The sequence below is a fragment of the Dermacentor andersoni genome, chromosome 3 (genome assembly GCF_023375885.2).
Source record: "Dermacentor andersoni chromosome 3, qqDerAnde1_hic_scaffold, whole genome shotgun sequence".
NCBI lineage: Eukaryota > Metazoa > Arthropoda > Arachnida > Ixodida > Ixodidae > Dermacentor > Dermacentor andersoni.
Genome location: NC_092816.1, coordinates 106,221,658 through 106,334,962, shown reverse-complemented (window position 1 = coordinate 106,334,962; position 113,305 = coordinate 106,221,658). Strand labels below are relative to the sequence as shown.

The 113,305-nt window shown below is 47.1% G+C and overlaps 2 protein-coding genes across 5 annotated transcripts; both read right to left on the bottom strand.

Moving 5' to 3' along the window:
- Positions 1–446: 446 nt before the first annotated feature.
- Positions 447–30,483, bottom strand: LOC126539995 (uncharacterized). Of its 2 annotated transcripts, XM_050186824.3 has the most exons (8): positions 29,875–30,483; positions 24,539–24,601; positions 10,715–10,883; positions 4,609–4,782; positions 3,717–3,766; positions 2,461–2,575; positions 1,027–1,176; positions 447–562 (listed from the first exon to the last, which is right to left on the bottom strand). In XM_050186824.3, exons 1-8 carry the CDS (start codon positions 29,951–29,953, stop codon positions 523–525), a joined length of 840 nt encoding a protein of 279 aa, XP_050042781.1. In that variant the 5' UTR covers positions 29,954–30,483; the 3' UTR covers positions 447–522. The 2 variants fall into 2 exon arrangements, with proteins under 2 accessions (XP_050042781.1, XP_050042785.1); XM_050186828.2 differs by lacking the exon at positions 24,539–24,601 and having other exon boundaries at positions 29,875–30,482.
- Positions 30,484–42,134: 11,651 nt separating this feature from the next.
- Positions 42,135–95,753, bottom strand: LOC126540448 (uncharacterized). Of its 3 annotated transcripts, XM_055075225.1 has the most exons (11): positions 95,251–95,753; positions 74,248–87,740; positions 72,654–72,761; positions 71,172–71,367; positions 68,104–68,233; positions 66,150–66,324; positions 61,741–61,808; positions 50,056–50,134; positions 44,798–44,906; positions 43,203–43,306; positions 42,135–42,778 (listed from the first exon to the last, which is right to left on the bottom strand). In XM_055075225.1, the coding sequence occupies exons 1-11, from the start codon at positions 95,384–95,386 to the stop codon at positions 42,377–42,379; spliced, it is 15,000 nt and encodes a 4,999-aa protein (XP_054931200.1). In that variant the 5' UTR covers positions 95,387–95,753; the 3' UTR covers positions 42,135–42,376. The 3 variants fall into 3 exon arrangements, 2 of the variants coding, with proteins under 2 accessions (XP_054931200.1, XP_054931203.1); XR_008614183.1 differs by lacking the exon at positions 61,741–61,808 and having other exon boundaries at positions 42,687–42,778; XM_055075228.2 differs by lacking the exons at positions 42,135–42,778; positions 43,203–43,306; positions 61,741–61,808 and having other exon boundaries at positions 44,225–44,906.
- Between the last annotated feature and the right edge of the window lie 17,552 nt (positions 95,754–113,305).

The window sequence follows — 113,305 nt, the reverse complement described above, 5'->3', positions numbered from 1 at the left end:
GAGAGAGGGTGGAGGAAGCGAAAGAAAAGTGGAGAAGGCAAAAGAAGAGAGATGGTTGACGCGCAATGGAGACTCTGGGTGTCTGCAAGCCTCTCTTCAGAGCAGCTGATACTATTAGAAAGGTAATTAAAAGACGCGTACTTTCCTGGGTTGATGATAGATGAGACAAATCACCCTGGAAGTGTGCCTCTGTAACACCTTCGCACACACTGATCCCGCAATAGTCTGGGAACATCGGGGCTATTTGGGAGATCTTATATGTACACGTATAATTAGTGGGCGAGTATGTCCTGCAACATATTTGGTTGCTTTTTTTTCTTTTCTTAAATATGAGGATATTACTGTGATTTTGTTTGTTTTTATGGGCATAAATTGAGAAAATGCAGACGAACTCGCTTATTTACGTGCACATTTCAGTGTTAGGGCATAGAAAAAAAAAGCTAATCTTTTGGGAAAAAAAGTTTATTGAATCTCGTAAAATGGTAACCAAACAAAAAGAAAACAAGACAAACACGGAGATGGTCACGAGCAGAAGCTTTTTGGCATGACGACGACATTCCGGCTGAAAAGAGAGAGAGAGAAAAAAAAGAAAAACGGTTGAGAAATCCTTAAACAAGAATGACAGGTGTGCCGCTCTGACATCGTCTATCTTAATGAAAAAAGATGCAAATTGCGGTCTCGTCTAGCCACATGCATACATAGCGATAGAAACAAGAGGACGGCACGTATAAGATATTTTCCTAACTCACCGACTCACTGCAAAACGTTAGCGGCTTCGAGGCCCAAAATGGAAAAAAAAAATCATGCGGCTTCATTTTTATCGCGAAATTTCTTGTGCGAATACATCCATGTAACAGAATATTCTCTTATATACTGCAAGGACACTTATTCACCATCTCGTAAGACGCACGAAGTTCACAAGCATGCACGAAAATACTTGCTAGCTTAATTTGACTGCAAAGTCTGTGTGCCAGCAGGGGCGGTCACGACGAACAATGCAAAACCTGAAACTTCCTGCTCACACACCCGCAGTTTCTCTGCTGCATGCGGCAATGGTTGAGGTAGCGCTGTCCGTCCGACCCGCACACGGGGTCCAGTATGGGCAGGCATCGCTTGGGGCACTTGGGGGGCTCCAGGCACCTGTTCAGGGGCACCAGCTGCACGGGCTCCTTGCTTCTGCGGGCACAGCCGTCGTGTCCATTTTTATCAAAGGAACACGCGTTTTCGAGGTTTAAATTAGTAGTAATTGGTCGCCTATATCAATAATTAGATAGAGAAATAAAGGAAAAGGAAGAGAAGCAAAGCTGCTGCTGACCGAAGTTACTGTCTAGCGCAGCCTGAACCGCGGTCAGCAGTGGAGGAGGTAGGGGGTGGGAACAAGAGTAAAAGGAGAGGGAAAAAGGATAGAGTAAATGACAACTATTCACGCATGTGTAACGCAGTGACTGAGTCCCTATATAGTTCGCGTGTGGAGTGACTTCCTCGAGAGAGTTTGTCACTCGGCCCCGCACATCGGCACTGTTGGGTCACGTGCAGCAGCAGGGTGGCGAAACCCGGCTGCTCTAGGAAGTAACGCAGTAACACATGCACACCGGCGCTATAGGAATTTAGAAGGACAGTTACAATGCTGTATGCGTTGCCGGTGATGAACTATTTGTGTGCGTACCAATAGAAGGCAACAAGAAGTTACTAAAAAAAAAGGCTAGCTTATTATTATTATTTTTTCATTCCTAGCTTTCTCGCTCTTCCTCATTCTTCATTTCTCTCTTTAATGACCAAACTTCTACCCTTCCCCTCACTGGAGAAGCAGCTTAAGGAAAAGCAAATAAAGTTGCAAATATCGCGCTTGTGCAGTGTGGTCTTCGTCCTTTCTTTGTGTTCCAACGTCGTATTTCACAGCAGCGCGCTGCAATCATTCAACTTGCTAATAAAGTTTCAAATTTTCTGTATTATTTGTGGTTGAGGATTGAGGGGGAACATATCAGCACAGGACAGGGGACAGCGGTAAGAAAAGAGGAGGAGAAGGATCTGCTGCGATAGTGTGGGAAGGTGGAGAGAGAGTGATGGGAACAACAGTAACAAGGCAGCGTATCCGACACTGTGCCCAAGCTCGTGGGTAGGCGTAGGATGTGCACCGTACGAAGTCGGCGATCCGAATGAAGAGCCAGATAAAAGCACTTGCGCATGGACGCCTGTTATGCATCCAAAAGCCAGTTCTTGCGCATCGCATTGATAGACGCTCTGTCAGCGAAGATACATAGACGGGCGTCTCGCCCTCCGGTGACGCTCACTCCATATAAGCAGCGCACAACTGTAACCCGTAAGGGCAACTGTAGCACGAAGACGGCGCACTAAAAGCACTCCATCAATGTAGACGACTGAAGCAATCAGCCATCCGCGCACGCCCCTATACTGGACGCCGTGTGCGAGTGTATACAAGGTCGCTTGCCACAGACTCACCCGCAGGTCTCCTTCTTGAAGAAGCACTCGTTGAGGTAGACCTCGCCGTTAGAGCCGCACACGGGTTCGTACAGCTCCGAGCAGTCCTGGGGACACGAATGCAGCTTGCGGGCCTCTGCGCACGGCGAGGTTTGCGGGGAGAGTTGAGCGTGAGAGTGGTAGAAGCACAACGACCCTATCGCAATGGATCTATACGTGTGCGGTTGTGCAAGTAATACGCCCCCAAGGCAATTTTAGCTATGGAGAACGCCATATACATAGCTGCAGCGACGAGACGTCCTGCGGACGTGAGTCCTGTTTCGCGGAGGGTTCGGGCGGATTAGTCATCGTGTTCGCCCTAGGTCACCAATTGTAGGCGTATGCCTCAGGAGCGAAGGAGAAAGAGAGCTGACCCGAATTGACGCCGGAGAAGAACCGCGAGCCGCGGCTTCACGGGCCACGACCAGGCGCCGTCTTTTATTTTCCTGTCATGCGGGCGCGCACTATGCGAGTTCTAGGCGCCGCCCAATGGAGGGCGCTACAGTATATCCAGATTAACATCGATCATCTGCGGTTGTTTAAGGTACACGAAAATTTCTGCACATGAGCGTGTTCTTTTCTTTTTCTTTTTTTTTCTTTTTCGCAGGAGTCAATGCTACGCGGACTGGGAACTAGACCCGGCAAATAGACGAAAGCCGCCAAGTTGGCTCTCAGAATAGGCCCTCAACAGATCGAGGGCCCTGGTTGCGGTCACACGAATTCACAGTTCTGTACTAGATGGATGGTGCACGATGCATTTTAACGGAATTCTCCTCGCATTATACGGGACGCAGGTAAATTTACAAGCTACAGAAAGACAGCGCTGTGACGCTATTTCGATGAAACGTAATGTGCAGCGAAACTAACCCGTTCTAAGTACTTGCGGCGAAGGCATCGTAGCGCAGGTTAGACAGCGCGACGTACAGAAGCTAGAAGGATACAGGGAACGAATGGGATCGATTTTTTATTAGTTTAGTCCCACGAAGCTAACTGGCAATAAAGGAAAGGGCTGGGAAAATTGACAGTTTCTTTCTTAAATTGAGATGTAGAAATAAGAAGAAGACACGGGAAAGCATGGGTGCAGTAGCAACCGCGCTGTCTGCTTTGTCTTCTGTATTCGGCGTTCGTCAAATTGCCTTTACGATGCCATCCCCAAGTATAATGCAAAAACGCTTTCTTTTTCTGAAAGCCTTGTTGGTTTGTGAAAGGGAAAGAAACAGCGAGTGACAATGGCTCACCTCTGGCGCTCGCTATGCAAACGGCCAACGTCTGGGTACCAACGACCTTCCTGCAAAATAATGACAAGAAAAGAACAGAGGTGTGAATGTAATTCAAGGATGACTCGAGCACCTTGAGTGCATTTAATTGTGGGAGCAGCACAACCCCAATGACAAGCGAATCATTCTCCTATAGCTCTCCTCGTCACCTCTCATTTCTAAGTGGCCTATGCGAAGCAGGAAAATAACTTTAAATCATTATGCGCTTAAATCATTATGAGGGTCCCGGTTACAGTCTTCGACTTTGGGACCCTCGTCTGTAAAACAAAAATGTAACCGTTTCTTTGTTTGTAATGAATAAACTTGATTTGGTTTGATTTGGAAAAAAACTCGAGCTATAGTTCATTCGCTTCCCGCTCTATTCCTTGGTCACTATTGTCACCGATGTAAAATGAGAATGCTAAAGGCAACCATTCCCTACTTCCAGTGGCATTGCGAAAGTGTTCCCTTGTGGACATAACATAAAAAATGAAAGCCTCACTAAATACGAGAAAAACACTGTGGTAAAACAGGCAGCTGACGCTGTACACGTAAGCGATCCGTTATAGTATACTTGAACTTATAGTTTCCATCACGTTCCTCCAGATATGCTGCCTGTTGATAGCGTGAGAATTCACCCGAATCTTCTGTGCGTTCGTTCCTTTACCGAGGGCTGCGAAATGTCAGGGAAGAATAATAAATTTAATTTACAGTTTTTTTACCACAATTGCAGCGTCCCCGACAACTCAAAGCGCTATCCGGCCCCTTCTTTGAGGCGCCAAACCGCGCCGATCTATCGGTCCCCGCGTATATACGTTTGCGCAGAAGGCGGAGCATATATATCCCACACGCGTAATGCGCAGCAGTCACGTACCCGCAGTTCCGGCGCTGCATGATGCAGAGGTTCGGGTAGAAGCGCCCGTCCTTGCCGCACACCGGGTCGTAGATGTCGAGGCACTTGTCCGGGCAGAGCGGGTGCCGGCCGCGGCAGCGCTCCCACTCCACCGCGCGCACCGGTTCGTAGGGGCCGCGCTTACGCCTCTGTTTCCTGCGGGAATAAGTGCGATCACGTGCCTGTTTACACCAGTCTCATCGTGCTCATGCACTGAGGATCGCCAGCATCGTGGTGCCCGCTATAGCCATCGACGTGTTTTCACGTATTACAGCGTGAAACTACACAGCTCAATAAAGGGGCAGCGGCTTCTGTCTGGCTTTGGGCTCCAACACGGAACCAATGGATCAGTACCAACTATACCCCAATAATTTTAGTGCGGAATCTCTTTATCCTTGTTTCCGTGCCCCTTTACCAGAATGTTGAAGCCGTTTTTTTTTGTTTTACACAGAGAGAGAGAGAGAGAGAGAGAGCATACTATAGAAATTTAAATACCGTAGTAGCTTTTGGACAGCTGAGGACATATAGTTTCTCAGTATATTACTTAGAGGGAAATCTGGCGCTGCAGCGCTGTGGTATACATGGGAATGCCGGTATATTGTGACTTCGGATTGGCGCCTTTCACAGAGAGCCAGGACACCTTAAAGGCAAGCCGCGTTCCGTTTATCATAATGATTCATTTTCTACTAAAACAGCATCTGAAAAGCTGTTTTATCTTTATTACTGCGCAAAAACATATTTTGTTTAATTATGACAATTTGTTATTGCATGCACAATTATATGAAACGTAAAAATCATCAGCCGGCCACTAATGTTGGAGGACAGACAAGATCCGAGCTTGTATGGAACAGTTTGTCGTCTGTTCTTGCTTTTCTTCGCTTGGGTATGCATTATAGGTGAGTAAACTTCATTGGAAAATGTAATATATGAGTAAACGAAAACCTTTTATGAAGATTTAACTTTAAGAACGCGTTATTTATGTAGCCATATCCACGTTTTAGGCGAAGTCTCTTACAACACCAGCCAACACAAGCCTCGCAGACACGTATACCGTCAATCCCATGGCACCCCCTTAGGAAACTCCCAGAGACGGAGGCGCCAGATTTCCCTCTAGGTGTTATAGAGAAAAACTCTATGGCTGAGTACTGCCATTACTGTAATCCAATTCTGTTGCGGTGATGTAAGGAAATGACCATTTGATAGCGTAACGATTCTATTCGAAGTATATTCCTTTTCATACTTTGTCAGTCGTTCAGACGGTGCGTCACCTACGTTATCATCGGGTTCATACAGCCCTGAGTGGCGGGTGACAAAAATAAAAAACAAGGAAAAACACACACAGCATTGACCGAAGGAAAACCGTAATTATATCGGCGTGGAAGGATCGGTCACTTGCATATTTGGCTGTTGGCACTAGGTGCCTCAGAAGCTGTGTTTAACGCTCGCATATGACACTGTGTTGCGGATCGTCAAAGTTATGCGCCTTCTCCCGCCGATCTTCTTAGATGACTTAGCAAAACATTTTCTTCGTAGAGAAAGTTCTGAGGCCTAAAAACACACGAAGAGAACGAATGCCGTGAGGCTTCGCAAGAGATCTGACTCGTTGCCCACTTTCTTCCTTGGTACTCTTGGTCTTTCCGTCAAAGCATCTACCGCGAAATACCACGGTCTCGCCAAGTGACTCGCTTTACCTCGCACTGCTATTGAGCCATGCCTTACTGAGTGCGTGCATCACTGCTGAGAGAGGAGTTATATGGTCGTTTCTGGTCTTTGAATAAACTAATATGTCATCCACGTACACAATGCAGAACTTTCTAATGAAGTCTTCCAGTACACTATTTGTTCCTTTCTGAAAACATGCGTCTGAGTTTTTCCATCGGAAAGGGAGTCGGGTGTGCTCGTACACGTCAAAAGGTGTGACGAATTCAGTGAATTTCTTGCCGTATTCTCTCTAAGATACATGTAAATATCCTTTACAGAAGTATATTCTTGAAAACTATTCACACCCGCCGATATCATCAGTTATCTCAACAATTATTGACACTGGAAAGGGAAGGAAGATATTTGTTTGCCGGTTGATGAGCTTATAATCTGTGCAGAAGCGCAAGAATCCATCTTCTTTAGGCTTTATCGTAATCGGTGAGGCAAACGACAACGGGTATGGTATAATGATGCCAGCGTGCAGCATTCCTTGAAGCTCCTGCCTCAACCAGTTCTTTTTTTCGTGGCTCAAGGCGTACGACTTCTTCGTCGCCATCTCCCGCTGATCCTGTTGGATCACAACATCATTATTGCGTGTTGATTTATGTACCTCCAGTTTACATTATACAAAAATTGCTGGTTCCATGCTAAGCAGAATAAGAATTTCAGAGCTAGAGAAATATAAGAATCGCTGTAAGAGTAGAGAAAATTTTGTGCAGTGCACATACGTAACAAGGTGAACCCCACCTAAAAGCAAATAGAAGCACGTTTGCTTCACCGCAATATGACTCTTAATGCAGCGAAGCAGATGTTGCGATGGAAGGAGAAAGTTCACAGTTATTCATTAAGGTTAAACGCCCGCCGCCTCCAGAAATATCCCTACGCCAAGTTCCTTCCAACTCTTAATATCTGGGAGGCCCGGCTACGAGACGAATCGAAACACACCAGTTCAGCAGGTGCTGGTCCGGTGGGGCCGCGACATCGCCATCACCATTGAAGCCCTTAACTAGAGACCTTACCCTCCAAACCTATGACAATAATATAGCTGTTTTCCACTCGATATCATTGACGTTAATGTTTCTTGCACCACAAAACACAACTGACGCAAAATAGAGAATGCAGGATAAGTGCCACCATCAGCTGAAGCTTATTCTAAACACACGTGCATTTATACCACGTTGATATAAGCCTATGCGCAAAGGGCCTAGCATGACAAGGCCACATGAATAAAAATAGGCGCAAGGAAGCCCAGGTTGTCAAAGTTAATCTTTCACTTAGCTTATCTGTTACCTTGGGACGTTGAGATCGATATATCGCCAGCTTCGTCATCCAACCTAATTTGATTCTCAAATCAGGTAGCTCAAGTGGCCATACACATATGATTTTTTTTTTGCTTGTTTTCTCATACTTGAAGGAAAAGTTACATTGCAAAGGTACGACTGGAACAACAAGACAAATAAGGGCTTCATTTTCGTTTTGTGGCCATGCTTTCAAGCAGCAGGTTTATTTTCTAAAGCTACACATGTTCAGGACAATATACATATAGTAATGATAGTACGGGCATGTCGAGAGAGAGTTGCGGCAGCGATTGCTGGCTCCACGAAAAAAAAAGGAAGGTTAACCGGCATGACCACTCTACACCAAGGAGCGATTCAGACATACTTCTCCTGTAGCACTAATAATCATGATGACATCATTAAATTCTCAAGTACGACAGACATTCCCGCTGTTACGAGAAATTACTGTGTTGTATTTTAGGACTGGGGCAAAATCAATTACCCGGGCACTGTACCAAAAAAATTTTACTTTTCCTATAAACCAGAACTGCTTTCATTCGGGTCAGTCAGGAGTCTAGACAAGAACATGAAATGAGATTCTGCTGATGACGAAGGTTCTGAAAGGAAATGTCTGCGCACTGCACCACGTTGAGTTTCCACAGAAGCAGCTGCAGAACATGAGAAATTGACGTGAACAAAACTAGCGCAGACTACGGGACGCGAAAGACAGACAAACGCAACATTGTGTTTTCGTCTCTTTTTTTCCCCCGTCTTTTGTGCTGCTTGTGTTCAAGAACATCATTTACCGACTAGCACAACAGCAAACTTCAGTAGCAAGCTGCATGATGGCAAAATGCATTGCACTCGTTCGGATATCTAAATCTGGCCCGTTAATTTAAGCTCACGGCGAATGCCCGCGTGTTATTCTTGGAAAAAATCTAGTGCGAACAGCAGTGGTATGATAGGAAGTGGTTTCGATGCTGTTTGTTAGTTTTTGGCGGTTAGGTTCCGCATGAGGCAACGTGATATAAGAAAGGACATCTTTGAGTATCTTACGTATTCGGGCCTACCACTTCAACCATTACTCCACGGCTGCTTTATACAAGAAAACAGATAACACTTGTGCGTCCTATATGGCCTGGTTGGTAACGACACTGCGGACAGTATAATATATATATATTGTTAGAAAGCTAGTATTGTGTGATGTGCTCAACCGGTGAATAAGAGCGCTTGCTGAGATTCGGAAAACTAAGAGACCTCTGGGCAAGTTGATGTTGCTCCATCTGGATAGCACAGCCCGTGTCTCTTCTCTGTGTAATGATTGCAGGAGCAGTCGATTTTATATAGGGCCTTGGCGTCTACAGTAACCTGCGCTACAGTAAATATAAGAGCACTCCTAGACTTCTTAAATGGCGTGCAAGGTAGCTATAGGAGTCATATTTACGTCTGTGTTGTCAATCCGGTCGAGCCGAACGATTAGACGGGTAGTTCCGCATGGACGCAAAAATGCCGGGCGTTCGCATACCCTGCCGCGGAAACGCAGCACACGCTTTGGCTGCATCCTGCAGGACCGTCTTTGCTCCAGGTGCCGCAGCCTATGTGCCGAAGTATGTACCGAAGGATGGATTATATGTGCAATTTTTAGAGATAAGGCGAAACGGGCCGGTAACGCCCGTTGACGCACACGATAACTTTCAGGGCCAACAACGGCGTCGCGGAATTCCGTCCATCTGCTGGACGGCTCACGGCTGGGAAGATGAGGCGCCCCCAGTATTCAGCCGAGGATGCCTGCTTTGACCGCGATCTGATTATGAGGCATACCCGTATTGGGATACGCCAAGTTAATTCTGATCACCTGTGGTTAATTAACGCGCACGTAAACCTAAGTACACGAGCGTTTTTCGCATTTCGCCCCCTCTGAAATGCGGCCGCCGCGTCGGGAATCGAACCCGCGACCTCAAGCTCGGCAGCGCAACGTCATAGCCACTGAGGTACCGCATCGGGTAGTGCCTACTGAAGCAAACGGGCTCGAGGGACAGAGCTTGTACTAAAGCTGCCGACATACAGAACATTTAGGTTAGGCGTCTTGTTTCTTTCTTTTTCTTTTTAGTAAGGTACTGCACTATACATACAATGCTTCAGAAGATACGAAAACACGTACACGTCTTTTTTTTTTTCGTATTGGTCATTTTGGTGCGCTCGAAGAGGTTGTGATTTTCTCTGAATGCAGAAAAATTACCGGACATATTCAAGGTTCCTTGGTTGTCCTCTGGCTAAGGGTGTCTCTATTGGTGAAACAGACGATTCAAGCCGGAGTGATCGGAGGTGCAAGGGCAGGACGCGGGTGCTATTCTAGATATTGGGAAATTCCGCCAATCAATTGTCGTATATTCCGCGATGTCGGGGCTTTGCGCCAATAAGAGAGGCTGTAGCGGTGCGTTGAGCCAATGAAAGCCGACAAGGTGACAAATTCGACGATATGGCGGAATGTTAAAGCTTCCACAATACCCCGGGTCAATACAAACGACATCGTTCCTCTCCACAAGTTGAGCTAGCGTCCCAGGTGCGCGTAAGCCAAAAAAAAAAAAGAAAGTTTCGCAAATGGAAACTCTTCGTCTATGCAAGCTGCTGCTTACGTCTTACTGTACATATCGCTTAACTTCCCACAGACACTAGACATGTCCCCTCCTTTCCCGTGCTCCATGTTTAAAAAACTGGCCATGCTGAATGACTAAAAACGTGAAGCATCAGTTGAAGTCCCAACGCTGAATTGACACGGACAAGAAAGACGACAGGACGTGCGCTATTCTTGTCCATGTCAATCCAGCGCTATGACTTCAATTGTTGCAGCTAACCAACTAGTCCAAAAATCTGCACTCATAACCTGAATATGTGCGACTTGTCGCGCCACCTTTGAATAGGAAAGTTCGCTGAACGCTGGAGAAAAGCACAGCCACCAGATTACAAATAGTGGTCGCCCATAATGACGGTCAGATTTTTTGAAGTACAATATCGCAATGGGAACGAGCAGTGAAGTGGCGCTGCCGCTCCCCACCGTGTCGCTAACCCTCCGTTGATGGCGTCACCGTAATCAGAGCCACGACACTTACCGACAATTGGCGTTCATCATGGAGCACTCGCTGTTGTACACTCGGCCATTGGATCCGCACACGGGAACCGGGAAGGATTCATTGCAAGGCGCACCACACACAAAGACTCCGGGACTGTCTGCGACTCGCGGTGCATTTGTAGATGTCAGCGGTTGCTCTGTCGTTGTGCCTGAAGAGGAAGCAAGCAGAAACGAGCGCGTTCATTATTTCACTGGGAACTAGCAAGGGCGGAACAACCCGGTGACGAAGGATACGTCCTACAGGTATGCCGTCGACATTATTATATAGTTAGAAGAAATAATCTCTGACTACTGGAAATGTTCCATTACATAGCGCACATCACGTGTATACGCGTCCAGTATACGCTGACAGATATGGCCGAGGCTAAGGTCGACCTGCTCATTAACCGCCGAGCGACGATAAAGTTTTATTGCTCTCTTTCTCTCTGTCTACCTTGATCCCGCATAAAGAAATTCCGCACGAACTTCCGTACTACGTTGGTACGTGCCGGGTCGACCACGCATTCCGAGACTAGAGAAAAGTGCCGTGGGCATGGCTTACTGTCGCCCACGCACCTTTTCACGCATGGTCTGCGAACGCGTGGCTGTTTCTTAATCTTCTTCTTGGTGTCCTAAAGGGTGACCGCCCACTCATCGTACCCCAGCAGCCTAGCGAGAGTTGTGCGCCCCTATAAACGTGCTCGTGGACCGACAGACCTCTCAAGAGCAGAGAGGGCAGGGGCTCTCATTTGAAAGTCAAGTCTGCGAACGCGCGCACGCGCGCGTAGTCGCGGCTCTCAAAAAGCGTCCGCGTCGTCGAGTATGTGCGCGTGTGAACGAGCTACCAGGCAGCGGGTGAAGCGTTTTTATCGTCGCTACGCCTCGGCTGTTTCGCCGCCGCATCTGCGGCCGCCGTGTGTGTACGTGGATGGCATGCCCGAGCGGCATGCATGGTTACTTCCTCACACGCCCTATTCTCGGACGACGACGCGAGGCCCCATAGGAGTCTCTCAAACAACAAAGCGGACCTTGGTACGGAGTCAAATTTTCTTACGGCTTTAGTCCTTCGAGGGGCCCCCTGTCGCCCGGCAAGCCGGAACGTGTGCGCGTGTAGGCTGGCCGTTAATTACGTCATTCAGGAAAATGTATGATTCCGTCGTGTTCAAACAATGCCACCATCTTGGATACTGATGCGGGCCAGTTGGGGGTGCCATCTTGGAAAACTAGCGTAGCGCAAGCGACACGGGCACAGGAACAGAACAAACGAATATACTCTCGTCCCCTTCATTTCCTTGGGTCCGCGTATAGCTGGTGCTGCGTTAGTGCTGCGCTAGCGCTAAATATGCTTTCTTTTTTTTTTCGAGTAGGTCTGAGGCATCGCGTTCTCGTTACATCCGTGGCAGGTCAGAGAATGTGGAGTATCGCGATGGAACAGAACATGGCTTCTTCATGTTCCCGTCTCGCGGCTGCTCTTCGCTCACGTCTCTAAAAAAATGCTCTAAACGAATCTTTACGTATTTTAGACTTTTGGGAAAAGAGTAACAAGAGGGTACGGAGGAATCGAGCATTTACGCCCGAGTGCAGCGTGCTCAACTTGCTTGAAATATTTGTTTGGGAGGGGTATAATGCAAGATTCAAGAACACTCGCAGTACGTCTGTAGCTTTAAATAGCGATTCGCCAAGAACTAGAACGCAATTTAAATTGGCGCACCACGTCGGCGGACCACGTTTTCCTATTCGGAGCCAGCTCTGCAAAAGTTTGGATGACCTACGCAGAATTAGGAGCGAACTAGCGAGTCGTCGTGAATGTCACATAGCGTTGTTGCATCGGGAAGCACATATGAGGGGGCCACGCCAGGGTGCTGCACTGGACACCGAGCCATTACGGAACTTGAAATGAATCAGCGGTTACAGAAAAAGCAGAACTTGACATCCCGCTGCCAATTGAATATCAAATGCGTTCTAAAGATGGCGCTGCTAGCCTCTAAAATTCGGAGCGCATCCATACTGCGCTTGACTGATCTGAATAATAGTTATAACATCCACTCCTCACTATGTATCTAACCTTGCGAGTTAGAAGTCCTCTTGGAACCAAGCGAAGTTACGAAACTTCACACTGTATAGTCGAGAGTTTGACAGAAGCCCGTCGGGCGAGGGAGAAACGTGGTGCAATAAAACGAACAGTCGCCAAAATATATAAATAATGAAATGACTAAAACTTGACGTCCCGAGTCCCTTGCCCGTCATGGGCAGCAAAGAAAATGACCCTCCGTTAACGGCCTCCATTATCGTCATGGAGATACTGCCGACACGGTTACTGCTATAATAATTGCCTATTCAGACAATGCTCCAAGCGAAAAAAATTCACGCACAATCTCTTCTGGGAGTTGCCTAAGTATGCGTAAGCAGTGTGCCACTTGCTCATCTCCAAACAGGCCGGTGTGATTAATCAATGTTATGAAACTTGATCCGACCAGTATAAACGACAGGGATGCGGCGGCAGGAACTGCTGCGGACGGCGGCGTAAATTATTGACGCAAGCAAACTACTGCAGGTGGCGGCGCCAGGTGCGCTGATGATGTTCCGATCATTATAAATCGCTCTTTGGCTCCTTATCCGTTCGCGTCAAACCATTAGGAACCGTTATCAACCGTACTCCGGCGGCGGCTGCGTATATGGGGCGGCCACGTGGGCCCTATCTTGAAAGCGATCTGCGATCGTGACAGGGTGCGCCGAGTGCTGATAGCTTCGTGTGCGCTGTGTTCTCGACGCTTTCGTCTTACGGGACGGAAGGGTCTTCTCGTTGGACAGGTATATGCATACGCATGTAATAAAAAGGACACATGGTAATCATCCCGACATCTACGCGCTCGCACCGCGCAATCTTACCCATACATAACCGAGGGTCATTGCCTTTGCTGCCCATTGTGAACAGGGAACCCGTACGGGCCCGGAGACGTCAAGTTTTAGTCAGTCATTTCATTATTTTTTAATTTTTGCGAGCGCTCGTTTTATTTCGCAGACTTTACACATTGAGTTTGCTCGACGGTATCTGTACAGAATACAGCTTTGTGAACACGAGGCCGTACGACCGAGTAGTCGGTGAGAAGGAGTACACCGATCAATCTGGACAGCGATTAGCGAAGAAGACTGGTCAACGACAGACAGTTCTTAAGAACGGAAATCCTTGCGCATTCAACCTTTAGTCTTGAAGTACGGCGCAGAGTGTTATCAACGGGAAAATGGATGGACGCCCAACGCACGAGACAGGCTGCATACAGTCTCTGTCCGGTACACGGCAGGTGCTTACCACGATATGAGCGCAGCGAATCGGTTTAAGGGGTTAGGTAAGCGAAAATAGACGACAAGCTTGCGCGTTGGTGCACTCAAGTTTCCTCCTCAGTATAGCGCAACTCCTTCTACCGAGAAGAGCGCGCCAAATAAGAACGAGAAAATAAACAAGAATTAATGTAAGCTCTTTCCGCATACACGTCACGTACGTGTAACAGCCGCTGTTCAGGCTACATGTTGGGGAGCGAAAGTGGGCGCTTGGCGAATTGACGTCGCAGTCAAAATAGGCCTCATTTTTCAGTGCGTTTACTCCTTGCGTTTGTATTGCCTCAAGGCTGCCCGCGTCGTCGACGTCACTGGCCCGTTGGCAAACACCCCTCTGCCTGCGTCTTCGTGAAGAAAGAAAGAAAAGGGAAAGGACAGACGAATAAAAACAGGATGAGAACGGATGACTCGCTCCGACTCTCTCTCTTTCTCTACATAGAACCGCGGTGACTAAAGGAGGTGGTGAAACGACCACTGCTCGCGGTTCAGCCATAAACCATTCGGAGCACGAACCATAGCAAAGGGGGCCCCCCACGTAGTTACGTATACACAAGAGAATCGCGCTTGACACCTAACGTGTGCAACAGTTAATAGCGACCGCGCCCACACGCTCAACAAAAGGCTCCGTCGCGCAGAAAACAGCCAAGAATGCTAACACGGCATGGGAAGGAGTCCAGAGAGATGGGGCGTGCCCTTGGAAGGAGAAAAAAAAAGACACTTTCGAAATGCGTGACTTCATCCCCTTATACCATCGCACGACGACCGGCGTCGTCGTGCTGTCTGCTGCGAGATAACCCGAGAGATATGCCCTTGGTTGAAGCGGCGTGGCGCGGTGGGCACAACGCTCGCAGCAGACATTCGTGGATGAAAGAAACAAATGATGCGTACGCCGCACACGGGCTTACAATGCCGAGCTCGCAATTTCTTCGACGCGCACAACTATACGCGCGGGCCCCTATAATGGACGCCGCTGTATTCATATACGCCCGTATAAGCCTGGCCGCCGTCTCGCCTGCGATGGCTGTGGCCGCAGATTGCGACCGGCAGGGTACACACACCGGGGTGTGTATAACATAACGTAGACGTGCCGCGTTTCCAGGCGCACACCCATCATCCGCGGTGCTGTAATCGCTGGAGCAAGGGAACCGAGATTGCCACTGGAGGGGGGGGGGGGGGGGGGGGGGTTCCTGAACGCATACGAAGACGCCCCTGCGCCCTTGTTCTGCGTATGAAATTACTGCAAGATTGCCAGGGTGCACTGCCGGTGCAGTGCACATCGCAATCTGTTTGTGCTTTAACGTGGTCCCTCCCTCTTGGTGCAGCCCCTGCGAAGTGGACTACAACGCGCGGGATCACGACTGCTTTCTTTGGGCCTGCCGAGACTCCAGGGAGGCCGCCGAGGGATGCGGTGCTGGTGGTGTGAAATGCTACAAGGCACATGGCTCACGCGAGCTGCGCCCGGTGTATAGCATGCAAATTGCAGGAGTCCCGACCGCTTAATTGTGGGAGCGAGCTGCAGGCACAAAGGGGATGCCGGCGGCTTTGAGCTGTGACTCGCAGTGTCGTAGCAACGCGTGACTTCATCGGGGCTCGTATTCTACAACGTTCCGCTTCATTTTCCATTCATTTCCCAGACCGTATACGTCGGGGCGGTACTGTAATGCAATGGTGATGCATTGCCCCCAACGTTTGGTAAACATTTCTGATGTTTGCAAGTTTCACCACTCGCCGAAACTAAAGTGGCCGTTGCCGGAGAGAATGCGGAATTGATTATACTATCGGTGTATCCTTTCCCTCCAAGAGCTAAGCAGCGGGAGGAAAGCCGCTTTCCGTATATAGTAGTTTCGCATTACAGACACCTGCAAATAAATGCCACTTCTTTCAAGTATTTGCGTGTCCGTTAAAATCGTATGGGCGCATAACGAAACTGGTCGTTTCAGAGGAGTTGTCTGAATCCTTGACCGAGCGCTCGGACAACGCTCAGATTTCGCAAAAAGACCCGACCTGGCAGAGAAAAAGAAAAAAGAAAAAGCAGCGCATGCATCGCGCTGAATCGCGGTTCAAGTTGTTACGCCGAACCGGACGAAGTGATGCTATAGGTTAATTCTACGCACTGCAGAATAAGCGGCCCCGTGTCTTGACTGCGGAACAAGAGGGAACAATTCGTCACTGTGTTACAGCTAGTTCATATAGTTTCCATACAATAATTAATGGAGGGAACTCTGGCGCTGCGATCGTTGAGCCACCATGGAAATGATGGGAAGTACATGAACTTGTCTGATCTTCGTGCTTGTGGATTCAGACGTTCTTGTGGCTTTGTTTATTACGCTTTATATGCCTTCACAGCCCTGAATTTTACAGCAATCTTTACCTTTCTAAGTGCAGAAGACTCTGCGAACACGCGCGATCGCTACTAATTGCACTGGTCCAGCCTGTCGAGATGGCCGAATCGAAATGCCAAGCGTCTCAATGCGTTGACTTGCCCGCGAGAAATTCCTTGCCGCTTGTCGATGTTCCTTGGGGTATAAAAAGCTTATTACGTGAAAAGCTGGGGATGACTGAGCACGGTTTTCTTGACTGTTGGGACGCGATTTTCCTCTAGGATGCACCTTAAAGAAAGGCCTGTCATCAGATGCGCATGGAATAAGGTGCTTAGCAGTAAAAAAAGATGATGGTGTACCTTTAGATGTATCAATGTTACTGGGCCTACACAGTATAGAGATATATTGTTTGGCTTTTCGCCACAATGATGCGGATGCAAAACCTCTCCGCGAGCACTTTCGCGAGGCTGCAATAATCTTTCTCGAAGTGCATAAAACACAGAGTTGTGTTCCGGAGTGGGTGCGGCGTGTAGAAACTGTACTGCGCATGAAACCTTTCTGATGTCAACAAGTTAAGCTCATGTTGAGCTGGCATCCAAAGTATTTTGTAATACCTATGGCATTTCCGCTTGAGTGCATCGAGTTTTGCCGTCAATAAAGAAATAAAATGGTCCGCGGCGTAATGCTTTCAATATCGGGCTTCTCTGCTAAAGTTCCTGTGCTCGAATGCCGTCGTCTGATAATTTTAATGATATCTATGTAATTATTTATTACGTAGTACTTTGTTGAAGATAACAAGTTTAGAAATTGGCGAAGCCTTTTATTTGTTCTGAAGCCTGAAGCACGAAGTTTAGGCAAATACATGAATGCATACTAGCCGTCATTCCCACGCTTGCTGAACCGCCCTTCTTGAAACCCCCAAAGACACTATCGCCAGCGTTCTCGCTAGTAATTATTGTACAAAACTGCATGAGCTATAGATGATCCGAAACCAGGGAAGAACTTGGACTGAGAAACTCTCATTCGCGGAAGAAGTGCAATAGAAAACCCGTTAACCCAATTTTGAACCGAGCTATTTTCTTCTTCAATACCTTTGGCGAGGTCGGACGCTGCCAGAGTACTTCGCCTACTTGCACGCAAGAAGTCACACGATCTCTGGATTTCAACTGCCTTCAATTGCAGATTACGTAAACTGGACCCCACGCTAGGCTACAACTGCCATCTAGCCTTTCCCGCGGCGAAACAACCTTGTTGTGTCGCTTGTGGCTGGGAGTGGCGTTCACGAACGCATACTCCTACCGTATGGGAATGGCCGAGAGCCCGATGTGCGACTCCTGTGGGTGCGAGGAGACCATCGAGCACCTATTGTGTACCTGCCCTCGCTACGATGTCCAACGCCTCTCTCTGCGGGCAACTTTACGCCGACTGGACTCGAGACCGTTCACCGAGTCAAGGATACTCGGACCGTGGCCACACCCATCACTGGCTCGAAAAGCGATTCGTGCACTAGTGCAGTACTTGAAGTGCACCGGCTTAAGAGACCGTTTATAGTGTCCTTGTGTATGGTGTCCCTACCACACGTACTCAGTGCTTACTCTCTCCCTTTCTTCCTCTTTCTATTCCCCTTTCCCCCACCCCTAGTGTAGTGTAGCAAACCGGATGCTGTTCTGGTTGACCTCCCTGCCTTTCCTATCCTTGTTTTCTCTCTCTTTCCTTTTTCGTTCGCTTTCCTTTAAGTCATTATTTCTAAGCTTCAATTAAAACTGAAATTGTATTACGCTTTCCTTGGCTTCACTGTGGGTTGACTTCATATGAATTCAACTGCCAAAAAGTTGAGACCCTGGGTCCCCATTCTGATCCCCATTCTGATCGTTCATTAAAGGAATAGAATGTATATGAAAAAGGAACATTTAAAAATACACCTGGTTTAGGGCGAAAATTGAAAGAGTGCATTTTCAGTGGAACGTAGAGGAAATAAAAAAAGAAATTGGGAACTGTTACTTTGTCACGACCCATTTCATTGTCCATTCGTCTTTCTGTATCATATGTCGCGCCGTGTTGCTGATACCGGCGATATACGAGCGGTCGGCGATGTGTGGACCAACGAGAAAGGGACTGAAACGGATCCTTACACAATACCGCCGTTGGGTATATCTACCTGAGACCCCTTGTATACATTATATTGCACATTTCTGGCAATCATTTTTGAAATTGAAAGCCATTACACTCAAAAGGTTAATTTCAAATGTAAAATCGGATGCGTGCGGCACTGATATGAAAGTCGTCTAGGCGTGTACCTTATTAACAGATTTTGTGAATATCGGCTCTAATTTGATGTATACAGTTGTGTCGTAAAAGACGACACAGCGGTCTACACTTGTGTCGTGGTGTGCGTTTTCGAATATCGCGAGTTCACGTGAAAATTCAGGATGTAGAAACAACGTGCCAACCTATAAACACACCGATCTTGCACCTCACCTCTGTGCTTAGGCTAACAAAAGCGGTTCTTACGACAACATACATACATACATACATACATACATACATACATACATACATACATACATACATACATACATACATACATACATACATACATACATATATAGATACATGCATACATACATACATACATACATACATACATACATACATACATACATACATACATACATACATACATACATACATACATACATACATACATACATACATACAAACAGACAGACAGACATAGAGTGACAGACAGACAGACAGACAGACAGACAGACAGACAGACAGACAAAAACCATGAGCAAACGGTTACTTCCTTCGTGTACACGCGTGGATGCTACCTTCCGCATCTGACCGTGGTATTTAAGCTAAAGGTGGTTTTCGCGTCGGTGACGTATATCGGTCGGTGATAGATTTGAAACAGAGTTCATGCCTCAGATTTGCAGGTCTGAGAAGGATATACCGAAATGATAGAGCTTCGCGGTTCGCTGCTTGCTACAGTCGGTGTGTGCACATACAGAGCGGCATGCTCAGCTTCGCGTGGGCCACACCGGGCACCGGAAGAGCAAGGAGGTTACTCGCATGACCGCCGCACGCCGTGAGCGGCCACTCGTGAAAGTAAATGGGAGGAGAAGGAGGACGGTGCGTATAGCAGCCGCTTAAAAGGCCTAATTGCGCCGACAATTTGTTCGCCGGCGTCGTAGGCCACGTAGCGTTGCGTCGAATCCGAGAAGTGCATGTGAGTCTAGGTGGCTGCCGCGCTGAAAAATACACAGCCGTGTCGGACAGTGCAACGACAGCTTAATGTGTTGATTTACGCTTTCTTTCTCAAGTACGTGCAAATGAGTGTGCGTTTAGCGGCACTCCATGGCCTCAGGGAAAGTGAACGAAGGCAAGGCACGAGTGTCATTTTTTGCGTGTTAAAAAAAAAGAACCATCTTCAGCAACATCAGCAGCAAGGTTTGCGGTAGTACTTCTTACGCATAGGGTTCCGTACTTGGCTACTATAGCGGGAAATATCGATTTACAATCGTTTAACTGTACACCGTGGGAACAGTGAGGGAATTGATTCATTTTTCTAGGCGATTTGGCACGGCTCTTTGTGGAAGAGGCACATTGCGGCTTCGTTCCTTTACCCGTTTTCCCAGCGCAGGGCAGTCAGCCGATAATTACAACGGATAACCTCCCTGTCTTTCCTCCCCTTTTTGTCGCTCTCTGGTAACCACACGACCTCGGAGCACGCAGGTGTTATTGCATTAATAGGGCTTAACGATTCCAAAGCAACGTCTAAGCTTTATTCTAAAGGACGCGCGGGGTGAGGGATAGAGGATAGCTGGTGGGGCGGGGGAGCAGTAAGTTTGATTTCGACATGCGCGCGAGCGTTGTCGCACAACTCCGCCTCCACGACTGAGAAGGCGAATTCGTGAAAAACCTCATGTACAAGGTACGCTGCGGGATTGGCGTTACAGCCGGTAACACACGGTATAAGTGCGCAGGCCCGCGAGCCTCGCATTGTGGACGGGTTCTGTAAGTGCATGAGACCGGCACCGGAAGAAGCAAAGGGTTCGCCCCCCCCCCCCCCCCCCCCCTCCCCCCGCCGCGTGAAAGCGACGGGAGGAGGATCTGGGACCGCCGTTTAATTGCGCCGACAATTTGGCGCGGCGCGGCTTTCCGGGAAGGGAGAGTCAGCTGGCCGCCCTGCGCTGAAGGCAAGGCCCGAGGGGAGGATAGACAAAAGAACAGCACGCAGGCTGCCGACGCTTTCTTCAGCAATGAACCTGACCTTGCGGTCCGCCAGCGAGCCTCGCCTCCTCTCTGTACCTCTCTCTCTCTCTCTTTTATTCGACCAGACCACGCGCGGTATCGCAGTACTCCGCGGTGGTCGCGCACTCCACGCCTGCAGCACATAACGAGGAACGCTCGCGAGCTAATAGCGGCCGGCTTGTTTTTTGTCTTTCGGATTGTCTTAAAATGGGTAGCGGTCATTTATCAAAGGAGCTCGTGGCACGGGTAGACAAAGAAGGGGGAAACGTATAGAAGGAGGGGCCTCGCGAGGGTGAACTCGGTGTATTTGTATATCTACATGCGCCAGGCACTTCGAGTTGCGGAACTTGGCCGATACGAGAGAGCGCGGACTCCGCCGACAGGTGTATAATGCGCCGACCCCGAGTCTTTTCGCGTGGAAGCTGTTGTTGTTGCTCCTTCCCCCTTCCCCTCCTCCCCTCCTCCGTGCGTGCATACTTCTCTGTGTAGCAGAATTCTGTGCTGGGCCAGTTGGCTAACAGACATGACGGAAGCAGCGTGAAACTTCGGCAGAAAAAAAAAAAAAATAGTATAATAGAGGCGACAGGACAGAGCGCCACTTCAATTGGCGCAGTCCTGCGAACATTACATCCACTCCGCCAAGAAGACATCGTTCTTGACCCTCTGCACATGACTTAGTGGCGCTCACTATACTAGTCAGGACAGAGCATAGTAGAGAGCACAGTACTGCAATCAGCGCTCTGTCCTGTCGCCTCAGAGTAGGCGAGAGCATATGAGACAAAGCTCCAACTTCTTTTTCTTCCGAATTTTCGCTCTACTTTCGTCATATTCCAATGTGTTCAGGTTTTTTGCAGCTGTAGAGAGAGAGAAAGAGAGAGAGAGAGAGAATATAATTTATTGTGAAAACTCAGACTGGTCCGCCTGAGGTAAATCCTCTAGCATGCTGCAGACGTGGACTATAGGAAATGTGTCAGTGAAGACCAAAACAACTTGCTGCGGGCTTTCTTGCGGGAGGGCAGATAACAATCACGGACAAATAAATGCCCGTGCTCGGGCACTTGCTCATTCGGGAGGACGAGAAACAGCGCCGCATATGGTTGCTGGTTATCGTGCGTGCGACGGACAGGGAGAACCCGCTCTCCGCTTGATGTCAGGCGGCATTATCTCACATACTATAGTAACACGACTTTTGAACGCGCTTCAGCTGGTAAAAGAAAAGCCTTAGACACACAGAGTTAAGGAGACATGCGCAGCAGGCTTCTATAGAAATGTCTGTGTTGTGTTGTTTGGCTAGTTGATTTCTCACGTCGCTTCGAGACTTACAGTTCCGCTCAGATGGATCGAAAAAGTAACACAACCGAGTCGTGACATCGATTTTATAAGTGCAGAGCTTGCTGCATATATGGAATCATGGCTAAAAGACAACCGTTGACAGAAACGCGCGCGAGTTTGCTAAGGGCTGCAGGCCGTTGGCGCCACAGCAGTGGTTCTTGATTCAGTGAAATCGAGAAAAAAATTTTGAACGTGTCAGGTACTGTGAACTTTCCCATGCTCGCAAGTGAACGTGCACTCTTAGAAAAGTTTACTCCTTTTGAGTGGTATCTTGCCACACAACAATAAACGTCCTATGTCTTGTCCGCATTTCCTTTCTTTAACGCTGCGAGCCCGGTACTTCCCAGTAACGAAAGGCATACGCGTTATCAGCATGACATAGCATTGCCGACAGGAAAGTAGCGGGGGCGGCGTTTTCAAGAAAGGAAACGCAAGCACGGCAGATGACGATTATCGTTGTGTGGCAGATATACACCCAAAGGGTGTAGACGTTTTTTACAGTGTAGTCACGTGCAATAAGCGACTAAATAAAAATAAACAAAAGACACGAAAGAAAGAGCATCAATTAAAAATACAGCTGCGCACATGCGGAAGGACTCTATTTGGACACACACACACACGCGCGCTCACACAAACGCGTACGCACGCACAAGGTAACGCACACACACACGTCCACACACACACGCACGCACACACACAAGCTAACGCCCACAAACACACGCACATATACAACCACACGCAAACACACACACACAAACACACACGCTAACGCACACACCCACTCACACACGCACACATACACACATGCCCCCCCCACATACAAACATACGCACGCACACAAACACACGCAAACACACGCACGCGCACCCTCAGAAACACACACACGCACGTACAAACATGGACGCACGCACGCAAAAGCTGACGCGCGCACACACGCACACACACACAAAAGAAAAAAAATAGGAACATTGTTTTCCGTAAAGGTAAAATTATTGGCGCTTGTTTTTCTTTCATTGCAGGCGGTCAAAGTTAATGGCGCGATTATCCTTATTTCCAAGGAGAGCGGCAAAAAGCACGACGTCTGCAAAGTGCCGTTAATAGAGGCTAATAGCTTTCCGTATAATAAGAACCGGCGAGTCCTTCGTAATACCGCGAGGAATCTTTATCTCACCAGGTGTTCCCCAGGCTTGCAAGCGAAAGGGTCAAACCTGCGTAATGTCTCGCTCGTTTCGATCGACGCAGCGGAAGCCGTGACCCCACTCCCTCTATAATCGAGCTAGCCGCAGACCGCGAGGCAAGTTTGTTCAGTGCTCGGCCGGCTGCGGCGGCATTTCTCTGCTCTAAGTGCACAGTTGTTATTCCTCGCGACAGATTAAGCGAGAATCGTGTGAAACTGCTTGCAGGAACATTGAAAACCCGGAAGTCACGGGAAAAAAAAAATATTTGCATTTCTTCGTGTTTTCGGTGTGTTTTCGGTGGGAATCCCGAAAGTGAGGGGCGGATTCAGAATGCGAACTTCGGTTCCCATGGCTTACAGAAGTTCAACTGTTACCTGATTTTCTTTCTTCGAAAGCTTCCGCTTGTAGATGCGAAGATTATCCTCTTCCCTTCTTTAACCATCTCGCGTAGTTGACTAACGTATCAAAAATACGGCCATGTATAGAGAAATAGAGAAAATTAAAAGCACAACAACAACAACAACAGCAACAAAAAGTTTTTTTCACGACCCACCCTCCCAGGGAACCTTGGATGTAAAAAAAAAAAAAAAAAGGTTACACATCGCAGCAAACGGATTATTGTTAAGCTAAGGAAAAAAAAAAACGTAAGAAATGAGATTAGCTGAACACGCAACCATGAATCGTTGGATGACAGCTGGGGAGGCGAAGGAATAGAAAAGCGGTTATTGAATCGTCACTAAACCGCTGCTCAGTCGCGCATCTGCGCTGGCATCCATCACAAGGTCTGCGCACACCCTTACACATTTTCTCAACTGTTTTGTACAGCCTACCTACGACAAATTCTCGTAAGTCTGCGTATCACAATATGGACCACAATATGGACCCCAATTCGCGGTAAGGTAGCACGTGGCATTGCGATAATGAAAATGTTGAAATGGCAGACCAAAGAAAATATACACTTTTCAACGAGCTTGTTTATATATCCCCGCCTGTAGACTTTGTACAGTCTGAAAGAGAAGTCTCTAAGAGGCCACAAAGCCGTCTACCTAATTGAAGTCTCTATACAGTGTATGTGTGGTACAGCTCCTGCGAACGATACTCTTTGTGAACTCACACCCCTAACCTTTACGAGAGAACAACACCCGTTGATTATAGTTACACGAAGGTTGGCGCCTTTTCTTTTTTTTTCTTTAACGGCTTCCTAACTAGGGGAAGCCGGGAAGGCCGACCTTTATTCGTCGCGACGAGTCTAACGACGGACCTTTCTTTGCGACAGCGCCGGCATGGGTGGCGGGGTCACTCCCTTTGACACGCGCGCCAAGCGCAACCTCGCCATCTCCGCGTGACGGCGGGCGCAGGCTGTGTGCGAGAACAGTGCGCGCAACGCTTTCGGAAGCTTACCTAGGCTGCCCGGCTCCGGCTGGAGCTCCCTTTGCACCGGCGGCTCGATCGTTGTCGGCACGGCTGTGTGAATGAAGGGTTCGGGCCGTGACAACGAGAACAACGAACGCGAGACGCGCACAACGCAGCACAGTTACAACGATAAGCACAGCACAGTTACACAAGACAACAATAACGAAAGGTAATGTTGTATCTATAGAGTCATCTCCTTAAAGGAACATTAGAGATAAATAAGTTAAGCTAATGACACGTTTAAATGAAAAACAATAAAGAACAAGCAATCTTAACGCGAAAGGAGGCTTCATATGCCAGAGAATTAAAACGCGCATAAAAAGGGGGCGCGGGCAGGTGAAGTTCCCGTTTTGAAGTTCCGTAACCGGCTCTAAGTGACGTCACAAAATTTGGCGACTTCCAGTAAGGTCCATGTTAACTGGTTAGCGGTAAACACAGAATATACGTTGTGTTCTAAAGGAGCGAAAGACAGAACTAGTTTCGGTAACGTTTTACTCAACCATAACGGCCCAAATACGAAACAACACTGAATTTCACGACGTCACACTGACACACCGGCACTGGGGTTTCGACGCGAAAAATAACTTAAGTTTCACCTCCACATTCTGTTTTCTTTTTTTATTACCGAGATACCTCTTACTGAGAAACTAAGGAAAATAAGGTTTTGAAAGAATACTTTATGGGTCTAGGCTGATTTAATGTTTCCATTTAGTGTACCTTTGGTGTCTCGGCACTCCGCAAACGGAATCATTGAGGCATTTTCTGCGATTCCAAAGCATCCCTACAAAGTCTACACTTTGCCCTGCGTCATGGTTTACACGAGCAGCTAGTGTACGAAATAAGGCACGTTCACCACCACGCGCTAGAGAAAGGACACGACATTGCATTTTAATGGTTGCCGAGCGACTGCGGAAATGTCGGCAATGACAGCGCATATGAAGCTACTCGCTCGGCTCATCAAAAACATCAGCGGGTACCCATAACCCTCTCAAGAACGGATGATGCGCGGCAACTTAACTCACTTGCTCGTCACATCACACTTCTACTGTGAAATTCACCGCGTTTCACTAACTCGTGCTCGCACTCACTCGACCCTAATTTGCGACTTCGCCTGCTACCTGGACTCTCCCGCCGCGACACAACCTTACTGTGTCGCGTGTGGGTGGGCGTCGCATTTACAAATTCCTATTCATTCTTCTAATAGGAATGGCCAACGATGCGGCGTGCAATTTGTGCGGGTGCGATGAGACTCTAGAGCACCTTGTGTCACTGCCCATCCTTTGACGCTCAACGATGTACTGCACTGTACAAGATGCTGTACAACGATGTACTGTACAAGCTAAACTCAGCCTATTAAATAATAGAACGCTCTCGGAGGAAACGATCCTGGGACCATGGCATGTGCCTTTTTGCATGCGAAAGGCCACAAAAGATCTGCATTTATTGAAGGCTACTGGACTGTACGAGTGCTTATGACAGTGGACATCCCTCTGCGACTGACTCTGCGAATGACTGACTCTTTATTTTTCTTCTCTCTCCTTTTTATCCATTCTTCCTATTTCTCCCTCCCCAAGTGTAGGGCAGCCAACCGGGAACGTCCTTGGTTAACCTCCCTACCTTTTCCTTTTCGTTTCACTCTTTCTCTCTCTTTCTGTATACAGAAAGTGCCACTATAAAGCAGTAAACCTAAGTGTCAGCCCTGGCTCAGTACATAGACGTTTCAACGATGAAACAGCTCGGTGTAGCAGAGAGCCAAGCCTGACACACCTTTGAAATTACAGCATAAGTGTAATGCCTTTAATGTACTTATGGGGCATTTTTCTGTGAGCTGTCTTTAGTGCGAGGTGATTGAGTTTGACTGGGCTTTACGTGAGTTTTCCATAGCTTGCGGTAACCTATCTTTTCTGCGGTGCCGTCTTGTCCTTTCATTTTGACAACGCATTTCCATGTTAAAATCAGCGGCCGCGCCACATAAAAGTGCCAACTTAACCTATAAATCAAATATTAAAAAAAACGACACGGATCCCCCCCCCCCAAAATATGATACGCCAGGGATCGTAATAACAAAATAAGCTCTTACGTTTGAATTTTTCTTAAGAGGAAATTCCAACCAATACCAACTCCGGAAGTATTATTACCGAAGGTGGTGTGTCAATGGCAAAGAGGATATACGAACGGAAAGCTTTGTGAATTCGGCCCCTGATCCTTGAAAGGCAAATGAAATTCAATTAATTTCAAACCAGCTGCTGCATCTAGAAGCGACTACTAAACGTGTCCCAAACTCATCTCCTCCCCCCTGCACGTCCAATCTCCAACATCACCTTCCTCGTGACTGCTGTGCTCCAGACAGCAGAGCCAAATGAAAAGGACATAATTCAAAACAAGTTTATTTGATTTGTTAGAATCCAAAGCTTGGAGTCAACGCAAACAAGTTCTTGTCGTGCCACGCAGTTGATTTCCGGCAACGTGCTAAGTGTCCTGTTACAATGGTCTTGAAACATTAGCTTAAAATAGAGGAATTAGAAAACAGCCATGTTAAGTCAAGTGTATAAGCCTATGTGGAATAAGGAGCAACCGGAAAATGTGAAAAACGCTACAGAGGCTGACTTTAAACTGACGGCGTACTGGAAATATAGGGTAACTGGTCATAAAGATGATGAAGTGTAAGGACTGGCTGACATCATTTCAAAGACGGCACAATATGACGATCGAGCGCAACAAAAAAAAAGTTGAAAGAGAGACAGTGAGCGAAAGAGAGAGAGAGAGAACTGTGTGAACGATGAGGTCTTTTTGTCCGAGTGTTTTGAGCTTATTGGCATGATACGATCCTGAGGTCATTCACGGTGCATGTGGTGTTTGAATAAGTGGACGGTTAGCTCCCGAAGCACGCCGGATTTCATCTTTGAACGATTCATCAACGTTTCTTTTGAGTCTCCCATGCGTCGCAACAACAAAGAAACGTCCACTGGATTGTCGAAATCAGATTTCAGACCCGATGTATGTACTCTCGCGTGCGAAAGGAAGTTGAGATTATTATTATTTTTTGAGGCGTAATAAGTAAGTTAAACGGGAGTAGCGACTGCGGCTGATTGTAAAAGCGTACTGTACAGGAAGTAACTTAAACAGGGTTCGATCCAGCCTATAAGATTGAATCCCAGTTGCAGGTTGAATCCTTGAGATGAATCAGCAGGTTGAATCAAGCTTCAAACGAGATTGAACCTTGGACGTGACTCAATACAGTTTGGATCAATCTTACAGACTCAAGCGCAGCGGCTGACTTTCCTTGGTTTCCCGAGTGATCTGCGCTGCTTCGCTGAAGGACTTCCCAGGGTCTGTGCGAGAGTGCGCCAAAACAAAAATCTCTTAGCCGGAGTTTCTCGCGGTGGCCCGACTGTGTCTCCCACAGACATAAAACGGGTACCTGTCCCACGACTCTTGGGACTGTGTTCCACGCCGAACCGTCTAATCCCGCTGTACAAAACGCGTTCATTCCAAAATTAATTGTCGGCTCACTCTACAAAAAGGAAGACGGAATGCATGAAAATAATTCGCATGTCAGAACGCACTCGCATGTTAGGATGTAAACTTCAACGTTAATTTTAGAATTCGAAAACCAGTTGCAAAGTGCGCGTGAAGTAGACAGTATTGTAGTTGCAGTCACCAGTGTTGGAGGGCGTGTCATAAATGTGCATTTCGAAGCGACGGAAGGCCGCAAAAATTAGTTTTTGGAAAGCATAATCTTGAAGAAGTAGAGTGCAGTTGTAAAATTATTGAAAGACGAAGCTTTCAAATGGGTCGTCGCTGTGCGGCTCCGATGATCGGAGACTCGAATCTCTCTTATATAATATGAAAGCGCGTCCACTGTTTTGACCCATGCGCGTGCTACGAGCTTTCCCTCGTGACCTCGTGTCAGGGATTACCTCCGCAATTGAAACACACCGTGATCTATACGTCACTCTTTCTGTAATAGCGGGAATTTCATTGTTTGAAGGCCGCTGTGCGCCGAGTACTAGCGGAACGGCAGAAACTTCATCAGGCTTTCCAAAATTCTTCGCTATGAGTGTGCTCAGCTTTCACAAAGAAAGTACTACATCATGCATCCACAAGGTAGAAACAGTCATACATACGTGTTTAAGATCGGGTGTCCTGACTCTCTATGTCGTGATTTACTGTCACGAATACTCCGTTACCTTTCATTTCGATCGCCATTCATATTGCCAAGCAGTGTTGCGCTTTCTAATCTCTGATTATCATCTAATTAAACTCATCGTGACTCCGGTTTGTCTATATCTTTCCTGTTTTCTGTTATATATTCTACACGACTGCGAATAAGCCATCGATGTGCTTGAGCCTTCCTGTACCTTTGATCGCACAGTTCCACACCATCCCGACCAGAGTGCAACAATGCGAACTTCTTATTCTTACTCAAGCCCGCAACACTTACCAAACTTCGATTGTCCTTACCTTCTTATTGCAACAAAGTAGTCCAAGCTTACCATAAAAACGCCATCAACGACATTGTATGAAGACACATTGACCCGCTTATTTGTTTTGAGCGAATAAATCTAAAAAAAAAAAGGATGTATTGTCGTTGCTGTAAGTAGTCTGTGTCAACTAAATTTTGTTCAAAACTTGTAGCTAGAACACTAAACTTTGTCCCTTCATTCATAGCGACCATTGATATGGTTTAGGACGCTTCAGTACCTGTATTGAAGTTTGAGCGTTAGTCTTGACAAGCAAGTACGCATAAACTAAACAAACAGACTATCGACTATGTTGTTTGACGAAGGGAGAGCTCCTTGAACCTTGGCTCGCTGTAGCTACACTGTACCGCTGTTCGTTCGTTACCACAGCTTCCGAAAACAACCCAACTTGCGTATTCCACACAGCTTCACGTACTCGCGCGCTCCTGAGTTTACGGAATATCACGAAGTACGATCGAGAAGTTTTAGGATTTGCGAACGTCTGCATGGGCTTGCATGCTACGGCACTATTTCAAATGGCCTGCATAACGTTTTTTTTTCGTACGCGTAGACGGCAGACGAACGGACTGTGCCCAGTGAAAAGAGCCGATTCCGTAACTAATGATACGTCCCGAGGACCTTCCCGTTAGTTTCTGGCGTTGAAAATCAAAGCTACAGTAGAGTAAAGGACCAGAATTGCTGCAAGTAAGCCCTCACATGTATGTAATATATATTTTTCTTTCTTCCCCCGTCTTCGCGCACCGCGTACCTCACTCGATCAACGGTGAAACAGTGCATTTTCAACAGGAACCTACGATTTTTCAGTTGCGCACGCTTTTACATAACGCAAACAGGGCTTACCTTGTGCCGCATGATGACTTTGGAACAGGATCGCAACGCAGGAGCAGACGAGGATGTTGAGACCGAATCCGGTAGACATGCTGGTTGCTTCCGATACAGACGCGGCGCACTCACTCTCGGCTGCAGGCCGGCAAACGGCTCTGCTATGGTCTAGCGGCAGTCGGGTTGCCCGCGCGGGATAAAACGAAAAAGAAAGTATGGCGAGGGAGAGCGTTGCAGAGACTGAGAGAGGGAGCGAGGACCCGCTGAGAACTTTCTTTTACCTGTTGTCTTTGGCAGAGCCAATGGGGGAAAGAAGCCTCGACGTCGGGTAAGAGGGGGGCAAGAGGGACCGCGCGCGCCGACGCAACCGCTTCTCTCAAGATCCTGCACGGCCTTGGAGAAAGGGCGCACACCTGGATGCGCCGAGGTGCCACCGCCACCCGCCGTCGTCGTAGGTTTCGCCCCCCTCCTTAGGAGGGGAACAAGGGAGTTGAACCCCTCTGTAGGGTCATGCCCCTCCGCGGGTGATCATCACCCCCCGCCGCCACCACCGCCCAACATCGCGCCAGCTGCGCTCGCGGTGGCTCAACGCGCTGTGCGATGTCGGCAAATATGCGCGCCGATCTTCGGAGTGCGAACGTAGCGCGTCGTCTGCTGCAACGGCAGCGGCGCTATTTGCCGTCTGCCACGGACCCTCGTTCGTCGTCTGCTACTTCTCTCTCTTTCCCTCGCCCACTTTCCCACGGATTTGAGACTTTCTCCGAAAGCCAGTGGCGGCTCTTTCCGGAATCGCAAGCGGATGATATCGCTGCATGCATTTTTCTTTTCTTATGAGCGGTCACGGGGCACCCGAATAGGGGGTTCGGCACCACTTCTTCTACCGTGTCAGTGAAGCAAGCCACCCTGCTGCTTCGGTTGCTAGCAGGCGCGTTGTCCAAGATAGCAGACGATTCCTGCTCTTCGTCGGACCATGAAACGTCTGGTTACTCTCGAGCGAAATATACCCGTGAACGCTACAGAATACGTAGAAAACCCGTGAGCCCATCTGGTGTGGTCGCCTGTATCCGGGCGCCTCATAAAATATGCGAAATAAAACTTTCAAAAGACGCTTTGCTTCAGTCAACGCTAGAAAGAACTGCGCGCGTGACTGGGAATAATCCTCGCCGAGCCGCTGAGTAGGCATTAGGCACATCGAATGCTGGCGCGGTTTTCACTCTCAATAAATTTCGCGGAACAGGGAGCTCATTGTGTAAGGCTCTGGCGAAAGAGGGACGCCGGGAAGGCACGTAGTAGAAGAAAGAAAAGAAAATGAAGCAATGGAGTCATCCGTGTGATGTGCCCCATACTTCTCGGCCAACTTGAGGGCGTGACCGAGGTCAATGGCACATCCGTGAAGAAGGCGTGCATCCGCCCCAAGAGAAGGCTGCTTTGTCTACGGGTAGTTTATAATACAGGTTGCGCTATAGCTGCACGTTCGCCTCCCCAGCGTTTAAAATATGTCGTGACCTTTTCGCGTTTTTGTATATCGCACCACAGTTCCCACTCTTTCCTTCTTTTTTTTTTATTTGATTGCAGTGCTGCCTCGATCTCTTCGGCATAGCGGGTGTGTCCTGTGGCCCTGCCCACACGGTTTTGATAACACTTATTGCCCACTTCCCGAGTTATCATTGTAGTCTTTACTTGGCCGTGTTGACGCTGAAAACGTGAAAAGAAAAAGGCAGCCAAAGGGGGCGCTTTCCGAAGGGTGACTTGGGTGCAATACCGGGGCAATGGCTTCAACGGAAGAGCGACTTCTGCAAAGGCGCAGCAAGACTTATACACGATGGGGAACCGGCAATACGAGACGACCATGCCAGATTTTTTCTTAATGCTGTCGAGCAAGTGAATTTCTGCGATAAGCGTTGCGAAGGTAGCGACACATATCGAGTTTGTGGATCTTTGTTTCACCTTTAAAGAGTCCCGCTCACGGAAGAGAGACCCGCGCCATATTATGCTTGCACATTATTGGCACACGCAAACGTGGGTTCGGTCAACGTTCCATGTAAAATCAGTGCTCAACATTGTGGGGCTAATTCCTTTAATTTTACGTTTCGTTTAGTGGCATCAGTGCGGAGAAGGGGAGTGTAGTAGAATACTTCTGCACTTAAGCATGCCGTCAACACTGCTTGAAATGACACAGCGGCTATGATGCTATTACATTAGTGCCACTATTAGAGGTTTACGCGTGCTAGTTACCACATAACTGTTTTCTCATCAACGGAGACGACGCTGCGGCGTTGACGGAGGCAAAAAATAGACACAAAAATTCGCACCCATTTCTCGTCGGTTAAAGCTACATGAAGCCTACAGACAATGAAGCATAGAAAAATTGTATTTGCCATTTAACTTTCTATCTTTTGTTTTCGTCTGATGTGGAAGTACTAAGAGAAGGGGAAATGAAGGTGGGCGGATTGACATTTGCCGGCAGTGGAAGCCGAAGTAGCATCTTTCCCATTATGTGCGCGATGGCAGCCATTGAGCTACACGGTGACCGTCCTGCCGCGTAATCTTTCCTGGGTATTTGTGTGCGTGTGTACTATAGAGTACTATAGAGCTAGCCCTGGAAGTGTTAGCCAGCGTTACCAGCGGTCATGGCGGTGGATGTGGACTATATCCTTTCAACCAGATCTCGGAAGCCGTGAACCAGCTAACACCCCACGGGTATATGGTCTACTACACGCACAAATACACACAAAAGTGTATGCGTTTACTAAGGCCACCGTGGGTACTCCAGAAGGTCCAACATGCGGAGGCTGTAGGCTCTGTTCCTGCCTACGGCCCCCACGCTGTCAATTCAGCCACTTTAATCCCCTTTCAATTTATTAATATGGGTGCCACACGGCGCACTTTTGATCGCGATCAAGCCCGATCTGGATCGAATTTCTCGGTCGCGATTAGCTTATTTGCACAAGCTGCAGGAGGCAGCCAATCGCGGTCGAGAATTTCGATCCCGATCTGGCTTGATCGCGAAGGAAAGTGGTCGTGCCACGCCGGTACGTTTCTACATTTATATTAAACATAACGGTTAACTTCCCCAGTTCTTTATCTTATTTCATTGTCGGTTTCTTCGTATGATTAAAACCAACAAAAAGAAGAAAAAAAAGCCCCTTAGTTTCCGTTACTGAGTGGGCCACCTCGACAGCCCAACTGTCACATGGCGTTCTGCTACAGGGAACCAGGTAGCGAGTTCGATTCATTAGTCGCACTAACTACAGTCGCAGGACATTCTTCCTTTATTGAGACACAATAAGGCAGCTGGCTGCACCCACGTTTCCCGTTTTAACGTCCGTTGGTTTATTTCCACTGTGCCATCACGGCAGAGTGAAAAGTACCAATGAGTGGCAGAGCCACTCATTGGTACTTTAATTTATGAAGTTATTTCATTTTCATTTATTTGTTTTTGCTCCCATAGATTACCGACAAAATGTCGCACTTGAATCTTCACCGGGATCTTAAGCTGAGCTGCAGAATAAGTCTAGATTCTTGGGAGGCTCCTTACGGCTCAACCAGCTGTGTGCGCGTATCCGTCGGGTGCTCCGCGCCGAAATGGACGCATTCATCGTTTCGGTCCAGTGCGGTATATAAGTGTCGAAAATCTCAACCGCGGACTCGCAGATATGTATATATTATACCTGTGCGCATTTGCGGAGCAGCTGGCTCATCGTGAAGAGGAGACCTGTCGCTTGCCTTTCGCGAGGAATTAAGAACGCCTGCATCCCGCGGCACTCTGAAAGGCGATGAAGAGAGCGCGCTGTCACGTGGGCCGATCCGTTCGTCTTCTGAATTCGCGCCGATGTCCGGTAGCGGTCTTACAGTCGCCGCGTGCTAAGAAATGCGCTCGCTCTGAATGCGCCGAATGTCGGGGATCGGCCGTATACTTACCGGTGAAATCTCCACGTCGATCTCGTCAGGCTCTGCGGTGGGCGCTTGGTCATTGTTGTTTTTGTAGTAGTAGTAGTAGTAGTAGTAGTAGTAGTAGTAGTAGTAGTAGTAGTAGTAGTAGTAGTAGTAGTAGTAGTAGTAGTAGTAGTAGTAGTAGTAGTAGTAGTATAGTAGTAGTAGTTGTTGTTGTTGTTGTTGTAGTTGTCGTCGTCGTCGTTGTCGTCAAGCTGCTAACTAACCGTACACACGTGTAAAAGCAGGCTGGACCTTACGCATAGAGATTACCACAAAAGTAAGAGAGAACTCTGAAGCCTTTGTGTGCGTTAGTGCCTTCGGGAGCTGTAAGCATGGTTGTGCAACCAGTATGTAGAATGATGGACACTGCGTGGATTTGGCTAACATTTGTCCTCCTGGCGTCAAGTGAAATTAATGCTCTGCAAGTTGATCATTTTCAGTCCCTTAAATGCGTCATAAATGGAAGAATTTGAAATGATTACGCGTGTTCTCAGAGACTAATTGTCTCGTTGCGCTTAGAAAAAGAAAGGAAAGATAAGTCTGCATGGTAACTTAGAATGGTAAATCGTGATAAGTAATGCCGCAAGAACGCTTGAATCGACAGGCACGGATAGTAAGCAAATCGACGTATACTAATTACCATCTTTCCCATGGTATATAGCGGTCAGGGTTCCCTCTAATAATTTTTGTACGACTTTAGGAGAAGTCAAAGTCAAGATGCAGCCAAATCAAAGCATGCACCGTACCCTTACTCTCGACAGGCAACATCTCTCGAGTTTTGATTGAAACAGCTCATTTTTCTCAACCGGAAAGGTGCCTTCGTAGCAATCAGTCCTGTTTTTTTCATGAATTCCGCAAAGCTGTCCTAGAATTCTTCTGACCTATTCAGTACATTCGGAATTGAAGGGATAGTACGGATTTACGTACTGTCCGTTGAGGGATGCCATTGCCATCCTGTCTTTCTTTCTATCGAGTTGCGTGGCCCGTTTGCAGTGAGCAGGAAATATAAAAGAATAAAAAAAATAAAAAAATGAATTCGATGCGAGCGTAGTTCTTACAAACTTATTAACTGTAAATATGTCACTTGGAATGGCAAAATAAATATTTTGCCCAATTAAACAGCCAGGGCAATTCCGGTGCCTGTGAACATAGGCAAAGGCCAACAATGCCAAGCTAAAGCTCGGCTCCTGTAGTCACCTTGGTAACGTCATTAGAGGTGTGGAGTTCCGCGGGGTGTCTTGTGCACCGCACTCTTCAACCTGGTTGTTCACTGGCCTCGTAGAACGCCTGTCAAATACGGTGAAGTTGTCAATCTGTGCCGATGACATCTGCGTTTGGGCATCTGGCGTGACACAACCTGAGGTATATATGCAAGGCTCCAACAAATCTGCGACATAACTTAGTGAACAAGGCCATAACTTCCCGCCCCCCTAAAAAAATATGTGCATTCTACATATGTGCATCCTACATTCTTGATTCATAGCGAATAGATATTATTGATACGCATAAAATACTTGTGGCTTACTTTTCGTCGAACTTAAGTCGGTATGCTCATGTTAGCTACCGCTGTAGGAAAATCTCGTTTGTAACAGGAGTCACGTCTCTCTGCCGTACTCTGCTCCCACAAAGGGTCAAATTTCAAATATGTCACGCATTGTTTAACTCGCATTTAAATTATTGGACACTGATATGGGGCACACACAAAAAACATAAATAAAATACTTGTTCTACAAAAAAAGGATAATTGGCTACGTCGGAAACATTGAACGTCTGCGAACTACCTGCAAAGTGTTTGAGGGTTTCAGTATAATACGGATTGACAACAATTACTCATGTCTTTTGTTGAACACACTCTAAGTTTCAAACAGAGTACTCTTGAACTTCATTACAGCCTTATAGTGTCTAGAGCGTCGTATTATTAGAGTACCTACAAGAAACACCCATATATGGCCTCTACCTCGATTTCGTACAACTTACCAGTATTAAACTTTGGCATACAACGTCCCAACAACACTAAACACACATGAAAACACAACCATATGGAGTAAAAAAAAAGAACAGTTGCGTTCTTTCTTTTGCTCTATTGTCTGCTAGCAAAAGATTCAGTATATATAAATGATATCTACTGTACTGCCTGCAAAAGGAGTCATTAAAATCATCAACATATTTGTAGCATTTTCAGTGTATTTGTGTGAGTGATAAATATGTTGTACTATGTGTTGTAATTTGTATATGCATTTCAATGTGCATCGCATCTCAAGTGTATTCGTGTGATTTATCAATATGTTGTACTATGTATTTTAATCTGCATGTTTTCATTTTTGCCTTTGTCCCGGCGTATTCTACTAACCTGTGTACCTTGTATAGCTGCTGCCATGTAACGGTCACCTGGGCCTCGTCAAGCCGCGGCTTTTAGCCCAGAGGACCATCATATCGTCTGGTAAATAAACTTGAATTTGAATTTTATTCTAATTAACACACCAATATACTTCCCTTTTGTAGCCGGGCATTTATTTGTTTCCATAATTGATAATGTCACAATGGCTGCTCAGTGCAAAGAGATGGCCTAACCGCAAAAAAAAAAAAAAAAAAAAAAGTGAATGGTGAGTTTGACTCCCTTTGTTAGCTTATATCTCACTCGAAATCCGTCACTTAAACAATGACGTCCCCAAACACTGAAGTATAACTTCGCGCATGTGGCTTCTTCTTGTGGAGTTCGCGCCAGAACTTCTCATTTGGATATGTTGTTCTCGGTCGCATATTTTTTTTTTTTTTTTTGTAATAGATATTTTGTCTCCAACAGTTACTGCCGCAATCTGTGTCGTCACAAGCAGTGACGCCTCATCCGGAAGTCCGAATGAGGCGTCACTAGATAGTTCCCGCTAGTCGCATTCCAGCGTTCGGTCGCTTTAAAAAGATATTTCGGCTTCTGGTAAATGCGTGCTACTATTTGCCATTCAATAAGCACAATCTACCAGAATAGTTTAGCTTACTGTTTCGTTTGTTAATGGCGTACCTTGACGCATGTGTGCGTCGAAAAGGAGCGCAGCAGACTGCTGCCGCTGGAACCTTAAGGACACTGTCCACTCGGGTGGCTAGTTAGTGAACATTGCTCATAAGCAACGTTCTTGCCAGCGCCTCTGTCACACGTAATCAACAAGTGAAAAAAAAATGTTTGAACGCACGATGCCAAAGCGAGTCATAACAATCGTTGTAGCTTCGGCGTTCGTCAACATGTTGCCTATAGTATTAACATTGCCCTACGGAAACTAAGCTCCATAAGAAGAAAGCTTCAAAACAACGCAGAGAGCACACTCACACGTGACCGCGCTTATCGCAAGCATTTATTAACATTCATGATATACAACGACGGGGTAATTAAACTCCTTTCCATCTCTCTCGACCTTGAGATAACAAACTGGGTGCCTCAAAACAACCCTTCTAAGAAAGCTGCTTCTCTGCGATGACGTCTACGTCATTCCTCTTTCTTTGGTGTTGAAGGCAAGACTTCCCAACCCCTCCTTTTTTTTACTTTCTTTTTAATGACCACGCATGTACAATACACAAAGCATTGAAAGAGCAGGTGAGCCGAAATGACTAAAGAGCATAAATTAACGGAACAGAGACTCAACCACGCGGCAATAATCTTGGTTTCTTCACATTTCTTAGAATCCGAAACGCGCAGCTGCATCCACATCCCGTCTAAAGCACAACCGTCTTCCATCGCTTACGCGACGCGTACACCATCTGGTTCATCACGGGCTGAGACTGCGCAGTTAAATGGTTGCTATTGTGGCCACTTTCGTTAATACTTTAATAACGAAGCCTTAGGTAGCAGCCACGAGATTGTCCGCAGATTCTGAGCCAGCCGCTTCGTAGAATACCTAACGTATACGTAACCCTTAAGAAACAGCTCAGCGGAGAAAGGTTACTTCTTCGGCGACGACGTAATATTGTCTCTGCCGCGGGCACGAGAAATCGGCGGGCACGGAGAAACCATCGAGTGACTCTTTCATTAGCAAGCGTTGACCACTTATAATATTTAACCTACTTTCGGGCACGCGCTGCGCTATCGCAAAGTCAGAGCCGGTCGCTGATCAAGACATGTTTACTAGGTGCACCACTCCAATTTTGCGACGAGAAGACGTAGGCAATCGGCTTATTATTTATTATTTTCCAATGAAACCTTGCTTTGACATGTATGAACAAAACCACGCGTCTACATCTCTTTTTCAGTGAATAAACGATGATAACAATAAGCGTTTGCGCTGATTGCCTGCAATGAAAGACTGCTTGACGCACCAATGCAGTTCAGAAAAAAAAATTATGGGAGGTCTATTATCTCTAAATTGGTGGTGTAACCTCCGAGCTTCTACATAGTCGACGTGCCTTGCACACTAGGCGGCGTCAGTTCTACGAATACGACGTATCTCTCAAATCTAATCGATTAGAAAGTTATACAATAAATGTCCGCTATGTGACTGCTTTGTCAGTGATTGTCGCACATTTACTAATGTCCACCGGCCCTATATAGATAGCTTGCATCGACGTCATCGTGGCCGCCATCTTTGGGCATACCAGCACGCCGAGAAGCTGCGCAAGCATGAAACGTGATAGCACAACAAGCGGTCTTGCGCGAACTGAGAAATCGACAACATTGATAACCGAATGAATAACGGTCATCGTCAAAAAGCACAACGGTGTACGCGTGATGATATGTTGCGCCAACGTCATCGGGGTTGCCATGCATGTCCCAGCACAGACACGCGAGAGGCTTCGTTCATGACGTCACGTGAAAACTATCTATAGTAATGCGTCGCCGATGGAAAGATTTTACTATGTCCCCCTCACTGTGTTCGAGATAACTAGATCTCATATATTACAATACCTGGGGGGGGGGGGTATTCTGTAAGAGTCCACCTATAGTGGACTGTCCATTTCGGCCGCTGCTGATTGGATGCAGCTGTACGAGAGAGTAGGAGACGAGTGGCCCTAGCCAATCAGCAGCGGCCGAAATGGACAGTCCACAAGGTGAACTCTTACATAATACCCCCCCCTCCTCTGGTATACCTGAGCATGTCACGAGGGCTCAACGGAAATAACATGATGCTTTCGTGCAAGGTAGTCATGCACTTAACCCGCCGTTAGAACATTCTTTACCTCAAATAAAAGAGGCTGCCATAGCAGGACGACGATGGACGGACGAAATTTTCTTGGAAAAGGTAAAGAAACAAAATCAGTTGTAACAAACAGGCATATTCTATTAGTTGAAGAAGCGATTAAATTGCGGTTGGAACACAACAAGTACCTGATTGAGGCATTCTAAGGAGACTGGGACCATATATAGAGAGCACTTCGTATACGTTTAAATGGCTCGTTAGAACAATATGCGATTGGTAGCAACAGCAGATATTCTATTAGCGAAAGCGGATAACAAATCAGAAACACTTCTTACGATATAAAAAAAAAACGTAAGTTAGACTCCTATGCTCTTATGGCGTCCCAAATGGTAATGCCAACACTAAATCGCTAATTGAATACATTCTGAAGAAAAAAAATTACTCCATGTTTTCAGAAACCATAGTACGCTAGAGAAGTTCTATGAACGTAAGTGATTTCGTAACGTTTTATGCTACCTTTCATAGGCACAGCAAATGACTTTTGCCATTTTATCTCGGAGAGGTTCTTCTAGGTAACATCCGATAGCTGCTAAGGTGGGATAAATATTATTTCAAGATACTGCACCGATCTGCTTAAAATGTCGATAAAGGTCCCTAAAAAATCAGTACTCGTGTTCACAAAAACTTCTTACGCCAGAACTGTTCGTAAGCTCAAATGCTACAGCCACTCACGTTGTTGTGCGCGAAGGCGGCAGCAGGCCAATGGCAAACAGCTCTTACGAAAGACAAACCTTGTGATTTTCGCCCCAGATGTACGGCGAAATATTTTTCCACTAAACAAGTCTCGAATACGCTAGATGTGTCGGGAGATCGGTTAAAATATGTCAACACTGCGCGTGCCGTTCGAGATAGAGGCAAGAAAAAAGGAGCCATAATTAAAAAAAGAACTATTGCGTTAACATTGTTCGTACGAAAAAATTCTTGCCAATCCTGACACTGGACTCATCATTAGCGAAGAACACTTGCGAACACAATGCCTGGTTAATTCGGCCCGAGGCTCCTGGGACTTGCCTTATTTGCTACGCACTCACTTTAACAGTCTGATACGCTTTTCTCGTTCGTGTCCAATTTATATATACATACATAGGAACCGTGCGAAGAACATATATAGTGCTGTTGGAGTGCATAATTTCACTATTGGAGTGCAAAGCATTTCATTGGAAGGGAGCAAAATTTCCTGCAGTGCCAAGTGGAAGATAACGCGAGGTGTCGGCCGCTCGACTGCGCATCCCTAATCGGTGCTGAACAAGGCGCGTCGGACAGTGGCTTTCCCATTTGGGCGAATCCATAAAACGGACACAAGGAAGACAAGACCGGACACCACACGGGCTGGACCCAAACTAGGCGCGGATTGCGTCAGTGATATCTTTTTTTTTTTTATATGGCAGCAAGTTGGCGATTTTGTTTATTCTTTTCTCTCCCCCCCGTGATGAACCTGTGCTCATGCGCATTCTATTGCACTTGTTCTTCTGGTCTTTTTGGGAGCTGTATTGAATAACTTGGAAGTGTTGTGCCCATGGTGCAGGGTCCTGTCTTTTTGTGTCTCTTTCGTTTGCGCTACGATGACCTCAGCGAGCACCAACCAACTAGCCCGAGAACAAGTTATCTTGCTTTCACAGTTGGCGACGCACCTCAGCGTTATCTGTATACTCGCCGTGATAGGCGTTGCCCTTGCGCGAATGCTTCAGGCACAAGACAGAAACAGTGCGCATAGGAACCACAGTCAGCGGCTTTAGAAGACCTGTGAACGCAGTCAGCATGGCTTCGTATAGACGGTCAAGAATCAACACTGTCAAGACGGAAGTGGTTATAGCTAAACGTTATTTCACGCTATAGTGAGGCGGGTATCAATTGACACGCGTAAGGAATGGAGAAAACGTTATGGCCAATGAAAGCCTTCCTCGAAATACGGCAAAGGTGAAAAATGGTGAATTAGAGATCGCGAAACCTTTAGAGTGACGATTTGTGCTTCCTCTTCATTCCTTTGGGTAAGAGGATTCCTCAGTAACTTCTTTCTGAATTAGAAAGTTCGTCTTACAGCGCAAATCAGGGTTCATGTGGCCTGCTTCGATGTGCACATGGAAAGTGATATTTTTCGAGAAAAAAAAGAAAATCCAGGAGGAACCGTTGGTATACAGCGGCCCGGAGTTGACGCATTTAACACACTGTAGCGGTAAGTTAACATATGGTAAGTAGACGTTAGATGCTAAAACCCCCGCCTTTAACTCGAATGAGTCATTGCTAGCTACGTTTACGACCGTCTTTACAGATAACTTAAAAGATAAATTAACGGTGAATGATTCGGAGTAATCCCTACTCGTGGGATATATCTATTTGATAGCCCACACTCTAACTTGTAAGAGAGGCACAGAAGAAAAAGGCTTCGTTTGGAGCGCGATTTTGTTGCGAAAAATGCACGCCGCAAAGCTTGAACACGGTGAACATGATTGAGAGGTTAATGGGAACGAGATAAAGAATTTCTCGTAGCACCTGTTACTAAATCCAGCTATCAAAACGCAGTAATACACGTTATACCACGCTCACACCAGGCTCATATAGTTGCGAATCGCCTTGGTACCTGATGTACATTTCCTCATCTTCTTTTTTTCTGCAAAAAGCTGCGGGAAGTCCCTCCCGCAATCGCATGCCGCATTTTGGGTGCACACGTAACCTTGACGCCACATGGTACACATACGGTTCGAAATTGGCCTTTCTTTCTTTAACTACATATATCGTCAAAGAGGAGGACCCAGTGGCGCAATAAAAATATTACACAGCCTCAATACCCTGACAAGGAGGAGGAGGAGGAAAAAGAAGCGAGAAGGCAGAGATGTTAACTATAGAAAAGCTCCTGGTGGGCTACCCTATGCTCGGGGAAGGGAAAAAGAGCGTGAAGAGCGAATGGACCTGGGAAAAGACAAATGGAGGTTTACGCTAACTAGGCGTACATTATAGAAAAGACCACGACATATACGATACACTCTAAAGAATAAATGCGTTAACTCGAATTACCATTGACAACTTTACGGTAGGTATTTCTCTTTTTTTTTTTACTATGCCGTAGTATATGGATACGACTTAAGTTTCTTCTTCACGACCAAGGGACGCCGACATTCGACGTTCTCCCAGTTTCTTTACATTTCGCGTTCGTCAAGTTTCTTTTTCTTTTTTTTTCAAGACACTGAGCACGCGCCATCGTCTCCGCGCGTCGATCCACTACCACGGACTACGCGGTCTGTCAGCCAATAGCGTTTCTTTACGCGGCTACTACAGAGACGACGTTCTGCGCATTCCCAGGACGACCAATCACAGGCCGCGCTTCTTACGACCACCGCCGAATCGGTTTCGAACGTTCGCTTCCAGAAGTGAACGACTCCGAGCCACACCGTTCGTCCGCCGCCTAGTCATCGCTTCGAAGCGTTCGCTCCGCGCGAGGTGTTGACGAAGCGGTTGAAGCGCTCCGCTTCCGCCGTCTTCCTCGGGGAGGCGGCGGCCGGGGGCCTCGACCCGGGTTGCGACTGCCTCGCATGGCCGCGGCTCGCCGCCGTAAGTGGCGCCGTCGTCGTCATCGTCGTCGCGTGCGGTTGCCGCGCCTGCTGTTGGCGCTGCTGGGAGACGCGGAGCACGCCGTGGCTCCGCGAGTGGACCGCCGTGGTCGAGGTCGACGAGAAGGAGATGCGTCGCTGGTCGGTCGACGAGCCGACGCCGGCCGACGCGTCGGACGCGCCGCCCGTGCTGCTGCCGCCGCCGCTCGCGCCGGGGGCTCCCGCAGCTCGCGCGCTCGGCCTGGGACCGTATCGATGAACCTGCGGAGAAGCGCGATTTGTTTCTTCTTTAAATGGTATATACAGTTCAAACTACTCCAAGCAAATAAACAAAACGAAACGAAAGAATAAGGGGAAAGCAAAACGAAGAAGCCAGCCATGGCCTAAAGCAGGATGAGTTTCTTTTGTTACAGAGCAAGAAGCACCGAAATATATTGTGCCGCCACAAGCCCTTTGGCAAGGTTCTTATATACCGTTAAGCTCTAGATACAAGGATTGTGCGCTAACGTGTAGAAAATCGTGCCAACGCAAAACGTTCCAGATGATAATGGTGCGTCTTGTCGTCTGTTGTCTGCTGTGGCGGTCTCATGGCATTAAATCGCGCCGACACAGGTGCCAAAGGGTCGGGTGAGGTGTTCACAAGACCAGCCCTACAGGCATGCGGCGCATTCAAAGTCAAACTCACGGGGTACTGTGTGAGAAGGGCATGGTACGGCCTCTGCGTTGGCTCGGCTCTCCTAGGCAAGGATCCTGCCGACGAGCGGTCGATCGGCGTAGGCGTTCTGAACACTGAAAAAAGAGGAAGAAGAGATTTGTGCAAGCGAGTCAAGATTGGAATGTACTTATTGCCACCAGATCCAGCGTCTCTGCTTTCTTCGTTTTTTTAGACAGAAATGTATTAGGAGCGTAAATATACAGCAACTGCATTACAAATTAATTAGAGAAAATTAATGCGTGATTAATGGTCTCCAAACCGTGCATGTCCACCACATACTGGAGCCGCTTATCGCTGCTCTTTACATAATTTAAAGACCTTTCTGGGCACCTGTGCTGCTCACGCAGGAGAAGCCCACATACAAATTTTCTTCGTTGCGCGTTTTTGTCAAGCTTGAGTTAGCCTCGTGACTCAAGCCATGCTCTAGAAGGCGGATGACACTTCTGAATGACTTCATTTTTAACTTTGTTGATAACCATGAGAATGCTTAACTTGCCTTCGTCGTTGTGCCTCCCTCTTCTATGGCATCATCACCACTCATTCTGCCTTTACGGTCTGCGTTTCCCCTCTCCCCCTGTGCAGAGTAGCAGGCTTGAGCACGCTAGGTGAGGCCGACCTCCCTGCCTTCCTTCAAATAATGTCCCTCTCTAATGCCAACTGGGCATGTGGCATGACACCAGTTGACATATGGCACCATGACACTGAAACTTTTGCTCTAGAACAAATACAAATTAATGTGTATATAAACAACACGCGCAGTTCTTTATGCCACATGCGTCACTTTTGCCAATATTCTCCACTGCATTATAACGCTCTATACTCCGTATTTTTTTATACGGGTATACATCCAGCTGAACAGCCTTATCCGTATTTCGTTCTGATTATTACCATTTTCTTTTTCTGATTAGCGGTGGATTCGTGGGACATTATTCGAAGCCTTAATCTTCATCCTCCGACAAGAATCGCACGCTCCGTAAGCAGCAGTAGCTCACCGAACAATGTTTACTCGCTAAATCGCCGCTATTAATAAACGATGGGTTGATGGTTCGACTCTCACTTTATTCGCTCGTGGCTGGATGCAAACGCTATTTTGGCGACAGCCTGAAGGTCTGCAGGAATTGATGCCATCAAGTTGCTTCGCGTCGAAAACAAACACACACAATGAAAGCAGGGTCATGCGATGTTTTCTACTAGCCCCAGCAATAACCCTCCCATTACCTCCCACCCTCTCTCCCAGCAACATGTTCTTTAAGCTACCATGTTTCCTTACTTTCTTATACGCTTGTACGCGCCAACGTTACTATAACTGTGAAGAACAATCACGAGTGTCAGAAGTTCTGAGCACCAGCCGATGCCAGTTCTTGAAGTTATATTGTGATGGGCTTATTAATGTGAAAGGTGCCACCTTCTACAAAAAAAGAAAAAAAAAGAAAAGCAAAGAAAGAAAAAGAAGGAGCTTCAGTATTCTCGTCAAATTGTAGTAGCCAAGGGTTGTATTTTCTTCAAACTAACTTCCTCGGTTTCTTTTCTGACTTCGCGACACTAAGGCGCGTGTCGTGTCCCACCTCCGATTCTGTCCACCTGCAGACGCTGCAGTAGCCGAGCCTGGCGCGCGATCACCTCGGGGTGGTTCTCGTGGAGGCAGCGGGCGCCCACCAGGCACAGCTTTTCTTCCTGCGTTGGTGCAGCGATGAGGAAGGAGAGAGAGAGAGGGGGGAGAGAGAAGTGAGGAGGAGGAGGAGGAAGAGAAGGAGGACGAGGAGGAGGAGGAGGCTATGATGGGTATCATGAGTCGGCAATCTAAAAAAAAGAAGGCGATATAAGTTTAGCCGATAAAGTGATCAAGGATGACGAAAGACGGCGGAAGATGGCGCTGGCGGCCAAAGATGGGTGAGCAACACAGCAACACAGAACGCCAAGCGGAAAGTCAGAGAGGCTGAAATAATCTAACGGGTGGCGGCAATGAAAAGAAACCTGCCATGAGTAACTACTCAAGATTAAAAAACCAAATCAGGAAAGAAACAATTTATGATAACTCAAAGGGAAGCTCATTCCTTTTCGAAGCGAGATCGGGGTGCCTTAGAACACACACCTATAAAACGAGATATAAGGAGGAAGAAGAAGCATGGTGCTTGCTGCGGTAAAGTTAGGGAAACGATGGAGCACGTTTTATTACAATGTGAAGATATATCTGCCCAGCGGTCGATTTAGGCACCACTGGACTCATTGAAGTCCTTGGGTTCAGCGAGAGCAGGAGGAAAGTAAACACGTCCGCAATAGAGATTAGTAAGAGGCGATTGGAAGATTGGTGGAAGAAAAGTAGAAAAACAACATAAAACGGAGACGTACAAAAACAAAGTTCACAATAGGGGGGTCAGAAAATTTGGTTAGGGGAATTCATCGTGCGTTTATTATTATTATTATTATTATTATTATTATTATTATTATTATTATTATTATTATTATTATTATTATTATTATTATTTGTTACCTAGGTAACACATTAGGCAATATAATAGCAAGAGCTTGGTGGCGCAACCCACCGCCCCGTTCTAAAGGAGACGCTCATAACATCCATACATCCATCTATCCGAACAGACAATGTCGACGAGGACGCGTTGACACCGTCAACGACGACGACAAAACGATGGCTCACTCGTTGCAGAGCTGAGGTCGAATCATGTTTGTATTCAGAAACGTAGGCTCACCTACTGCAAGGGCGAGGTTTTTCTGCTAAAAAAAAAACATAATTATAAGCATGATGATGACACCTGACACACTGCGTTTTCATCATTCATCACGGTAAAAAAAAGGGGGGGGGGCGGAAACGCGGGCATGTATGTACACAGGCATGTACTGGGCGAAAAGCGTCAACAGTGGAGAATGTTATTCTCAGAACAGTATAGTTTCTTACTAAGATTGGTGTATTGAAATCCAGGAAGAGATTTCCTAAGTCTTACCCCGTTTGCGAAATTCTTGTAATTTAACCAATTGCTGATTTTCTTCTTTCTTTTATAGTAATTGCGAAGAACGTGAAGTGCTGATAATTCGAGATATTCAACATAATGATGCCCATGCCACCGGCACTGTGCCAGAGCTTTATCTTGACCGGTGATACTCGACCGCGTTTTCGGGAAAGATGGTTGCTTCACCGAGCTCGTTCAGGAAGACGAGGACGAGCCTATCCCCACGTATCCACCTGGATATACACTTACTACCGAATTCGCCAGTGTAAATCCACTTGCAGCTGCTCTTCGATTCTGCGGTGGTGGTGATGATGATGATGGTGGTGAAGAAAATGATGGTGATATTTACATCTTCAAAAATCTTTATACTCTAAGGTACATTATTCACTGTAGATAGTTCGCTTTATTACGTGTTATTCCTTCCTTTGCGTCACCTGCCTTCGAACCGTATTTCTCTAGTTACCACGGCAGTTCCTTTATACGTTGCCTTATTGCCTCTGGAGACCTAACGCCTCGGTCAATCCTATGCACTCGTTCCAAATTTATAGCTGTACGGATTATCTGACGTTCTGATGAAATATGCTCAGCGGCGTCTCCACCATTTTCTCGCGCGATGCGCGAGACATATTCATCCAAAATTTTCCTCCTATATCTACGACACCCTGCTCAGGCTTTGAACAGGAGAGCCCTTCGAAATACAAAAAATTTCTTCCCTGATGATTTATTTTGCTGTACCATGTTGTGAAGGCGACGACCCCGTGCTTGAATAACGCTCTTCGTTAATTAATGCGGCAAAGAGATGCTTTGGAAATGCACCTTTTTGTTATCGCGTTCGAATAGATGTCAGGAGCAGCTGGTTACAACATTTTCGTTCAGGAATACCGACGAGACGTATTTCACGCGCAGTCTTCACTCGAGCCGATGGGCAGCGTTGCTATTTAGTTTATCGAGTCGAGTTGAAGTGTCGAGTGAAGGTACGTTCTAGAGTACGAGGGTAAGCCTTCTACCTGTGAGTGTTCTCGGTAAATGCGTCTACGAACGTAATCTCCAGCGGCTTCTGGAACGGAGTGTGTAGCCGAATGTTCAGCCCAGTCTGATTTATCCGCGCTTCCAAAGATACTCGTCAGGATCATCCCGTGGTCTACTCGGTTCCTGTGCAGCTTTTGCTGGATACGACGTTTTGTACGACTGCAGCAATTATTCGAATTATCGCGGTCACACACTTATATCGGTCGCGCGTACTGCAGAGCATAGGACATGATTTATCTGGCCCACGAGGAAGCTATAAATAGTTTTCATAGAGCCAGAAATGCGCGACATAGCCCACAGAGCTTTTCGGAGACCCATCCGTGAAAGTGATATGGTTAAGTGTGACGTTTTTTTTTTTTTTTCGAGCGCCTCTACAACAAACTCCTGTAGAACGGAATTACCTGTATAACGAAGGAAAAGTTCTGTCCCGGTTCTATCGTGAGCTGTGTAGTGCACGATCTTTATAACGAAGCGACCCGTATAATGAATGATTTCGGAGGCCCCAAAGCACTTCCTTGTAAAGGAGTTCGTTTGTAGTTGTAAAATGTATCCATTATTTGTTCCACTTTACTCTTTTATGTCTTGCGCAATGCTTTGACTTTAGCTGATATCTTGGGATAGGGGACTATTTAGCAGCCGAACTTCCAATTTTGACGGTGTTTATAACAACAATCACTCCCCCACTCTAAATTATGCCCACGCTATGCGAAGGAAGCTCGCATGGTTCCCCCAGAGATACAGTGTCACACTCAAAAAAAAAAAAAAAAATACCGTCCCGGTCTGGGGATTGAAATAATGGAGTGCCACAGCATTTCCAGGGCTGTTGCTCCAGTCCCGCGCACCGCCTTCTTCCACTTCGCGGCTTTTTTGCAGAACTTCGTTTGCTTAGGTGCATCCGTGCCGGAGGCCGCCATGCCTGGCCTATAGATCAAGCCTAATGGAACAGCTCGGGCAGCGCGCAGGTCAGCGTGCGCATACAACGAATATGGGTGTCGTCCGAGGGCGCGTGCGTGTCCCGGAAGTCTCGTCGGCAGCAGGCCTTTCTTCTTGGCGGAAGTAAACAATGTGACGGCCAAGCGTGACAGGAAACAATGACCACGCTTCTTGAGGTCAGAACGTCTGCGACGCGACCAAAAAACTAGCGGGCACTAAAGACTCCGTTTCAGCATGGCACTTGTTACGCAGTGTATAGCGTGCTTCTGACAATACAGGGTGTGCCACGTAACTTCAGCCAAACGTTAAATATATGCAAATGCCACGTAACTCGACAGAACAAAGGTGGTGTTGTTTGACGTCGCTTGGAGATACTTAGATTATTTTTTCGCATGCCGCTTAATTACATAATTAGTCTTAATTAATTAATAATTTTCTCAGATATTATAATTCTGTGAAAAGTACTGATGAGAAAACTGTAGAGCACGAAAAACTCCCGATACAGGTTTCTGTTGCTCAATACGTGCCACATAAAAGTCTTTTTCCGAGCCTGAAAGAAGCCCGTGAATACACGCAAAGTGCCTCGAGTGGACAGTCACGCGGCAATTTTTATGCATGCTCTTCTGCAGAGGAAAGCAACTTTCTCATATACGCCACATAAAGCCCCACTTTCCAGTTTCAGTCCTTTCCTTTCTGATGTGGACCTCGTGTACACAGCAGTAAACCAACGAAATTGATTGGTGTGGTGGAAACCTCAAAATATTATCCGCTAATTATGACTTAGAAGCGTTTGGGCGAGCTAGTTGGTATGGGTCATTCATTTTAAACAGCGCAAAAAAAAAAAAAGAAGAAAGAAAACCCCACACACGGAGAAGAAAGAGCAGAGGACCAGCGCTGGTCCTGTGCTCTTCCTTGTCCGTCTGCTTTTTTGGCGGTGTTTAAAATGATTGATCCGCTAATGAAATCGCGCGCTTCAAGTTATTCACTGTCCATAGAGCGTTACGGATAGGAACTGAGACGCTTGCTCGATACGAGGAAGGTGCGCTGTTGAAATATAAACAGCTCCGTAAATACAATATTGTACATAGGCGCAGAACGACAGAATGTGCTATGAGATTAGGCAGCAAGTAAAATCTTACATAATGATACAATACCCCACGCACACAGGGCATTCGCGTCTAGGGGCTGGTACTTGCATGTTGGCGATGACGAAGGTACTCCTTCCCGTCTTCCCTTCCACTCCCTTCCCCTTCTCTTTTTGTCAGGTAAGCTGATATTGCGTAATAATGTCTCCATTCTATGCGTACTGTCGCTGCCGTATATTTAGTGAGTGGTCATTGCGCAGTGTACGACGTTGCGAGTTGCTTTTTGTGACGACATAGCTTGTTTACCGCCTGGAATCGTGATCTACTGTTTTTTTTTTTCAAAACGCACAAGTCAAATTCTTGATGCTATTCTTTGCCTTTGTATAGGGTGTAGCCAATGCGCAATTTATATTCTTGAATGTGCATCTTGTACATTTATTTTTGGTTGCATTTCGTGCTGTTTTGAGACCCGGTATATTGAGCTGTTTAGCTGTTCTCATGTTTGTGTGACACCTCACTTTAAACGGCTCGTGGCACTGTTGGTAGAAAAATGAATAATCGGAGCGCGCACTGCACTAGTGCATGCTCGGCGCAGTTTCTTGGCTGGCGCGTTCACAGAGTAACAGCAAACGAGGTGCTGCCACCCTCTGAGCACCGGGATGCAGTGTACTTTCACTTATCTGAAAGATATGATATACCTATAAGTATGTGCACTCCTCAATGCGTCGTCCCTCTGATCAGAACTTTTGATCTGGTTATAGGTTTGACCTGACCGCTCTACTATCGAAGGACCGGCACGGCACTACTTACCTCTGTCTGCAAGGTGGGGGTCATCTGTCCTTCCTTGGACTTGAAACTTTCGCTCCTGGTGTGAGCCAAGATCTTGTCGCTACGTGAGTAAAAGCAAAGGCCACGCTTAAAACGTTCTACACAGACACAGACAGCATTATTTGTGCGCTAAACCAAATGTTACGAGGAATCTGAAGTAAAATTGCCGCTAAGCTTGACAAGTTGCAATGCATATTTTTAAAGGCGAAAGCCGTAAGTGGCTCGTTGCAATGGCTCATGCCCGAAAAAAGCGGCGTCGGGTCCAGTGACACAAAAAAAAGTAGACGAGTGGTACAAAAAATGTCATCATCAGCAATGGCTCATACAAAAAAAAAAAGGACAATCTGGAATGGCTCATACCTCAGTAAGCAAGCAAAGATACAATGGCTGAGCATGAATGAAGACACGAAGGAAAAAATAACGAAGGAAAGAAAGAAAGAAAATATAAACATCAGGAATGGCTCATACACCCGTAAGCAAGCAAAGACACAATGGCTGAAGATGAATGAAGACACGAACGAAAAAAGGAACGAAGGAAAGAAAGAATGACAACCATTCCCACTCTGCGAAAATGGAATGGCAGCGAAAGTTGACGACAGTCAAAGCTCTCAAACAAAAAGCAAAGTGCTTTCCCTGCCATTCCATCTTCACTGAGTGGAATAGTTGTCATTTTTTTTTTTTTTTTTTTGCGTTGCGAGTCGTTTGTCGTTTTCGTTTTTCATTGGTGGTTGTTTCACGCCGGCGCCGTTTAGATTCTCGTTGCTGTTCCCTCCGGCGCTCCTCGTGCGCATGTTGTTATTCGGGTGTGCGAACAATACGTGTCCGCCCCATCGATAACGCAGCTGTTTTTAGCGCCAATGCCTCTCCTGCTTATACACTGCGAAAACCTTGACGTCACGCTATTGCTCACGGCGAGCGTTCTAATCTATTCCCAATTTTGACATCTGCGCCACCGCACTGCACCCGTATACGGATTTGTTAGAAATCGCTAAGTGCATTTCTGTTCCTGGACGCCGAAAAACTACGGATGGTTAGTCATATACAGCTTTCGCTGTAAAAAAAAAATACCATCAGGAATGGCTCATACCTCCGTAAGCAAGCAAAGATGCAATGGCTGAATATGACAAAAGAAACGAAAGAACGTTTAGGTAGTGCATTGGGTGCTCGCATGCGCCGTTGAGGAGATCGACAGTGCAATACGCTTACTTCGCACTGCAGCTCGTTATGTCTTGCAAGAGGTTTGACTCCTCCGATCGGATAACCTAATGCATTACCACATGTGCAGCAGGCTTTCACCTTCGCGTGTTACAGGTGTGTAATCTGCTGCCAATTTATTTTTCTGCAAAGTATAGAAAGTATGTATTGCAAAAGAGATCGAGAAAAAAATAATCTAATTTATAAAAGCAGCAGGGCACAAGGTCGAAGGTTCGATTATCAGCCGCAGAGGCCGCATTTCTGAGGGGAGAGGGACGAATTACAAGCACGCTTGCGTGCTTACATTTCGGTGGCTGAAATTAACCTGGAGAAGCGTCTATAGTGTATCTACAGTGTCCCTCTTAAAGCCAGCGTTGCTTTGATACGCGAAACACTAAAAATCAATATAATAGCGGCAAGGCTCCCTTGCCTCCCACTTATTATTGTTATAGCAATAATATGGACACTCTAGGTGCATTTTTGCCGTCGCCATCGCCGTGATGTTCCGTATGAAGTCCAAGGGCGATAACACCGTCGCCGCGTGTCGTATGCTGTACGTGCGAGTGCAAGCTCGCGAGCGACGCCGACGATCGCGTCTCAATCTGGCACGCCATATATGGAGGAAAGCGGGGAGGCAGCGCGGGAGGGCGGGAGGGTGGCTTCGACTCCGAAGTGCGTACATTGCACGGCCGCGAGCGGTCGCGCGCGCCGTATTTTGAAAGGGGTCTGCAGAAGGCTCATACTTTTGTGCGCGCTGTGCTCTGGCCGCTCTTGCGTTGAAGCGATAAACCGCACGGAAGGTCAGTTCGCTCGCTGCTGCTGCTGCGCTTGCTCACACCATCGTTTTGACAGCGAGTGTCCGCGCTCATTGAGTGTGATGTGCTTACGTTTGCTCGTGCGCTTGTTAATTCAATTAGTAAGCGAATGGCTCCACGTTTATCCGGCCGATAAAGCTACTATCCTTACTTCGTATAGCTGTCTACTATTTTGCTATCGCAATCGATGCTTCGCCTTTCGGGCGAAACTGTGACTTTTTCTTTTGTTAACCATATGAGCTTTTACATGTGCACAATGTTTTTCTTATGACCGAGCGCGGACCGGAATTTATCTAGGCAGCAACAATTGCAGCTACGTCGCAGAGATGCTTTGTGTCATGTCTGTAACGTTTTGCAATACATTTAACACCACCGACATTGGGTTGCGATATTTTTTTTCTCAATAAAAAAAGTTTGAAATGACGAGATACAGACGATATCGTAGTCTGAGGGAGACTTGCAGAAACATGTGTGAAAAAAAAACGGCCGTGGCTTAGCTTGGTTAAGCCTGGTGATTGCGAAGCAATAGTGTGTTATTCTCGGATCAGCTGGTAGTATGGCTGGTGGTATCTTGGGTTATGCTAGTGTTACGGCTTACAGTGAATCATCTAAGCACCAGCACGTCCAGATGCATCTCGGACTTGAGCACGCCGTTGGCGAACGCCCGTATCGAGCTGAAGGACGAGAGGTCCAAGTAGCGCATGACGACGTTCTCGATGCTCGACACCCGCTGAACGTCGGCGGCTGCGAGGAGGCCGCTGCTGATGTCGCGACACGCGAGTATGACTCGGGCGCCGCGCCACGCCCCTGGTGAGAGGAGCGGGAGTTAGGCCGCCGTTGGTGGCTACCGCCTCGCCTCGCGACGGCGTGAGATGGGGCCCCGTTTTTACACAGCTGGTGTGACGTCACTCCAGGTCACGTGGTGTGACGTCACGCAGCGAGGTCACGCTAAAGGTCAATGGTGCCTACCACCGCCTCGCCACGAAACGGGCTGAAGTGCGATCTAAAGTAGTATTGCTTCGCAATAAAAAAGACGGAAAGGGACACTTTAGTCCGGTGCAAAGCTTTCTCAAGAGTATTTGGATTTCGCAATCCAGCGGTCGCACTTTTGCTTAATCAGTGCATGACTTTACAGAGCAGCAGCTGAATTCATACCCTGTCAAAAGAGGCAGGTTCGGTTACTGTGTGTGGTCGTCAAGTCAAACGGTCCTCTTCTGAGCGATCTGTATTATTATTGTAAGTTTTTAATCAGCATTGGCAATATTAGTCTTCTAATTATCAATGTGCAGTCATTAATGGAACTAAACGAGCTTGACGGGATAGGAACGGGACGCTTAACTACTGCATTCCTCATAGCAGCAACTGCGCTTGTAATCATCATCATCAGCCTTTTCGATGCTGTTCATGTTTTTCGGAATCTTATCAGATAAAATTAAATGAATAAACGAACGAGGAACAACCTCCTGTTTTATTGTTTGATGTTTTCATAATTAAAGTTTTAATGTTTGACTACTTAAAGTTAATATAATGTTACTTCTACCCCCTCCCCACCCCCTGTCTCTTATTTTTGTATGCTTCAATTTTTCTTTTTAGTAATTAATGTGGCAGCTTACATCGCCGCGTCTCAGGAACATTTGTTTTAGGTTTACTCAACGCGATTTACTCTTGTTGAGTCTGTAGCTGTACTTCTCAAGTACAGACGTCTACACTTATGTCTAGAGCACTCGTGCGCTTTACTGCAGAGTAAAGAAACAGTAATAACGCAGCAGCTTCTAGGTCCAGGTATCTGCCTGAATAGCGCGTGACCCGCGTGTCGCAATGGTTTCCACTGTTCGCAAGCCGTTTCTGAAACCTGCCGCAACGCGCAGATATCAATTTATTTGCGTCTCTGCGCACCAGTTAAGCACTCTAGACAGAAGCGGGGACAGCTGTACACATGAATCAACGTCAGAGGCATCGGCACATCTTATTTTTCTTAAATTACAGCTTGCACGCGCACCTACCCGTGCATTCCATTGGTGCCTTATGAAGTAGAAAATGCATTCCGACCCTTCAGAGGCAAGCCTGTATAGTGTCATGCATGTCGCAAGCGGTGAAAGCAACCCAGATGGTGTTCTTCACGCGAAGTACGCGTTTCCTTTTTTAATGCTCTCACACGGAGCCATGCACTCTGCAGTTAATACTGCTTGAATACTGTCTGCATCTATATGTTATTTCGGTTAGAGACGTTGCGTCAGCCTGTGGCCCAACTACACTCTCAGACAATGAGAAAGCAAATGTACTTGAAACACGTCTACGTTCGTAAACACACACATACGCATGCATGCACCACACGCACGTATAGAGGCGCGCTAATTGAGGCAGTGCTGCGGTAGCAAGAGCTGGCACTGAGGTATCGTGAAGAGAGACTAACAGCTAACTTTTTTTTTAATTTTCATTTCGTCCCCTATATATATTTCTATCAGCTTTAGCGGCGATGCTGCTACTTCACCACCCAAAAATACATTGTCGACAGTCGCCTAACGGCCAGTGAGAGGTGTAGGTCTTAATAGCAAATCAACAATTATTCACGACCATTTGACGTGAAAATTTCCAGGTCCAACTTGCATTCTTCGGGTGAAACCAACTTGCGATATTGGCAGGCGGGTTCGCACGCATCTGTCGCGCCTTCGGATGCCGATATTTAAGCGCGCCACAACCGAATGGCTGCGCTGGCAGCGTGAAAGCGAAGCCTATTTATGTCCACTGCAAAACGAAGGCGTCTCCCAGGGACATCCAGTCACCCTTGTCTTGTGCCAGCTGACACTATCTTATGCCTCAGAATGTCCTAGTTTTGTCCCACCACCTGGTTTTATGCTGTCTCCGACTGTGTTTCTTTTCTATTGGCACCCATTCTGTAATCCTAATAGAACACCCCACGCTTTACGTGCTCTGTCCAAGTCGATTTCTTTCTTTTAATGTCAAATCTAGGACGTCGACTACCCACGTTTGCTTTCTAATCCACCACTACTGTCTTCCAGTCTCTTAACTTTACGCCTATCATTTCTCGTTCAATCGCACGTTGCGCGGTCTCTAATTTGTTCTCAAGATTCCTTGTTAACCTTCAAGTTCTTGCCCCTTATGTTAGTACCGGTAGAAGGCATTGATTTTACCCTTTTCTTTTCAAGGATATGGATAAGCTGCCGGTAATTGTCTTGGCAATGTTTACCGTACGCGCTCCAACTCACCTTTAATATTCTGGCAATTTTCTTCTCGTGATCAGGGTCATCTGTGACTAATTGGTCTAAATAAACGTAGTCTTGCGCACGTTTTAATAGCTGACCGCCAATCGCAAATTCTCGTTCTCTTTCGAGGCTATTGCGCATTACCTTAATCTTCGACATACTAATCTTCAGACCTAGTCTTGCACTTTGTCGATTGAGGTCCTCAGCCTCATGTTGTACGTAACGCGCTGGTTGTCGTACTTCTGTTGCGTAGCTGCATGGTTTACATAAAATATTCCGACTAAATCTCGAATTCAATACTTTGTGTGACTTCGGCTTAAAATGACAATTGAGGGGGAAATATAAAAACGCAGTCACATTAACCTTCTTTTGTACTTTTGTACTTTCCTGATCCGCCACTACTTCAATTCTACTGGGCCACCTCCTATACGGTCTACCTCCAGCCTACTCCTCCGGTAGAAGCCACTGGGCCCTCCCGGCCGGGCTGTTCTGATGCTGCTTGGACGACCCTCAACCCTTCTCCCTCCTACCCTCTCTTTCTTTTAATCCCATCTCCCCCACCCTGCTGGCGCTGAGCCGTGCTCCCGCATGGGTTGCAGAAGATAGTGCCAGCCTTTCTTCCTTTCCCACAGCAACTACTTCTCTCTCTCTCTCTCTTTTGTACTTTCAAACGGCAATGTAGCCGACAAGTGTGCTTTCTAAGCGTTGGAATGCTAAAGAACTAAAGCGCGCGGAATTATTTTTATCTACATGCACATGGCGATACTGATACAAAACATAATCTCCAAAACAGTGTTGTCAACTTTCTTTCCGAGCGTGTCGCTAAACCAGGACATGGAAGTAGCTAAATTTTGGCTCAGCTTCCCTCCAATGTAGCTGAAAATGTCACTAAAATTGTTGGTAAAATTATCGAGGCAATTTTACATAATGTAGACCCGTTTGGAACACTGTAATGTAGACTAACATATCGCAACGCATATACTGAGACGTTTCACTTTCGTTTAGTGTCCAACACCCGTGTACTTATATTTAGGTGCACGTTAAAGAACCCCAGGTGGTCGAAATTCCCGGAGTCCTCCACTACGGCGTGCCTCATAATCAGAGAATGGTTTTGGCACGTAAAACCCCATAATTTTTTTTCGTTTAGTGTCCGTGAAGGTGAGCAATAAGCAGTGAATTTACGAGCAGCGTGTTGAAGACATTTGCCTTACTAGCGTATTAAAAAAAATTTTTTTTTCATTTTGTTTAATTCATTTATTGTACCCTCAGGACCGAAGCTAGTAGGGAGTGATTACAAAGAATGCATCAAAATGCAAAAGAAAGGAAGACATATGCACGCATCAAAACAAGAAGTGCATCAAATTGTCAAAAACAACAGCACCAAGACAATAATATAAATGCGGAAAAGACAAATGCAAGCTGAACAACTGAGAAACAATAGAGCAAAAAATTTGTACTGTCAGTCGCTGATAGTTAAAGTGCTTTTGAAAAATTGGTTGTCTGTTATAACGGGTGTCCCAGTTAACTTGTAGCAAGATTTTTAAGAAAACCCAAGAGCTCTAGAGTGAACTTTAGCGAACTTACTTGAATAGCAAACATGTCAATTACAAAGTTGTAGGGCACCTTGAATAACCTCCGAATCAAGCATGTATTTCGCGCTGAAGAGTGCCTGGTTGTTTTTTTTTTTTTCAAGGAAAAACAAAAGACCGCGAAATACGCGAAATATGAAATAGATGCGCGCTCGCGCGCCGGCTACTCAAGCGCCTCCAAGCAACCTTCGAAAGATATACGGCTGCATTCGTTTATCGCCGCATATATCGTATCAGGCTTCGTCATGTAGGATGGCTCGAGAGGTTTCGCGACCTAACTAGCGTGGTGCGATAAGCGTCAGCGTCTGCGGAGGCAAGAATGTTGTGCTCGATCATGAGGCACTCGGGATAGCTTTAACTTTCGCGTATCATGAAACAAAGATACAAAAGAAATTCAACCAATGTTAAAAAAAAAGCAGTGCGAAATAGAACACGAAACAAGCAAAAAGACAGCTCTCAGAAGAACACAAAAGAACTACTCAGAAGTTTATTCAATAAAAAATCAACCAAAAGCACGCAAGGCGTCTCAGCCGCCTACAAAGAAACACCCAAAAACTGGTTTAGCCATTTATCGTTTCTGTCCTTTGAACTCCGCAAAAGAGGCAAAACAAAGCAGTTTTTTTCACCTATTTATATCTCTGTCGCAAGCTTTCTTTCTGTAAGGATAGGGTGACGTCATGAAGGTGCGTTAAACAGTCACACTTTACACCAGTTTTGAGCGGCTATTTTCCACTGCCACTTACAGCGCGTGCTCAAACAGGTCACCGTCTGAAGCCAATACACTACTTGCTTCTTTCCAACACTTGTACTGTTGCAGCTTTGACAAACGACGTTGCGATCTCGAGGCAGACTCTGCTTATTTTTGCCTTTATGGCATCCGGTGTGATAGTTTTGCTGCTATACACGCCATCTTTCACGTAGCCACACAAGAAGTCCAGCGGTGTCATGTCCGGCAATCTTGCAGGCCAGGGTACAGGTCCGTGCCGGCCAATTCACTGTCCAGGAAAAAGCTTTTCGAGCCATGCTCGAGACGGAGTTCGGCCACAGATATGTGGATGACTAGCTTGTGCTTTTACATCTAACTGAGGCTAGCCTTGACGTTGCAGAATTAACTAACACCTTCTTGACAGAGTCTGGTGGACTAGATTTCACCTGGGAATTGCCACAGGATAACTCAATTTCTGGACCTTAAATACAGTTTCACGAAAGCCCACGTGTGCTGGATGTATAACCCAAGGACTAAGAAAAGCCTTCCACCATTTGACGGCGCACATTCTAAACTGATCAAGAGGGGAATAGCTAACGCATGCCTCAATTCGGCATTAATGAAGTCATGCGAGCACCATCTTGTTACAGGTTTTAGCAGTCAGATTAGCCGATTGGAAGACGCTCGATTTCCTCCGTTATTACGGGTGTGTGCGAAAGCCTTTCTTAGTGTTAAATCCTATCACCTCTGCTTATCTCTACTGTGATTAGTTTTCACTTAGGTTTCTTGTATAAGATTGCGTGGATCCTGGTGAAAAAACAGTTGGAAGTTGGCGCCCGTATGTGTCATTTGTGCCTCAATTCGTCCTCGTCAGCATAGCGCCGTAACCTTTGTTTTCAAGTCATGAACCAACTAGCTCAGCAACAAGTTTTACTAAAGCATTTGCCGCTGGACCAATAATAAAATCTTTAAATCTAGCAAAAGAATTGCTAAAATGGCAACATTGCACCCAAGCAACTGTTTTGTATGCAGAAAAAAACCTTACTGTCGATGAGCTGTTTGTTACTGCGCAAACTTTATTTTGTTTCCGTCCCCTTTTCCCTTTCCCCGGTGTAGGGTAGCCAACCGGGCCCAGTCCTAGTTAACCTCCCTGCCTTTCATTTATCATATGCTCTCTCTCTCTCTCTTTCTTTATTTTGTTTCAACGGGTTTCTAATTAGATGAACAATACGCCTTTATGGTCACTTTCTTTTTTTGTTCGAGAGGTAGGCTCATCCAACTTGTAGCTGTAAATACGAATCTTACGAGCATTCTGTTCCACAAGCAATGTAGCCTGTTCTGCAGTGAAGGCGTAAATAAAAAAAAAAAGGATAGGCAGATCCCACTCACTGCTGGAGTCGATGTTATGCCAAGCACGTCTCACGCGGATGGCTATTCAGCATCGTTCGGGGTACCGCAAAGCGTTACCGGATAGGCTGTGTTGTTTTTGTAAGGCGAGCAGATGCGTGTGCGACGCGGCCTTAAACGTGTGAAAGACAGTAGTGAAATGATATGACGGCAGTGACGACGATCGTATACGACGGCCAATGGCAAGATTTATACTCCGGTCGTTCGACTCCAGTTTACAACGTGCCGATACTTGGGTTCTACAATAGGCGACTGACGACGGGCGTAAGAGAGTCAGTTAAAGGACTGTGACACGATCAGTGTTATAACAAACGCGCGTACCTATGTCCGTGTCATAAAGTATACGTTAAAAAGGACGATGGCACTTGTACTCCGAAGAAGAAACCTCGAAAAGCTGTTTCGCCTGGGCTGACCACGAAGGAGGTGCAATGTCTCACAGGGTCTACGTAGCGTTGTCGCCTACGAAGGAAGGACTGGAGGTAGTGGGCCGATCGCGAAGATGGTGCAGTTTAACACACAGTTTCTCAAAGCGCTAGCTGCCACGAGGGAAGAATATGGCACGTGAAGAAACTGGCACCTGACGCAAAACGCTAAACGTCTAAAAAAAAGTTAGTTGGCTGCGGCGCGAGAGAAGTGGTCGATTCTGGTCCAATCGGACGAGAACCGGGGCGTTCGCTGTTGAGAGGTAGCCTACGTCCAGGACGTCCCGGAGAGAACGTTAGAAATGCAATTTCCAATATATTCACATGACATCGGGTATCTGGCAATAAGCATGGCTTAAAAGACGCGGACAGAAGCAAGGAACGAAGCTCACACACGGAGCGTAAATTGTGGACAACTATTGGAAGTTTATGCTGTGTGTGTTTCTTCGTTCATTGTTTCTGTCTGTGTCTTTTACGCGCAACGTAACAGGTCCTAATGGCACACCAACAGGCCTAATCAGCAACCTTAGCGAGGCTTTCCATTTGTTTTTGTTGTGCTTGCGGACCTTCACTGTTGATGGCGCTTCGAGAAGGCAAGCTACCGCTGTGACCCGGACGGCGGACCAGCGCGTATGTACCTCAGGGAATGTATATGGTGTGGTTTATCAAGCTACAAAAAAACAACAACATACAACGACGTATGTCGGAGTGGCCAAACAAGGTTGAACCTCTGACCGTAATTGACGTATTTGATGCTCATATATTTTGTTGTTGTTTGTGTTTGATTTTGATGATTGTATGGAATTGTAACATGTCGAAGACCGATAGTAAAGAAATAAAAATCCCCACGTGTAATATCGGAGTGGAACAAGCCGCCCGTTGATCTTGCAACTATTGTGTCGAACGGCGTATCTACTGCATCCTTTTAGAAAGTCATTTATGGGTATAATGCACGTCAATTATTACATTTCTGTCAGATAACGTTTAGGTTATTTTCGAAGTTTACATAGTATAATTTTGTAGTTTGTATCTTCCTGCATTTTGTTTCTGGATTTGCGTTGTTCTCTTCCGCCCCCCCCCCCCCCCCCTCGGCGTAATGCTGATTGGCACTATTGGTAATAAATAAATAAATAAATAAATAAATAAATAAATAAATAAATAAATAAATAAATAAATAAATAGTCCCTTGAGCTGCTGTTCTAGAAGACAAGTTCGATCCCAACATCAGCCACGTATGTTTTTATTGAAGGGGCACGGAACGAGGCGAAAGGCGAACCCCACATACGTACCTATACCTACATACTGCAAAGTACTGGAATGAGGCAAAGAATGATTCGCATTAAAAAGAAAGTGTTCAGCTTGCCGGCACTGGCGGTTGTTCTGACGCCCTCAGTACTTACCTGACTGCTAAATGGCTTCAGGGAAATAAAAATTGCCATTGCATACACGTTGCACAACGAATTCATTGAAGTGCGATGAACTTTAGTTATAGCAGCACCAGCAGTACGTCAGAACATGTGATTTAGGAGAGGGCAACCGCATTAACTGATTGCTCTGAGAGCGTGTTTAAAACACTAGGTTTCAGGTAAGTGAACCGTTCGCAACGGCTTCACAACGTGAGCGTCTTGATCTCCAGATCACAACTTCCGCTGAGACCTATTTTGCTGGATAATGTGAAAGACGTTAAAGATAAAAATAAAATAAAATGGGGCGCGGTGGAATTATCTACGCATGTAAGTGCAGTATCGAAGCAGTTGCGGCATCCGCAATAGTGCACACGTTATCCGTAGCACATGGACAGAATTCGTCAACCTACTCGAAGTTGTGAAAGCTACCCAGTGCGTTCCGACAGAAATGAAATTAAAGGTTAACCTCCTGTTGTGATGCCGCTTTAAGCCAATGACAGATTGCCTACTCCCCTTAAATGATTTCCAAGTTGAAGATATCGCTACCAGTAGCGGAACGACTCATTTGCTCACGCTTGTACACTGCGAACGCCAATGCATCGGCAAGATATCATACCCAGGTAAAAACGAGAATGCATTATGAGCTATGAAGCTTCTCTCTGTGACATCGAAAAAATGGGAAAGAAAGAAAGAAGCTAAGCAAGGTGGGCGTGATGGCGTGCGCGAAAACCAAGACGAAGCAAAGGCAAAGAACTGAGGACGTGCGCCTTCAGCGAAGCATGCGCAAACAAAGCGCGTCCGTGAATTGGAAACTGTAGTAAACGTGCACCGACGAACGAAGCAGTGCGTTTGGCGGGCCGGCACATCGGTGTTGCGTGGAGCCGTGAACGCAAATGACGCTTACTGTTCCGACAGCAGTTCGTCCATTTGTTGCTGCTCCAGCAGGAGTTGATGCACGATGGCCTCCTTGTCCTGTGTGGCAATGCGTGGCGGATGAGAGGAAAGAGGAAGGGAAGGGCAGTATGAGTACAGCTGGCAACAATGTTTGGTGTCCTTTCGCTCGCTGGCGTTTAGACATTTAACCACTTGTGTACGAGTGTTGTCTTTAGATGGCACCGTCTTAAAGATACATTTTCTTGCTGAAATTTGCCTTTGAGGACAGAGTTTCTGGCTAGACGCCGTCGGCCAGCACTGAATGACAGGCAGCAAGGGTCATTTGCTGGCCTAGGACAGGAATAGAAGACGAGGAAGAAGTTTTACGCTTGACTCGCTATTCTTTTGAAAGCGAAAAAAAAATCCTATTTAGGTATTTATTGTTTTTCAACCCACTGCCGCCCGACTCATGGCCAATCCTCCGTAGTGGGTTGTGCTATAACTACAGGCACCAAACCAACCGAAAGAGGAGACAGATCGATGCAAGATCCCCGGACGCAGTGGTGTCACATAGGTAAAGTAGAGAAAATGCAATGTACAGGTATGTTTCAGATTAGACGAGAACTGTCCGTACAAGTTCCACGCGATGCCACAGGTGGCTCCGGGTGAAGCTCCCTTCTGCGTTCGTCTTGTCTTCATCTACACCGGTGTCATCGTCCTTAGCGCAGTTTAAGTTCGAAAAAAAAAAAAAAAAGTCTTACCAACTAGCCTCCCAACACCCTCTCCCTTCCAAAGTACTGCCTGCGGTTGTCCACCTATTGATGAAAAAGATTCCGCAAAATATTTTTTTTTCTTTGAGTATCCTTAATCTCGGTGTGCTTTGCACGTTTCGATGAAAAATGAACATTTCCCAGGGGTATTTTTATCTCCCGTCCATAAAGGGTCACAGCACTTGGCGTCGCCGTAACGATGTTGCCTGCTTCGTTTGAAGCTCGCACCCTCATATAAACGTTCCCTCGCACGTAGTCACAAGTTCTCGTATAGCCCAGTTCCCTCAGTGCTCTCAGTACATACTAGGTTTCTTCAGTCAAGGTTCCAGGATCTTTATTTCAGAGCACGATCTGTCGGAGAACGTATATTTGACGAAAGATGCACAGTGGCGCATAAGTGACTCTATAGTTTTCTTCTGATCTTTCCTTTTCCCTTTCCCGTTGCCAGCGTGCAAGGTATAAGTATAAACATGGTTTCCAAAAGATATAACAAACCATGTTCTTTGTGTGTGTGTGTGTGTGTACCTTAGCGCGCGCGTGTGTGTGTGTGTGCGTGCGTAATGCACATCCCCCCCCCCCATTTACAGAACACGTAAAGAAGACAGGCTAGTCAACGCCTTAGTGAATTTACATTAGCTGCTATACAATGGACGACCGAATGAGTTGCGCCACTTTTATTACACCTGATCTAGACCAAAGAATGTGTTTATACGCAAGAAAGCAACGAGAAGAACGAAGGGCTCAAATGAACGGCATGATTATAAAGACGCTAGTGTCGCGTATGCCGAATCTAGTCTACGGTGTCAAGAAGACGGTAAAACGTAATCGGTAGGGCATAATGAGTGGCAGTTTTCTGGGCTCTGGAGCCTATCCTTAGCGACTATGAAAAAAAGCCACTGCGAAAGGCTCGTTATACGGATACACATTTCGTCCACTTTTACCGAGAGGGCCATGCACTCGTGCGGTCGTGAGTCGTAAGTCGATTAAATATGCTGCGGGTACATCGAAAGGGACATAATTTCTGTGTCTTCAGTTTGTCACAGCGAAGATCAGCTGATGTACCTCGCCAACTCCCCGCCGCGTTACAACCCTGAAGCTGTTGACCTCAACTTCAGATTGTTCCTTGCACGTAGCTCTCGAAAGCTTACCCGCCGTGCATTCCGAACGAGCTTACCGCGTACGCGGCCTTAATGATAGGCGTGCCTTGTAATGAGATGTGACGTGTTTACCGCCGCCGACGTTTTTAATTGCGCACGTTGCTGTGGACTGAGAGCTACGGGCTGTACGCCAGTACAGCCTTTTGTGTCGCGAAGCTTGATTACAGCAAACAGGTGCTTTCACGTCGGCAGGTGAGCGACAAAAGAGAAATAAGACCGGTGCAGCTGACCCGCGCTTACGATCGCCTATGCCATTTCCCGTTGTGCCTCGAGCATCTAAATAGTCTGCGGCAAAGGTGGCAAAGTGACGTTACGTGTACCGGAAATCGGCGCACTGAGATGCGAATTTGCTGTAACGAATGTTTTAGTGTTATCTGTTCGCTGAATTGAGCAAACTGGGACACGCGACGGTTAATTACGAATTTATTACGGCAACAACGGCGGCGCTCACGCTCGCGTGCCTCTTTTTCTACGATTTATGCAATCGTTGTTGGTAGCCGTGAGTCTGAAGCTGGTGTTACATGGTTAAATTTATCGCTGTTTCACTTTCAGGAATTGGTATTCTTCCGCACCATGTCGGAGAGTTTGTGAGCGCTCACTTAAATTAACCTTATGACTCGCCATCAGCGCACCACGTGATCTTTGTATGAACTCGTGTTTCTTATATTCCCACGTGGCTGAACTTAGTTGGCCGAATCGTTTCATTTCGTACATAGCTCTGAAGCAGACTGTGACAGTTCTTCTAAAAGTGGAAAAATGGCTTTCGTACATGAGAGAAGCGTAATATCACACCTTGAACGAGACAGGTAAAAATAGTTCGTTTATTTCATCTGATCAAATTTACCATGCATTAAACCAGTGTTCATTCTAATTGTCACCGAGGAAGCAGATGAAAGTTGCTACCTTTTTATCCCGCATGAAATTCGCGTCAATAAAAAAAATATCATCGGCTACAAAACTATAGTTGCTCATAGCCTATGGTTCATCACTAACTAGAATTCTGTTGTTATTTCAAAAATCACATTCGCGAAGGAAGCGCACACCGTCCACAGCGTCGTCGGAACGAATACAAGCTTAAATACCTACAAAAAAAAAGGACAGTTATACAAATGACGCCAAGCCTAACTAAGTTGCGACATATAATAAATAGTGCAAGAAAATAAACCGGCTTTAGGAACTAAGAGCGCCTTCAATGGCAGCTGGTTTCCTTATGGCAGAGGCCTTGGCGTCGGATTCTCGTCTTCGGCCAAGATTTGCGAGCTGAAGCTTTTTTTACGAGACGGTACAGAACACTGAAGGCTCCTCCAGCAAACAAAAGCGCGTTTGTGCCAAACGCATTCTTTCACATTAGCGCAATCCCAAAGCCACGTGACTAAATTCTGACTAAACGTCGACGACTAAACCGGCGGCCCCCTTTTACAGACTGCGTGCGACCAACTCATTAGCGTATCTGCTAGTATTAGAAGTATAACAACACTTGGGCACCACGTATAGTGTCACCGGTTTCTCATATAGAACGCAAAATTAGTGCAACAGAAGCTCGGCAGAGCCTGTCCAACTGTTTCAGGTTTGCTGGCCGTATCGTACACCGCCTAATCCTGCTGCCGACGAATGTGTGGAATAATGTGTTCATTTCAGGGCTGCGTCTCTTCTTGTCATGTATGACTCTCACTCCTTCCCGAAACAAGCAGCCCGCAAAACCGACAAAGAAAAAAGAAAGAAAGAGTGAGTATTTTGCGGGGCAATCTATGTAGCGCGTATTTTTTGCAAAGTAAAGTTCAAGGTAAAGTTCCTCTGCACGCTTTCTCTTACTTTGGCCGCGCCTGGAACAATTGATAAAGATCTCGAATAACCGCAAGCTCATGGGCCATTTTTGCCGTTGGAACCATCTTTGCGAATACAGCAAAGCTCTTCGACTCCACACGTGCGAATGTGCCAGTGAGTATACATCCTAGGGAACCAAAGGTAATCGGTTCAATCCCCTACAGCCGTCTCATCCACTCTCCCTATTTAAAGCCTTAGTCCCTCGTCATCCTTCAATCAACTGCTGCGTGCATTGGCATTGACAATAGTCGCTTCCGTGACGTGACCTCCCTTAACTTCCAGGCAATCACTCTATTGCATGGGTTGCATCTGTCGCATGAGCGCATCTCTTCGCGTTCGCACTACATAACATCATCGCCTTGTGACATCAACACTTGCCGTGTAATAGTGCCGTGTTTAGTGCATTCAAGTGAAACATAAATTTCGTTTCTCGCTTGTTCTTAATCACTCTCGGCTCCCTCGAAAGAAATAAAGGGAACAAAGCTGGTCCTGCTCTTTCTTACGATACAAAGTTCCTCGTGTCTTTCTCTCAATTCGATACAAATATCTCTGTTACGCAGGCCTTCTGTCGCTAAACCCTCGGTCGACCGCAGCTCTCCTACGCGGTTTCCCCGGCCGTATAACGCGGCATTGCGTTCTGCCTGCGTTTAAGACGGCGGCGCGCCCGAGCGTTTGACGTCGGTGCCTACAGCCAGGTCCTGGACGTATTCGTCGATCGCCGATCCCCTGGGCCGGTTGGCGGCCGCCTCTCTTCGCAGCTGGGCGATCCTGTTGGCGGTGGCCTCCAGCTGCGAGCTCACCAGCGCCGACAGCCGCCGGTGCTGACTCAGCTGGTCCAGGTACACCGGCGAGGAGCTGTCCAACCTGCGCCCCACGAGAGAAAAAAAAAAGGTGAATTGCGCAACACGTCATTAGCCACAGAGACACGTCGGTGTCATCAAACGTTGCGCACAAGGCACCACGATCGATCCGTTCCTCTCTAAAGCGAAACCTTCCTTGCCTACCCTGCCGTCTGCTGCTGGCTCGATCAGAAGTATCTGTGAATGCTGGTACCAGCAAACGGGCTTATGTAACCACTGTATGCTGACCGACACGGGAGAGTGAGTAGCGCAATACATTCTCCATTCGGCATGTGCTACTGTGTGTGCGCCCATTCGCGGTAAGTCCTCGAGAAACGGTACGACTCACCGTGACACAGTAGTTACACAATCCTTAAATGTAGCAAGACGCGTGTGTGTCGTACTTCTTCTGTGCACGCACCTGTCGTCACCATTTGTTCCTTGACAAGCGTCACACTTCCCCTCCGTCCTCGTGACATCGCCAAGCAGATTACCACACTGCGCGCAAGCGTGATTTGGTGCTTCCGTTTCGGCATAGCTTGCGAGTGACGCAGTTACATAAGCACAAGTTTCGCTACTCTTTACTTTTGTGGTGGATAAAAATAAACATTGCAGAAGGTTGCACGCTACTTAGGATGGAAGTGAACACAATTGTACTCATCGCCGTTAGTTGTATAGTATTACACGCGGCTTGACTGAGACTACGCATCACATGGATTCCAACATGTGCGTTACACGTGCATTTATTTTTGTCTTTTACAAAAGCTAGAGAGATGATCCCCCAACATTAGCTGGTTGTATGGAAAGCCAGAGCCTAGATACGCGTGCGATATCTGCCACACAGTTTGTAGTCGTAGCAGTTAGCTGCGATGCCTCCGAAATATCCGGCGTGGCGCGTTACTCAGAACGGAAGATCTCAGTGTCTCATACCAGGTCTTGTGAGTCCTTCCGTCCTCACGCTCACGCTGTCGGTCACCGCCAAGCCGGAAGTCACTCGGCCGAACGGAAAGGAGCGCAAGTCGACCAGCCATCGCCGGCATGGTTTTTTTAGAAATTAAGATAACAGGAACAAGCGAAGACACGGTAAAAAAAGAAAGATCATGTAGGAAGATGTACTCGTTGTCCGAGTTGTGAAGTTTGCAAAATATTCTCGCATATCTAGAAAATTCTTTTAGTACACATAACAAGCTAGCGCTGCCTAAACCTTAACGATTCAACGTCCCGGAACCTGCCCGTCACCTGGACGCATTATTTGACACTTTGAATTAGTCTCTTCGTACCATCGATGTGAACCGCGGGCCATTTAACAGTACGCATCCGCTTGTGCGCGTGTGTTCTTTGATTTTGGTTTTTTCGGTACAAGCAAACGACAAGCGACCGCAATCCGTTACATTATAAGTAGAGCCTACGTGAGGCGGTGGTGCTGGATATCCGCTTCGCAAGAGCGTTGCAACTGCAAAGGTGCATTTCGCGTCGTCGTATCAGTAAAACTGCAGAAAGCCGGCGCACACGCATATAGTGCTATAGAATTCATAGTGTATAGAATTATAGAATATGTATAGAATTATAGTATATAGTGCTATAGAAATAGAAAGAATATCCTCCAGAAACAAACGATCGCAAATGTAAGCGCTGAAACTTTCTGATCCAGTGTGACGATAGCGTATGAAATCACGCGTTTGCGGAATATGTTGTTCCCGGTTCAGAAAAAGAAAAGAAGAGCAAAAGCACGATTGGAGAAATAAGTGACACAAAAAAAAAAATCGTGTAACTCAATCCATACATGACGTGTGGTGCGCCCTACCTGATTCCTTTGTAAGGCGAGGAGCTGGAGAAGGGTTGCTGCCCACCACCGTCGGGTGTCTGGACTTCCTTGTCGGCCCTTCCTAGGACGTCCACCATAAGTAGGCCGCTGTCGCAGCTCTCCTGGAGCACTGCGCGTACGAGATTACAAGCGGTGGCACGCTGCTCAGATGCGTTCGTGAGGCTATAGGCTGCGCGAACGAAGGGCTTATGTTTATGCAGACAGTGCAGTGCGTGCACAAAAATAAATTATACAAGGGTGCCTGAAATTTGCAAGCGTCTCGATGAATAAAGCTTACGTCCAGATGTTTGAGCGCTGAAGGGCTGATTTCTTCAAAGTTCCTTTTCGCTGTGCACCTGAGCTGACACCGAACAAGGGGACGGTATTTTCCTTTGCTTCTAGAGGATCTACTGACGCGAAGACCATGACGTCTGTCGGGAATCAGAACGACCACGCAGTCGATAAGGTGGAACATTGGGCGAGTTGGCGAAGCACCGTGGCAGCCACAGCGCGACAGACGGGGACAAAAGAAATATAAGGGGACATAATACGGCGCTAACTGAAGTTTAGTATATTAGAAATTTTGTATTATTATATTATATTATATTCAAAATTTGAAATTCTTATGAAGTTTACATCACATAATTAAGAAAGGCTCACTATATGTGTCAGTCAGCCATCCATTTCGCTGCAGGATAGCGAGGCTGCCTCCTTGGATCTCGGGGAAAGCAGTTGAGTTGCCTCGTGCCATAGCAATCTGTTGCGGTGGTTAATCAGTCGTTGCCTGTGTATCGCCGTCGAAACATGCGCCTTCTGTGATGTGACGGCTCTCTTTGATACTGTATCTGCGTATGCAGGGGGGGGGGGGGGGGGGTGTCATGTGAGGCGTGGTATATATTGGGCGTTTTCTCTGAATAAACTTCAGTTAAACTTAAGCGCCGTATTGTGTACCCTTCTAGTCCTTTTGTCCACGTCTGTCGCGCTGTAGGTATACCATCAAACACGGACGTCGCTTTGGAATGGTGAAAGATAACAGAAGAAGACACGTGTGGACATCCACCATACGCTCTCTCGGTCGGCTACCCTGCAATGAGGGAAGTTCAAGGGGAGAAAAAGAGGAGTGAGAGGGAGGCATCATCGGTGGGAACAGGTTGGGCTGCTCATCTCACATACGATCGGCCGCCGCGAGGCGAGCCGATTGCAGAAAATGCAACCAAATAATAACGTGCTGTTTTCGACGGAAGTCTACAAGCAGTTCGCAGAGGCCCTAGGCCCGCCTAGCATGGGAACATTCGTTCCTATAGCTTTGCAACGCTACCCTGTTTTCGCGCACACGACTAGACGACTAGAATAATTTTATTCGTTTGTTATGGGCGCTTATTACCATTCGCGATATAACGGATAGACAGACGTGAGCAGCATCTCTGGGGGCGCCATCTTTTGAAGCCGAATTCAATCAGGGCAGAGGTAGCTATAATTGAAACAGACACATTCCACTGGTGTGAATGTATCGGCAGTAATAATCGCTAATACGCAGTGACTTCTTCATTTCTTCCTTTTTTGTTCTTTTTGGCCAGAATGCTCCCGCAGTTAAAATCACGTCGTCCTTGTAAAGCGTTGTCGTGGAATAAAACGTCACAAGATGTCCTTGCTAGCGGCCTGCCGTCCATATTACAGAAGTGCTGGTGTTCAAAACTGATCGGAGTGTTTATCGGTCAGCAGTCAAGACAAGCAAGCAGACCTTCTGAGTATTGCTTGAAAAAAGTGGAAAGAGATGAGATGGAGGCCGGACAACAGGAATAGATAAAAGGCATATGTAGACTAGAGTGATAGATTAGAATATATCAAACCGTAAGTATCTCAAACAGGCACAGGTGACTATTTGTCGCCACACCAATACAATGGGGCTGCCACCAGATACCATCATCATCGTCACCGTTTCTGCCCTATGCAACTCCGATGTTCCGGTATTCCGCATACTGTAATAGTATGAGAGCAGGATACTGAAACTCTCTGCTATCTTACCTGCCGTATGCTTGGGTTGTTTCGCGGCAATTAGCAACGCCCCACGTGTCCTGGACACTTTATCTCCATGAGAAACTTCACCAACTGTCCTTTGACGGCCATATTCGGAACCGTGGAACCACTACGCCGCGTGCAATCTCGCTGCCCATTGTTCCACAATAACATGGAACTGGAGTGGTAACTACGAGGCGCGCTCTGGCACTCGAAATTTCACTCGAGACATAGCGGACGACGCACTGACGCGGGAACGCGCGTACGCGTGGACATACACCCGTTTGGCTAACGCCAGCCGTTGCCAGAGTTCTTCACTGATACCCATTAACTCTGGCTTCAAACGCCGGACATGCTCGGTTGCCCTTCTTCGTGGGCTTAACTGATGTACTCAAGCTGGACGAGTTGGTAATACGTATTTCTTGGGAATTTGCGCAGCATTAAAAAAAAATAAAAGCTTACTAACACGGTGACAGTGAGTGGCAAATCAGAACTCGTCGTCACTTATCGCCAGCAAAAAAGAAAATATTGAAACGGCTAACCTAACTGAAAAAAAGAAAATGTACTGATCAGTAATACCATTTATTGAGCTTTGCTTCCAGTGCGTGCACATATTTTAGTTTCTCAAAACTCGAAACTAAGATCTCTGCCTTTTGTCCAGCTCAAAAAGGGACATTTTTTTTAGTGTTGCTACGCGCAGGCGACAGGACATTTAGCATGTCAGTATAGCCTCGCCCATCACTAATCACTGTATCCTGGTTTTTAAGCATGAGGCCCATCGGGAGCTTTGCGATTTGTGTGGTTGAAGGTGTCGTGGTTGCAGCACCCTCTAGTGCTACATTACAGGGAAACGTTGTAACACGCAGGAGATGGCGTCGGTCAATGGTAGTTTTAGTCAGCGAACGCCGTCGTATCGTAAGTGTTCAGTGTCAGTGTGTGTGTTTACTTAAGTGTCGAGATGGTTGAGTCCACACCACTTGCATACAGCGTCAAACCAGCTGTCCCTGCATGCGCCCTACATGTATACCGCGCCTGCACGCGGAGCCACCCACCGAGCATCTGCTCCCGGAGCCTGTTGGCCTCCTGCCTCTGGGCGGCCAGTGTGTCCTCGGTGTCGTCCAGGTCCTCCTTGAGCTGCTGCAGCAGGAGCTGCTGCTGCTGCACCGTCTCCTGCCACGCCGTCAGCTCGTCCCGGAGGCGGGCCTCACGCGCGCTCTGCTCCCGGCGCTCGGCGTCCATGGCACGCAGCTGGGACGCAAGGTGACGGTATACAGCGAAGTGGGAGCTTCGCAAGGGTTTTGATGGGGCAGCCGGCACGGGCGTATCGCACAGCGCGAAGCCGGCTCAGCATACAGGAAAGTGCGTTGGATATAGTGGATAGTGTAAGAGTACTAAGCTCGGGTGTCGTAAGGGGTCTACAAAGCCTTGGGTAGGCTTCCGGCGATACGAGCCACCCTATATGGCTTCCTAAGGATGTGATAATTTCCTTATGTAGCTTCGCTGTCCTTGAAGCATGAGTTCCTAATTGAATTTGCATGAGCCGCAAACACCACGACGTTCAGTGCCGTGATGTCTGCGTCTTTGTCTTGTCTACGTCTCTGTCTATGTCTCGCATGTGCCGTAAGCATCACGGTGTATAGCGCCATGGTGCCTACGTGTTTATTTTGTCCCTGTATGCCTGCGCTAAAATGCTTTCCAAGTACCTTTGTTGTATCTATACATGACATTGAATCCCAGCGAACCAGACAACTGGGCGAATTGGTTGGTGTTCACGATGCGACAACGCAAAAGACAAAATACGAGGGACAGCGCGCACACAAAAGCCAACCCGTAATTAATTTTCTAATGAGAAGATAAAGTACACATGTGCCCCCGCACGGGGTGTTCTAGGTTCTAGAAGATGCTCCCTGCATTTCTTACAAGTAAGGAGAAAGGACAGTACGGTGACTTCCCCGCGGGACCGCTTTACCATAGGGAGAAACGCTTAAAATCAGTCGAAGTAGTAATTATAAGTTCAGCTAACTGTTTAACCAAGACAGTAAGGCGATATCGATGCTAATGTAAGGTTTGAAGCCTGTCTGCCGGAGAGTACATATCCACTTACAGACTCGCTAAAAGCTGACGCTGCTAATTTGTTGTGAGTAGTGAATGCCGGGATATTTTACTCGCCCTTTCGTTCCAGCCCCTCCCCCCAAACAAAACAAAAGAGAGAGAGAAAGTGTAATGTCGTAAAGAGCAGCTGTCGCGACCCCATAGCAAACTAGGGCTGTCTTTATCAAGGCGTGAACAGTTACACCACGTCTGTGAGTGCGTGGCGCTGTCAGCGCTTGCGCAAGCATTAATTTTGTCCTTTGTTCTTGTGCTGGTGAGGCGCTTTTGTAGCAGTTGTCTTGTTGTTGCAACATGGCTCGTATGTTAACATCCCTGTTGTATTATTGCTTCTTTCCCCCTCCCTCAATCCGGACAAAACACAAACAGCAGTTTTAACAAGCACCGTGGACTTTCGCACGTACAGCCAAATTGCTTTTTCTTACCTGTGTCCTCATGAGTGACTCGGAGAGCTGCATCGCTTCTAGTTTCTCGACCAGTTCGCAGGCAGCCTTCATGTCCTGGCGCCGGACCTCCTCTTGCTCGTTCATGGCCTGAGAAACACACCAAGAACATCCCTTTCACGTGTCTACGCGTGAATGTGCGCGTGTCGAAAGCTGTTGGCTAACGAACACGGCGATCTTTCGCGCTAGCAGCAACATCCATGCGCCACTGGTTAGTGCGGTACCATGTTCGTTAATTTAGCTCTTGATTAAGTAAATACAATGTAACACCGTATAAATGCACACATCGAGTGCGTTTAATAAGACCGACTGATTGATACTACACTCCCTCAGACGGTACGTATGACCGACATGGACTCCTTGATGTGCGCGTTAAACGTGAAAGAAAGAGTCCGTACATTTCAGCTGCTTTCAATACAAAGTAAAAAAGAAAGAGTACTTTGTGCAGAGCATTTCTTTTTCACAACACGGACTAAAACCAATTCTACCCACTCGATTATTGTGGGAAAGGCGTTCTTATCAATGAGAAAGAGCAGATACATGGAATTACAGTCCGAATTCAATCATGGTTATTACCTCGCGCTGGGTCTCCAAGTTAAAAACGAAGCTACAGAGGAAAGCAAAGTAGCCTGAAGAAAGAATACAGCACTCTCACAGGCGAGAGAGTCACATTAAGAACGTCACAATAATGGTTTAACTGCCACGCCAAGATAACATCACGTGGGTGAAGGGAATCAGCTTGCGAGAAACAAGCTGTTTACTGAGCAAACTAGCATCCCTGCAATAGTTCAACAGCGGGGAAAATAGCAACACTGGTCTGTCATCCTAGATTGTCATTGTCATTGCTTAAAGATCTCCTCCATGGGCTCCACCTAAACCACGCCTACACGATTGCAAAAAAAAGAAAGCATCGCTTTATCGTCGTAGCATGTCGTATTCATCACGATATATTAAACGTCACATTATACTGCATGCGCCGTGCTGAGGTAGAACGAGAGTGTGAGGTCGCTTTCAACGAATTCATATGAACGGCCGGGGCTTCGCAAGGAGAGCAGCAGGCTCGCTATGAGTAGGCAAGCACTGCTACTTCAAGCCGGTCATTCTGACATACGACAGGATGAGGTGCAAGTGTACTAGAAGATGCGATGGGCTGCCATCGCGTTCAAGAGAACATGGCGCTAGAAAACTCTACGAACAGCGCAGGGAAGAAACAGACCGATACTGTTAGTGCACCTTGCGCTTAATAGTCGCAACAAGACGCCTACAAACCTAGGCCTTGGGCCACGTGGCCCTGATTGCGCCGGTTCGCGTCATACCACTGAACAAAGCGTGGGTTCGGGCTAGTTGGTAATCCATACTTATTAGTGTTTTAGCGCATACTCTACAAAAAAGCACACAGAAACACGAGCGGAACAGGCGCTTTGAATGACCACTGAATCTAGGCAAGATTTGGCCTGATCAGTCCTTGGGAAGGAGACAACCTAGGAGCAACACGTGCTGATGGGTCCCTGTAACGTTGAGGAATGATTTATAGCCAAAAGGATTCTTCCCCCTAAAATATCAGAACAGTACTCACAATTTGGAGCTCTACGAGCCTGGTGATGCAGTCGTGCTCGTCAAAATCGACCTGAACTCCCTGGTCGAAGACGCTTGGAAACGCCTGGACAGCTACGCTGCAGACGTTACCATCGGGGCAGTCAGACATCGGGCAGAGTCCGCGCCGAGGAATCGACATTGCGGGAAAGGCTTGTTGGGCCACGAGCGTTTCCTCCACCGGCTCTGTGACGTCTTCGTCCCGCGCCTCCTGTCGAGCTCGCTGGCGTGCCTCACCCTTCATCCACTTCGTGTACGGCAGGAAGGAACGCGTTCTCCGCACGGTTCGAGTGGATTCGGTACGCTTCACTGTCCTTTGGAAGATTCTGGTAGACCGGACTGGGTCGCCAGTGCTGGCGCCGTCTCCGCCCTCGGTTCGTTCGGACTGCTCGACAGCTTCGGTGACCCTGTGGGTGGTATTCTCTTTTACATTTCGCGAACCACTCTCGCCAACGTTCTCCTCGCCCGCTGCTGAAAGGTCAAAGCTCTCGCTTGAATCTGTCTTGAGGCTGTCCTCCTGATTGTCATTGTCGGCCTTATCACCTTCCTTAGCGCCGGCGGCTTTACGCGGCTGACTTTTCTGATCGCCTTCATCTTCGGTCACTTCAGGAACGACGTTCTCGTTGGACGCTTCCGTGATGACAGCTTCGTCGTGAATTCTACCTTTCTCGCCACTTTTCCTATTGGTGGCATGGACGTCGTTGCCGTCTGAAGAAATCAATCTAGAAAAATCTTCTACGGCACATTTCAAGTCACTATTCGCCACGACGTCTACGTTTTCAGATCCTGCTTCGCTTTCCGTGCTTGACTTGTTAGATGGACTTTTTATGTGCTCCGGTACAATGGTATCTTCGACAGCGTCGCTGGACGATATCTTGTGCGGTACCGCTTCGTCCTCAATACGCTCTTTAATTTCATTCTGTGCGCCCTCTTGGTCAAGACCTTTGTATTCCTCAGTGGGCACTCGCTGATCTCCGTATGCACTCGAGACATCCACTGGCTCTGCCGGCAGGGCTGTAGTTGGTTGCTCAACTTTGTCTTCGTCAGTCCCAGCATCTGCATCTAGTCCATCGCTTGCTTGCTCGTAAATGTCGCTGGAGAAGTCAGCTTCGGTGGCAACACTGTGCAGAAGGTCCTCGCTGCACTCCAGCGCTTCTAATTTTGTTTCCTCGTGAACCACCACTGCCGTCTTTAAAGCCTCGACTGTCGGCTGCAATTTCTCGGACAAGCTTCCCGCATGCGGGCTTCCAGCGTGAACGTGTGTGCTAGTGGAACTGGGTCCATCCGCATCGGCTTCAACATTTTGCGCTGAAACTCCTGCGTCAAGCTGAACCACATTTATTTCTTCTGTCCTATTCGCGTTTATTTTGCCGTTTGAATCTGTGGTTGTCACTGCAGAGCCACTAGTTTTAGACGAAACGATTTCCTCGCGGGCACCTTCTTGCTCGATTTCGGCATTTCCCGTGTCGCCTGATTCTTGACTGAAAGGTATGTCGTGCACGTCCACGAAGACGATGTGTTCGTGCGCGCCCGTATCGCCTAAAGAGCGCTCTTCTTCGTCTGAGAAGTCCATGGTCGCCACCTCGTCTTCTTCCAGTGCCTGCTGCTCGACTTGATGGAGCGCCTCGTGTGCATCTGCAATCTTTGTTTTGGGCAGTTCCGAAAGAACCGCATCCTCCGTGTCATTTTCCCTGCTCGAAGTGTCGCCTGCCTTTATATATCCCTCGTTTACGCTGTTAGCTGTGCTGCTACGCTGATCCCATATGGCTGAAGCATTCTTGCTATACTGAGTAACATTTTCAGCACTATCGATTTGTGAACCGCGTTGGTCTCTTTCCAGTTCTTTTCGCGGTTGAATTGGATCGCCGTGATCTTCTACAGCGACCTTCGCTTGATCTGTTTCCTGTAAGGTAATCCAGTCGTTAGATGCTTCGAAATCATTCGTTCCTGTATCTTCTCCCGTATTCGTCGACATTTTACCAGCCGACAAATCAGTCATGTCGACGTGCCTGCCTAATGCACCAGCTGTTTCTTCCGGTATGAAACTGGAAGCTACTTCTGGGTCACTTATTGTATTTGCCACATGCTGAATGTTTGCGTCTCCAGTGCCGCCACTTGGTTCTGTTTGAAGCGGGCAGCTTGGGGCACTGATCGTCGATTCATCCGAGTTCAGCTCGGCTTTTCCTTCATTGCTGTGCTCCTCGTGTACAAATACGCCACCCAAAGCACTGATATTTTTGAGGGGGGAAATATTTGAAATTGTTGTCGTACCAACAGCGTAATATTCGCCGCTTACGGTCGCGGTGACGTCGCTTGCACTGATGTGCTCGTCAGTGTAAGACCTAACGTATTCCAGTGAGCTTTCGTAGACAGTGCTAAGGGCACCTAAGCTGTCCATGTCGTTGTCTACTGTAGCTGAGCTTTCGTGCTTGGAGACATCTTTGTCCTTTGGCCTCGCAGAGCCGTTAAAGTTTGCATCTGTACAAGGTTCACTTGCTTTATTATTTTCTCCGTTATTCACCGCTACTTCGGAACGCACTTCTTGCGAAAACATGTCGTGGTTTTCGGGTACAGTGGTTTTCTTGGTTTGTTCCCGCACGTCCCAACCTTGATGACCGATGCCGTTACCATCTTCTGTATCATGTGGAATTTCGGATTGCCCATTCGAGCCATGAACGCTGGCGCGATTCTCGCGTCTACTTGTGCTTTCTTCTCGCCCCTCTGCAGTGTTGTTACTTGTGTCGGCAACGCTATCTGGCATATCCAGCGAATGTGTTCCGTTGAATTTGTTATTCTCTACGTCCTTATCATCAGTGTGGCACGCGTCCGAAGTATCCGAGTTGTCTCTGTTCACTTCGTTGGCGGAAACAGCGTCTGATGCTTCCTCGCTCGCTTTCGTGGAAAACTCCGACACGCTTTCTGCGGAATCCTCCGTGTTCATGGAAACCGTCGTCGCGGAAGATTCGCTAAAACTATTGGATGTCGCTTCGTTCTCGGCCTCTTCGCTTTCTCTAGCGTCATCACCTGCTCGTGCTTCCACATCGGATGTTGAACGTTCGAAACGCCTCGTGTGGACACAAGCGGCGCTGTCTGAAAACAACTCTTCGTTTAGCTGGCTTACTTGGCGTATTATACGTCCCGTTGCCGCGACGCTGTGCGCCGGTTCAGAATTTTCTCCCATGTTATCACTCTCGACGAAGTTTTGCCGTGTCTCTGATCCTTCAGAAGGCTCCTTGCCTGCTTCATCAAGCAACCGTGCTACCACCGATCTTTCTTCTTCCTCCAGCTTCTCTTCCGAATGGTCAACTTGCTCTACAACCTGGTCTGGAATTTCTTGATTACTTTTCACTGCGGAAACGGAGCTGTGAGGTTCAGGCTCGCTCGACGCACCATCTTCGGTTAACGCTTCGGAGATACTTGCGCTGTCACTGGCGTCTCCGTCGTGGCGCTCTTTGGTTATTAGCAAAAGACCCGCGTCTTCTGCTCTGTTCAGTGGCACATCACTTTTAGCATTATCGAAGACTTCATCGTAGTTCGCCAACTGCGCCATTGTGCTGTTTGTTATCGTTTCGTTTATTGCCTCCATGTTGACTGATTGGTCATGCTGTTCGCTGATGACCGGATAGTTTAGCGCCTCGTTAGAATTTATTTCATCTTCTGCAGCGACTGGAAGAACCACTGCCGCTTGGTTCGCATCGCGGCTGGTAACAGAGTATTGATGGTCAGCAGGCGGTATCGCTCCCTCGAATGCAGATTGTCTCGAGACAATCGGCTCGAAGGCATCACCGGGAGTGCCCCTGTTTGTGGAGTCCGAGTGCGGAAGATGAATACGAAGCTCTTCTTTGTAATCATCAGAAGTGGTTTTCTCCTTGACTGCGTTTTCTGTGTCGGCATTCAACTCGTAACGATTTCTTCCCACCAGCTCTGCTCTCCTCAATGCCTCGTCATTTTCTCCGAGGTACGTTACGCACTTTGTCAGAACGGTCGATACAATCTCTTCTGCATACGCCAGCAACGACGACCTGTTATCCCTGTTTTCTTGTTCTAAAGAAGAGTTCAGTGAAATACCGGCAATATTGGTATTGTACATTTCAGCTGTGCTGGGCTCCCTGGCCTCGACGACGTCTTGAGATGTCAAAATTTCATGGTGAAGCACTTCGCTTTCCACTGATTCTGATCCAGTGGTTCTAAGTTTCAAATGTTCTTTACTGTCGAGGTCAACGTTACCAAGCCCTTCGTCTGCAGCTTCTGCTAGCGTTTCACTGTGCCCACCCGTTCCTTCGCATGATTTTTTCACAGGCTCTGACGTGTGCATGCTTCGTTCGTTATTAGAAGCCGCCGAGGTGACGTCAGCTGTGTCTTCCAGAAGGATACGTGAAACGCCTATGCTGCTGTTTCCAAGCTCTGCAGTATGATGATCGTCGGTTGCTTCACGGAATTCCGCAGGGACACCCTCGAGTGCGCTGTCTTCTGAGATACTATCTTGACTCACGTTTTTCTCATCATCAGCGAATTGATAGACAGACTGCTGCTCTGCAAACTTTTCATGTGGGCTGTCTTGTGCACTCGCTTCCTGGCTCCAGTGCCGTTCTTCATCCAGCGCATGTGCGCGGTCTGAATAATTGCTTTCTACACACTCCTTTGTAGCATTTTCCTGGCTGTTCCCAGTGACGTCTTCCATAACTTTGTCAACCTCTTCAATGCTGCCACCTTCGATCAATTCATCGGAGCGTGCAATCCCTCGTAGTTCGCCGTCTGCACTCTCTGCGCCTGTGCTGGCGGTTTCGTTGTCCTCAGTCATCTCATCATAAGAATCCGCATTTGCGAATCGTTTCGTCATGTTACTTGGCAAGCTCGCACAATCGAACGCAGCTTCCTGTTGCCCCTGTGCAGCGACGCCATCCAAGACGACGCACGGTGTTGTATTGTCTTTCGTTATGCATTCCATGCGAGTCTCTGAAGTATCTGAAGAGGTCTTATCAAGATCCTCAGAATCAGAATGTTTTCTCGTTGCGTCAAATTCAGGAGGCTTGCTCATCGAAGTCCCTGGCGTCACTTCGGTGGCATCGTTGCCACCGCTATTTCGCGTCACAGATTCTTCGCTAGCAAATTCTTCGGATATCTGTACGCTCGGTTTACCAGACTCTGCGACTTCTGGCAGATCGTTTGCCTCTGGCTTCCCTTCGGTGTTCTCGTTATCACTGTTGCTTTGCTGCACGTGTCCGTTGCTCGTAAGTTGTCCTGTTATTTCAATTCCTACGCTCGCTTCATTTGGCACTGTGACCTCTGGCAACTCGATTACGGATGCACCGGCTATCACTTCAGTGACCTCGTTGTCATTGGTGTTTTCGTGCACTGCAGCATCGCTTTTCAGCTCTTCATACGTTTTCCTCTGTAGAGTCACTTCATTAGACACTGCGATCTCTGGCATTTCGCTTATTGGCACATCTGCCTTCTCTGTGGAGATTTCAACGTCCCCTTTGGCTTCACAAGCGCTTTCTCCACTCGCAAATTCTTCAGACGTTATGCTCTGCACGGAAGCCTCATTATATGGCAACTTGCTAGCTGAAGCCTCTGACTTCGCTTCCGGGATGGCGTCGTCACGTGGGCTATCGTTCACAAGCGCCTCATCTTCAACCTTTTCAGGAGTTCCACTTTGTATGCTCGCCTCGTCGGACACTATTATCTCTGGAATCACAATTGTTGATGTCTCTGCCGTCACGTTAGGTGCCTCATAATCACTGCTGCTCTGGAACTCAGTTTCTACACTGACAACCTGCACGCTCGCTTCGTGAGGGACTGTGGTCTCTGGCGATTCACTTCGCAATTCCTCCTCATCCGCTTTGGCGTTCTCTTCGTTACAGCTGCCCTTGTTGACAGACTCCTCGCTTGTAAATCCTTCCGCACTTTTACTTCGGACACTCGGTTCATTAGATAATGTGATTTTCGGCCACTCGAATGAAGTATCCGCCTTTGCTTCCGTGACGTTGCAATTGGTGGTTTCACTCACAGGCATTTCGCTTTCAAACTTCGCGGATATTTTACTTTGAATGCTTGCTTCATCAGCCGTTGTGATTTGTGAAACTTTGCTTGATGATGTTCCTTCCTTCACTTGGATAAACGCGACGTCACTGGCACTGTGGAGCACAGCTTCTCCGCTTGAAAGCTCATCAGATATTTTACTTTCGTCAGTCGTTTCAGCAGACAATATGACTTTCGGCCACTCGAATGAGGTATCTGCCTTTGCTTCCATGGCGTTGCCATTGGTGGTTTCACTCACAGGCACGTCGTTTTCAAACTTCGCGGATGTCTTACTTTGTATGCTTGCTTCATCAGCCGTTGTCATCTGTGAAACTTTGCTTGCTGATGTCCCTTCCTTCACTTGGGTGAACACGACGTCATTGGCAATGTGGTGCACAGCTTCTCCGCTTGAAAGCTCATCAGATATCTTACTTTCGTTAGTCGTTTCAGCAGACAATATGACTTTCGGCCACTCGAATGAAGTATCTGCCTTTGCTTCCATGGCGTTGCCATTGGTGGTTTCACTCACGGGCACTTCGTTTTCAAACTTCGCAGATGTTTTACTTTGTATGCTTGCTTCATCAGCCGTTGTGATCTGTGAAACTTTGCTTGCTGATGTCCCTTCCTTCACTTGGGTGAACGCGATGTCACTGGCACTGTGGCGCACAGCTTCTCCGCTTGAAAGCTCATCAGATATCTTACTTTCGTTAGTCGTTTCAGCAGACAATATGACTTTCGGCCACTCGAATGAAGTATCTGCCTTTGCTTCCATGGCGTTGCCATTGGTGGTTTCACTTACGGGCACTTCATTTTCAAACTTCGCAGATGTTTTACTTTGTATGCTTGCTTCATCAGCCGTTGTGATCTGTGAAACTTTGCTTGCTGATGTCCCTTCCTTCACTTGGGTGAACGCGACGTCATTGGCAATGTGGTGCACAGCTTCTCCGCTTGAAAGCTCATCAGATATCTTACTTTCGTTAGTCGTTTCAGCAGACAATATGACTTTCGGCCACTCGAATGAAGTATCTGCCTTTGCTTCCATGGCGTTGCCATTGGTGGTTTCACTCACGGGCACTTCGTTTTCAAACTTCGCAGATGTTTTACTTTGTATGCTTGCTTCATCAGCCGTTGTGATCTGTGAAACTTTGCTTGCTGATGTCCCTTCCTTCACTTGGGTGAACGCGATGTCACTGGCACTGTGGCGCACAGCTTCTCCGCTTGAAAGCTCATCAGATATCTTACTTTCGTTAGTCGTTTCAGCAGACAATATTACTTTCGGCCACTCGAATGAAGTATCTGCCTTTGCTTCCATGGCGTTGCCATTGGTGGTTTCACTTACGGGCACTTCATTTTCAAACTTCGCAGATGTTTTACTTTGTATGCTTGCTTCATCAGCCGTTGTGATCTGTGAAACTTTGCTTGCTGATGTCCCTTCCTTCACTTGGGTGAACGCGACGTCATTGGCAATGTGGTGCACAGCTTCTCCGCTTGAAAGCTCATCAGATATCTTACTTTCGTTAGTCGTTTCAGCAGACAATATGACTTTCGGCCACTCGAATGAAGTATCTGCCTTTGCTTCCATGGCGTTGCCATTGGTGGTTTCACTCACGGGCACTTCGTTTTCAAACTTCGCAGATGTTTTACTTTGTATGCTTGCTTCATCAGCCGTTGTGATCTGTGAAACTTTGCTTGCTGATGTCCCTTCCTTCACTTGGGTGAACGCGATGTCACTGGCACTGTGGCGCACAGCTTCTCCGCTTGAAAGCTCATCAGATATCTTACTTTGGTCAGTCATTTCATTAGGGGCTATCAGCGTTGGCAACTCGCTTGCCGAAGTCACTGTCGTCACTTCGGTGTTCTCGTGGTCATTAACGTTCTGGTTTCCAGATCCATCACTTGCTAAATGTTCAGATGTTTTATTTTCCGCGCTGTTTTCAACGAAGACTGCCATCTCTGGCACATCGCTTACTGACGCACCTGGCCCCACTTTGGCCCCTCCGTCTGTGGTAAGGTTCATAAGCGCTTCGCTTGCAGACTCTTCTGGAGTTTCAGTTCCCACACTCGCTTCATCGGACACTACTATCTCGGGAATCTCAGCAAATAATGTCTCTGCCTTTACTTTGGTGATCTCAGTGTCACTAGTGCCCGGATGCGCAGTTCCTCCGCTTGCAAATTCTTCAGATGTACTGTGCATTTTCCCTTCTATAGACACTAACAGTTCTGGCATCTCACTTACAGACGCCTCTGCATTCACTTTGCCGACCTCGTTTTCATTGGTACCAAGGTTCACAGATTCTTTGCTTGTAAGTTCATCAGCTGTTTTTCTTTCCATGCTCAATTCAGTGGACAATGCTATCTCTGGAGACTCGCTTACATATGTGTCTGGCTCCACCCTGGTGATATTTTCGTTCATGTTCTCGTTCACAGACGCTTCACTTGCAGACTCTTCCAACGTACCAGTTCGCTCGCTTGCTTCAGTAGACACTACGTTTTCTAGAAGCTCACTAATTGATATATCTGCCTTCACTTTGGTGACATCGCTATCAGTTGTGCTCTGGCACACAGTTTCTCCGCTTGCGAACTCTTCAGATTTACTGTGCACGCTTGCTTCCGTAGACATTAGGACTTTCGGCAGTTCACTTACAGACGCCTCCGCCTTCACTTCAGTGACCAAGATGTTACTTTTGCTCTGGTTCACAGATTCTTCGCTTGCAAGTGCATCAGACGCCTTGATTTGCACGCTCAATTCATCGAAGAACTCTAAAAATTCGCTCCCTGGCGCATCTGCCTTCTCATTAGTGATATGCTGGTCATCAGTGATGTGGCTCGCGGATCGTTCGCTTGCAAGTTCATCAGACGTTTTACTCTGTGCTTTCGATTCTGTGGTCACCAGCTGGTCTTCCGATCTCTCTTCTCCTATCTTTCCGAAATTTTTCTTACCAGAACCTTGACTGACAAGCTCTTCGCTTGAAAAGTCTTCCACTGTTTCACTTTGCCCGTCTGCTTCGTTAGGCATTGCTGTTTCTGAAATCTCACTTACTGGTGCCATAGCCGTCACTACGGTGACCTCGTCGGCAGTGCTCTGGCTTATAGGCGCTTCCCTTTCAGTTTGTTCAGACGTTTCATTTGGCACGCTGGCTTCATTACATACGGGCTCTGAAATCTTGTCAACAGAACTCTCTGTCTTCAGTTTGGTGACGTCAATATCACCTGAGCTCGAATGTGTAGTTGCTCCGTCGGCAACCTCTTCCGATGTTTCGTGTAGCATGATTTCTTCATCACGCGCTGCCATATTTCGCAACTTGGTTTCTGATGATTCTACCTTCAGTTTGACGATTTCATTCTCATTTGTACTCTTCTTCACAGATGCATTGCTCAGAAATGTTTCAGATTTTTCGTATTGCGCACTCTCTTCATGGTGCTCGGCAGACTCTAACGATTCGCTCATCAACTTTCCTGTCTTCACTTCAGTAATCTCGTTTTCACTAGTGCTTTGGTTAGCAGGCTTTTCCATTGCAAACTCTTCACACCTTGCATCCCCGTCTTTCACGCTAGCTTCAATAGCCACTCTAATGTATATCGGCTCTTTTTCTAACGTCTCAGTATTCCCTTTGCCGATTTTGTTGTCGTCATCGGTAGCCTGGTTCACAAAATGTTCACTCGCGAATTTTCCTGACGCTTCATCTTGCGCGCTCGCCTTTTCCTCCTTCTCATGTGAGGTTTTCTGCCACCCCGATGTGTTGACGCTATGAAGGTCAATATAATATTCGGATATTTTTCTTGTATTCTCCACGTCAGCGTCTGAAATGTCTTCGCTGTCTTCGTTGCGCCCTGCAATCTCAGTGACCTTGTGTTCGTCAGGAACTGCAGAACCACTCTCACTTGATTTGCTTTCTGGTGTTTGTACGCTTGACACCACTTGTACTTCATTTTCGGAGCTCATCGCCGAGGCGGGATGCGCGTTTTCGTCTGATCGCATACCGTGAGCACATTTTTGCGCGCTTTCCTCCTTGTCACATCCGTCGATGCTAGCCGAACTTCGAAGCTTATGCTCGAAAAGGGGCTCATTGTTTTGGCCAGTGGCGTCAGTCGGCGTAGTTTGTACTCCAGTGTCATATTGGAGGCTAACGGGTGTTTCTTTCCCATGCTCCGCAAGTTCATCTAATAAAGCGGTCAATTCATCCGCACCTCTGTTATCTTCATTGTCCGCGGGCAGGTGTTTTTCGACATTGTATAATTCATCCTTGACTTGCTTCTCATTCAAATCTTCCTGATCAAGCGTTTGGTCACAAGGAAGCGACTCGAATCCTTGGTCGTTGTCGTCCTGAAGCGACGCATCGTCAAAACTGGTTGCGTCATCAGTCCTGTTCAGGGCGATGACGTCTTTTAGCATGCTGGTTTTTATTGAAGACGAGAGCGAGTTTTCCTGAGGAACAGCGCGCTCCGCCAAACAATGCTGGGTAGCGACTTGTTCAGTACTGTCAATTTCTAGTACATCGTTACTTTCTCTCGTAACTCCCGTACCTTCTTGTCGTTGAAACGAAGATATTTCTGGTACTTTAAAAAGATGGTGATCGTCTGGCAATATCATGGGAACATGGTCGGTCACGCTCCCTTTTTCTGTAATTACGCCAGTATCTTGAATTGTATTCACATTTTCATTTGGCATCCCAGCTGGATGATGATGAGAGGCCCCTTCATCCCGAAAGTCGTGACTATTCTTGAGCGCCATGTCACCGAAGTGTTCTCTCATGTCTTCTCGGGGACCCTTCAGTCCACCCTCTGCTAAATGTTTGTCTCCTTTCTTAACGCCTCCCACGACATGCGCTACGTCATCCTGCAGGATGTCTTTTCTTGGCAGCGAATCACTTAGAATGCTTGAAACAGTTTTCAATGTTTCCTTCGTGTGCTCTTCGCCACCTGTAAAACACATCAACACTTTTTGTGTCTTAACTTCAGTGTTTTTTAGAAAACACATTTCGGCACTTTGATAGGTGTCTTGTTTTAGCAGTTCTCCAATCTGCAGATTGTTTTCTGCGCTGTTCTTGACATCTTGGCAGACGTCTGGATATTGTTGCTGGTCTTCACGTTCATCAGCAGCGCTCTTTTTGTCACTAGGAAATACCCTACTCAAGAGCGAGTCGTCCATGATAACAGTAACACTTTCCTGTGTGACATCGTCCGCTTTGCTGAGACACGTAAAAGATTCCAGCTCATATACTTCATCCATCAATGTTCCCCCCTTAAGAAACTGCAAAAAGTCGTCCCCTTTCAGTCCAGAAACTTTATTTGATGCACCTTTTGGACCTTCATTCACGCTTTCTTGGGTATTCAGTCCAGAAACGTTATTTGATGCACCTCTTGGACCTTCATTCATGCTTTCTTGGGTATCGTTCTGGTCAGGTTCGTCTATGGTTCCTGCGTGCTGCCGCTTGCCAACTTCATCATTAGCCTCCATTTCGCTGTCAAACGTGCATTTCGATGATAGTAAATTCGTGGCATTTGCTGAAGCAGTGTCCAACATTTCCTCCATACGATCACTGATATCAAGAATATGCGCTGCTGCATTTTTTGTTAGCTCTTGACTCTCTCGAAGCATTCCGATCTCTTCTTGATGCCAAGCATTTGCTTCAATGAACACTTGCCTGCTCTCGCGTGCTGCGCGATCCACACTTTCACTTAGGTCTTTGCGAGAATATTTAGTTTCTTGAAATTCTATTGCATCATTTGTCAGTTGTCCACTATTGTTGTCGACAATGGATGTTCCAAATTGAGATGCGCCACTGTTAGAGGAACTTTCGCTAACAAGGACTGAAACATTTTTCGAAGTTTTCTGTAGCTCTTCTGTCACATTCACAAGAGATGTGATACTCCCATTAGCCTCGCCAAGTATTTTTTGCGAATTCACAGTGTCAGTGGGCACCTGTATATCGACAGTTTTGCCCGAAATCAGCTCTGGGTTGTGTCTCTCGCCAGTAATGAATGTTTCGCGAGTGTCTAAACCGTTTTCTTCTTTATTCGCAGATCTACTAACAGTGTCTACAAGCACTTCGTCAGTGATTTGGTCATTTGTCCTTGGCAAAAGTATTGCGTCACCTTTCACTGTGATAACAGATTCCTCCGATTTGGTATCGCTTCCATTCGTTTCTGTGTCAGACAAGTCAGCCTGATGTGGTGCTGCTTCAACAGTATTTTTTGGCTCATTGTGATGATGGCTAATTTGCTTAGCATATTGCTCCTCGAGGCGAGAGCTTTCTGATTCATCACTATGGCACTTCAGAGACTTTCCACCTGCTAGCGCATTCACGTCAGCAGCAAGGGGTACAGTTTTGTCCAAAGTGACTTTGCTAAATTGCAAATCCTTTCCTCTTTCATCAGTTTCGCTCAATTCTTCTTTAACGCCCAACTTTGAAGACAGTGGTGCCTGGTGACTGGCTTCTGCAGTTGAAGACACCATAGAGCTCCTTTCAGACTGAGCAGCTTCATGCGTCGTGGTGGCAGACGAGTTTCGATTCCCAAGATCTCCAGTGGTCTCGTCCACTTCGTCTTCCGGTTCCTCTGCTATGTACCCCAAATCGTCAAGCGACGGTGCCCCTATCACAGTTTCCCTAGTCACACCGGTTTCATCCTCCACCTCCGAGTCCACGCTGTCCACCTTCACGTAAGTACACTTCGAGTCGTCGAAGTCGTCGTCCTCGGACACGAGGCTTGCATCTTGTAGGCCGGCGCTTACAGCCTCACGGTTGCTGCTCTCGTTACCCATTAGAGACCTCGGCGCTGGTGCCGAAGCCAGTCCTTCCTCGCTCGAACTCGGAATGTCCGAGCTACCTTTCTTGGCATTGTCGTCCTCGAAGGCAACCTTCTTGGAGCTCGTTTGGCACACTGACGTCCGTGCTTCCTTTTCCGAACCCGTATCCCCTGAGGCTTCGGAAAGTTTTGGCTTCTTGTCGGTCTTCAGCGACGACGCTTCCCACGGAGTGGGGTCGTCATCTTCCAGCCGCGAGAGTAGCTGGCTACGGTGCTCCCTGTACAGCTCGCTCTTGGTCGATGACAGCATCCTGCAGCGTCCTTCTTCTGCCACGTCCAACGGGCCACCCTTGTCCTCGTCGCTGTTCGAGCAAGAGACGCAGTGGAATGCCAACGTGGGTGGATTGACGGCGGCAGTCCGGGGGGAGCCTTTGCTGTTGAAGACTTCATCCACAGAGAGGGTCTTCTCCAGCCGACCGGCCCGGGAGCACTCGGTGTAGCGGTACTCCCGGAAGGTTCGCCAGTCGCTCGAAGCACGGCCCGCGACGTCTTCTTCGGAGACCTCGGCGCGAGGAAACCAGATGCGGTACTCCTTCTCAGAGACGTCGTCAGGTGGATGCCGCTCTGAACTTGCGTCCTCGGAGAACCACCTTCGGAGGCGACGGTCCGCGATGTCATTTCCGTTGTTCGTGGAGGTGCCGTCAGCACCTGCGAGCGCAATGCAAAGGAACACACGACTTATCCACAAATTTCGCTTAACTGCACTGCATGCCAACAATATGAAAAAGTAACTTGACTGTGTGCACTTCAGGCGGTATACGTCACAGATTCAGCGTGCGTACTGGCTCAATTTAACAAAGATCGCATGTACTTGATGAAGCTGCAAATGTAGATGCGCTCAACTTTAAGACAAATTGTTTTCCTGCTCTACAGCCCACACTAATATAAGTAGGTGCATTGCAGTAGTACAGGCAACGCTGCCGATGTTCTTGTCTACATGAATCAAGACGGGAATAAAAATGCCGTCTCCATACCGTCTCCAAGGCAACACAGCGTATTTCTGTTTTGAGCGAAGTGTCCGTATAGCTTGCAGAAACGTGGAGCTAAAGCCCTAATTAGGGTTTGACGCGTGCTTATGCGTGCTAGCACGTTCGCATAATATGCATGATTGCGTACGACGATGAATTCATCTTCAAGAGATAATGCGCGGAAGTTCTACTCGGCCATTACAGTAAACTGCCAATACGTGTCAGCAAAAACGAGAGGCACTGGCCGCTTTCGCGTTTTCTCAGTTTGTTCCACTGCCGGCTAAATCTAGAAAAGTGTTTCGAAATGCCTCGGGAAACGTTTCGAGACAGTTAAAGCTTTACGTACGCTCACATGCTGCTTTAAGAGAAGCTAAGCAACAAATATTGCATTCGACAGAAAGCAGAAAGCCCTCCCAAGAATAGAACAGCTTGTGGCTAGTACGAAGGCACAGATACTGAATACAAGTGTGAAATTAAAGTTTCCCAAGAAGTTGAACTCTTCCGCCCAATGTTCCGCGACAGGAAGCCATATGTGGACGCTTACAAGTGCAGACAGAACGCAAGCTCTCTTTTTTTCTCTAACGTCGGTTTGATACACTCTGCTCCTACATTACAATATTGCATGGCGCAATATAGAACGCTCAATAAAGCAGCTGCGTGGCACTAATACAGTGGCAGTAGAGACACTTTCTTGGCTACTTCGTTAATAACAATTTTATTGCACGTAGTAGTGACTGATAAAACCTGGGTCACATGCGACAAACTATACGATCGTTATTTTTCTCCGCCCGATTCTTTCATTCTCTCTCTCTCTCTCTCTCTCCTTGATTTTTTTTTTTACAACGTACGCAGCGGACGAGCGTTACGCACCGCGCTTTCACCCAGCACGTTTCATCGAGTTTGCGCACGAACCATTACTCCCCCCCCCCCCCCTAACTTCCGCCGCTCGCGACGCTGGAAAGGTGCTAACCTGTGGAGAACTTAAAACCCGGATTTCTTCGCACACCGGTTCGCTAACCTGCAGTGTGTGCGCCCGCATTTTGCGCACGCAGCGCGGAAAGCGTCATAGCTGTCTTGGCCGCACTTTCGAACTCTACGGGATGTTTCTTTTATGAGACCATATAAACAATTTTTTTAAAAAAAGTCGCATGCGGCAGATGGCGATAATGTAAGCCTATGGGCTGGATTCAACTCGAAGCGGGTGGATATTATTCAGGCGAGACATCGAAATGCGTGATCAACTAACCACAAAAAAAAAACGTTAACCTTTTTAAATAGTTACATTACGGCACATATTGCCACTTACGAATTGTAGCCGGCAAGCTTACAAGGCGTGTTCACTTAGAACGACTTCTAAGGATTGCACGTGTTTAGAGATAGGCGCCGTGAAACTTGCGGTAAAATTGAACTATTATTCCGCTTTAATTTTATAACCGCCGTTTTATGCATTCAAGCACGAAATAAATGGAACGTAAATGGAACTTTACACCTAATATGATCACTACTATACATCGCCTGCCCAGCAGAACAGATTCCATTCCGCCCATACTGGTACAGACTTGCGATGTTGCAACAAAAGACAAATGGTTTAGAGCAAGAAGGGGTCTCTCGGGCTTGGTTCAAGCAGGGTCTTTGCCGCGGCTTCATATCAATGAAAATTTGACGCGCCACAACAGGGATCTGTTCCGCCTGGCTCGTCTGAAAGGGAGGGAAAAGGGCTTCAAGTTCATTTGGACAAGGAATGGCAAGATTTTCGCCAAGAAATGTGAGGGCGCATCCCTCATCCGTGTAGAGAAGGAGTCGGACCTGGACAAGATAAGCTAAGATGGCAGACACTGGCTCTCTGACTTGCAATAATTGTGTAGAAGTTTCGAAGTTTTTCAATACTTGCAAAGGTGATGCTTTTCGTGCCTCACATGTTAACATTCGCAGCGTTCGAAAACACTGGGACGAATTTTGTGCAGTCACCGCATCTACTCGTTCCGACTATGATATCTTTGTAATAACAGAAATGAGTGTCACAGCAGACAGCCTGAAGCATTACACGTTACCTGGTTACAGGTTGTATTCCTACACGCGCCAAATACAACGGGGTGGGGGAGTTGCAGTATTTGTTAGAGATACCTTGATCGTAACAAAGCTAAGTTTTAGCTTTCACCACGCTGAAGTTATTGCCCTCCGACTAAATACGCCTACTTTGTCATTGGTTCTGTTCGCTATTTATCGGCCTCCTTGTTTCAACGGTCGATTGTTCTTAGCCGAACTCGATCAAGCACTCTCGACTCAGTCACACGAAGATTACGTTTGCCTGATAGGCGACGTCAATATCGATATATTACGCCCTGCAGTTGGCTTGGTCGCAGATTACCTTGATACGTTGTCGAAATGGGGACTGCAGATTACTGTTCAAAAAGCAACGCGTGAAGAATACCTATCTGGCCGGCTTACCGCTTCCTGCATTGACCACATAAACATTCGTGCTCTAGTTTTGATCTTGCAATCTGCGGTTGTGGAAACAAAACTTTCCGATCATTACTTTGTTTGTTGCTCGTTGACTCGGCAATCTAGCTTATCTGTCTCCTCGGTGGCCTCCATTAAGGAAGAAGTTTCCATCTGTGATTCAAAAACCTTCTACACTCTAGTATCAAACTATGACTGGGACGCGTTTTTAAAAAGTGTTGCACCAGCCGATATCTACGACAGGCTCGTTGACGTATTACACCGGCTTAAGAAGGCGGCCACACGCATCGTACTCGTCAAACAGCGTAACAAGGAAAATAAATGGATGACTTCTGAAATTCTGGCTGCATTAAAAGAAAAGGACCTTCTCTGGGCGCAAACTAAGCGTTACCCCGCCTCTGAAGCGATGCGGTCAAAATTCAAAGAAGCCAGAAATAGGGCAAATGCGATGATTCGTCGCGCCAAGCGAATGCATTTACGGAATGAATTTAAATCCGCTCGGACAGACACCAGAAAAACATGGTCCCTAATAAATAACCTTAGAGGTGCTAATAAGCACCGAAATCGCGAATGTGATTTCGCTTCTTTTGGAACTAATGACCGTAGTCTTGCTAATGATTTTAATACTTCATTCTCTCGAGTGTCGGGTAATGCATCACCGCTTCCACCGTCGTGTACTTTGCATAATAGTACATTGGAGTCCGCTCACTTGCCTTTACTGGCCGAAGACGAACTTAGGTCACTTATCTTTAGCCTAAAGTGTAATAAATCACCAGGTATAGATGGAATTCACGTAAGTGACCTGCGTGCCATCTTTGGTGTCATCAAGGATGTGTTGCTGTCGCTTTTTAACAATATCATTTCCAGTGGTACAGTCCCATTAAATATGAAAACTGCTGTATTAATTCTACTTTATAAGGGAGGAGCACATAATAGAACAGAAAACTATCGCCCAATTTCTGTGTTGCCCTGCTTATCCCAAGTATTGGAAAAACATTTATTACTAATAATGACAAGTTTCTTGGATAAACACGGGATTTTATCCTCTTCCCAGTATGGTTTCATCCCTGGAAAAGGTACCCAATCGCTTCTTGAAGATCTCTCTGACGTGCTGAACTTGTCTTTCGAACGTAATCAGATCGTATGTGCCATCCTCCTTGACGTCAGCGAAGCTTTCGATAGCGTGAGTCATGGTATTCTATTAACCAAGCTTTCAATGTTAGGATTTCGTGGCACATTCCTGACGCTTCTGGAAAACTATCTGCATCACAGGCGCCAGCCGGTTTCACTAGGGCTGGCTAAAAGTGATTTCCTTGTAATAAAATCTGGTGTCCCCCAGGGGTCTATACTCAGTCCACTGTTATATAATATTTATGTGAATGACCTTGCTGATACGGTACCTGTAGGATTGTATCAGTATGCAGATGATACTGTCATTATAGCTCAATCAACAAACTTTAGGCATGCTATTACTTCCTTACAAGCAATGGCTACTAAGGCTATGGACTGGTTTTGCGCTAACCTAATCAATATTATTACGTCAAAGACAAAACTTATTTGTTTTCACAATCCTCTGAAAAAAATAGACACTGATTACCCATTCGTACTACACAATTCAATGTGTTCTCCATGTCTGTGTAAACCTTTAGATTATGTGACTTCTGTAAAATACCTCGGTGTGTACTTTGACAGTGTTCTTTCCTGGAACACCCACTTAGATTATGTATGCAAACGACTTCGTGCGGTATCTTGTGTGCTTTACAGTTTGAGATATTATATGCCCCTCTCTGTTCGAAAAGTTGTGGTACATGCGTTGTGTTATAGTGTATTAAGGTACGGCATAACTGTTTATGGTCATTGCGCAATTCGTTGGCAAACTAGGGTCAACTCTATTCTCCGTTCTATACTAAAGAACATCAGTTATGATTTAAATCTTCATGAGAAAAGTGACGTTTTCAAAACCTCATTTATGCCAGACTTTAATAAACTACTGCTGGAAACTGTTGTGCTAAAACACTTCTGGGAAAGTAATTTCAGGGTGAAGTACGTTCCCTCACGTTGTTTGCGGCCTAAGAATCTTTACCTCGTACCCAGGCGTTGTACAAGATATGGCAGGAGAATACGAGTCTACTATGTTCCTGTATATTTTAACAAATTGTCTCAAACCGCCTTGCGCGCTCAAACAAAATACAAGTTAAAAAAGGCACTCAGGCAAATTGACTAGTCGCCTCAGGGAATCATTAGTTTTTTTGCTTTTTTTTCATATACTACTTTAAATGTGAAAAGTACATGTCAATTGAATAATTGCTTGTTCCGCTGCCTGCCAGGCACTGCCGCTCAAGCCCTGTGTGGCTTTGGCAGGCCTGTTATGTACGCCGCTTTTTTGTGACTTTGTGGAATAAAGTATTATTAGTATTATTATTATTCCGTCACGCATTTGAGAATGAATATCTCGAAACTGGTGTCATCTTGAAAATTCTTTATAAGTATAGATACGTCTTGCGAACTTACTAGCTACTATTCGCAAACTGTAATTTGTGCCGTCAAGTATTCAGGGTGTCCCTCGTAACTTGAGCCAAACTTTAAAAAATATGCAAAGGCCGCGTACGTGGACAGAACCAAGGTAACGTTGCTTGCCGTCGCTTGGAGATCCTAAGATTGTTTTTTGCATTGCGCCTAATTACATAACTGGTCTTAACCAACCGAATTCTCAAATATTATAATTGGTTATTTAAAATTATTGGTTATTTAAAATTATTGATGAAGTTCTAAGCAAATTGAAGTACCCTGCAGGTGACAGGACCGTCAATACCATTTGAAAATGACAATATCCTAATATGGTTAAAAAATGCCGGAGTTGCCCTTTAAGGGCCTTTGTCCCAGAAAATCCGGTATCGGCGTCGGCAGAGTTGTTCGTGAGCGAAAATTTTCACATGTGTTTAGGTGCATGTATATGCGACGCCTTGCTATGTGGCATGCGGTATATGCAGGTTATAATGCGACACCATTTTATCCCTACGGTTGCTCATACCTTGTCCTACATTCTTGACAAAGTTATTCCTCTGAATTTTAAGAATTACAGCTCACAAAGAAATGAAATGAAACAAAACGCTGTCAGCGCATGCCTATTATTCTAAACCTTCTGAGACTTAAATATTAAAGGTGCGAAACAATAACAGAAACCTGAAAGTCATGCAATTTTTCTGGCGCGGCTTGTGGGGCTACCTCCGGTATCGGCCCACGCAAGAGGCCGCGTTTCTACCAGAGCTCACCTTCGTGCATGTAGCGTTCGCCGCCAGCGTTTTCCGGTACGCATTACGGTTACATAAGCTGCAGTTGCCGGGAAACGTGAGAGGCAGTCGGGGATCTTCGAATGCCGTCGTGTTGCACTCTTAAAGGCGAAGCTTAAGCGTCCTCCAAGATTCTTATGTAGCATGTATTAAGCAACAGAAAGCTGTATCGGGAGTTCTTCCTGTTGCTCTACAATTTTCTCATTGACACACTTAATATAATTAGAAATAATATTTGACAAGCTGATTTATTAGGACTAATTATGTAATCATACGTAACGCAGAAGATAATCTGAGTATCTCCAAGCGGCGGCAAACAACATTACCCTGGTTGTGTCCAGCTACGTAGCATTTCCATATTTTTACATTTTGGTTCAAGTTACGTGATAAAAAAATTAATCTATGAATGTTTATTAGTCTATACGTGTATTGGCCTGAAATTCGGCTTTCTGACTTCGAAATTGCTTTGTGGATTTGCGAACTGATCATAATCGGCAAGAGATTGCTTTATAAATGTAACAATTCGCAATAAGTGAACATGAGCGCGGAAACTTACTGCCTTGTAGCGTTTAGAAAGAAAAATATGAATACTCGGAAATTTAGAACAATAAAGCGTAAAACATAACGCCGCAAGAACGCTTGAAGTCACATCAAATCCGCGCGAGTCGTACCTGTGATAGCAAAACGATCGCAGAACCAGAGTTCGTCATAGTATTTTTTTATTTGCGGATTATCCTTCTGCGCCTGCATCCTCGCAATATCATATCTTTCTTTTTCTCCCCAAACAATGAAACACGAAGCAATGGGAACTATTGTTATTCTTCAGTTGCTGCTGTTTCTTTCTATCAAGACGCCTAAGAAAGCCCCCGCTGTATTGTGGAGGAGCACGACTCGGCATTATTGGCGGCGCAATGAATAAAGACAAAAAACATCTTCGGGAAAGGCTGCCGCCATGCGTGTGACTAATCGCGTTGAACAAACGAAACAATCTGAGAAGTGTAGGTGCGGCGTCTGCGGACCGCTCTGCAGCTTATGATCGCCATATACCGTTCAATAGGATTTGAAATGCTCGCATCGCTTATAAGGCTGCAAAAAACTCGCCAGCTGTTGTTAAACTCTACGTTGAGTGACTTCCCGGCCAGCTTGCCGTCAATTATTTCTGTCGCATACTTTCTTTCCTTCTTTTTCTGCCCGCAGATTGCGGAGTAGCTAAGTGCGTAACGGTAGATGCCATAGGCGCTCTCTATACACGCACCACATATGCATAGCACTGTAGCTTCACGTCAGGTTGGCCTACGCGCAATTACCAGACGCGGCGACAACATTGAAGGTCTTTTTCACGTAATCATTTAGTGCTACTCCGAAATGACAAGGAGGAAAGTGAAATAGGCCATCATTGGATAATATTCGATGTAAACAGGGAAGAGATTAGGCACTTACTTTTGACACACTGCTCCAATGGATTCACCGGAACGGCGGCAGCATCCGGGTGGGCGTCAGCCGTCGTACCGTTGGCCGCAGATTCCTCGGGAACCGGCTGAAGACCGCGACCAGCCTTCAGCCGGTTCAGCGCCATGCGTGTGAAACGAGTCGTACAGGTAGCGATGAGGCAACCCGCTCAACGTACACACACGCACACACACCTCGCGTGCAGAGCACAGCTGGCCGCGTTGCGTGATTGTAACGCGATATGTGGTATTAGTAATCGGTACTCCCCCGGAACACTCCCGGATGGTAGCGCATCTCCACAGGGTCCCACTTCAGCAAGTATATAGGTCCTTTGACGGCGGGAGGGTTGCAGACGTCGTGGAGGTTTTGCGCGGGCACCACCAACACGCACGCAACAGCGGTCTCGAGTGTCCGCGAGAAAGGGCGAGAGAGAGAGGCAAACAAACGCGGCCTTTCACGGCACCTGCCTCTCCTGCAGCGGCTGCTCGCCTCTTTGCCGCGACCACTGGTGTGGAAACTGGCGAAACTCAAGCAGCGCACGCGATGCAAACAGGCGGCGTCGACGATGACGAGGCGCCCCCCTCGAGCACAGCTGCACACAGGAGCTGTAATCCAGCGCGCACTGCTGTGCTGTCGCGCTGTAGCAGACGACAGACACCGTCCGCTATAAGCACTGCTGCTGAGATTGAATATAGCAGACGGAGGAGAACGCAGCTTGCAGAGCGTAGATTGTATGGAGATCCTCCGAAACCTGCTCGGTTTGCTCCGTTTTACTTTGTAGCAAGTGATAAATTCTGCGGCGACCGTCGAAAATCGTCCGTTACAAGGGCCAGTGCTGCTGTAACCGCAGCAAAACAACGCTGCCGCCGGTCTTTTGAAATCTCCGAAGTTGCACGACTCGCCACTGTAGCAGACGAAAAACACTGCCGCCGCCGTCGGGTATCGTCTGCTATACGGGCCACTGTACCGTCTCTCCCGCTACACCACTGCCACCGCGGCGTTGTAGCGAGAGAAAGAAAAGAAACAACACCACGCGCGGAGCTGTAGACGGCGGTACTCGGAAATTGTCTCGCGACTTGCACGGTTTCGGTCGCGCCTCATTCGCACCACCGTCGTGGCGGGTTACGCACTACATCGACCCCTCCCCCCTCCCCTTCTCGCTACTCCCCTCCTTCCGGGGAACAATGCGATCTCGCCACCTCCTCGTCGTCGTCTTACGTCCACTCGCAGGAATGGGGGCAAACGCCGGTCTCTGGCCGAGAGCACGGCCGCAACGCCGCCGTGCTGGCGAAAATTGTGCCCACGGCAATTGAACGCCACCAAAGCGTGCGCTTTTTCTGCGTTGGCCTCCGCACCACGAGCACCTTTCCCACTCACTTACCTCCCTGCCCTCCTCCCACCAAACCTTTATGCCTCCAGAATACTATAGGAGAAAGGGGGGAGGGGGGAGGGAGGCACACTGTAAGTGCTACCAAACTACCGAAGGAACCTTCGACAGTCGCCAAGATCAGTTGTCCTCTTCATTCAACTACGGAATGTGAGAGAATGCCGTCCTTGTGGCAGCGCCACTTTTTTCTGCGCGCTGAGTGTACAATTCCCGCGACAGCGATTTCTTCTTTTTTTCCTTTTTTTTTTTTGCCCGTCTACAGTGTGGCGTTGCTATACTGGGCGAAGCAACTGTGCTTCCGTAGAACGGTGCCGGACGTGACTGGACGCGATCGCTTTAAGATAAAAAACAAGTATCGAGCAGGAGGTAAATCCAGCTTCTCGGTTTTTCTTTCTCCAATTCGCGAAACTGCCTGCTTATTTGCATAGGGGCTAGGGAAACAGGACGCGGAAGAAACCTGCGACGGCGCCGCGTGGAGAGCGCAGCCGGCACAGAATAGTATGAGTCGTACGTTGGGACAAAAATGTAGCTTTCTTTTAGCCCCACACAGTCCGACATATAATGTTTGATAAGCAGAGTTTGAAACATCAGACATCCTGATTTAATCACGCGACACATAACGGGAGACACGGTATCATTTCGGACGCATTGGAGGCTTCGTTCCAGTGTGTCAGAAATGCTACAACTTTTCACTCCAGTACGAAGTTTCAGCAAACTAATGACAAATCAATTAGCGCACAAAATAATTTGTAACTGAAATAACCTTTATTATTTTTCTACGAATGCACTCTCCATGGCCAGAAATCAAGGCAGTCAAACAGTTCTAAATTTCTTTGATGTGCAATGGTGTTTGGGCTTTATTTGGGTGCAGTTAAAACCAGGAGCAAAGCGCGTACAATGCAGTGCGCGCTTTTATGTCAATTTTTGAACGCTGAGTCGAGTGAGAAAATTTTCCCAGTGGGAAAAATTCATTAACACATCTGGAGTGGGTGCTGGAAACAGATGGCTGGAGAGTTGCGCAACGCATTGGTAGGAAAAACGTCCAATGAGCTGAATCTCATACTGGTTTGGCCTGGCGTACGAAAATGGCTAAGGATTACATGGCTTGTTGCCACAAATCACGGATCTTGACGGCTGACGCGGCAGAAGCACAAGCAGAGCAAGTTTTAATGGCTCATAAAATCTGTGCGCCCCTTCATCCATCGTGGGCGTAGGTAATTTTGTATCGCACATATATTCCTAATATTTAGACGTAGGAAAGCAAACGCTGGATAAGCAGTAGCCAAGCCAGCCATACCTCCGCGCTACAATTGCTTCTGGTTCGTAAACGTTGAACGTATTCAAGAACATTGTATTTTTGTATTCAGAAACGCTGTATACAAGAACGATAGTGTGTTGACACGAATCTATTTCCTAATTCCTATTCCAGACTGAGCTAAGTCTACTCGCCTGCGCAACGCGCACAAAACATATCCGTAGATATCTTGCGTCCTTGGCTGATGGTGCACCATGATTTCAGAAGTATCGCTACACGTATTCGTACTAGTATCTCCATATGGTGATGCCCGAAGAACGCGGTGTCATTGTGCCTGTTACAATGAATAATCCGGAAAGCGAAGACTGTCTTTTCGTAAGCATGCCCTCCACGTACGACTCTTTGCATAATCAGCCAGATGCGAAAAAACTCTGTGCGGGCAGCTTCGCTCTGTGATTCGCACATCGGCTTTCGACAAAACTGCACGACGGTCCCTTTCGCTTCCGTCAGAGTAACCATGAACACCGCTTCGAAGGCAACCGTTTCGAGGACATCTCTAGATTTACTTGCGATAGCTTGCGTTTCTTTTTTGTTTGCTTTTTCATTGCTAATTCTCGCAATATTATAAGGCTCTCCGCGCATGCACGCTTGCTTTGGACTTGTTTGGGAGACACAATTCTTTTCTTTGGGAGCCGCCATTCCAAACTTAATTGACCCTCGCCCACATGCACGAATTTCGCAAGCCGCGAAAGCGACATTTTACGAAGACATGCGCCTACTCCGCTTGTTCTCCCCAAAACCGAACAAAAGTTGGGCACGCTATAAAAAGATTACGTGCAATGGAAAATCAATGGATTGTAAGCAAATGTCACTGCCTCCGCCTATATGCTATCGTTTAAGGCTTTCGCTAATGTCAGCTATTGGTATTGTTGCTGTCCAGTGAAAATGTGTCTCGTACCCGCTATGGTGGATGAGCCAACAAATGCGTGGATTATTCCAAGTTAGGTTAGGAGTGAGTGAGTGAGTAAAGACTTTATTTGAAAACAAGGTATTGACGGATGACCTTGTTGTTAAGCAGCCACGAGCCCCTGGGCCCGGGCGGCTTCTTCAGCTCTCTTGATTACCTTGGCCTGAAGGTCAGGGTCGGAGCTGAGCAACACGGCCTCCCACTGCTCAGTATTACTTATTTCGTGATTTGTGTGATTTTCCACTGGGCACGACCACATAATATGGAACAGATCCGCTTTTTTTCTTACAATGGTTACATGTATTGGGGTATTGGTCCGGGTAGTAGTAGTGGCAGGCTACAAGGTTGGGGTAGGTGTTCGTCTGAAGGCGTCTTCAAGCTAATTCTTGTCGCTTGTTAAGCGATTTGTGTGCTGGTGGATACACTGCCGTGGCTAACCTGTCGTGCTGAGTTATTTCCTGGTAACTGACTATGCGATCCCTCTCTGACCTTAGCGTTGACCGTCCGTGTGCTCGGTTGGCGAGTCCTCGAGCGGTGGTGTGGGCAGCATCGTTGCCGGGTAGGAAGGAGTGTGCTGGTGTCCAAATGATCTGGATTGGTCGTGGGTGGTCGTGTCTAGTATGTGTTTTACGAGAGCCGAGACCCGACCTTTCGTAAAATTGCGTACTGCTGCTCTGGAATCACTAATAATGTAATGAGAACGTGTGGAGGCTATTGCCGGAGCGATAGCCGCCTCTTCCGTTGTTTCAGAGCTTCTGGTGCGGATTAAACCACCAGCGCGTATTTGACCTGAGGAGTCCACCACTGCAAGGGACATACAGTTGCGTTCTGTTTATTCTGCGGCGTCGACATAGACTACGTCTTTGAAGGCGTGGAATTTCTGATGTAGGGCTTTGGACCGCTCGGCCCTACTTTCCTTGTGGAATTCGGGGTGCATGTTTTTAGGGAGTGGATTAATTTTGAGATGGCGCCCCTGATCGTGAGGAATGTCTACTTTAGTGCTTTGCATAGACTCGTAGTTGATGCCGAGATTCTGGAGGATGTTTCGCCCGGCGACACTCTGAGCTAGCCTTTCGTATTGAGATATAAGGTGCGCTTCCACAAGTTCCTCCAGGGTGCTGCGCACACCTAGGGATAGTAATTTAGCGTTGGCAGTTCTTATAGGTAGCCCAGGAGCTTGTTTATATGCCCTCCGGATAGTTCCCTCTATTTTCTCTCTCTCAGCCGCTTTGAGGCAGATGTACGAGGTGATGCAGGTGATGCGGCTGAGCACGAAGGCTTGTACCAACCTTACGAGGTTGGCTTCTTTCATGCCATAGCGTCGGTTGGCAATTCTTGAGATGAGTCGCATCGTCTGTTGAACGCACGCTTCTAGTTTATGTACTGTGTTGCCGTTGCGCCCGTGAGCTTGCATGAAGAGGCCGAGTACACGGATGGTGGTCACCACCGGGATCGCGCCTCCTCCGGCTCGCACAGTGATTTCTGGGGGTGGTATCCTTTTGCGAGTCCCTGGATCCGCGAAAGCCATTGTCGCTTATATGGAGGACAGTTCGTGGACTTCGCACAACCTCTCGTCAGCGCCACCCGTTTAAATCTCTGGCACTTTATCTACAATGTAGTGATATTGACGTCGCTGAATCTTTCTGCAGAAAGATTGCTGGCGAGGCAAATTCCGATGGAACGGGTACGGGAACGCTCGACCACCCACTGTTTTCACGCGATCCCCGCATGGAATGCCCTTTTTCTATGGAAGAACTAGAAGCTGCGCTGGCTTTGTGCAGGCGTTCTTCAGCGCCAGGACCTGACGGCATTACATACCGTGCCCTGTGTAACCTAGGAGACCAAGCTCGGAAGGCACTCTTGCTCCTGTACAACGACTCCTGGCAGACGGGTACAGTTCCGCAAGAGTGGAAGTCAACTCGCCTCATTCCACTTCTCAAAGCTGGCAAGTCGCCTTTGGACATTTCCTCATACCGTCCGATCGCACTAGCCAGCTGTGTCGGAAAAACAATGGAAAGAATGATTTTAACACGTCTGGAATGGTACTTAGAATACTATGAAATTTATCCAGATGCTATGGCCGGATTCAGACGGGGCCATTCGTCAACAGACAGTGTTGTTGACTTGGTAACCTATGTGCAACACCAAAAGGCCTGTAAGCGACTATCTGCTGCTCTGTTTCTAGATGTTAAAGGAGCTTATGATACTGTCACCCATGAAGCCATCCTTAGCACGTTAGAAGCCGTCGGACTTGGTGGTAAGATGTATATGTGGGTGGGCAACTACTTACAGAGGAGACCATTCTACGTGCACACAGAAAATGGCCCGACATCCGAGCATTACGGTAGCCGAGGAGTCCCTCAAGGAGGAGTGCTTAGCCCGACTCTTTTCAATCTCACCCTCAGTGGATTAGTTTACAACCTGCCAAGCACGGTAGGACTTTCCATCTATGCGGACGACATCTGCATTTGGGCATCAGGTGTGACACGACTTCAGCTTCGCGCTCGGCTTCAGAAGGCAGCCACAATGACATCTTGCTACCTTCGTGAACAAGGACTTGAAATTTCGTGCGGAAAGTGCGCAATGGTGGCATTCACGAGGAATTCAATGTCTGGTTACGGCGTATCTATTAACGGACAATTTATACCATACAGCAGAAGTCACAGATTCTTGGGAGTCATAATTGACAGAGACCTGTCTTGGACTCCGCACGTCAACTACGTGAAAAAGCGGCTGACTGCTATCTGTCACCTGTTCAGGTTCCTTGCAGGAAAAAGTTGGGGAGTATCTATACAGGCTATGTTACAGCTTTACATGGCGTTGTTCGTTGGATTCCTGCGATACAGCCTGCCCGCAATATCCAACACCTGCAAGACTAACCTGCGTGCGATTCAGAGTATTCAAGCCCAAGCCCTTAAGATATGTCTTGGCTTACCACGCAGTGCATCAACGGCTGAAACCATTGCCCTTGCGCAGGATAACCCAATCACGTCGCACATTACCGTTGAGACAATGCGTATGCATCTCAGGCATTATGCTAGGACCCCTTCCCACCACTTGGCGAGCCTCACTGCTGCAAGGCCCTGCTCGACATTTAGCAGTATTGTCAGTGCACATCGTGCGTCGTTTACTTCAGGGTACGCACCTGCGGCCAAGCCAGCGTTTCCTCCGTGGTGTTTGAGCCGTCCACAAGTACATCTAATGATTCCGGGACTACAGAAGAAGACAGATCTACCGGCCCCTGCTCTAAAACAGCTGAGCTTACTTCTTCTGCACGAAAAGTACAGCAACCATGTGCACATCTATACCGATGGATCGACTACGTCGTGCAGTTCTTCTGGTGCCGTGGTTATACCAACGCGAGGAATGACACTGCGGTTCAAGACATCGCATGTCACGACCTCAACGGCGGCAGAACTAACGGCCCTGCGTCGAGCACTGGAATTCATTGATTCTGAAAGACCTAGAAAATGGGCTGTGTTCTGCGATTCAAAACCAGCACTACAGGGCACGCAGTCAGTTCTCCGACACGGATGTCATGACCAATTGACATACGAAGTTGTGAAACTTTACCATGATGTCCAACAAAAAGGTCACGAGGTCGTTTTTCAATGGATACCTGGTCACTGTGGAATCAGTGGCAATGATTCCGCCGATAACGCTGCTCGCACAGCACATCAAGGAGAGCACAGCGTTTCAATTCCGCTTTCGAGGACTGATGCTGCAAAGCAGCTTCGACACCTGGCACGCAGTCTCACAGTGACCGAGTGGAACTCACCAAACTTACGACTCACGCGACTGCATCGACTAAACCCCTCCCTGCAACTCCGACCTCCACTCGGACTTCCTCGACGTGAAGCTACGCTTCTCTGTCGCCTTTGGTTAGGAGTGGCCTTCACAAAGGCATACTCTACATTAATTGGAATGGCTGACAGTGCAGCTTGCGAGGTCTGTGGCACCGAAGAAAACATCGACCACCTGCTGTGCCACTGTCCAAGATATGCCTCAGAGAGACAAGAACTTGCCAAAGCTTTCCAAAAACTGGACAATCGGCCGCTTTCTGTGCAGGTGCTGCTAGAACACCGCCCCCATCGCCCGTCGGCCCATAAAGCGGTAAAGGCGCTTTTGTGTTTCTTAAGGACGACGGGTTTGTGCGACCATCTGTGACTATTAACGCGATTTCTGTAAGACCACTCGCGTCAGCGAACTCGCCGCAATTTCCTTCTTTCCTTCCCTCCTCTCTCTCCCTGTGATCTTTGTTTTCCCCTTTCCCATTCCCCGGTGTAGGGTAGCCAACCGGACGTTATTCTGGTTAACCTCCCTGCCTTCTACTTTTCTCTTTCCTCCCCCTGGGGGTGGTGCATTGTCGGATTTGCGGTTTGTAGGGGCTCTGAGTAGGAAGAGTTCCGATTTTTGCGGGGAGCAGGCGAGGCCTTTGTCGGTCACGTACTTTTCAACCGTGTTTACAGCTTGTTGTAGCGTGGTTTCTATATCTCCATCGCTACCTTTAACCACCCACAGGGTGATGTAGTCGGCATACAGACTGTGGTGTACATCTGAAATCTGATTAAGTTGTTCTGGTAATCGGATCATTGCTAAATTAAAGAAGAAGGGGGACAAGAATGATCCCTGCGGTGTGCCACGACATCGAAGAGGGATCTTTTCTGATTGTAGTTTTCCTATTCTTAGTTCCGCTGTGCAGTGGTTGAGAAAATCTTTGATGTAGTTGTAGGTCCTCTGGCCTACACCTAGGTACTGCAGATTCTCCAGTATAGCATGATGCGCTACATTGTCAAAGGCCTTTGTAAGATCCAGGCCCGGGGCAGCCCGGGTACCATTCTTGGATATGTGGTCCAGAACTTGATGATTTGGTTGAAGCATGACGTCTTGCGTGGAAATTTTAGGACGAAAGACAATTATGGAGTTCGGAAATAGCTTGTTGTCCTCCGCAAAATTGTGGAGGCGGTTAAGTATGACGTGCTCCATGAGTTTAAAAATAATGTTTCAAGACTGGTATAGAGTAAACGCAGTTGAAAGGCGAAATCGCGCAAGTTAACATGAGAAGAATCACAAAGATAAGTACTAATAATGATTACTTGGAAAGTGCAAAATATTATATATAGAGAAAAGAGATACAAATTTAACAGGGCAATCGGTTGTACTCAATAAGAAGTTCCTGGATGGCAGAGCAAGCATCCCTGTGGCTGACTCCCCGAATCCAACGCATCAAACGAAAGATTACCAGAATCTGTTATGTCCATGTCAAGTCTTCGAATAGGAAGAGTTCTCAGATGCTTTTTCTTGAAACAATGAAGCGGCGACAAGATATAGGAACAATTGTATAACTGTGTCTTCCTAACTGCAATAAAAAAAGAGCACTAAGGGGAGGGCACCAAAGCTGAAGATGTGTGCGTAAAAGCTCAGAGAGAGGCAACGTGGCAACGTAATTTCGCGAGGGAGAATTTCGCCACCTTCAGTTGGAGCTTTTTCTACTCCACGAAAATGCCAGCTGCTTAAACTCCGGAAAAGCCGTGAGTACAGGGTCTGATAATGCTCTCATAACCGTATAAGGCGTCTTATTCGTCTTCTCCTCGTGTTTAGATGCATCTGCGGACAGCGATAACACAGTGGACAAGGTGTTCTGTTTCGGAGCAGCTGGGAGGTCGGGAAAAAAAAGCACGCACCTGCGCTTAGATTTACGCGCATGGCAAAAGAATCGCACACGGTTAGAATTAATCTAGAGCAATCCACTACGGGTGCATTTCACGGCGCCTCAGTTTCTTTGGGACCATTAAACTCTATCGATTAATATATCAATTTGCCGCTGAGGCTTGGCACATTTTCGAGTGGTGACCGCATTGTTGGTTATATGCCCCTATTTCTCCATTTCTCCAGGCAGGATTCCGTAAAGGCTACTCAACAATAGACCATATTCACACTATCAATCAAGTGATAGAGAAATGTGCAGAATATAACCAACCCTTATATATAGCTTTCATTGATTACGAGAAAGCGTTTGATTCAGTCGAAACCTCAGCAGTCATGGAGGCATTACGGAATCAGGGTGTAGATGAGCCATATGTAAAAATACTGGAAGATATCTATAGCGGCTCCACAGCCACCGTAGTCCTCCACAAAGAAAGCAACAAAATCCCTATAAAGAAAGGCGTCAGACAGGGAGATACGATATCTCCAATGCTATTCACAGCATGTTTACAGGAGGTATTCAGAGGCCTGGAGTGGGAAGAATTGGGGATAAAAGTTGATGGAGAATACCTTAGCAACTTGCGATTCGCTGATGATATTGCCTTGCTTAGTAACTCAGGAGACCAATTGCAATGCATGCTCACTGACCTGGAGAGACAAAGCAGAAGGGTGGGTCTGAAAATTAATCTGCAGAAAACTAAAGTACTGTTTAACAGTCTCGGAAGAGAACAGCAGTTTACGATAGGTAGCGAAACACTGGAAGTGGTAAGGGAATACATCTACTTAGGGCAGGTAGTGACCACGGATCCGGATCATGAGACTGAAATAACCAGAAGAATAAGAATGGGTTGGGGTGCGTTTGGCAGGCATTCTCAAATCATGAACAGTAGGTTGCCACTATCCCTCAAAAGGAAAGTGTACAACAGCTGTGTGTTACCAGTACTCACATATGGGGCAGAAACCTTGAGGCTTACGAAAAGGGTTCGGCTGAAATTGAGAACGACGCAACGAGCTATGGAAAGAAGAATGATGGGTGTAACGTTAAGGGATAAGAAAAGAGCAGATTGGGTGAGGCAACAAACGCGGGTAAACGACATCTTAGTTGAAATCAAGAAAAAGAAATGGGCATGGGCCGGACATGTAATGAGGAGGGAAGATAACCGATGGTCACTAAGAGCTACGGACTGGATTCCAAGAGAAGGGAAGCGTAGCAGGGGGCGGCAGAAAGTTAGGTGGGCAGATGACATTAAGACGTTTGCAGGGACAACATGGCCACAATTAGTACATGACCGGGGCAGTTGGAGAAGTATGGGAGAGGCCTTTGCCCTGCAGTGGGCGTAACTAGGCTGATGATGATGATGATGATGATGATGATGATGATGATTTCTCCATTATTCAAGCCTGCCCACGCCTTCAAGCGCGGACCGAAAGTAACACGCAGTGAAGCAGGACTGATAACAGTGCAAGTCGGCGCGAATTCATGGTTTTGCGAAGTTGCGGTTCGAGCAAAAAACGGGCACACTCGCACTAGAACGATACGGAGCTGACGTTTGTCGATACAGTCCTTTAAGCCCTCTGATTTAGAACTTCGCAGACGCTGTCACCACACTGTAAATGTCCTGTGCTACGCCCTAAATGAAAAAAAAAAAATAGGAAAGAAGAGCGAAAGGGAGCATTGCCAGCACGGCCGTGTATCATTGCTGTTGTTGTTCAAATGGAAGCCATAATTTCACGCACTGATTTACTTGTCCAATCGGGTGACAACGGACGTTATATATTCTCTGCACAATGCAGACACCAAGCCCGTTTCTTTCTCACCTGACCAGACTCGCGTCGAAAGAGACGGCTCGAGTCTGGCTTAAAAACAGAGAGACGAAACGAAACGAAACGAAATGCTGGCTTAACAACGGAGCAACGAGGTTGTTCGTGTATTACTCTACTTCAGCTTGATGGCATCCGTGCCTGCACGCCTGCCTCCGTGGTGTCGGGCAGACGAATTGAAATGAGCAGTCAGCGGCCACGACGTGCTTCGACGCTGTCGAGATATTTCTCCGTTGTCCGCGCAGTTCCGTCCCCGTTAGCGGCTTTCAAATCGCGTCGGGCGTCGCTTTCACAACCGCGCTAAGCACTTAAGGCCTGAAGCAACTTTGAAAAGAAAAGGTCAGAGACAAGCGTTACGTATACTGCGAAAACCGCGAATCTTCGTTTTTTTTTTTTTTTGCGAGCGAACTATATAAAAAATGATCTGAGAAAAATACGCACCTTGCGGGTCCGTAGACGACATAAAATGCACTCGCTGAAGGAGAGAACAAAAATCTTGGAGCACAATGTAGTAACCGCTTAACCGCGCACTGCGGGAGAACGTTTGTTTGGTTCTCGGAGAAAAGGCAAACCGCAGTGTACAGGGCAGATGCTGTAAGACAGGCGAGGGCTTTATAGACCGTTGTTAGAACAAGCCGTTCTGGTGTGCCGACCTCATAGTATAAGCCATCGCAGTGGAGGGGGACAAATTCATTGTTACAATACTTAAGGACGAGAAAACTTCACAAGTGGCTTCGGCATTAATTGGTGTTCATTGTGATTCTTTGCTGTGATGGTGTTGCATGTGCTCGGTGTGTGTGTTCCACTGTACCGGAACGGAACGAAAACAAAAACGAAAAAAGAAAACTGATACTCTTGATTTTAACAAAAATGTAAACCGAAACCGTTTCTTATTGTTTTGCTTCGGAATGAAACCGAAAATTTTCTTGTCGGTTTTCAGAACAAGAGCAAAGTCGGCAATTTGAAACAACCGATGTCATACAACGTCAGCATTAGCGCGTGTCTCAGGAGTCCGGATTAGCGCGTATCTCAGGCAGAGATTGTGCAAGCTGTAGCCTCTCGAGCGCTCCACTAATCTAAGCCTGTCGCTCGGTGCACAGCAGATGGGCATTGTAGCAAAGCGCAGGGATTGCGCGCTGAAGAGCGTATCGTTACGGTTTCTACGGGTAGGGCGCTTTGTTACCGAAGTTTTCATGTTCGTTTAAGCTTCTTTTCTCGGAACAGCGGCCTCGCATTTCGGCGAGTACATTCGATGACGTGCTGCTTCCGAGATCGTGCTCGGTGCATTGATTCAAGGCACTGAGCATGATTTGAGAATTAATAATCCCCTTACCGAGAAAAATAAATACTATGTTCTTATCGTTAAATTACTTCAAAAGTTTTCGTATGCAATCAAAAACCATTATGAACCATTATGGAGCACCTTTTTTTTTTTTGGTTACGGAGCAGAAACGGAACGGAACTTTTTTTTTTTTTTTCAGTGGAACGAAACTAAAACCAGCTGTGATCTCTATTTTCTTCCTTTGTACATCCGCGAACAAAATTTTCCATGCTGGTTAACATCCGGGTTGGATTGGATTGGACAAACTTTAATAACAAACATCCGGGTCTTTCTAATTTTTTTTTCGTATCTTTCTTTGACTCCCTGACGCTCACTCTCTTTCTCAATCTCTCGTCTGTGTGTATGTGTGTGTGTGTGTGTGTGTGTGTGTGTGTGTGTGTGTGTGTGTGTGTGTGTGTGTGTGTGTGTGTGTGTGTGTGTGTGTGTGTGTGTGTGTGTGTGTGTGTGTGTGTGCGTGTGCGTGCGTGCGTGCGTGCGTGCGTGCGTGTGTGTGTGTGTGTGTGTGTGTGTGTGTGTGTGTGTGTGTGTATGTATGTGTGTGTGTGTGTGTGTGTGTGTGTGTGTGTGTGTGTGTGTGTGTGTGTGTGTGCGCGCGTGCGCGCACAAAACGCGTGCATAAGCAATGGCCCATTTGGAGTCCCCTTTATATAAAAAGTACTGCCTTAAAACGCTAACACAAAGGATGCAAAACATTCTGGCGATTGGTCCGTGCGTTTATAAACGTGTTTCCGCAGCACTATCCCAAAGCTGTTATGAATTATCAGCTGTATATCCCTTCTACACTGTTCCATAACTCCGTACGTTTCACTACTTGCAACAGAAACGCCTTGGCAGGGCGTCCTTTCGTTTCTTAACAGCGTAAGCAACCATTTCAGCTGAAAGCATACGGATTGCTTTCCGTCCGAAATATCGCGCTTGTTCCGAGAAAGGTGCACTGCTGTCACACACCGGTCCCTGTGCGAGCATTAAGTCTGATTGCACACTAGCCAAACGCCAAAGGCCGGTTTTGACGACTCTACACAGGGTATCGAAAAAAAGAAAAAAGAAAAGAAAAGCTGTCAGTACTTGTACGAGATGACTCACTCGTATCTTAGCGGATATCGACCTCTTTGCAAATCGTGATTTTCGAAAAGGTGTTCGACTTACACGCCCGTGCAGGCAGGTGCAACGCGCGCAAGTCCTTCGAGGGCTGGGCGTTCGCAGCGTGGGCACACGGTTACGCATGCCTGGCTTGCCTCTCGGTGAGGCGGCATGCACGCCTAAGCAGTGTTCGGCCTGAAAGATTAGACGAGCTTGGAGCGTTTTCTGCTTCACGACAAATCAGGGCCGGCAGCAGAGAGCACAAAGCCGCCCAAGCGAGGCTGTGCCCCAGACGAAATAGAGATTGTGGGCGATACAAGAAAAGGAAATAATCCGTTAGACACCTGTCAAAAACGTTGCTCGCTAATTATTTTTGTGGAACCTGTGAAACTACAAAAAGAAAGAACTTTGCCAGTGACAACTAAGCTATAGGTTAACCTAGCCTTGATACGGCTTATCCCAACTTAAGCTAACCTATAGCATAACGATCGGCTCCGTAACCTAAGCTCGTGCAACCTCACCATTAGCTGATTGAGCCTCGTACGTAAAGATCACAGCGCACGTGTCCTATCTGCTCTCTCCCACCTCGTAAGTGGTAAGCTGAACTTCGAAGCTGAACGGTTCACGCTATAACGACAGCACACCTCAACTGGGTATTCTACATAAGCCACGCATTGACGCTATATAATTAGGGGTGCGCGAATTTTAATTCTGAGGAGCGAATCGAATACGAATCGAATAGTGCCAGCAGTGAATGGAATTGAATACTGTGCGGATGTTTTTCGAATAACGGACCACCATTCTCACAATTAATACAACACTGTGTTCACCTATGTTCCCATCCCGGTATCCATAACGTTAGCAAGTCCCAGTCACTACATTGCACATTATGAATCGCTGTTCATTAAACGCGCAAGTGGAACACCATAAAAAGAGATAAGCAGTTCGTTGGCATGCGCATGACTGTTCGTATAGTCGGTAAAGTCTGACTTCCTGAGCGACGTAGCCTGATCCACTATATATACGTATAGTTCTCGCGTTTTAGGTCATCATGTACGCGGACAAGCTATGCCTGCGTAGATGAAGTTAAACATCGTTTTCCTGCAATTTCATGTTTAACTGCGCTCAGTTGGGGCTATAAAATGTTCGCAAGATACTCGAAAACTATTCGCGTTTACGAATGGTGACTATTCTATTTGAAGACCGAATCGAATAGGACACTATTCGATTCGTTATTCGAAAGTTTCGAATATTCGCACATCCCCTATAGCCATATAACAAAAAATCCGACTGGTGCTTCTGAGGACGAAAAGCGTTCTTCGAGGATTCACGGCTCACTTTAGAAGTGGTCCGTCACGCATCAGCAATAAAGCGAAAGCAGGGCACCAGCGTGCCTTGGTGGCATTTATTTCGTCTATAGGCCGTGTCAGCTAAGGTTAATGGCGTATAAGCCACCTCATTTCGTTCGGTTATGAAATTTTAAAATTTTGTAATGGCTGAAACTGAAAAATTATTATAAGCGATTACAGAATTTATCGAAACGAAAGCCACGTTTGGTGCTCTTGGTTCGCTACGACGCCGATATGAATGTGAGTCATTAATAACGTAGTGAGGATACTGCAGGTAACCACTTAGAAAGTCATCGCAGGATTGTGGTGTCTGTGGGCACCAATGGCTGGCTTGTAGCAAGTTAACCTTGCGGAAAAAAATCGCGGAAAATATATCTATCTACAATTTTACTTCTCCGACGATGTGCCTGGCCCCCAAAATATTAGTTCCACAGGTCCAGTTGAGCCCGGATGACACATGATGCATGAGCTGCACACGGCCTCTTCAATTATCTCATGCCTTAAATTTTCATAATTAATAATTTTCGTTGTTGCACAGCGTCTTCCCTCATACGAGGAAGCATAACGAGAAGAATAGAAAAAAAAGCACTCGATTTTTGTTAATGACGGACGGGGAAAATCATAGGGGGTAATAATTAGCTGTGGTTGAAATTGAAGCGTGGAAAAATAATGAACAAAAGGGAAATGAAAGCGGGCGAAAAGTTAACTTGTCGACATTGAGAAACGAACCCACGACCTCCGCATTACGTGTGCGTTGTCCTACCAATTGCGATACTGCGACAGCCATCAAGCTGCCCAGGATGTTTATGCGCGCTAGATCTATCCCTGGGCGCTTTGCCAGTGCTACTCAGGGCCACAGCATAATTAGCACACAGCGTACTTAAAGGGACACTAAAGCGACACAACAGATCAGTTTAGACAAATAAATCATTGTTCGAGAATCCCGCAGGCAGTCATTTCAAAATAATATTTTGATTATTATAGATAGGAAAATGAAGGTTGATGTATCAGTATTTGAATTTCGCGCCGAAACGCCCAACGCCGGCACGTCAGTGTAACGTCGAGGATACCAAAGTATATTTTCGCATTCGGGCCGTGTTGGTTGAGTAAAGGTTCCCGAAACTACCCATGTTAAATATTTGGTTCCTTTAAAAGACAATGTAGTCAACCTCTACCGATATATAATTAAGTAAGCCTTAGAACATGCCATCAAAATTCATGACGTCACAGCGACCAGGTGCGGGAGCTTCAAGGAAGCGTCACCACCCGTCTTTCGCTTTTGCGCTTTTTCTGGCTTACCAAGCGTCTTATGGTGGTAAGAGTGGTGTTTTTGGTGTTGTAAAAAGGTAATTACTGATGCAGAAGAAATCATTTTTCTCTTCAGTGTCCTTTTAAAGATGCAGGTGAACTGACTGACGATGAGAGGCAGAGAGAGAGATATAGGCTTTAATGAAAACTGGAGAGGTTTGCCTGACGCCATGCTGCTGCAGGTGAATGTGACGATAAATGAACTGATACCCTCAAGACATGCGTCACATGATGCTGACGTAGCAGACACGTGCATAACGACATACAATGTTAAAATAGCTCGTTGTGGCCATCGTCTCAGAAATGTTAAGAGCGTCTTCGTAGCTCGGGGTGCGCGGGAGGCACGGGACGCACAGGATTCACAGGAGGAACGCTTCCGCAAAGGCACGTCGTCCACTGTAGTGTCGAAGACGTCGTGTACGGAGGAAGGCACGGTTCACCAGTGAATGACCCGCGTATAGGTACAACCAACAACACAACCAACAAGTACAACTAGCAACACTGAAGGCGTCGTGCCTCGCTCAACTTCATTGACGCAAAACGCTTTGAGCGGTGCCCGTGGTGTCTATAAATATGCTGATGCACGGTGCCGTCTTCCGCGGTAACATGTGTATTCATTGACAGACGACGTCTTCAGCGCTGCAGACTGGAACGAACGAAAAAAGTGGCGAGTCTCGGAAAGCCAACGTAGTCTGCTCGACGGCTCCAGCCGCATTTGCCTTCACGCTGGAATTCGTATAGCGTTATAAACTGCGGTGAAAAGTCTGCAAAGACGCACGGGACAACGAAGCACAAACAGCACGAGCAGAAGGAAAGAAAGCGAAAGCGGCATCGGCCAGGCAGAGAGAAGAGCGGCGAAAGTCAGTAGCCGGGCCGCCGGAGGCGGGGAACCGGTCCGGCATTGACCGATATAGCGGCAGATGCCGATCGTGCCCGCGCCGCGTCAACAGCGTGCGCGTCTCTTTCGCAGTAGCGGCGGCAAGCACGCGGCTACTCGAGACGCACGCACGTACAGACACACGCGCTCTCGACGCGTAGTGAAAGCTGCCCGGAAGTCTGCGCCGGGTTCATTCGAGGTCGTTTCGCTTCCGCGACGCGGCGGCGTCCCTTTCGCCGGGGACACACACACACACACCACCGGGGCAGGACACACCGACTGGCTGCCGGTGCGGAGGCCGGTTTCTTTCTTATTTTTTTTTTTCGAGTATCTTTTTCAAAGCGGCATGCGTCGTTGGCATGTGGGCGGGTTGCAGTGTGTTTTCTGTCGGCGGCGTGACACACGAAATAATGGTAATAATGACAACGAATGGACAAAAAAAAAAGAAAGAAAGGAAAAACGGGGAGGCTTCAAGAAACATCTCGCCGGGCCATCTGGCACGGTGGGGTCGCAGAAGATGATAGGGGAGAAAAAAATTAGAGCGATGACAGACGTCATGAGGAAGCGAGTCGTTGGCTTTAAATGCCGTAGCTCTGTTTGTATTCCTGATTTTTTTTTTCGGGCCATTTGTACCCTTCTTTCCTAACTGTCCTCCGCGCTCTCGACTAACCACCGCTGATAGTTCCTGACGTTAAGTCCGCCCCGGTAGACTGCGATTCTAAGCGCCGTTTCAGCCGGCGTTCTCGCTTTTGTTGGCTCTTTTCCCAACTGCCGGCATTGTTTGTTTTTCAAGCGATAGCGTTGGGGGCCCCGCGTCGCAGAAAATACGGTGTCGTTGTCATTGTCCGTGAGCGAAAATTTCCGGATATATTTAGGTGACATACGGTATATGCGGGTTATATCGCCACACCATTCTATTACTAAAGTTGCTTATACTTTGTCTTACATTCAGGA

What these genes read in the sequence shown, in the direction of transcription:
- LOC126539995 (XM_050186824.3), bottom strand. Translation starts at nt 29,953, where the DNA reads ATGTCTACCGGATTCGGTCTCAACATCCTCGTCTGCTCCTGCGTTGCG. An exon ending in AAGTCATCATGCGGCACAAG is followed by an intron (nt 24,602 to 29,874) that starts GTAAGCCCTGTT and finishes TCATTCACACAG; the next exon opens with CCGTGCCGACAACGATCGAG. An exon ending in ATGCAGCAGAGAAACTGCGG is followed by an intron (nt 563 to 1,026) that starts GTGTGTGAGCAG and finishes CTCTCTTTTCAG; the next exon opens with CCGGAATGTCGTCGTCATGC.
- LOC126540448 (XM_055075225.1), bottom strand. Translation starts at nt 95,386, where the DNA reads ATGGCGCTGAACCGGCTGAAGGCTGGTCGCGGTCTTCAGCCGGTTCCC. An exon ending in ATTGGAGCAGTGTGTCAAAA is followed by an intron (nt 87,741 to 95,250) that starts GTAAGTGCCTAA and finishes TTGCGCTCGCAG; the next exon opens with GTGCTGACGGCACCTCCACG. An exon ending in GCTCCGGGAGCAGATGCTCG is followed by an intron (nt 68,234 to 71,171) that starts GTGGGTGGCTCC and finishes TCGTACGCGCAG; the next exon opens with TGCTCCAGGAGAGCTGCGAC.